The sequence below is a fragment of the Globicephala melas genome, chromosome 10, assembly GCF_963455315.2.
Source record: "Globicephala melas chromosome 10, mGloMel1.2, whole genome shotgun sequence".
NCBI lineage: Eukaryota > Metazoa > Chordata > Mammalia > Artiodactyla > Delphinidae > Globicephala > Globicephala melas.
Genome location: NC_083323.1, coordinates 19,817,504 through 19,939,399, shown reverse-complemented (window position 1 = coordinate 19,939,399; position 121,896 = coordinate 19,817,504). Strand labels below are relative to the sequence as shown.

The 121,896-nt window shown below is 39.2% G+C and overlaps 1 protein-coding gene across 1 annotated transcript; it reads left to right on the top strand.

Moving 5' to 3' along the window:
• Window positions 1-22,220: 22,220 nt before the first annotated feature.
• On the top strand, window positions 22,221-114,205 carry MYBPC1 (myosin binding protein C1). The gene is made up of 28 exons (XM_060305687.1): window positions 22,221-22,328; window positions 53,158-53,268; window positions 62,404-62,552; window positions 62,889-63,006; window positions 64,503-64,554; window positions 66,829-66,885; window positions 72,136-72,302; window positions 73,250-73,382; window positions 75,127-75,251; window positions 76,225-76,330; window positions 77,550-77,716; window positions 79,653-79,815; window positions 80,913-81,019; window positions 81,344-81,477; window positions 87,443-87,602; window positions 88,844-88,948; window positions 89,708-89,896; window positions 91,108-91,242; window positions 96,536-96,703; window positions 98,451-98,539; window positions 101,747-101,942; window positions 104,826-104,965; window positions 106,483-106,642; window positions 107,533-107,669; window positions 109,317-109,503; window positions 111,363-111,421; window positions 112,889-112,931; window positions 114,087-114,205. Exons 1-27 carry the CDS (start codon window positions 22,304-22,306, stop codon window positions 112,892-112,894), a joined length of 3,345 nt encoding a protein of 1,114 aa, XP_060161670.1. The 5' UTR covers window positions 22,221-22,303; the 3' UTR covers window positions 112,895-112,931; window positions 114,087-114,205.
• The last annotated feature ends 7,691 nt before the right edge of the window (window positions 114,206-121,896 follow it).

Below are 121,896 nucleotides of genomic sequence, written 5' to 3'. Positions count from 1 at the left end.
ATATCGACATTGAGGAAAAAAATAAGTGGGGAATTTTCAACTTAAAAAGTTATAAAATGTAAAATTATTGGCTCCCATATTTATGCAACATTCTTTTTTGGCTATAACATGGTGTTTTTAAATCTTCTTGTCCAGCTTAAGTCTGATACATCAAAATCCCATCTTAGCCTAACATGAGATTTTATTTTTTTAATTTTTAATTAATTAACTAATTAATTTATGGCTGCATTGGGTCTTCAGTGCTGCGCGTGGGCTTTCTCTAGTTGCGGCAAGCAGGAGCCAGTCTTCGTTGTGGTGCACGGGCTGCTCGCTGCGGTGGCTTCTCGTTGCAGAGCACGGGCTATAGGCACGGGGGCTTCAGTAGCTGTGGCACTTGGGCTTAGTTGCTCCGTGGCATGTGGGATCTTCCCGGACCAGAGCTCGAACCCGTGTCCCCTGCATTGGCAGGCAGATTCTTTTTTTTTTTTTTTTTTTTGCGGTACACGGGCCTCTCACTGTTGTGGCCTCTCCCGCTGTGGAGCACAGGCTCCGGACACGCAGGCTCAGTGGCCATGGCTCACGGGCCCAGCCGCTCCGCGGCATGTGGGATCTTCCCGCACCGGGGCACGAGCCCGTGTCCCCTGCATCAGCAGGCGGACTCTCAACCACTGCACCACCAGGGAAGCCCGGCAGGCAGATTCTTAACCACTGCACCACCAGGGAAGCCCCTAACTTGAGATTTTAAAGGAAAAGTAAGTGATAACTTTGGTAGGAAACGGGGAAGAAAACTTTTTTTTTAATGTGACTTATGAACAGAATATAACCTTTTATACTCAGCTCAGTATTAAGCTTTCTAAAAATAATCACAAAACTGTTCACTACAAGATTCCTTTTATATCCTCTTTCTTGGTGGATTTAGTGACAGTTACTAGGTCATTAGCTACATGACAAAGAAGCTGAAGTGTCAATGAACAACCACAAATGAAAAAATAGGCCTTTTGAAATTATAAAGTTAGTCAGTAAGGGGTGCTCTAATACAGTGACCTTTCGAAAATACTTCCATTGTATAAAGTCAGCTATGCCTGTAGGAATCCTTCCTCTGGACAAATCAGCTACACCATTTGGTCCTTAAAACTGTTGAGACCTGTGGTTACAAACCTGGCTGCACATTTTAATCACCTGGGTGGGGGGGGGGACATTCATAAAAAAAAATACTTATGCTGAGCCCTGTCCTACCCGCCCCAATTAAATCTGAATGTGGGTCTGGATAAGGCAGTGAAAGCCCTAGTATGGGTACTCTTTCAAAGTCCCCCAGGAGAATTTGACCTGTATAAGGGTTGCAAACTATCGATCTAAACCTAAAAGAAATTCTCCATTTCCAATTCCCTGAGCAACTTACAAGCATCTGGTTAGAATTTGAAGTTTCTTCTTCTCTTCCTTAGAAGGGGGCAACTAGACTGTGCTAATGATATAGCCAAGACAGTTGAGGAGAGAACAGAATGTGAATTATGGAAAGGTCCAAAGATACCCACAGAAATTGTTTAACGAAAGTAAGCTTTTCTTGCTCAGGGTGCCTCATGGCTACTATTTATGATATCGTGCTTGCCAAGATCTTTTTCTCCTTTCGGAGACAGTTTCCTAAGAAAGGATGAAGCTGGACAGTTTAGTTGGCTTCCTCCAGTATCTTGTCCTAGCTCCCATTTAGTAAGCCCTAAAGATGACTTGAGCCTGTGAAACTTTCAAGTGGAGAACGTTTCTGGTCAAATGGAGTCCTCCTAGTTTAGTTAATGGGAAAGCGTCTTATCATTTCTTCCTAGCTTTTTGTGTGCATGAGAAGCAGTGCACCATGGGAGTTAAGGTGGGCATTGGAGACAGACCACCCAGGTTCAAATTCTGACTTTTTTAAAAAATAAATTTATTTATTTTATTTATTTATTATTTTTGGCTGCGTTGGGTCTTCGTTGCTGTGTGCGGGCTTTCTCTAGTTGCGGCAAGCGGGGGCTACTCTTCGTTGCGGTGCGCAGGCTTCTCATTGCAGTGGCTTGTCTTGTTGCAGAGCACAGGCTCTAGGTGCTCAGGCTTCAGTAGTTGTGGCACGTGGGCTCAGCAGTTGTGGCTCGCGGGCTCTAGAGTGCAGGCTCAAGGGTGCACGGGCTTAGTTGCTCCGTGGCATGTGGGATCTTCCCAGACCAGGGCTCAAACCCGTGTCCCCTGCATTGGCAGACGGATTCTTAACCACTGCGCCACCAGGGAAGCCCTCAAATTCTGACTCTTGTACTTGCTAAATATTTGTATATTTGGACAAATTACTCAATTTCTCTGAAGTTTGTTTTCCTCATCTGTGAGATGGTAATACTAATTTTCAGGGGTATCATAAGAATTAAATGGAATAATGAATGCAGAATATAAGAATTAAATGAAATCATGGATGCAAAATATTCAACATAGCGTTTGACTCAGAGTTAGTAGTCAAGAAATAATAGATATTATTATCTCAATTGTCTTTATCCACCTCCACTTAGCTGACTGGCAGAATTAACCAGCTCTCTTTACTCCCTCTAAAAAAACACACTGACTGATGCCTCTAGCACCCCGGAATACTCTTAAGCACATAGGCTTACTTCTCCTACCAGCTGAATTATAGCCTTATCAAGAGTACTATTTGTTCCCAAACTTGTTAATGCCAGTTATTCTTGTTGTTGGAATTTAATTAAATATTAAGTAAACTGATGAAATACAAATGTGGAGAGTTGTTTCTATGAAAACTGGGTTGAATGCATAAATAAATGCAAATTGCCAAAAAAAAAGTAGGAGTGGTAAAATAACTAAATGTAACAGACTTAGAAAATGGTACAAATCTAGAAGAGTTTAAGGCATAGTTTGATTTTTAAACGACCTTAACTTTTGTCTCTGTTTTTGAAAAACAAATATTGGCAGTCATATGAATGTTTTATGTAATAATGATAAGAATCTCTAATCAGCGTATCTAATAAGGAAAACAACTTGGTCTTACATCAAAAGGTTGATGATTGAATGCACACTTACAGAATTTACATTAAAATATTGGTACCTATCATTTTTAAAATTATCAGATCTTTTTTGATTAACCCACCATCTTGTCATATCAGATAAAGGGGCTTTTACTGAATAATTTTCCAAAGATTTCACCATAGGAGAAAGGTGGGAAAGGTGATTTTGTTCCTTCAGGGCAGCCTCTTGCCAGTTAAAATTAGCATGAGATAGATGATAAGCTTTTTTTCTCCTGTTTTTGTGTTTTTACTACCCAAGTTTTTAAACATAAGAGTATTATAATGTACCCCCATTCTATAGGTATAATGATCCAATAGCAACTAGATTGTGTAGGCAGCATCTAGACTGAAAAGCAGAATATTACGACTTTTAACTGCATAGATTATTAGCTTTACCTATTTTGTTCTTCATAAGATGGAAGTGTATAGTGTGTTATCTTCTGTGTCCAGTAGCTTTTGTTTAGCATTAGTTTGTGAGATTCATCCATATCATTTATTCTCATTCCTATCTAATATTCCTTTGTGTGAATAGATCACAATTTATCCATTATAGTCTTGGTGAACAATTGGATTATTTCCAGTTTTTTGATATTATGAATATTGCTGTTATCTTGTGTGCATAAGAATATATTCCTATTGGGTGGCTAGCAGTGGAATTACCAGGTCATGTTCAGCTTTTGTAAATGGTGCCAAGCATTTTTTCCAAGTTGGTTGTCCTAGTTTCAGTTTTTAAATATTTGCTTCGTGGTGTTAGCCTGGGGGATTCAGACAGCACATGAGGAGCAGAAGAAATTTTGTGGTGACGTTCTTAATCTAAGAGGCTCTTGGATAGCATAATCGAACCTCCTCCTTCTTTAAGACCTTTCTGGAGAAAATTTTAAATTTCCTAATTGGGATTATAGAACAGATCCAAACTTCATGGGAGATGGCCAATGTACTGTGTGGAGGGCCCAGGATGACATGCAAACCGTAGGATTTTAAAAGTGCTACTGGATAGAATCTGTCATACAGAGTGAAGTAAGTCAGAAAGAGAAAAACAAATACCGTATGCTAACACATATATATGGAATCTAAGGAAAAAAAAAAAAAGGTCATGAAGAACCTAGGGGTAAGACGGGAATAAAGATGCAGACCTACTAGAGAATGGACTTGAGGATATGGGGAGGGGGAAGGGTAAGCTGTGACAGAGTGAGAGAGTGGCATGGACATATATACACTACCAAACGTAAAATAGATAGCTAGTGGGAAGCAGCCACCTAGCACAGGGAGATCAGCTCAGTGCTTTGTGACCACCTAGAGGGGTGGGAGGGAGGGAGACGCAAGAGGGAAGAGATATGGGAACATATGTATATGTATAACTGATTCACTTTGTTATACAGTAGAAACTACGGTAAAGCAATTATACTCCAATAAAGATGTTAAAAAAAAAAAAGTGCTACGGGAGGTTTAGGTCATTTTTGTAAAATAAGTTTGGGATGTGACTCTGTTGATCTTCTACTTGGGAGTATGTCCCAGGAGGCAAGTTATACAGAAGCAAAGACACTTGAATGTAACAGGTGACTTGATCTATGTGTGCAATTATGGTAATCTCTCTTTGTCCCTGAGAAGGGAAATGACCATGGTGTTACGGTGGAAATAGACTTAGTAGATCTTGGAGAATGGTGGGGTCAATGAGGAGTTAAATTTTCTGGCTCAGATGATTGGGTTAATGGTGGAGTTATTAACCCTGATAAAGAATATAGGAGAAGCAAGTCATGCTGTGTGTCTAATGCAACTCTGACTCCAAGCAGTCTTTATGTTGGGAACGTATTCTTTAACCAGTGAAAGAAGTCATATCTGGCTTCTTAAATAGTTTCTTGGTTTTACCAGCAAACCATACTTAACCAACAATGGCAAGATGGCATCAGCAACAGTGAGCTGTAGTCCACTGGGTGGTATTGAAAAGATGTTCAACCCATGCACTACTTTGAGTGTGATAATGTGGTGACCTGCAAGGTGTCTGTCTCCCCAGCAAACTATAGGCTCTTTGAGGGCAGACCCTAGGTCCTTTCATTGTTGAATACCCAGTGCTATCACTGTGCTAGGCCCAGAGGACATGCTCCATAAATGGGCGTTGAGCTAAATTGAATTCAGGTCTCTTTTAAGGATTGGGCATAGGAGTCTTGTTTATTTCGAGACTGTAATTGAATTAAATGACAGGTAAAGGATGCTTCCTGTGCATGGAAGGTTTAGGGTGGAGCTGGAAGCTTTTGTATGCAGAAAAGATCATTCAGAGTTGACTTTGGAATAAAAAATCAGCATGAAATTGATTATAATCACACATTCATAAACCTAGGGTTTTTTTTTTTAAGCTTTTAAATTGAGCTTACAAATCTAGTGATTATATTTTTACTTCTGGCAAAATTTAGCCATCACTTTTAAGGAGATAGCATAATCAGATTGTTCCACTTACACATCTGGTTCGCTAAATTATCTCTCTAAACAGCACATTACTCTAATAGGCTAGATTTTATACATTTACTATAATTGGTTTTATTTTTAAATATTTTACTTTTATGAATTTAATAAAACTTTAAATACTTAAGTAACCCTGGGTATGTGTAAAATAAAATTCTCTGAGATCTGCTAATGAACTCAGTGAGATTTCAACTTAAAACCACAAATCTAAATCATTTATTCAATTACATATTTAAATTGGAATTACAAGACTGTCTCCTAAATAGCACAGTACAAATGCCAAGAGCTAAATAAAGATATTGTGACCATGGTTTTTAAAACTTTTTTATTGGATAAATTTGATATGTAACATTGTATAAATTTAAGGTGTGCATCATGTTACTTTGGTACATTATATTTTTAATATGGTTGCCATTGTTATGATATTTATCATACTACATACTTACAGTGTAGTATTATTGTCTATGTTCAGTAAACTGTACATTAAATCCCTATCACTGTTTTAGTACTTGTTACAAGTTTGTACCCTTAAACACTATTAATCTTATCCCGCCACCCCCATCCCCTGGTAACCATCATTTTGCTCTCTGTTGTTGTTGTTTTTATATGTTTTATTTTTTTAGATTCCACATGTAAGTGATGTCATACAGTACTTGTCTTTGTCTGGCTTATCTCACTTGACATAAAGTGCTCAAGGTCCTTACATGTTGTTGAAAATGGCAGGATATCCTCCTTTCTCATGGCTGAATAGTATTTTATTGTGTATATAGTCTTTTCTACATCTTTTTTATTCGTTCATCCACTGATGGGCATTCTTGGCTATTGTGAATAGTGCTGCAGTAAGTGTATTTACAATAATGAGTATGTATGTTTCATCAAATTCCTGTTTATGGGCTTCCCTGGTGGCACAGTGGTTGAGAGTCCGCCTGCCGATGCAGGGGACACGGGTTCGTGCCCTGGTCCGGGAGGATCCCACATGCCGCGGAGCGGCTGGGCCCGTGAGCCATGGCCGCTGAGCCTGCACGTCCGGAGCCTGTGCTCTGCAACGGGAGAGGCCACAACAGTGAGAGGCCCGCGTACCGCAAAAAAAAAAAATCCTGTTTACTTGCCTTTGGGTATATTCCCAGAAGCAGAATTGCTGGATGGTATGGTAGGTCTATTTTTAATTTTTTGAGGAACCTCCATATTTTCCATAGTGCTTGGACTAATTTATGTCCCACCAATAGTGTATAAGGATTCCCTTTTCACCAGTAAGTGCCGGCACTTGTTGTTTCTTGATGGCCATCCTAACAGAATACCATGGTTTTGATTCTCTCAACCTTTGCTACACTTAGTTCTAAATCTTCCTGCAGTTTTAAAAAAAATTCATTATTCTCACTTGATGAAGATGATTACTGTGCTCGTTAACTGAGGTTGCCCTTTCACAGTAAAGATAGATACCTTCCAGTTAGTGGTGGTCTTTTAGGACTGGAGATTTGGTCCAGACTTGAGACTTGGAACCCCAGAGATAGTTAGCGATTCTTCTCCTGACTCCACTGTCAACCTGAGCTTCTTCTTACAGTCACTGTGTTTTGGGTCTTGAAACTTGAAAGGCGGTTGCCCTCTAACCTGCATTACCCAATTTTCTGTCTGTTGTCAAGTATCTGAAACTCTGGACCAACTCCACACCCAGCTGATCACTTCCTTTCATTTTGTGTTTCTTCCGCTTTTAAGATATGCTCCTGGGTTTCTCAGTTATACCTAAAGATTTTTGGGCTTAACAGGATTTGAAGATACATAAATGTTTTTTCCCTTTAACTTAAAAGACTTCGAACTTGACTAAATACTAAGATATGAAAATGTTTCTCTATTTTTCTTGATGGAAACTAAGGCCAATCTAATTTTCAGGAATATTTTATATGATGCTTATGACTTTGTCTGACTTGTGGTCCTAAGTCATGAAATCATTCTATTGATACATCCCTCAAAATGAAGACACTGAAACTCTTATTTCTGGAACTTTCCCCTTCATAATCAATAGATAGACATACTGAAGGTCCTTTGCAGACTTTGCTAGTTGATCACTGCATTTTCCTCATTTTCCCAGAGCCCTTAAAAAGTAGCATTGCAGGTGGCACTACGGAGATCTATGAACTGAGCCTAGACAGGACACATCTTTGCCACCTTCCTTGTCATGCTAAGGGATCAATGAACATCTTAGGATTGGGAGACATGTGTTTTCAAAGGGAAGACATTCACCTAAATTTTTTTTTTTTTTTTTTTGCCGTACGCGGGCCTCTCACTGCTGTGGTCTCTCCTGTTGCGGAGCACAGGCTCCGGACGCCCAGGCTCAGCGGCCATGGCTCACGGGCCCAGCCGCTCCGCGGCATGTGGGATCTTCCCAGACCAGGGCACGAACCCGTGTCCCCTGCATCGGCAGGTGGACTCTCAACCACTGCGCCACCAGGGAAGCCCAACCTAAATTTATTTGAGGAAATATAGGTTAATGGTTAAGACCTTGGATTGTGATAAACATACCTTCTTTCAAATACTGGCTCCACCGCTTCCTAACTGTGAGCTATGGAAAATTATCTAACCTCCTTCTACCTCAATTTCCTCATCTTAAAATGAAGATAGAAATGCAGCATTTTATCAATATGAAAGGAGATAATGCATGTAAAATGCTTAGCAGTATGCCTGGGACACTGGAAACGTTTACTAAATGATGATGATCACTTCCCTGAGTTTTCTGGGAGTGAGATGAGGGAAGAAGCACACCTTCAAGCAGGGAGGAAAATGAGGGCACTGTGTGACAGCAGCAATGGTCCGGGCAGCTGAGCAGGACCAGAGTCTTTTCAAACAAAGGCACCGGGCAGAAAATAAATCTGAGCTGCAGAATCCCACCTCAGAGGCCCCAGCGCTGCAAATAGCAGCTGCAGCTGCAGACCGAGGGCTGGTATTTACATGTCCACAGTGTGAAAAGACTCATGGTGACAAACTGATCTTTTCCATCACACCCACACAAAGCCAGCAACCGCACATAGGAGTAAACTGAATATTTAGCGGCCACTTTTTAGTAGAGTATAGCAGACTAACTGGTAATACAGATTACGTATATGGGAAATAGGGATCAGTGAATTTTGCATACCGATTAGATGTTCTTATACGTTCTATAGAGGATTCTGGACTGTTTAGCTGCCAGTAGTAACTCCTTCCATCTGTAGGACATTTACCAGGTTCAGACACTGTGCCAAGGACTTCACACGTGTCAGCTCATTTAACCCTCCTGCATCTCTACGGGGCAGATGTGACTGTTGTCCCCGTCTAAATCTTGAAATGGGACCAGCAGCAGATGAGGAAACTAACGCTCGGAAAGTTAAATACTTTACCATACATTGCAGGATTGTAAGTACAGAGCCGAGATCTAAACCCAACTCTGTCTGACTCCACTGTCTCATCTGTTAAAACTTTGCTGTGCTGCCTTGAAATGACAATGATATCTTGCTCACAAATTATTTCATGTGCTTATTTCTTGTTGCCTCAAACGGTACCCCCATGGGGCAGGGCAAGGTGCCACACTTGCTTGTTTTGTATCTCCAAGCTTTCAATGCCTAGTAGAAGGTGAACAAATACTTATTGATAGATAAGATGTTATGATGAAATAGGGGAATGGGAGAAATTGGTCGGATCCCATTGACATTACCTCAAAGTTACTAAAAAATAAAAATAAAAAAAGAAGAAAGACTTACCTGTCTATCCATAGGCATTTTATTTTTTTCAGCTACAAATTACTACATGCCTGTTGCAAGCTATAAAGACAATTAAGACAAGATGCTGCCTCAAGAATACCAAAGTTTTGACTAAGTATTGCAAATTCAAATGCCCACTTGGGCTCCATACTTAACACGAATGAGTGAAGTGGCCCAAGAAGCAAACTGGGGTGACCCCTCCTCAGCTCTAGCCTATTGTTTCTGCCTGGACCCAGTATTTCCAAGAGAAGCCAGAAATTCATGATTTAAATGATTTTTACATTTTTTACATGAAACAAGTGTGCCGGCCAGGCAAAATTCACTTGCAGGCTGGGTTTAGCTCACAGGCTACCAGGTCAAGCTCTCTGGTTTAAACAATAAGACACATAAGTAAGAACAATAGGAGTTAGACTGTAATTACCATACAAGGAATATATGTATTCAGTGAAGTCAGAGATAACTTCTAGCTGGGGCATTAGAGAAGACTGTGTGGAGGAAGGAAGTCACCTTAGAGTTTATCCTTCCAAAATGCATCAGCTTTGGAACCACTATGGTGGGAAGGAATGCTGTTTCAGCTGCAGGAGATAGTAGGAGGCAACACCTGCAGATGGGAAATCATAGGTCAGGGTCGGGGACCTCTGAGTTCCACTGTACTTTGGTTTTTTCAATTTGTTTCATTTTGGTTTGTTTTTTCGTTTCTTACGAACAATAACTTTATTGCACATGTAACCTATAGTCATCAGACTTAGGAAAATGTGTTTTTCCTATAAACACTGTAAGCATGGAGAAGACATGGAGGCTGAAAATTGTTAGGGTCCATAAATTAAATGAAATTTTAAGGCAATGGAACTCTCAGTGATTGTAAACTACTGCATGGTGTATGACAGGGACATGAAGCTTAAAAGAATATCCGAATCTTGGAAGGGATCCAGCAAAGGCACCAGGACTAATTTGGGAGATGAAGGGTATGTCTTATGAGGAGAGGCTTAAAGGGCTTAACATGCTTCAGCTTTAAAATAAGGCGGGTGAGCAGAGTTCTATTGATAGCCTGCAAAGCTTCCAGTATGAACTTGTACTTGGTGTGAGATAAAATTCAAAGTCACACTAAGGAATGTCAAGAAGGCGGGTTTCTTTCTTTTTCATTTTAAGAATGGTGAGTCCAGGAACATTTTGTGCAAGAAAGTTTTTAAAAATGGAATGGATTTCCATAAGTATTTGGGAGAACAGCTTCAATTTTATCACCACCCATTCACTGAAGGGCTAAATTTAAATGTCAGTTATTCATGATATCAATTTATAATGTTGTGAGTAGAAACGTCACTGTCCTGGTAGCTGCAAGTGCACATAGAATAAACTTGAGACACACACAGAGATAGAGGCAGAGATAGAGAAATGAGAGACAAAGAGAGAGGGAGAGGGAATTTACTTAGCAATCACTTAGTAAAGGTCTGCTAAAATTTTACAAATTCACAAAACCTGCACCACCCTCGCCGCTTGTTCCTTCTTGTTTCACATATAATGGGGCAGTTATGGCAGGGAGAACTGGTAGACCTAAGAATGTCAGTAACAATTCTGTGGGATCAGGCTTCAAATTTTAAATCACTTGGTAACCTGCTTCCTTTTGTATTTTGACTAATTTCATTGTGGATCCTGGACTTCTGCTCTTCACGACTTAGTTTAAGCTCAGAAATCTTCACAAAATATGCATAGGAAAAAACTGGGAGAAAATACTACAATTTTAACAATTCTTTATCTCTGTTTAAATTTTTAATATTTACTATACATTGTAGGTTCAGAAGTAGAGCTCAGAATCAAGGTCAGAGGTGGATTCTGAAAGTTGTTCACACAGTAATAGCTGAGAGTGTGAGAGGGGACTAGCTCACCCAGGGAGAGAATGTACACAGAGAGGGAGAGGTCCAGGAGCAGAATCTTGGGCAAAGTTCCCCCACCTCCACCTCTGGCCAAGGGCCCAGGCAAAGGAAAAGAGGGAAAGCAGGGGGAGAGGCAGGGTCTATCTACTGCCATTTAGATCCGTAAGCCCCTTCCTCCTGATCACTTATTGGTCATCTAGACAGAGCCTGTTAGCTATTCACATATCTTTTGCTATGGACTGAATTGTGACCCCTTCCCCCCAATACATGTGTTGAGCCCTACCCCACAATGTGATAGTATTTGGAGATGAGGCCTTTTGGATGTAATTAGGTTTGATGAGGTCATGAGGGTGGGACGCTCACAATGAGATTGGTGCCCTTATAAGAGTCACCAGAGAGTTTTCTCTCTGTCTCTCTCTGTCATGTGAGGACATAATGAGAAAGCAGCCATCTACAAACCAGGAAAGGAGCTCTCACTAGAACCTGACCATGCTGGCACTTTGATCTGAGACTTCCAGCCTCAGAACTGTGAGAAATAAATTACTGTTAAGACACCCAGTCTATGGCATTTTGTTACGGCAGGCTGAGCTGACTAATGCACCTTCAAAAAATTTTTTTGAATAATCTTTAAACATTTTCAACTTGAAATTTTAAATTTTCTATCATAAGTTTAAATCATTTCAAAGAATGTAATTTCCAGCCTTCTGTAAAAGATGACATTAAAAATAAAACTGTAACCTCATTATTTTAAATATCTCCCATAGAATAAAAATGTCATAGTAATAGGGTACCCACCATAATACATTAAAGACATATAAATAAGATTATATCAGACAGAATAGATTTTAATTCAAAAATTGTCACAAAAGACAAAGTCCATTATATATTGATAAAAGGGTCAATTCATTAAGAAGAGACAACAAGTATAAACATACGCACACCAAACAACAGAGGCCCAAAACATCTGAAGCAAACATTGACACATTGAAGGGAGAAATAGACAGTTCTACAACAATAGTTGGGGACTTCAATATCTCATTTTTAATAATGGATAGAACATCTGGACAGATGATCAGTAAAGAAATAGAGGACTTTAACAACACTATAAACCAACGAGACCTAATAAACATCTATAGAACACTCCACTAAACAATAGCAGAATGCACGTTCTTTTTTTTTTTTCGTTGCGGAGCGCAGGCTCCGGACGCGCAGGCTCAGCGGCCATGGCTCACGGGCCGAGCCGCTCCGCGGCATGTGGGATCCTCCTGGACCGGGGCACGAACCCGTGTCCCCTGCATCGGCAGGCGGACTCTCAACCACTGCGCCACCAGGGAAGCCCCTATGATCTAAATTTTAAAAAAATTATTGAGACTTATTTTCTGACCTAACGTTTGGTGTACCCTGGAGAGTGCTCCATGTATACTTAAAAAGAACGTGGGGCTTCCCTGGTGGCGCAGTGGTTGAGAGTCCGCCTGCCGATGCAGGGGACACGGGTTCGTGCCCCGGTCCGGGAGGATCCCACATGCCGCGGAGCGGCTCGGCCCGTGAGCCATGGCCGCTGAGCCTGCGCGTCCGGAGCCTGCGCTCCGCAACGGGAGAGGCCACAACAGTGAGAGGCCCACGTACCACAAAAACAAACAAACAAACAAATAATAAAAACTTCTCAACAAAGAAAAGCCTAGAACCAGAACCTGATGGCTTCTCTGGTAAATTCTACAAAATATCCAATGAAAAATGAACACTAATCCTTCTCAAACTCTTTCAAAAAATAGAATAGGAAACACTTCTTAACTAGTTTTTTGAGGCCAGTATTATCCTGAAACCAAAGCCAAAGATACCACAAGAAAACTACATAACAATATCCCTCATGAATATAGGTGCAAAATCCCCACAGAATAGTTGCAAACTGAATCCAACAGCATATTAAAAGGACTGTACACCATGACAAGTGGGACTTGTCCCAGCAATGCAAGGGTGGCTCAACATAAGAAAATTAATCAATGTTATACCACATTAATAGAATGAAGGGAAAAAATTCACAAGATCATCTTAATTGATGTAGATAATGCATTTGGCAAAATCCAACACCCTTTCATGATAAAAACTCTCAGAAAACTAAGAATAGAAGGGAACTTCCTCAGCATGATAAAGGGCATTTATGAAAAACCCACAGCTACATCATACTCAATGGAAAAGCTTTTCCCTTAAAATCAGGAATAAGACAAGAATACCCACTCAGTACTGCTATTCAACATTATACTGTGAGTTCTAGCCAGAGCAATTAGGCAAGAAAAGCTAATAAAAGGCATCCAAGTTGGAAAGTAGGAAGTAAAAACATCTCTTGGGAATTCCCTGGCAGTCCAGTGGTTAAGACTCTGTGCTTTCACTGCTGAGGGCCTGGATTCGACCCCTGGTCAGGGAACTAAGATCCCACAAGCAGTGTGGCAAAACAAAACAAAACAAACCCCCAAAATGAGGCTTTCCTTGTGGCGCAGTGGTTGGGAGTCCGCCTGCCAACACAGGGGACATGGGTTCAAGCCCTGGTCCGGGAAGATCCCACCTGCTGCAGAGCACATAAGCCCGTGTGCCACAACTACTGAGCCTGCTCTCTAGAGCCCGCAAGCCATATTTACTGAAGCCCGTGGGCCTAGAGCCTGTGCTCCGCAGCAAGAGAAGCCACCGCAATGGGAAGCCCATGCACTGCAACGAAGAGTAACCCCTGCTCACTGCAACTAGAGAAAGCCCGCATGCAGCAACGAAGACCCAGCACAGCAAAAAATCAATCAATAAATTAATTAATTTAAAAACAAAAATCCATCTCTATTTGCAGATGACATAATCATGTATATAGAAAATTCCAAAGAAAACACACACATACACACACACACACACACACACACACACACTATAGCTAATAAATGAATCTAGACAAGTAGTGGGGTACAAGATTAACACACAAAAATCAGTTGCAATTCTGTATACTAGCAAGGAGCAAATCAAAAAGGAAATTAAGAAAACAATTCTGCTTACAGTAGCATCCAAAAAAATAAAATACCTAGGAATGTATTTAACCAAGGAGATGAAAGACTTGGACACTGACACTATAAAACATTGTTGAAAGAAATTAATGAAGACCTAGATAAATGGAAAGACATCTCATGTTCATGAATTGTAAGACTTAATATTGTTAAGATGGCAGTATTACCCAAAGCCTTCTATAATTTCAATGCAATCCTTATCAAAATTCCAATGACCCTTCTGAAGAAATGGAAAAGCTGATTCTTTTTAAAAATTATTTATTTTTTAATTGAAGTATAGTTGATTTACAACATTGTGTTAATTTCTGCTGTACAGCAAAGTGACTCAGTTATACATATATATACACATTCTTTTCTATATTTTTTAAACCTCTAATTTTTTACATTCTTCTTTTTATACATTCTTTTCTATATATATATATATTTTTTTTTTTTTTTTTTAAATCTCTAATTTTTTTTTTTGTTGGCTGTGCTGTGCAGCTTGTGGGATCTTAGTTCCCTGACCAGGGATTGAACCCTGGCCCTCAGCAGTGAAAGTGCTGAGTCCTAACCACTGGACTGCTGAGGAATTCCCTTTTATATTCTTTTCCATTATGGTTTATCACAGGATATTGAATATAGTTCCTTGTGCTATACAGCAGGACCTTGTTGTTTATCCATTCTATATATAATAGTTTGCATCTGCTAAACCCAAACTCCCACTCCATCCATCCCCCAACCCCCTCCACCTTGGCAACCACAAATTTGTTCTCTATGTCTGTGAGTCTGTTTCTGTTTCAAAGATAGGTTCATTTGTGTCATATTTTAGATTCCACATATAAGTGATATCATATGGTATTTGTCTTTGTCTGACTTACTTCACTTAGTATGATAATCTCTAGTTCTATCCATGTTGCTGCAAATGGCATTATTTCATTCTTTTTTATGGCTGAGTAGTATTCCATTGCATATATGTACCACATCTTCTTTATCCATTTATCTGTTGATGGACATTTAAGTTGTTTCCATGTCTTGGCTATTGTGAATAGTGCTGCTATGAACATAGGGGTGCAGGTATCTTTTCTAATTACAGTTTTGTCTGGATATATGCCCAGGAGTGGGATTGCTGGATCATATGGTAATTCTATTTTTAATTTTTTGAGGAAACTCCATACCATTTTCCATAGCGGCTGCACCAACTTACATTCCCACCAACAGTGTAAGAGGATTCCCTTTTCTCCATACCCTCTCCAGCATTTGTTATTTGTAGACTTTTAAATGATGGCCATTATGACTGGTATGAGGTAGTACCTTATTGTAATTTTGATTTGCATTTCTCTAATAATTAGCGATGTTTTCTTTTCATGCACCTCTTGGCCATCTGTATGTCTTCTTTGGAGAAATGTCTATTTAGGTCTTCTGCCCATTTTTCGATTGGGTTGTTTGGTTTTTTTGTTGCTGAGTTGTATAAGCTGTTTGTATATTTTGGAAATTAAGTACTTGTCAGTCGCATCGTTTGCAAATATTTTCTCCCAGTCCATAGGTTGTCTTTGCTGTAGTTTCCTTTGCTGTGCAAAAGCTTGTAAGCTTGATTAGGTCCTGAAAAGCTGATTCAAATGAAATTTCAAGGGACCCTGAATAGCCAAAACAATACTGCAAGATAAGAACAAAGTTGAAGGACCCAACACTTCCCAATTCCAAAACTTACTATAAAGCTATAGTAATAAAAATAGGGTGGTACTAGCATAAGGATAGACATATAGACCAACAGAATAGAATTGAGAGCCTAGAAATAAACCCTCACATCTATGGCCAAATGATTTTCAACTAGAGTGCCTCCATTCAATGAGAAAAGAATAGTCTGTTCAACAAACAGTGCTGGGACAATAGGATATCCCCATGCAAAAGAATGAATTTAGATCCCTACCTCACACCTATAAAAAGTTAACTGAAAATACATTAAAAAAAGGAAGGAAAGGAAGGAGGGAGGGAGGGAGGGAGAAAAGCATTAACAGCCTAAATATAGAGTTAAAGCCATAAATTTTTTAGAAGAAAATAGCGTGAAATCTTCATGACCTTGGAGTCAGCAATAGATTCTAAGATATGACACCAACAGCATAAGCATGAAAAGAAAAATCAGACTTCATCAAAATTAAAAACTTCTGTGCATCAAAGGAAAGGACATAATAAAGAAAGTGAAAGCACATCCTACAGAATAGAAAATATTTGCAAATCAACTATTTGATTATTGTTCAGTATTCAAAATGCATAGGACTCTTATTACTCAACAACAAAAAGCCCAATTAAAAAACGGGCAAAGGACTTGAATAGACATTCCTCTAGAGAAAATATACAAATAGCCAACAAGCACGTAAAAAAATGCTGGACACCATTGGTCATCAGAGAAATGCAAATCAAAACAACAGTGAGATATAACTCCACACCTTCCAGGACAGCTATAATTTTTAAAAAGGAAAATAATAAGCGTTAACAAGGATATGGAGAAATTGTGACCTTCATACATTGCCAGTGGGAATGTACATAGTGCAGCTACTAAGGAAAAGTTTGGTGGTTCCTCAAAAAGTTAAATACGGAATCACGACATGATCCAACAATGAATCCTAAGTATATATCCAGAAGAATTGAAATCAAGTATTCAAAGAAGTACATGTACACACATGTTCTAGGCAGCATTATTCACAAAAGGTGGAAATAACCTAAATATCCATTAAAGATGAATGGATAAGTAAATTGTGGTATATCTATATGATAGTATATTATTCAGCCATAAAAGGAGTGAAGTACTCCTTTTTACATACCACAATGTGAATGAACCTTAAAAACATTATGTTATGTGAAAAAAGCCAGACCCGAAAGGTCATATATTGTATGATTCCATTTATATAAAATATCTAGAATAAATAAATCCATAGAGACAGAAAACATATCATTGGTTGCCAGAGAATAAGCAAAGAGGTGGATGGGAAGTAACTGCTTAATGGGTAACAGGTTTCCTTTTAGGATGGTGAATATGTTTTGGAACTAGATAGAGGTGGTGGTTACACAACATTCTGAATGTACTAAATGCAACTGAATTGTTCACTTTACAGTAAATGGTTAATTTATGTGATGTGAATTTCACCTCACTAAAACAATTAGTTTAAAAAAAACCCAAAAAAACTTAATTCCTTAGAAATTAAGCCCTTTTAGGGGCTTCCCTGGTGGCGCAGTGGTTGAGAGTCTGCCTGCCAATGCAGGGGACACAGGTTCGTGCCCTGGTCCGGGAAGATCCCACATGCCGCGGAGCGGCTGGGCCCGTGAGCTATGGCCGCTGAGCCTGCGCGTCCGGAGCCTGTGCTCCGCAACGGGAGAGGCCACAACAGTGAGAGGCCCGCCTACCGCAAAAAAAAAAAAAAATCTGCCTGCCAGTGCAGGCGACACGGGTTTGAGCCCTGATCTGGGAAGATCCCACATGCCACGGAGCAACTAAGCCTGTGCACCACAACTACTGAGCCTGTGCTCTAGAGCCCGCGAGCCACAACTACTGAGCCCGAGTGCCACAACTACTGAAGCCTGCGTGCCTAGAGCCCGTGCTCCACAACAAGAGAAGCCATTGCAATGAGAAGCCTGCGCACTGCAATGAAGAATAGCCCCCACTCATCGCAACTAGAGAAAGGCCGCATGCAGCAACGAAGACCCAACGCAGCCAAAAATAAAATAAATAAATTTAAAAAAGAAAGAAATGCCCTTTTAAATAACCCCTGGATCAATGAGAAAATAAAAACCTAAATCTAAGATTATTCATAAATTAATGAAAAAGTAAGAACTCTAAATCAAAATGTATGTGATACAACTAAAGACTTAGGCTGTAAATAAAGTCTAAATTAAATTCTCAACATAGAAAACAACAACAACAAACTTGACCAAAAGAAGTTAGGAGAAGAAAAGATAATAAAATCATAAACTGGTTCCTTCTTTCTTTCTTTTTTTTACATTTCACGGAAAACCTCTTGTTGGCCTTTTGGATAGAAACGGGTTTATATTTTCCAGGAAGGATGATCCCATCATACTTCTGCTGGAACCAGCTCATGGCCTCCTTTTTGCTGATTCTGTTTAGCAAAGGAATGCAGAATTGTATTAATAGAATAATATACCGTAATGAAATAGGATTTTTACCAGGAAGGCAAGGATTGTCCAACATTTGTCAAGTTTTCAAAATATGTAACTCATTATGTAAACAAATTAAAGAAGAAAAACGTGATTACAATGATGTATACAAAAATACATTTGATAAAATTCAGTAGTTGTTACTAATAGTTAAGTAGGAAAAAAAGGAAACTACCTAAAAATGATAGACTATTTACTACAAATAGCAAATATCATATTAAAGTTTAAATACTAGATCCATTTCTATTAAAATCAAGAACAAGAGAGGAAGACCCACCCTCTGCACTATTATAACATATTTGGGCTTCTAACTAATGTAATAAGAAAATAAAATAAACAAAATTGAAAATTAAAAAAACAAAATTATTATTTGTACATATTATATTACTATCATAAATTATAGTAAATAAATCCAAGTGACTTTCCTAAAAATCCTATTTGAACTAAAAAATTATTTGATTAGGTATCTGGATACAAAATAATTATACAAATAACTTCATAGCTTTTCTTTATACTCTCAGTAACCAGTTACAAATGGAAATGGAAAACCGAGATTCCATTTGAAATAGTAACAAAACTATGAAATGTCTAGGCACAAATTTAACATGAATGGTATAGGATTAAAAACAATTATTTTTTAATTAAGGTATAGTTGATATACAATATGATACAAGTTCCAGGTGTAAAAAAAAAAAAAGTGATTCACAATTTTTAAAGGTTATACTCCATTGATAGCTGTTATAAAATATTGGCTATATTTCCTCTGCTGTACAGTATACCCTTGTAACTTGTTTATACTTCTCTGCCCTCTTTGGTTGTTGCACGGAACATTACTGCTTTTATTTTGAAAGATGTGGCAGAGATTGATATTTACCTATTTAACATTCATTCTCATTCTCTTTAGTAAAAGAAGCCCATTGCCACTGACAATGAAAGACTATATTTCCCAGCTTCTTTTGTAGCCAGATATGACCATGTAATCAAGGTATGGCCCATGGGAGGTATCAGATGTTTTATGTGAGACTTCAAAGAAGTCCCAAAGATATTAAGAATGTGAGTCCTTTTTTCTGCTGCCTGGAATGTGGATGTAATGGCTAGAGCCCTAGCAGCCATTTTAGACCATAAAGTTACCTTGGATGATAGAGCAGGACGAAGGAGTCTAGATTCCTGATGACAGTGTGGAGTCACTACAATGACTCTAAACTAATTACTTTTGAACTTGCTTTATGTGAACGAGAAATACTACTATCTTGGTTTAAGTGTCATTATTTTGTGATTCTGTGTTATATTTAGCCTAATCTCATCCTAAATAACACAAAAGGAAAACCCCAGTAAAGGATTTAGTAAAAGAAAAAAAAAAAAAAAGCCCTATTGACCATTTTCCCCCTTCCTGAGAGTGAGGTTGAAGACAAGGAGTCTGCAACCTTCTAGATGAACGTATGACATCTGAAATAGAGGTCATGTGTTCTTAAAACGATACAGTCCTAGGAAAATTACACATGTCTACTTACTATTCTAACTTGAAATCTTACTTTAACCATCTAATACACTCTACAACTATTTATCTTGAAATTTGTCCATACTTCCAATTCCTCCAATAATGTTTTATCTTTTTTATAATCAAGTCCTTAATTACCAGAAAGTTCCCTGGGTCATAAAATATTTTCTCCATGGGTTGCAACATTTCCTGGCACATGTTCACTTCAGTAAAATGATCAGTGTGTTAAAAACCCAATGCAGTGTCTGCAGAAGCCAAAGATGGCAGGGCACCTCTTTTGTGGCATGTGTGAAATCTGCCTATCACTATAAACATTCTTTGCAACATGACACTTTGCCCTTATGTCCATTTCGTATGTGGTATTCAGTGTGCTGGGAATGCTGAAAAAAATGATTTTTTTTTTTTTTTTTTTAGGATATAGAATCACAATGTTAAACCTAGAAGAGGCTTCAGAGGTCATTTTTTCAAACCCCTCATCTTACACAAAAGGAAACTGAGGCCCAGAAAGGCCACTTGACTTTCTTAAACTCTGCTGGTTAATGGCAGGTCCAGAAATAGAAACCAAGAGTCTGACTTCAAATTCTAGGTCTTTAATTTGTTTCATCTATTAATTGATACTCTTATGATAGACTCGGTAAAAAAAAGTTAGTTTTTTTCTCTCAATATATCTGACTTTGTATTACAGAATATGCTGTATTCTGACTGACATTTAGCTGTTTGGCATCTAAGATAAAGGAAAATTTTAAAAAGCAAAGCAATGTGCTCCGTAGCACTATGTGGTTGAGAAAAGGCTTTTCTTTGTAGAAGATGTTCATCGAGCTTCTTGACTGGCTTTCCTCCCCCCCCCCCCGCCGCCCCCACAAGTAGCTAAAGAATGATGCTTTGAGTTCTAAGTTGAGTTTCCATCCTTATATGAAAAGTTAAGAGTTTGGTAGAGCTAAGTCTGACCAGCTGTGCTCTCAGCCACAAGGGAAATTAAATGAGACAATGTGGCTGGTTCAGCACAGATCAATCAAAGTCTCTTGAAAATGGTCTTGAAAACACATAGCAATAAAAGCACACAAGTAGTTGTCTTTTCATATAAACTAATTTTAGTCCTGGTCTCTAAGGTGCCATGCATGTGGACAAAGAAAGGAAAATGTCTTTTTTAGGTTGACCACTTGGTAGCTCAAATTTCTCCATCAGTTCCATGAGAGTTTGGGGAGAAAGTGGCCAAATCTGATAGTCTACCAATACCTTAAGTTAGATTTGTGTGTATATCTGCCATCTTGAAGCAAAACAGTAGCTACTGGTCTATCTGAATTTCTCTGCCCATGCCCCGTATATTTTTAAATATATAATTCAGTGGGGTTTTTTAATATATTCACAAAGTTGTACATCCATCATCACTACCTAATTCCAGAGCATTTGCATCCTTCCCTAAAGGAACTTCATGTCCAGTAGCAGTCACTCCCAGTCCCACCTCCCCTCAACCCCTGGCAACCACTAATTGAGTTTCTGATACAATGGATTTGCCTATCCTGGATATTTCATATAAATGGAATCATACAATATATGGTCTTTTGTGTCTGGCATCTTTCACTTATAATGTTCTCAAGCTTCATGCATGTTGTAGCATGTATCATTACTTCATTCTTTTATATACACTGTAATTTTTTTAAAGGATGTTTTTTGAAAAAAAGGTAAATGCGGGCTTCCCTGGTGGCACAGTGGTTGAGAGTCCGCCTGCCGATGCAGGGGACACGGGTTCGTGCCCCGGTCTGGGAAGATCCCACATGCCGTGGAGCGGCTGGGCCCGTGAGCCATGGCCGCTGAGCCTGCGCGTCCAGAGCCTGTGCTCCGCAACGGGAGAGGCCTGCGTACCGCCCCCCCCCCAAAAAAAAGGTAAATGCTAAGCATTCCTTAATAGAAAACCTTGCTATTCTTGGAGGAGAAAATGAGACAAGATATTAAACATAGAAATTTGGCATGACAAATTAGTGTTAATATGTTGATAAAAAGAAGAAAAAATTTAAACCCAATAATTAAGAATAGACAAAAACAAAAAGCTAATGGGAGCATAACATTATCATCAATATAGAGATTCTTCTTTATAATGTTAGTGAAAATTATATATTGAATTAGCATGTTATGATTTTTAATTTGATTTAATTTTTTACTATCAGGCAAACTTCTTGCATTTCTGAGTTGACACATGTCTCTGTCAGACAGAAAGTGAAAAGCAAGGAGGAGCACAAGGCTGCAGCTGAATTTAGAAAGTTAGAGGTGTTCTCATAGCCACATGAGATGGACAGAAGATTCCTTCCAGTAGGCGAGAGAGCAGAATACAGACAACAGATGTGAGAAAGGTCCTCATAGCTGTCAAGTTCCAGCATCCTTGTGCTGAAGAAGGGGCGGTGCCAACATGATTGATATTCACAGGGAATATAAAAGGGCCAGACTTCTACCCAGCTGCTTGTCACGCTGACCTGTACCATCTCTCTACTGCTCGTGGGGTTTCTGTCAACTAGTACTGGAAGGGAGCAAACTCATTGGAGAATAACATTTTATTGTGGCCATGCCAGAACCCACTAAGAAAGAGGGTAAGATTCAACCATAGATCTTTTTCTTGTACTTTTTAAGAAAGCATGTTTCTTTTTGGTATTTTCAAACAAATATCCAATTTCTTAAATAGACTGTAAAATAATAGAATCACTATGATTTAAGGAAAAGATCCTTTAGAGTAAACAGACCAGAGGGAAAATAAAGGGAGAGTATAACCAATTGAAAAATATCTGATAATTATTGTTTATGAAGAATATTAACTAAAATGACAAATTATAATTCTATCATATTTTTCAAAGAATCTTTAAAGTTTAATGTAAGGGTGTTAATTGGTTATGATGAGCAGATTTCATTTTCAAGTGTATTTTCTTAGGTTCAATCACAAATTTTTCACCATTTATTTGCAGTTTGTGGGGGACGGGAGGGGCTTGGAATGCTTTCTTAAATAGTTAATAAATTTGATCAAGGTTTCAAAAAAGAATTTGTAACAATATTTCCAGATTTGCTTTATTTTTCTCCTGGAAAGACATTAAAAATATGCAGATGCATGTATTTTTACTTTTATCATTTTGGAGCTTTATTAGTTATGACATTCTTACGTTCTTGCATGGAAAGAAAATCTAACACCAGTGATATCTTTGAATATCACTGATAGATTGTGTTCTTTATGACCTTTATTGAAGATAATTTCACAATATGTAGACTTTTAAAAATAATTAAGCTGAAAATAGTCTTCGTTAGAAGAAATGTTTCCTCCAATAAACAGTTTCTCCTATACATAAAAAAATCAGTGTCTAAAAACTACTAATTAATTACATAAATAAGCTGGAATTAGAAATTACTAAAATAACTAATGAAAAGCACAAATTAACAGCACAAGTATATTGAGTTTAATTTTAAATGGAGACATCTTTTAAAAATATTTTCTCATTCATATTAGTCTTCATTAGTGCTTAGTAAATCTTTATTTTTCACGTCTGTAAATAAAAGCAACAAACAAACAAACGTTAGCAGGGAGCCAGGGAGCATAAAAATGGTATTTAGTTTTTTTCATTTTTTAATTCTAAAAACTCCTTTTAACCATTATTTCAAAGAATCCTGAAAAGGATGCTAGACTTGAATCCAAAGTTGAAATACTAACCAAATTATCAAAAGTCTTTGAAATATATTTCTTTATGTAATTAAGTAACCAGTGTTGACAGGCTGTGGTGATCAGTTTACAGGTTGGCTTTACTTTGTGGCGGAGGGCATTGATGGATGAAGTCTTCCACCCGAAATAACCACACCAAATGCATGCATTAATATGGGAACTTAATCCTGACTCTCAGGCAGTGAGTCCAACTCCTGCTAAAGTGTCTTATTTGTCATGTAAATGATTTACATGTGTATTAAATGTCCTTTTCATTTGATCTGTCACTTGACTAGCCTCTTCAAGGCTTATTTGGGTGAAATGCATTCAGTGTTTCCTGACTGAGGACAGAATATTGTTTTAATTATCCTGCATTTAGTAAATCAATTTGCATGTGTTATTTTAAAGCCCATTGGAAAGTGATCAAAAAAGCTGAGAAACTAATAAATAAGATGATAAGCTGTAGAGCCTATAAAGCTAATTAAATTATTTGGATTGCAGATATGATAAAGTTTTACTTTTTGTCTGACAAAATCTGATCCATTCTACTTTTAAAGACAATGACATTTTAGAGTGACAAAGAGGAAAATATATCTTCAACTTCAGCTCCCTCCGAAAAACCACGTATATATTTTGGTTATAGATCAACATACATACCAAAGTGCCCATAATCTTTTGCTATAAAAGCACTGTTGATATTCTGTGTAGGAGTTCCCCTCACCCAGCACAGTAATTTTATACTGATTCTTTGGTTAGTTTAAATTTGGATGGTGGGGAGTGGGGACAAAAAGAGGTTTTTTTTTAAAATTTAAAATCCTTGGAGGAAGTACAGGGATTTTTTTGTTTCCTTACTGGCAGAACTGATTTTTAAAAGATCTACACCTTGAAGAGTTTTCTTAGTGAAATCATTGCATTTTTATTGTTTACATCAGAAGAGTAAGGAGTATGGCAGTTCAGGAACTATTCTGGTCCTTGTACCTTCTCCTAACTGATTTCACTTTTACTGGAGTTGGTTTTGTTACATATGAGCATCCCTCTGAAAGACAGCCTCAAGAATAAAACATGCCACCAAACCAATTCTTCAGAGTCATTTCAAACTATCTGCAGAAACATTCTCCCAACCAGGTTTCTCCAGCCCCTACAGGTCTTCTTACATCTCTTCCTTAGCTGGGAGAACCATGCTCAGGAAGGGATTGAGCACTTGCTATAAATCTTGATAAGACACATGAGCTGGTTTGGCCCTCCTAGGATCCAGCAGCACCTGACAACTCTTAAAAAGAGATTGAGTTTTCAGCATCTGAAGGTGCAAAAGATGTCTCTCTCAACTGCCTCTCAACCTGCAGGGGTCTAATTCTAGGAGATTCATGTTGGGTCCTGGGAGAGCTGGTCCTTCTAAGGAGAAGAGGGAAGGACAGGTGTACCTTTAGACCTCAAGGAGGAACTCTAATGGAAGTAATTGGTCAACGGTCCTTACTTAGACCCTTCAAAATATTCTGGATGGCTCTGTAAGCCCTTTCTGAGAAAGAAAGCACTATTTTTAAGGAGTAACCACTTCCCATTGTCCTCCTCTGCACCTTTATCATTTGTACATCTGTTCACTGGAGAACTATACTCTTGGTACTGTCAGTTCCAAAGCTAAGGTCTGTCTTACACTTTAGATTGATGCAGAACCTGAGACCCAGTAAGATTAAATTGTTCTAATCAAATAGCAAGAGAAGATGTGGTAGGAAGTTTCAGATTTGTGGGAATCTCCCAGGATGTCTCATTTACATACCATCTATTAATTGAGCATTTACTATGAACTAGTCACTGGAATTTCAGAGATGTATACAACATGGTCTATGTTCTAAAAACCCTTACAGTTAATTGCCCCTGGGTCCTACTGAGTAAACGAATCAACTTTCACTCGAATTTTCTCTTTTCCTGTCAAAGAGTTATTTTATCAAACTAGAAATTAGATGAGTAATTTTATGAAATTAGAAATTTGCAATAGCCTTCCTTCTTTGTTTGAATCTCTAATAGTTTAAAAATACTATTAATGTTATTTTTGCCTATAAATCATTTCTTCAGAATTTTACCTCTGTAGTATGTGATGATTAAAACCATAAAGCCTGGTTCTTTAATCTACTTAGACAATTGTTAACTATCAGATTCTATAGAACCTAGAAAAATTCTTTTCTAAAACACCAAGTTCGGGCGTTAACATGAATTTTACTTTTTGTTATGTGATATATCAGGCCTATTATATTTTATGTACTTAACTTGTAGGAAAAAGGCAAGAGTTCCTCCTTGGTGCTTGTGTGTCATTCAAAACACCTTGGGAGAGTCACTGTAACTTTCCTATCTTCCATGTAAGGTTTCTTCTTGAAAACTCAATCATATGGCAAAACATAGCTCCATTGACGAACAGCATTTTAAAGGGTCATTCTGATAACTCCAGGAATCAAAGTATGGCATTGTTGTTACAGATTCTTTTGCTATATCAGCATGAAATATCTATCTATCTATTCTACCTTGGCCTATTTCAGTAGGATTAGGTGGGAACATGGGCATGGAGGATAATGTTTTCAGTCCACAGGAGTTTTTCCTTTGCTATGTCTTTCTCTTGGTCCCTAGAGATTTCATTACATTTTAATGTTCTGCTAAGCCCCAGACCTATCTGAATGCAGAGCAGCGTTCATCAGCTCTTACCTATTTCCCCGCATCACTCAAGGCTTAGTCATCATCAGAAAAGGAGGCCTGATGATGGGAAACCTTCCTCTCATATTTACTCCTTGACCTTTAGTTTCCACCTGCATCTATTTCAAACACCAAAATAAATGTGTCTTTGGAGAAGTCATCTTACATATAGGCTATTACCTTTCCCTCAAATTGGGGAAAAGTACATTTGTTGGAAGTAAGCAAAAGAAAGGGAGAAGAGGGAGGAGGTATTTGATCGAGGGCAGCTATTTTCCTCCAAACTTCAAATGGTTCATTTAGGCCACATTGAAGATTTGGATGAAGAATAAAGAAGTTGCACGAATGAATGCCAGTGTTTTTCCCCCTGAAAAATCTTTGCCAGGCTGTACTGGAAAGGCACAGTGTAGGTTTGAGCTATCTGCTGTAAGGAGGAACACACTAGAGGGGCTTAATACTTGGCAAAATCATTCTTTTTCAGTAGCCTGCTTTTATGACTGTCCGGCTGCACCTGTTAGGAAGATAAATAAAGGACTGGCCAACTCTTTCCTCTCAAGCGCCCTAAATATATCGCTTAAAAAAAAACTTTGAAAAGACAGGTCGTATCCTTGCTTCTCATCCAGTAAGTCTGAAGCAGTCTCCCCCAGGCCTTGCAAAGAGCAGGGGTAAGGGAGTTCCTGAAATGAACAAAGGTCAAGGTTAGGCTCTCTGGCTGGTCTGAGAGACCCAAGAGAAAGGAAAAAGAGAAAAACGTATAATCCTTTGTTCTATCAATGCCTCACTTTATTTTGGCCCAAGATATGGCCTTGAAACATTTTATTTTAGGTTCCTCCTGGACACACAATTCAGTTTCCTTATTTATAGCAATTTCAAAGTAACCCTTAATTTGACATGAATGTTAGAGTAAACTGCCCAAGCTGAAGTTGCTTTGAAGAAGTGCTTGGACACAAAGATAAATAAATAAACCATCTTTTAAAAAGCTTGAGCGAATACGAAACAATGTTTTTGAATCTTTTTTGTAAACCCATATATGCTTTTTTTTTTTAGAGAGTTGTGAGAAGAGGCTGTCACAAAAGGAAATAGTGCTGTTGTTTTTACAGCCCTAGAAAGCAGTTTTGTTGTTTTTGCTTACATTTCTTATGATTGTTTGATTTAAAATTTATTTTTCAACTCTTTATGGTCAAACAGAAGAATTTTTATTGTTGTTAATAATTACTATTTTTATCTGCACTCCTCCTTAATTAGTTTATGAACCTATATTAAGAGACACAAAATACTCTTGGCAGTCCATGACTGTGGTAATTCTAGACCTCATCTCTAGACATACTTGTGTGTGTTAGATAATAAAGAACAGGATGAAAGCTCTAGCAATCAAAAATAAGCAGAAAACTATTAATTTCATGTGTGTACCTGCATAGATATGGCCATGTCTTTTCCTTTCCTTTGTCTTTTTTTTTCCCATTTCAGTTCTTGATGGGAACAGATGTCTTTTCTGGAGTCCTTAGTTTGTTCGGAATATTGCACCCTGGGGAAGCCCAATAAATACACAGAAAGGTAGTTACTGAAATACAGTGTTTTGAGTTAGGTTAATCATGAAGTAGCTATTGCTTATTCAAGAGCAGTTTTCTAAAATTTGAAAGCCTAGTGATTAAGGAAAATGAAACCGTGAAAAAGAAGAAGAGGCTTTATCACTTAATTTCCTACATGCATGCAAATTGTCTTGTAACTGGAGAGAACAGGGCATCTGTCCCCACAGCTTTTTACAAAAACAGCCCCCAAACATCAAAGTGATGATACTGTTGCACCCAGATCTCTTCTTCATGGATAGGCCCAGTTATAATTAACAAAGAGTATATTTGTTTTGGACAGCCACACAGATAGACAGCAAGCCAAATTTCAGGATGTTCCCATGCAAGGGGCAGATTATTTTTACACTTTTACATGCATTTCCAGAGTAAAGTTTTAGATTCCATCAGATCGGGTCATGAAGTGGTTGATTTGGCAAAGAAAAAGACAAGGATCATTTAATCCCATGCCTATTTTTCTCTCTAAAATGAGTTCCCAAGAAGTTAACCATAATCTGACTTTCATTATGACTTTCAAGTCTTGATAAGACTTTTGCCTTTTTATGCTCCCTAGGAATCTTTTTATGGGCCAGTTTGGCACATCAGTACAATACCTAAAATTATGTTTATTAATATGTCAGATGTTAGATTTTATAATTTTGTTTTCGTTTTTTGAATTGTACTTTAGATAGTTACAAGAACTTAGGGCTCAAATTTTTCTTTTTCTCCAAAATCATCCAGTTCTTCCTCTAAATTACATCAAATCTCTTTCTAAGTTCCTCAGGAATTCTTTGCTTGTAGCAGGTAATACCTTCTTCCTTCTATAGAATTTTATGTTTTGGAGCAGAGTGTTCTGCTTATAACTAAGAATCACCTAATTACACAATTCTACAATTTAATTTCTCATTTTTTTTAGTTACATGTCTTTAGACTTGTTCTGCATAGAGTATGTATTTTGGGGGTTTCCTCACGTATATTGAGTAATAGTCATCATTAAACATAGTGATATAAACAAAGTATACTATTCACAGAACGTTCTAGACTGTTCAAATTCCAGCTGCACATGTATTGAGTTAGTTATACTTCATATGCCTCAGATTCTTCAGCTGTTAGATGTGAATAGTAATAGTACCTAACTCTTTTTTTTTTTTTTTTTTTTAATTTTTTTATTTTGGGCTGCACTGTGTCTTCGTGGCTGTGCGTGGGCTTTCTCTAGTTGCGGCAAGCGGGGACTACTCTTGGTTGCAGTACGTGGGCTTCTCATCGCGGTGGCTTCTCTCGTTGCGGAGCACGGGCTCCAGGCGCCTGTCGATAGTTGTGGCACGTGGGCTCAGTAGCTGTGGCTCAGCGGGCTCAGTTGCTCCGCGGTATGTGGTATCTCCCCGGACCAGGGCTCGAACCCGTGTCTCCTGCATTGGCAGGCGGATTCTTAACCACTGCGCCACCAGGGAAGCCCCTAACTCTTTTTTTAATAAGAATTAAATGAGATAAATCTGGTAAAAAGCTCAGAATAAATCCTAACATGTAATTAGAACTCAAGTCTTTTCCTTTTAATGCAGCAAACTCAGAAATCTTGTCGGGCATAAGGCGTTAAATGTCTCACATTTAATATAAAGTTTGAGGGCATTTCCACCCTCTTATCAGTCACTGTAGGGTATGTAGCAACCACTGTTCACCTCCTTACCTGCTATTAATATTTATCATACAGTCCCAGACAGCTGTGGTTATTCTCATAACCATCATTGCCACCATGACGAGTATTTCATTTTTTTTAAACTTGCGGTGAAATATCTTCGCTTTCACCCATGGAGGCTCAGATCAAATTAGAGGCCTACACTTCAGAGCCTCTGTTGTGTTCCCACTGAAATGTGTTATGTCCAGCTGGGGGTCCCCAGTTGTTAGCCAGATGGTGGTAACCGTTGTGGGAGCATGGCCTTTCCCACTTAGATGAAGGAGTCACCCAGCACAGTTGAACATGTAACTGTATCCTCCACCAAAGGTTATAAGGCTTGGGTGTTGGGGACATTAAGATTTTTCTTCCCACCCGGGGTGCTGTTGGCAGGTGGGGGTCTTCCTCTGGCCTGAACATTTCTGAGTTAACCACATAAAGAACTCTGCATGACCACATATGGATACGGTGGGTGATTGAGTGGCTGTATTTACTGCTGTGGAATTTTATTTTTATGACCCCACCTGGCATCAGGCCTGTCCTTCCTCTATTTTTAAAAAGTCACCCAACGTGAGGCCTAGCAATGGCTTGGGGCAAGGCTCGTAAGGGATTTATTCTGATAAGCCTATAACCGCAGAAGAGTGGTATGATTGTAGGAATGGCCCACTCAGGAGCAGACCCCCAGGAAAGGCATACAAAGGGACTAAAGGGAGGAATCGTTAACGATTCGAATCCCTTTTGCAATAATTTCCTTTTGACCTGTGCTAAATTTTTAAGCTTCAATTTGAGTAAAGCTGCTTCTACACTATTGTTCACATCTGTGTCACTCGCAACCCTCATTTGATTCTTACTTTAAAACATAGCAAGAATAATGATAAACAGACTAGTCATCAGACCTTAGCAAAAGATCTCATTTTCATCCAGCTCCATGTTAAGAGTGAGAAGCTATTTGTTGCTGTGTAATAATAACCAGATTTTAATCCTTCTGTGTGGAATGACATCTTAAGTTAAAAACATGTATAATTAGAACGATGGGGCTTCCCTGGTGGCGGAGCGGTTGAGAGTCCGCCTGCCGACGCAGGGGACACGGGTTCGTGCCCCGGTCCGGGAAGATCCCACATGCCGCGGAGCAGCTGGGTCCGTGAGCCATGGCCGCTGAGCTTGCATGCCCGGAGCCTGTGCTCCGCAACAGGAGAGGCCACAACAGTGAGAGGCCCGTGTACCACAAAAAAAAAAAAAAAAAAAAGAACGATGGAAGAACAAATTGACTAGGGAAGGGAAAAAACCCTGTGGATTCAGGGAATTTCCATCAAGCTAAATAATGAGTCACTGAAACTTTACATACTTGATGCACAATCAGACTCCACTTATTCAGAACCTTAGAATATAGTCTTTGGTGATATTTGGGCACGGTAAATAAATATGGATTAAATTGATTGAATCAAATTCTGAATAGCTGGATTCGACGGATAGCTAACAGTTCATTTTGTTCTTGAACCTTATTATTTCAACCAATTTGGTTATCAACATGCCTAAAATGTAATATGTTACATCTTATTTTGAAAAACAAAGTACAGTGGATATAATTTAACTTTGTCATCGATTATAGATATCTGTTATCTTACCACATGATATCCCAAGGGCTCAGATTATCTGCCTTTTTGTTAATGGGCCCACATTGATTTGTATTTTGAATTTGTGTCCAACTTTTGACAGCTTTCCTGTTTCATCCCTTGCCAGGAGGCTGCTGTCTTCTTTAATTACTCTTACCAGTCATATGTGAAGCTTCCCCCTTCTCTTCCCTCTGTTGTTTGCTTTGGATCCCAGCCAGGTCAATAATCTGGCTGAGTAGGGCTGCCCTAAAGAGTACTGTATTTAAGGAGGCACTAATTCTCAGCATCGTGCAAATGCAAGGTCCGCACCTGGGTGTCAGTGCCTCCTTAAATGTTGCTCCCTGGGCACCTGGCTCACCTCACCATAGTTCCAGTTACGGGCTGGGGACCTGGGGTTGGGGGGGAGGGTCTTCTCTTGGGAGTAAAGCATGTGAGCTCTTAGTGTACCAAGTAGGAGGAGCTTGAGACAACTCTTTTTGCTCTTCAGAAGCCCTTGTAATTTGCTGGTCGGCAGCTGTTATGTGGATAAATGAGGTTGCTAGATAGCTGAATTCTAAATAGGGGACGTGGTACTAGACAATATTACCCTTTTGTTCCTATTATTATGCACATCGGAAAATAAGTTACTGCCCTCCAAATCAGTTTATGGCTTTTATTTTGATTGCTTCATTCGTTTTATTAAGCAAGGCTACAGATTTTTCCTAAATGACGCATATGACATGAGTTGTTGTTTTTTTTAAGTGTGCACACACAAAATAATTGTTTAAGAAGATTTACCATAAATTCTCAATGATTCTCAAATTTTTGGTCTCAGATCCATTGGCATTCAGTAATTACTGAGGAAACTAAAAAGCATTCGTTTCTGTGCATTCTATCCTTCAATATTTACTGCATTTGAAATTAAAATTGATAAACTTTTAAAACTTAAGGGTACAAAACACATGTTCTATTCGCTGTCAGAGTGTTGGTGTCATCACACATGATATATCCTCTGGAAAACTCCATGGCCTGTTTGTGAGAGAATGTGAGTGAAAAAGGCATATAATGTCTTACCGTTATTATGAAAATAGTTTTGACCTCATGGACTCCTCAACAGGGCCTCAGGGGTTCTTGGGGATCCCAGACCATACTTTGAGAATCTCTGTGTATAATTCCCCCTTAAATCCCAAGGTGTAAACTGTCCTCCAGACCTGTAGGCTATAATGAATAGAACAAAATAAGTATATAACTGTGAAAACATTAAATGACACATTAATTTATGTCCAAAAATCTTTACCTCTGATGCATAAACAATATGGCCAGTATAAATATGCTGCCATTTGTGTTTGCTAATTTTTTTGGTGAAACTTATGATTCATATAATCAAAACTTCTGTAAATGTTATGAATGTCCCCATGCAGACAATATTTTACATTAAAGCAGTTTCCATTGTGCTGTTATCTAGGCATATGAGAGATAGGCTGTGACATGTACACAGTGCCAGACCTCACTATCAACAGGGGATACACCTGACAGTGTTTATTGCATATTTAATCTAAAAGGGAAGATAACTTGCTATATTACCAAAAGTAGCAAAACAAGCGTTGGCCAGATAAAACCTTATTCACCATGATTTCATAATACATAAAGCATTCACATGTTTTATTTCAAACCAAGAACCTGAGAATAAGAAATAATAATTAGTAATAACATATAATTTTCTCCTGTACCCCAGATTACCAAAGGATAGTTATAGTATTTGTTTTATCCCAAAAAAAGTGACAAAAGAAAGCCACACACACACATATACACAAAGACGTATAATCCTACCACTCAATCATAACAACTGTTATTATGTTCTTTTCTATGCCTGTATAACATATTCATATGATGTAATTATGCTCTCCATGCTATTTAATGGCTAAACTGAATTGCACATGAGGGCCCATAAAATAATTTTAAGTCAAACAACGTATTATTTGAGCAAGTGAGCCCATGGGAAGGAGAGAACTGGGTTAATCGTATCATTTCAGTGTACAGACACAGAGGGAGAGGCAGGTTAATGCCTCCTAAAATTAAAAATTTTTTTCCCTTTGGGACTTCCCTGGTGGTGCAGTGGTTAAGAATCCACCTGCCAATGCAGGGAACACAGCTTCCAGCCCTGGTCCAGGAAGATCCCACATGCCGCGGAGCATCTAAGCCCGTGCGCCACAACTACTGAGCCTGTGCTCTAGAGCCCGTGAGCCACAACTACTGAGCCCACGTGCCACAACTATTGAAGCCCGCGTGCCTAGAGCCCGTGCTCCACAACAAGAGAAGCCACCGCAATGAGAAGCCCGCGCACTGCAAGGAAGAGTAGCTCCCACTCGCTACAACTAGAGAAAGCCCGCATGCAGCAACGAAGACCCAATGCAGCCAAAAATTAATTAATTAATTTAAAAAATTGTTAATTATAAAAAACAATAAAATAAAAAAATTAAAATTTTCCCCTTTAATTTACTGATCATGGAACACTTGATTATGGAATATAGAAGTGGACTGCATTGGAGGGAGCCAACCATTTATGGAGTGACCGGGTTCCTGGTCTTTCAGCAAAGCACGAAGTCCACTTATGGGCTGTCTATTTAATAGCGGCCACCAGTGCCCGTCAGTTAGAATGCCCTGGCACTCACTGTGCAGGCCTGCCATTGGTGGCATACCTGTGCTTTTTACAGTAGGTGGTCATAGGAAAAATCCACCATAAATAGATCAAGCCCTTTGAAAGCATGTCAGCATTGCAGAGGGAAAGAAAGTCTATATCTGCGAATTAGAAAGGATCAAAGCACAGCCGCCCTTGCTGAAGTAGGAAGGAGTTAGCTTTAGTTGCTGATTAAGACTCTGGTTAATTTTTATGTTGTCCATGAAAATATTTCCTTGGGCTTAATTTTTCAAAGTATCCTGGTTTCTTTTTTTTATTATTATCATCCATAAAAAGTTTAAAAACAACAACTTATATAACCCTGCTTCTTGAGTCCATCCTGTTTGTTTTCCAACAGTGACAACGGGTGAGGACGGATGAGGGGGACAAGAAGCTAACTTTATTCACCTGGCAGAAAAGTCCCATGGAATTTGCCCTTTGTTTTTGTTTTTTTTTTTTTTTGCGGTACGCGGGCCTCTCACTGCTGTGGCCTCTCCCGTTGCGGAGCACAGGCTCCGGACGCGCAGGCTCAGCGGCCATGGCTCACGGGCCCAGCCGCTCCGCGGCATGTGGGATCTTCCCGGACCGGGGCACGAACCCGTGTCCCCTGCATCGGCAGGCGGACTCTCAACCACTGCGCCACCAGGGAAGCCCAGCCCTTTGGTTTTTGAATAAGCAGGAGTATAGCAGGACCCCACCTCAAGAGATACCTGTTAGCTCAGAATCTCAAGCTTTAGAGAGCTTCCCAAGGCCTTGTGCTTTTTGACACTTACAACATGGCGAAACTAGGTAACAGTGGAGTTGGCATGGTTGGCTGAGGGTTTTTGCTAAGACATGAAGCCCAGATTTTGAAAAAGGAGAATGCTTAGAAAGGCAAGTGGTGTTTTGAGGGCCAAAACTCTAGTCCTAATTGCTCTCCCCAAATAGAAGGCGTGCTGACAATAAGAAGAAATCTAAATGATGGGGTTGGGTGAGTGCCTGGGAGCGGTCAGCCAGCAGGAGGGTCACGAATGGGAGACATAGTATTCCCTGTGGGGAAGGCAGACGAAAAAAGCTGCCCTCGGAGTGCCAGGGGACGGTTCTTGATTTCTTGGCAGCGGGCAGAAGGGGCTTTCGTGCGGGTAGGAATGGCCTGCCAGTCAACTATATTTACAGAGCACCTGCTGTGCAGAATTTGAAAAGGAGGAGGAGACAGGCCTTGTCCTCAAGAAGCTTGTGATCAAAGAGAGAAGAGGAGTTCCCAAGTACTGTGAACGGTGTCATATTTGGAATGGGAGAGGATTTGATGACATGGAAGGCTCAGTCTGAGCACTTATTCAAAGTGTGGGTCGTGGACCCCCAGCATCAGCATCACCAGGGAGCCTGTTAAAAATGCAGAATCTGGAAGCCCGCCGCAGACCCCCAGAGTCGGAACCTGCACTGGACCAAATCCCTAGATGATTCGTCTCCCCATAGCAGTTTCAGAAGCACAAGAGGGGCTGTGGAGGTGCTGAGTCTCGAATGCTTTGAGAGAGAAAACCACCTGGCTTGGTAACTAAACTGATAGAAAAAGGCAGTTAATTTGCCCGAGAGTCTTTTTTATTTTTTTTTAATATTTATTTATTTGGCCGCACCGGGTCTTAGTTGTGGCACGCAGGATCTTTGGTGTCGCGTGTGGACTCTTAGTTGCGGCATGTGAGATCCAGCTCCCTGACCAGGGATGGAACCCCAGCCCTCTTCCTTGGGAGCCCGGAACCTTAGCCACTGGACCTACCTGTGAGATTCTTAAACACAAGCATCTCATCTTAGCCAACTTTATAAACCCCACCCTTGTTAAATTCATAATGAGGCTCGATGAATTCTGGTCCCTATTCAGTGGGGTACACTGGAAATTGTTGTGAATGAATTATTGTTATAGAGGCAGCTCATGGATTTGGGGAACATGCAGATGATTCTTAGAGGCGTGAGCAAAGCTGGGCATGACAGAGCCTGTCAGAGACAAACATGAGTGAGAGAGATGCATAAACAGTTATTTTAAGGCAAAAGTGGGGAATAGCTCAAGGCCCTGAGACTTACCCACAGTGGTTCATTTTCAGTCTAAGTCGTGTGCTGCTTGGCCTTCACCACACCTGGTCCCCCGTCTCTCCAGATTTAGAACAGCTGGAATTCTTTGGCTCAACTGCCTTGAAGTCTATTGAGAGTTCATCTTCTTATCCTTTCTGTCCCACCAGGACTGATTGATTGATCAATGTATTTATATTGCCCAAACTCTATAATGCATGTAGAACTCATCAAAATAATAATTATTACCATTTTACAGTAGGAGAGTGAGGGGCCTCCCTCCTCTGTTCATTTCCCAGATGCTTCCTCAGCCCCGACCCCAATTCCAAACATGTTCTAACATGATGCAGCCCACAGACCTAGCAATAAGGCAAATCCCGGCAGGTAGCATGTGAGGAAAGACCTGAGTGTCATTCTCCCAGGTCATGTCACAGTAAAATCATGATCATAATGATAAGAACCATGAAAAGAGAGAGAAAGCACATATGATGTTTACCACATTCCCTGGCCCTGCAGGAACTCCTTCATTCCTGCCAGCAAACCTTGAGATAGGCTTTGCTATTATTTCTATTACATAGATGAGGAAATTGAGGCATATTCCACTCCCCATTCCATAGGGCAACATCCAAATGAGACTCTGTGGCCATGACAATCAGACCGATCGATTCAGCAGGGAAAAATGCAGGAAAATCTCTGAAAAGCCCATCAGCCCACTTCTGCCTCCACAAGGGTGAGCAGCTGAGAAGGGAAATGCAGCCCCAACCTGCAGAGGCCAGGTGCTGACTCTAACCGACCTGGTTCCACCCTTCATGGGCGGTGGGACCCCACAGGGCCTCAGTTCCCATCTGCAAAGTGGGGATAGTGATAGTACTGACTGCATAGCGTCATAAGGATTGTAAGAACTAATACACACTAGGTCGTGCGTGCAGTGGGTGCCCATACACGGTTGTTATTTATTTATTCCTTCACTGACTGTCAAATAATGGGGATTCTATGATTTTAAGCAGGAGAAGTTGTGGCTCTGCCTCTTCACCAGGCAGGCAGGCATTTGCCTACTTGTATTTGTCGCAGCTCTCCTGAAAATGTAGCAGCATTAATACCCTATCGTGTTTCTGTAGTTCTGACTGTCTGATACAGTTGGCTGTTAACGATGGATGTTCTGCGGATTTGCTGGAAGTGGAACTAAGCCCTTTAACTTCTCATTTTGGTCTGATTTGTTACATAGAACACTAGGGCTATAGACACCATGGAAATGAAGAATTCACATTCAGGGCACTTTTACAGTTTCAGTGTCCAGCAAGGTTCTCTTTTCTTCATTTGATTAGAATTCACCCTTGGCCTTTTTTTCCCCAAACAGGATTTTAAGCAACCTCAGCTTCCCTTACAAAATGAGCCTTTGTTTCCAAAGATGCTGGGGAAGAATAGCCAATTTGATAGCTCACACACAGACACCAAAGAAACCCTTCGTAATTCTTTTCTATCAATTCATTTTGCATTTAATATGGTTTCAGCAGTGAGAGGAAGTACCAGGGAGACAGGAAAGGAATGAAAGATCTGTGTTTTTGTTTAGTTGGGAGGGACGAGAAACACAAATATATGGAGACAACTGGAAAATACTTTTAAAATAATTAGGAAATAAATAGTGTATCATGAGGTGGCCCAGAATGCCTCCAGGATAAAGGACAGGAACAGAATGGAATAATCAGCTCTGAGAGTCTTAAGAGAAATGTCAAAAAGACAGACCAAGATTGCCAAAGACTCATAATGGTAATAGTTATTGCTGTAAATTATAGAGCTCTATCCTACCCGCCAGGAACTGTGCTATGCATTTTACATAGGATTAGCACCCTAAGAGGTCATTTATCTTGTTATCCTTATTTCACAGATGAGGACACCAAGATTGACAGAGATTAAGGGGTTGTTCCCAGTTACACAACTCGTAAGGCGTAGTGTCAGGATTTGAACCTAGATCTGTCTGACACAATCACATGTAGAGGAAAAACAGAAGGTCTGTTGGGGAGAAGATCACCACTCTTCTCAGTGGCAGGAAGGTCAGAAGGTGAACAGAGAAACCAACGCTAGAACAGGAGCCACTGGGGTCACTAAGAAGAGGGAGAGGCAGGAGGTGCCTGTCAACAATGGCTTTGACCCTTAACCTGGAGAGTGTGGACCTAACCTAGTAGGTAACAGGGACTCTCTTGGGTAGAATAACAGGATGAAACACAGTGGTGGCATAAGTAAGCCTGCAGCTGTGGGAGAAGAGACTGGAAGGCAGAGAAACTTGTCTTAAAGGGAACCAGGAAGATGTCCATGGACATTGGATGACAATGGCCAAGTCCAAAAGATAGAGTGTCAAAGAAATAGGCTCCTTGCTCTCGGTATTCTGATACCTGTGTGTAGCCCCAGCTCACCCAAAGCCAAGAGCTCAGTATGAGATTTCCATTGCTGCACTCAAATCTCTGAAAATAAAATGCTTTGACAGAGGGTTTCGTCTCCTGCTTGACACTGGCAGGAAAGATCCTTTCATGACGTGGCAAAGAAACGAAAGTGTTTCTGGTGTGCCATGTCCGGGACACTTGTGCTATCACCGTATCTTCAAACCACATCACATTGACCACATTATCTTCTGCCTATCTGTTAGGTGATACGTCTTTTCTCCTTTGGTTAGATCCCCCCCGCTCATTACTAAATCGTAAATACTTGTTTATGATCATCTGAGTGAAAATACGGTAATCATGTATTTTTAAACAATAAATTGGAATTTGTACCCAGCACAAAAATTTAGTGATGAAAGAAGACATTGCCGTTTCCTGGCAGCCCTGCATCACTCCTCCCCTGATTGCTGCTGCAGTGCAGGCTACTCCTGCTTCTGTCTCCTCCCAGCCTGCCTAGACTAAAGCGGGGCACTTGGCCTGCGCAGTGACCACTCTCAGGCCAAACTACTTGTTGTGAGGTATTGTCCTCGTTGTTTGGAAAGAGCCACTTGTGGAAGAAATGTGGAAAATCCTAGATCTGGACAAAGATAAAACTCCTGGGATCCCACAGTGTGTCTATACTACAAAAACTTTTCTTTGGTATTTACTTATCAAACAGAAAATATTTTTAAAAAGATCACCTTCAGGGCTTCCCTGGTGGCGCAGTGGTTGAGAGTCTGCCTGCCGATACAGGGGACACGGGTTCGTGCCCCGGTCCGGGAAGATCCCACATGCCGCGGAGCGGCTGGGCCCGTGAGCCATGGCCGCTGGGCCTGTGCGTCCGGAGCCTGTGCTCCGCGGCGGGAGAGGCCACAACAGTGAGAGGCCCGCGTACCACAAAAAAAAAAAAAAAAAGATCACCTTGAATAACTGCCTCTTCCTGCCCTGGAGTAGTAGCAGCTGGCTCACATACCCATCACTAAGTCCCTGTTCTGGGCATCCATGGGGATTCAGCAGCGGAACTTCTATGCCCGTTGGTCATAGGATATGCCTTTAGCTACTTGGACATAGTATATTCTTTAAAAAAAGTTTCTTTAACAGACTTTACCACCAGACTGCTCTATAATCCTGGATATCCAAAGCCTAGGATAAAAACCTCAAAACCAGAACTATGAAACCTTTGCATAAGTGTAGGCGAAAATCTGCTCCAGGCATACAAACTTCCAGAAATGACTGTGACTGTGAAGGGGGTTGATTCTGTTTCACAGCACAGCATAGTGGTTCTGAACAGTGATTTGCTTTGTAATAAAAGGAAACGCTGCAAAGCCAGAGGACTTTGGTCTCATCGTCATTCAGAAAGTATGTCTCATGAGGGCAGGATGGTGTCAGAGATGCTGCACTGTCCTTGCACTCTGGGGAAAGTGGGGTCTCATTTACAGAGCACCTTAGGCTCTAAGGGACGTGCTTGGTACTCGCTGTGTCTCATTTCGTCCTCACAGCAACCCTATGCATATGAGACAGGTGTTGTGTCCATTTTTCCAGAGAAGGGAAACAGGCTCAATGCATTAAATGCCCCGCCTGCTGCCGGAGGGGATGACTAAGTGGAAGGACGTCTGCACGCCCATTTTACCTGTGCTCTGTCTGTCACTAAACTCTGCCCCTCCTGGAAGTCCACATATCTTCAAACCACATTTAGATCCTCACCTGACACCATACACCAAAAGGCAGCGTGTCTTGAGTTGATGCTTTTCTTCTCGTCAGTCCAGAGAAGATGGCTGCCTGGAGATGAACAGAGCCTGGGGCTGTGGAAAATATCTTTTCTCAGGATAAATGAGACTAACACTTCCATTACTCTTTACATTTCCAGAAAATGAAGTGCTGGCGCCAGCACCAGCTCCACCCCGGGAAGGTGAGTAAAAACATGGCCTTATATGTTTGGGCCGCAAATACGGAACATCCATCCCAGCACAAGTTGGCCTCCATTGAGGCTGTGAACTTTAACCCAACTCCCATGGAGAAGTTGGATGACCACAGTTCTTATAGGTTTGTAATAATAACCATACCTTGTGTTTATATAACTTTCTTATGTTAATCTGACTTGGATGGCACGTCATATACTTATAAGACCTTTGAAGTTATGCCAAAGTTGTTGTTACGCCCATGCTTTAGCATTGTGGAGGCTGAGTCTCCAAGGGGCTGAAGGAGTCACAGTGATTCTTCATACATAACTAAAGGCAAACAAAGCCCACATCTTTCTTGTGAGAGTGGGGTGATCCTACCTCAGTCCTGGAAGATGAGCGGCCCTTTCCTTACTTGAACTATGTCACCATCAAGCACCTCCTAGGGGAGTTTCCAGGAAGGTTTGGTGGCCTCCAAGGCTGAACATCAGCGACAACTTCTCCAGTCCTTGTACCCTGTTGTCCAGCAGGGGGCAACAGAAAAGCAAGCAATAAAGAGTTCCAGTGAATTCCTTGGCAGGTAGAGGTAGTGCCCAGCAACATGACAGGTAAAGCCTGCTTTTATATCCACCAACACCTAAGGAGGAGAACAGGATTAGAAGAATGGCAAGCCCAGGACTTCCCTGGTGGTGCAGTGGTTAAGAATCTGCCTGCCAATGCAGGGGACACGGGTTTGAGCCCTGGTCCAGGAAGATCCCACATGCCACGGAGCAACTAAGCCCGTGCGCCACAACTACTGAGCCCGCATGCCACAACTACTGAGCCCGCGTGCCACAAATACTGAAGCCCACGTGCTCTAGGGTCCATGTGCCGCAACTACTGAGCCCGTGTGATGCACCTATTGAAGCCTGCATGCCTAGAGCCTGTGCTCCACAACAAGAGAAGCCACCGCAATGAGAAGCCCATGCACCGCAATGAAGAGCAGCCCCTGCTCGCCGCAACTAGAAAAAGCCTGCATGCTGCAATGAAGACCCAATGCAGCCAGAAATTTAAAAAAAGAATGGCAAGCCCAAGTGGAATCTCCAGAACCATTTGTCTGCTCAGCCCCCTGGGTGGGGGCAACCAAAATTACATGCATTTTCCACGAAGGCACCAAAGTGCTCTCTCTCGTCACTCTTCCTCCTAAACAAGATGAGAAACTGGCATCCATTCAAGTATTATTCACAGGCTATTTACCATGTGTACACCTCTACTCTAACCCTTCAGAAGGATACAGAGCTACCTATCAAATACTAATTGATAGCTAGATGCAAACGTACTCTACCAGATGTAGTCGAGGAATTCTAAGTAGGAAATATTTCCCTGTATTCAGTTTGCTTACAGCCAAGTAGGAAATGAAATACAGCACAGAGAACAATTAAGTAAGATACAAACACAATATTGAAACATCAGACACCACTGTAAGAACCTCACAAGGCGGTATGTGACTTAATGCAGGTTAGTTGAATTGACAATGTGGTGTGAAGCCAAGGGCTAGGAGGTCACCATAGACCAGTCCAGCCTGGGTGAAAACAGGAATTGAATAAGGCTTCAGTTGCTGGTATTTTTGCATGGAAATTTATAAGAGGATATGACGCTCTTCTGCTTTAGAGATTATTTTCGGGAGGGCGGTTTGAGAAATCTAACTGCTCAGAGGAATCCCCTCCGTCCAGCTAAGAATACTAGATTCACACACTCAAAATCCTTCCATAGTAAAGAAGAGTACTGCTGTGTGTTAAAATAAATGAAACAGGCTCAGTGCCATGTTCGTTCAAACAGGGACAAGTTCCAGTTTAGTTTTCTTTCAAACCCATGTAAGATGTGTGACATTCTTCTTAGGAACTTCTTTGGTGTGTTTTCTCCTTGCACATACAGATTTATTTTTTGCCAGCACTGAGGTCACTGAGACCCTGCAGGCCGTTACCGACATAACCTTTCCCTTCTGCTCTTCACATCAGCAGCTGTCATTGGGCCACTATAAAGTTTCCCTTGTTACGCCACGTTTCATATTCATTATACAATACTGACCTCCTGTTCCTAAAACAAGTCTTCTTCCAAAGTCTGCTAAAATTATCCATATTAATTCATTAAGATTCAGATGTCACAGTTTCCCTGGTGGCGCAGTGGTTAAGAATCTGCCTGCCAATGCAGGGCACACGGGTTCGAGCCCCGGTCCGGGAAGATCCCACATGCCGCAGAGCAACTAAGCCCGTGCACCACAACTGCTGAGCCTGCACTCTAGAGCTAGTGAGCCACAACTACTGAAGCCCGTGCACCTAGAGCCCACGCACCGCAACAAGAGAAGCCACCGCAATGAGAAGCCTGCGCACCCAAAGAAAAGTAGCCCCCGCTCTCCGCAACTAGAGAAAAGCCCATGTGCAGCAATGAAGACCCAACGCAGCCAAAAATAAAAAAATAAATACATGAAAAAACAAGAATGAGTTAAAACAAAAAAGAAGTTGTCCCTTGTTGGGATCTAAAATGAAGTGATCTATATTTTATACTATTTCCATACCAGCATGTTATAATATGTTCCCAGCATAGCTAAGCTATTTTAACAAAATCTGTTACGTGTTTCCATGTATACTTTTCCCCAAAATGATCAGATTTGTTAACTACTTTTATTAAGTTTAACGTGACTCTACATTATAATTCCCCAATTTGTAATTCACGTGTAGCATAATAAAGGAGCATATAGCATCATTTGTGCTCTGTTCTGTTACTAATTTCCTCTCTCCCCACCTCCACCCTGTTGCTCATCCCACAATAAAATGCTTTCTTTAAGATACTTTTAAAAATGTGTTTGTACTTTCCACACAGAACCAAATAAAGAGAAGCAGGCCGGAACTTCACCAGCAAAAGGTGAGTTGGAGGGAGGGAAAGTGAGGCTGAATTCACCAAAGTTAGAAGCAGAGAGAGCTCATTGCCATGGAGGCCCCATAGAATTCCTCTGCATTATCTTTCATCAGTGTGTATTAGGGTTCTTCCTTTGCATCTTATCTGCATAACCCAATCAGCATAAGGACGAATGGTGCTTTGATCAGTTTTCATTACATTTTTAAAAGAAAAACAACAATGATAAAAATATCACAAACAGTTGTTGAGATGCCAGCAAATTTATTTGTAGTTTCCAAGTTCCCATGTGCATGTGAAGGGAAAGAGGTGTCTGGTCTTCTTGGGATTACACCAATTTGGAAAATTATCTTAATTACCCAGATTTTTTTTTTTAATTTAATGTTTTCATGTTACTGTGTAAACGGTTCCAGGTTTCACTAGTAATTTTGAAAACTAGCATCTCATTTTGTAACATTTGTGTTCATGGAGATTTATATAATGATTTATATAGAGGGACAATATAATCTTAAGCAAACGTCACGTTATTCCTTATTGAATTGGAAACATTTGTTTCTGTCCTATTATTCTATTTTCACTTTATATGGAGGTAGTCCCGTTTTAGAAAATGAATAACCTTTATCATATACTTTTTCATGGATCCATGAAATACTAATTCCTTTGTCTCCCCATGGAGGAAGTCATTGTCACTACTGACCATTTGTCTTAAGTAAAGGAGCATTAGTCTTCTATAGAAGAAAGTTTTCACAGAGGTAGACCTGACAATTTTGCTTTGTATGTTTGTATCATCATTTAAAAAATTTATTTTTTATTTGTGCACTGAGTAACATAGTTTAGATTCTGGAATAACCCATTATTTCTTGACTACAATAAGACCTTTCTCTTTTTTTCTGGACACCACTCAAAAGCATGTTAAGTATCTCTTTGTTCTTACTATGTCATATTTCATTAACTAATTCCTATGATATTTTTGTCTTCTATATATTAGTAAAATACTTTTTTTTTCAGTACATTGGACCACTTTTCCTCAGCTAACTTGAATTTACAACTCTCATAAATGAACACATAGTGTTAGTATACTTACTTTGTCCTTGACCTTCAGTGGCTCCGTGAATAGTAACATGAATGCTAATCCTGGCCACGTGGGCCACAGTCTGAAGGTTATTTGCATATGGAATGCAAACAGTGCAAACTCCTAGAACTCCTTCCATGAGATGGGTTCAAGGAGGTTTGGACATCCTGGCTGAAGTTATTACAACATTCTCCTTTACAAGGCTGATGGCATACACCTCTGTTTCCAAATTTGGAAAGGTGCTTGGACCAGGCTGTAAGGCTCAACCAACAGAGCAGATGATGTAATCCCAGAAGGCAAACTGTCAAAAGTTTAAACAAAGCCTGCGCCTGACCCTTAATCTGAAAATCATATTATATTTGTATGCTTAAATGCGAAAGTGGCTTTCTGTAAGTTAAAATCAACCAACCAACCAGTCTACCAATCAACAAAAACCCTTTTCCTTACCAGAACACGATATGATGAAAGAGCAAGGTCAGATGACCAAGAAAGTCATCCTGAAATTAGTAGCATTTTTTTCCTGACATTTGCAGAAGTGAAACAAGGTCATGGCCACATGCAGTCATGTGCCCAGGTACATAAACTGTCACGTATGTATTTGCTCTACATGCCTAGAAAGCAAATCAATTTAGGATAGAAAGTGACATCCCTAAATAAAGAAGGTAGGTGGTGGAAGTTATTTCTAAATATACAATCCCCTTCAACCATTACTTACTTTCATCAAGGACAGGGAAGTTTCAAAGAAAATACCCGAGTGAAAAGTAGACACACTCGTCATTGCTATTATGAATAGCCCTGGTTGAGAAAGAATTCTTGCATCAGCATAAACAAGATTGACAGGTGCAACAGAGCTGCCCTCCAGCTTACACTAGAATCCCTGTCCTCCACCCTCCCCCAACCCTCAGTCTATCTAATTGTGTGTTTTTTTGAAAGAAAATTAATGTATTAAAAAAAAAGAAGAGGAAGAAGAAAGAAAGAAAAATGAAATTTACAGAACCGTTCAAGTCAAGTGTCACTCCTTTGTGCGTCTTTCCCCTGAGCATCCTAACGCCCTTTCACTTCCCTTTCTTCCTCCTGCTTTTTCTTGGACTGATTGCTTCTGTCATAAAATCACCCTTTCCTTCACTTAATCCCATATTAATGTTTCACTCCTTTTCCTAACATGTTGTAAGCTTTGTGAGGGTCAGGCACTGTGTCTTAACACTCTTTGGGCTCCTTATCTCATTTCTTCCAGCAGCTGGCAGAGAGCTGCATATGGTGATCTCCTAATAAATACCTGTAGAATGAATGATCAATTGAATTTCCATGCTGGCTTAGCTGCTCATCGTACAGACAATGGTAATCTAGATAGATTTTCATTTCCATTTGCTGGGCAGGAGGGGGAACATCCCATGCATACTCTTAGGCAATAAGGTTTGGAATGGGATGCCAGTGCTGTATATTGTAAGATCAGCTCACTTAATGCTATTGAAAATGGTCACGGCTGGATAGAACATTTTCAGCACTTTAGTTAGTGCCCTATCGAATTAGTTGACATATATTCAATTAATAGCTCCAAGACTCTCACTTTTAAGAACATCATTCATAGCCATGCAGCCTCAGTATCTTTCCCAGATTGACTGAATCATTCTGTGACAGGCTGGAAATGTTCTGAAAATTTGTTTGTAGCCGCAGAATGTTGTTTGGTTCTGATATCAATCTTACACGTAGTGTTTGTGGTTAGATTTGCCAACTTTTCACATTCACTGAGAGTTTCTGGTAAACAGCTGATTTCTCAGGAAGGGGTTTATTATTTGCTTGTTTGCCTCTGGACTTGTCCATCCAGGTATCCTGTTCTCTAATACTGCCCACTTTGTCTTGGAGTTGAAATGACAGAGATGACAATAAAGAAATGGGTTTAACCAAACAGCAACATGAGAATTTAGATATGCAAATCCCTTTCAGAGTGATCATACTGAGAGATAATGTCCTTGAAAAAATAATGCTGCTGTGGCTTAGAATTCTTCCAGAATAATCGCAGGTGGCAATTCAATGGAAAGCTAAGTATAGAGAATTTTCTATACCTTCAATGGAGCCAAAGATCTGCCTTCTATTCTAATGTTCATTTATTCATCTCAAGTATTCACTGAGTGTTGGCTAAATGCCAGGGGCAGGTCTGGGTGCTGGGTCCTGCCTTCCAAGAGCCAACTTTAGGGGACTTTAGAGTGGAGAACAACTATCAGCAGAGGACAGTGCATTTCAGCTTTGGAAGCAGACAATTGTCATGGAGGGCCATGGGTGGAGAATAATGTGGGTGCTCAAGTGGGATCATACCTTTTTTCTTGATCAACCAACACCATATGTGTGAACACAGGATAATGAGACTGAGTCTCTTCTATGCCTTAACAATTAGCCCTGTGGGATGTTTCAAAACTGGTCCTACTAGTGGTTCCATGTGAACTAGCGGCATTAGAATCAGAGAATACTTTGAAGGTCAGTGCTCATTTTAATGCCTAAATTCTAGTACATAAATTTTTATTTTTATTTTATTTTTTACTTATTTTTAAAGATGACTTTTTTTTAATTAATTAATTTTTAAATTTTTGGTCGCGTTGTGTCTTTGTTGCTGCGTATGGGCTTTCTCTAGTTGCGGCAAGCGGGGGCTTCTCTTGTTGGGGAGCACCGACTCTAGGCGCGCAGGCTCAGTAGTTGTGGCTTGGTGGGCTCTAGAGCGCAGGCTCTGTAGTTGTGGTGCGTGGGCTTAGTTGCTCCATGGCATGTGGATCTTCCGGGACCAGGGCTCGAACCCGTGTCCCCTGCACTGGCAGGTGGATTCTTCACCACTGTGCCACCAGGGAAGTCCCAATTTTTGATTTTTAATTTTGTAATTTATCAGTTTATAGTCGGTATATTTTTGGGTAAGCCCAATTGGGATAGTTACTGCCTCTTTTTATTTTCCTTCCAGAAAAATTACTGCCCTTGGTAATTGTTGCAATGGAAGTAAAAACTTACTTTCTTTTCCCAGGCATCATCACTAACATTGCCACAAACTATCATGAATGAACCCTGTGTGTATTAACGATCTCATAATTTGAGATGAAGATTCTTTTGGCATGAATGTGGTTGTCAGATGAGGAAGTGAATCAGCAGAAGTTCCAGCGAACTTCTCCTACATGCTATGATTTTTTTTAATTAAAAGAATGATTAAGGTTTTTCTTCATTTAGGTCCCTTTACATCTGCAGTATCTTTATCTTGGTGCTTCTTACTAGCATGCTAAAATATTTTTGTGCCATTTTACCTTTAGGTATCAGACAATCAACCATCTACTAAAATGTCTCTGCTTTACCTGTGTATTCCAACTACATGATTTCTTTGTAATGCACTTTGTTAAAAATTAATATCACTGTACTTCACGATTTTAAAACACAACGATTATAAAATACAACATTGATTTAATAGATTTGGGGGAGAAAAAAACTCATTAAATAAACGTATTTATGGTAAGATGAATCCTGATTTCAGAAGCACCAAAGCATGGAGACATGTGTCTTCTCATTCAGAAAATATGATAAATTAATCAAATGCCTCACAACATGTTGAATTAATGTTAGCTGTTTTTGTTATTGCCTTCTATATGTGGTTGTTTTTGTTGCTGTTATTATTTTGGTAACATATGCCAATATTTACTACAACTGATTACTCTGCTTGAGGAATTCATAAATTTGTCTACATCAAACAAGGTATTGTATCAGTATTTAACTGAGGTGTGTTTACAGTACATTTTAATTTTATATGCTTTTATTCTAAAATCTCAACAATTGTCCCAAGTATGTATACTTTAAAAATTGATTTAAAAAGGCGATTTAAGTCAGCCATAGGTAGAAGTCACTTTATGCCCAAGAGAACTTGGAGATTTATAGGAATGTATACGTTCCACTGTCTCTGGTGTTCTCTCCCTCACATTCCAGATTTCCTTCTGTGGACCCCCCAAAAATTCCAGGCTTGTAATATGAGACCAAGTTCTTTCCCTACTTTCCAGGTGTTCTTCATTGGGAACTTCTGTGTTGAAAGAATCATTTTTATGGTTTTATAAATGCTATTTTCCCATGACTTAAAGACACATTTTGGTAAATTTCCCTTCTACATAGCTAGGGAAGATAAGTCTGTCGCTTTCGGTCCGTGGTGTCATGTAGGCCGTATTCTAAAGAGCCAAAAATAGATGTTTAAGTTTTCATCATCACTGTAGTCACTTTTAAATAGAAAACAAGAAAATATGACATATATTTTATTTTTTGTTTGAAAATGTTCTTTGTATGATGCCATGCCTTTCATATATGTGATGTTGGATCAGGCATAACCCAGAAGGTTTGGATATTCAGTTTCCCTCCTAGCAGTAGAACCTGTTTTTCTATGGTAAATAAGAACAATTAAACCTCTCATTCTTAACCAACTCAACCAAATTCAACCAGACAGCTTTTCAGGTATTTGGGGTCAGAATCCCAACATCTTAGTTATATTTCCCAATCTAAGGGGATGCCAGGACCAAAACTACTTTTATTTATGTATTTATTTAAATATCAACATTTTGTTTTATTTCTATTTATTTTTAAAATTTGTATTTATTTATTTATTTGGGGCGTACTATGCGGCTTGCAGGATCTCAGTTCCCGGACCAGGGATTGAACCCAGGCCACTGCAGTGAAAGCCCAGAATCCTAACCACTAGGCCACCAGGAAACTTCCCAAAACTACATTTAAAAGAAGGGAAACAATAAATGTTGCCCCTCGTCAACTGTATTTTTCTAGCACTTCAGTAGATTTGAAAATGCATGTACAATGACTCAAATATTGCCCACTGAGAAGTAATTACTGTTTGGAAATAATGTTGGACCATCTAGAGTATCTTTTATGATACTTTGAAGCACTGCTTTCATATGTGTTGTCTTAATAGTCTAAAATAGTTGTGTGTGTCCCCCACATAGTCTTAACATTTAGTGGACTTTGAAACTACTCACCCATCAAATGTTTGCTTAAAAAATGGCTTCTCTTTTCACTTTAGTTTTATGAACGTGTGTGAACACTCTTTTCCCAATCATTTTGCATTCTAAACAATTAACTCAAGGGTTTATTAGGCACTGTGCACAAAGCAAACAACCACCAAACCTGTATAAAATGAAGTGCTCATCTGACTAAAAATGGTTCTAGTTTCTAGTTTCTATATAACAAAGGAAGCTCCTTTCTAGGATGTGGTTGAGTTTTAAAACTTCATTTTCAAGAATTTTTACAGGACTTTAGATCAAGATTCTTTACATAGTTTAGTAAATAAAGGCCTTCAAATAGGTGTCAAGAATAAAATACTACATACTGAGTTAAATGTACGGCAAATAAAATAGAAAAATTGCAAGGTATTTTATTTTTGGTTATGTAAAATTTTAATTGTTTAGCAGTCTTCTGAAATACAGAATTCCCCTAAGAGCTCAGAAATACCTATACTTCCCCAAATGCAAGATTTTGTGGAAAGTTAATGGACATTCCAGGAGAAAAGGATTCAAATGTGAACTAAGTTTGCGAAATGTTAATAGTGTATCATTTCTTATCTCCATCCCCAGTGCCAACACACATGAGCACACTGATGGCTTTGAGATATCCTTCGGTAAAAGCACACAAACAATACAATAAAACACAAGCATTTAACTTTATTTAGCCTAGCGTTTTGCAAGCTTCTTTGACCACAGAAAGCTTCCGCTGAAGAATCCCGAATCCCACAGTATCCAGTGAATCGCCTCTTGGGTTCTGAAGATATGACATTAAGGTTCTCTATATATTACATTAGTTATTTTGTTAAAAAGTAACAAAACATATCTCTGGTTGACAGTTTAAGAAATTTCAGACTAGTAAATAACATATGTTGTAAATATACTAATAGGTTATGCCTGTGCCCTTTCACCTCTTGTCAGAAATTTTTAAAGCACTTTTTAATTAACAGTCATGTGCATTTGTTTTCTGTATCCTATTTTATATAGTCATTTAAGTTCACATTTTGAAACCCGTAATTATTCTAATATTTTAAATACAAAGATTATTATTATTTACACTAACACTAGTCTTCATGCTTTGAGAGGGAAGAGGCAGAGGTTCAGATAACACCAAATACCTATTTAAGCATCTAAAATGTAAGACACTTTGAAATTTAGATATTTTAGAAAAGGGAATATTCAGTGTCTTTGCACAAACACTACAAGGCATCTTTTGAATTTTACAAATGGGTAAATATTTTACACATATATAAAATATTTGTAAATATTTTACAAATTGGTAAATGTTTTTCAAATTATATTGGCCAACACCAATATAATCTTGGGAAAAAACAGATAAAGTCCCTATAATAATTATTGGTGAACTTAGTAAGTATGACAAATTGATTTATACTAGCTAATGTTGACTTTTGTTACCTAAATATAGAAGGGGAATTAATTATAAGGTTTTCTGGGGGTATTGAGTTTTCAAATTATATAAAAACATATGCTTTCATGTCTGTGTCCAACTGAATGCGGTATATGAATTATGCTGTCAGTGACTTTGGCTACAAAATAAGAACTCGAAAACCACCTCCACTGCTGATGTCATCAGGGTTAGATTTTTAGCATTAATTTTTTTCCTAGCTTACAATTATATAAAATGTTTGCATAGAGTACCATTTTTAAAGCTACTTTCATTGGGATTACCCAACTCTCTCACCCTTTTATTTGTTTATTTTTCTCTTTTGCCTTAAATCCTGAAGTCTAGTCTTTCAGGTGGAAAGTCTTCTAAGGCTTAGTCATCAGTTAAGTGTTTTGTGTAGTTTCTCTTCTTCTTTTGCAGATTTCTCTTTTCTCAGGATACTCGGGATGAAGGTCTTTTCTCCTTAACTTTTTATTCCTCTTTCTTATTTCAGATGAAGAGGAAGCCTCCCCGCCTGGTGCCCTGCCTCCAGGTTAGGATGATTCCAACCTCTTTCCCCACTTTGTAATTTATTACTAATTGACAGTAAAGATAATGAACCGACAGGGCACCTTGATGAGACAACGCTCAGAGCAGGGGACTCAGGTCTTGCCGAAGAGGGAAAATGTTGGCTTTAATGGCAATTTCTTTTTTTTAACATGAGAAACTTTTTAAAAAGAGGCTTTCTTTGTGTCTTTATTCCTGTCCTGCCCCGAGGTTCTTTGTGAAATAAATAAAAGTAGTAACTCTTGGGTATAAATTTTAGGGGCAAAAATGTCTTTCATTTCTGGCTATATACTCTTTTCCCCTGTTCTTTAGATATTTGGATTTTTTAAAATTTTATTATTATTTTTTAAATAAAACACATACTTTTTATACACGTTTTCAAAATTAAAGCCCTACTGATTTTCCATCCAAGCCAACTTCTAGCTTTTTTTCTCCCCATCATGAAAAGAGACAGGATTTGGGGGATCCGAGAAGGTTGAAGTCAGCACTCCATTTTCTCCTCCTACCCCTTGTATCATCCAAATCACGCTTTCCTTTCAGGTTCGGGTAGTCGGGCCCTGGAAAGAAAAGATTCAGGTGAGCACACGCCAGAAGCAAGGCGTCCCGACCCCATCCTAATATAGTAATCACTAATGACCTCATTTCTTGAAGCTGTATTTGATTCTAATCTTGGTTTTATTCAGTTTGTAGCTTTTATAGCAATCTCTTATTACATTCCTCTGACTAGAAAACTAATGCATTGAGAAACAATTAGTTTTGCATGACACACACACACACACACACACACACACACACACACACACACAAATTCAGGAATCTAGTCACATATACCACAGGTTCATTTGTTTCATTATCACTATCATTTTTAACATTTGGCAAATACACAGAGACGAAGAGACTTTTAAAATCGCCATTCCTGGGATGTATCAACGTTAGATAATAATTCATATTTTTATGGAAATTTACATACAGTTGAAAGAACACCTCCAAATTCTGCATGGAGCCACAATTCTGGATGGTTATTTATTTATTTGTTCATTTATTCATTCAACAAATTTGTTTGAGGGCCTACTATTATCCTGCTATGGGAGTCTTACAGGCCAGGCATTTTTGCAGACGCAGATATAGAAATGAACAAAACAAAAAAAAATCCTTGTCCTCTTGTTCCAAACATTAATGGCCACTATTTGCTATTACTATGAATATTACAATTACACACAACATAAAATTTTCACATCAATTTGGGTATTTTTTTAAATTGTGTAATCATGTGACTACATTGCCTAACTTCGTTGTGAAAATGATGGCCTATGAATAGGAATACTAAGCATGCTTGATACATGGGAACTAGAATGACTAAATCTACATTTCCTCCTTTTCAAGGAACATTAACAGGTTGAGAGTTGGCAACCCACGTATTTTTCTTCCAGTTATTAAGTGGCTAAAACGGAACTTCTCTTCATTCAGTTCTCAGAGACAGGGGAACTTTCTACCGTTCTCTCTCCTACCCTCTTCATTGGAGTTGACTGCTGATTAATACCTTCTAAGCACCTGGAGTGAAAACTAGAAAATGCAAAATAAACTTCATTTCCAGCTTGTCTGTCTTCATGGGAAAGCCTCAAAGAGTTTATTTTTCTTTCTGTTTTTCTAGCTTTTTTCTTCCCTTTCAAGACGCTCCTAGAATTCTTGAAATCTGTGCCTGCAGGTCGTGATCTGTTACTTGTCAAACTATGGCCACATCTATACAACCCAAATAGAATTATCTAGTCATACCACAGCGAGGCATCTAGAAATTCAAGGCCAGGCTTGTTTGTCTGACCTTTCCCACTTGAGCTGCAAACTGATCCATCCCTTTAGTCTTTTCCAACTCAGATGTTGTATAGACATGACGTTATAGCCAGTCACCTGGAAAAACAATGAGAGTACTGCTTTCATAGCCTGCCCACGATTATTTATCAGGGGACAGGCAGGATTGGGAAACAAAGGAAACTTGTCTGCCAGGAAAGAGTAACAACCTTCCTGAAAAGTTTTGCTATTTCTAGGAATTAGAAAATGTTCCTTGATCCCATCATGGAAGAGATATCCCTGTAAGAATGGGAATCTGTCACTCTCTACTGATGGCTGTCGGGGAGGTGGATAGAAAGAAAGATGTTATATTTATCCAGGTTAATTAGACAAAGACAAGCTTCAGCATTGACAAGAACAACAAACCCAGGTAAGTCTGCCCAAGAAGAACCTGGCCCTGGAATGATCCTTTTCCTCCTTTCTGCTCATTAGAATGGTCTGTTGGCGAATCACCATCAGGGGAGGACCAGGATAAGCAGACTGCCAACAATCAGCTGTCCACCCTGTTCGTGGAAAAGCCTCAAGGTGGAACAGTGAAAGTTGGTGAGTGCCAAGCATTAAATCCTGTTTTTTTTTTCAAATAAACATGAAATTCACATAACATAAAATTAACCGTTTCAAAGTGAATAATCAGTAGCTATTAGTACACTCAATGTTGTGCAACCAAGTTCCCAAATATGTTCATCACCCCAAAAAGAAACCTTGTATCACATTGAGAGTTATCCCTCATTCTCCCTCTAACCCCTGGCAACCACTAATCTGCTCTGTCTCTAAGAATTTCCCTATTCTGGATATTTAATATAAATGGAATCACAATAATATATGACCTTTTATGTCTGGCTTCTTTCACTTAGCATAATGTTTTCATGGTCTATCCAAGTTGTGGCATGAATCAGTACTTCATTCCTTTTCATGGCTGAAAAATATTCTATTGTATTATGTACTAAACCCTGCTTTTTATAACCTGAAAAAGTGAGTGACAGCTTTCATTTCAGTAACCCGTACACGTAGTAGTTGAGTGGCGGGACCCTGGAGACAGGGTAGGTTCAAATCAGTTTTCTCATCTGTAAAATGGGAATAATACTACTTGTGAAGTACTTTGAACAGTACCTGGTATATCTTAAAGCTCAGAACCAGTGTTTGCTGCCATTTCAACACACCTCGTTCCATAAGATGATTATAAATCTGCAGACATGCTGGATCATTACATTTAGTATCTCAGAGAAAGCTGGTCAGACAGATGGCTCAACTTTGGATATATTCATTCGAAACATATCGATTACACACCTCCTGTTTTAGACACTGTGCTGAACACTGAGTAAAATATGTGATCACTCAGAGTTTACAGTATTAACGGGAGGAGCAAACAAGAAGAAATTTAAAAAAACAGAACATCACAAAAGCCATCACAAGTGCCATGAAGGAAATAAACAAGGTGGTAAGCCAGAGAATGACCAGGGGGTCCAGGAATTTTAACTAAATGAATTTTTGTAAGGAACATATTGTAATCACAACTAGTCTTTGACACCAAATATGCAAATGAACACACAGCTGACTACAGTCTGAAAATTACGTCTTTCAGGTCTAGAATGTAGAAGCACACTGCATGTGAATGAAACTTTTTGCTCCCCTCGTGTTTCTGCAAAACACCAAAATGCTAGGAGGGCCACTGGGCTAGAATTTTGGTGTCCTTTGAGTCTAATGAGTCAATACAAACAGGAGTGTTGAAAAAATAAACTCAAAAAGATGGCGGAGTAGAAGGACGTGCTCTCACTCCCTCTTGCAAGAACACCAGAATCACAACTAGCTACTGGACAATCATTGAAAGGAAGACACTGGAACTCACCAGAAAAGATACCCCACATCCAAAGACAAAGGAGAAGCCACAATGAGACGGTGGAAGGGGCACAATCACAGTAAAATCAAATCCCATAACTGCTGGATGGGTGACTCACAGACTGGAGAACACGTATACCACAGAAATCCACCCAATGGAGTGAAGGTTCTGAGCCCCACGTCAGGCTTCCCAACCTGGGGGTCCGGCAACAGGAGGAAGAATTCCTAGAGAATCAGACTTTGAAGCCTAGTGGGAATTGATTGCAGGACTTTGACAGGACTGGGGGAAACACAGACTCCGATCTTGGAGGGCACACACAAAGTAGTGTGCACATCGGGACCCAGGGCAAAGAGCAGTGACCCCAGGGGAGACAGAACCAGACCTACCAGCTAGTGTTGGAGGGTCTCCTGCAGAGGCAGGGAGGTGGCTGTGGCTCACCATGGGGACAAGGACACTGACAGCAGAAGTTCTCGGAAGTACTACCTGGCATATGCCCTCCCGGAATCTGTCATTAGCCCCATCAAAGAGCCCCAGTAGACTCCAGTGTTGGGTTGCCTCAGGCCAAGCAACCAACAGGGAGGGAACCAAGCCCCACCCATCAACAGTCAAGTGGATTAAAGTTTTACTGAGCTCTGCCCACCAGAGCAACAGTCAGCTCCACCCACCACCAGTCCCTCCCATCAAGCCTGTTAGATAGCCTCATCCACCAGAGGGCAGACAGCAGAAGCAAGAAGAACTATAATCCTGCAGCCTGAGGAACAAAACCCACATTCACAGTAAGATAGACAAGATGAAAAGGCAGAGGGCTATGTACCAGATGAAGGAACAAGATACAACCCCAGAAAAACAACTAAATGAAGAGGAGATAGGCAACCTTCCAGAAAGAGAATTCAGAATAATGATAGTGAAGATGATCCAGGACCTTGGAAAAACAATGGAGGCAAAGATCGAGAAGATGCAAGAAATGTTTAACAAAGACCTAGAAGAATTAAAGAACAAACAAACAGAGATGAACAATACAATAACTGAAATGAAAACTACCCTAGAAGGAATCAATAGCAGAATAACTGGGGCAGAAGAACGGAGAAGTGACCTGGAAGACAGAAAGGTGGAATTCACTGCTGCGGAACAGAATAAAGAAAAAAGAATGAAAAGGAATGAAGACAGCCTAAGAGACCTCTGGAACAACATTAAATGCAACAACATTCACATTATAGGAATCCCAGAAGGAGAAGAGAGAGAGAAAGGACCAGAGAAAATATTTGAAGAGATTATAGTTGAAAACTTCCCTAACATGGGAAAGGAAATAGCCACCCAAGTCCAGGAAGCACAGTGAGTCCCATACAGGATAAACCCAAGGAGAAATACGCCAAGACACATAGTAATCAAATTGACAATAATTGAAGACAAAGAAAAATTATTGAAAGCAGCAAGGGAAAAATGACAAATAACATACAAGGGAACTCCCGTAAGGTTAACAGCTGATTTCTCAGGAGAAACTCTACAAGCCAAAAGGGAGTGGAATGACATACTTAAAGTGATGAAAGGGAAGAATCTACAACCAAGATTACTCTACCCAGCAAGGATCTCATTCAGATTTGATGGAGAAGTCAAAAGCTTTACAGAAAAGCAAAGGCTAAGAGAATTCAGCACCACCAAACCAGCTCTACAACAAATGCTAAAGGAACTTCTCTAAGTGGGAAACACAAGAGATGAAAAAGATCTATAAGAACAACCCAAAACAATTAAGAAAATGGTCATAGGAACATACATATCAATAATTACCTTAAACATGAATGGATTAAATGCTCCAACCAAAAGACACATGCTTGCTGAATGGATACAAAAAGAAGACCCATATATATGCTGTCTACAAGAGACCCACTTCAGACCTAGGGACACATACAGACTGAAAGTGAGGGGATGGAACAAGATATTCCATGCAAATGGAAATCAAAAGAAAGCTCGAGTAGCAATACTCATAACAGATAAAATAGACTTTAAAATATAGAACGTTACAAGAGACAAGGAATGACACTACATAATGATCAAGGGATCAATCCAAGAAGAAGATATAACAAGTATAAATATGTATGCACACAACATAGGAGAGCCTCAATACATAAGGCAACTGCTAACAGCTATAAAAGAGGAAATCGACAGTAACACAATAATAGTGGGGGACTTTAACACCTCACTTACACCAATGAACAGATCATCCAAAATGAAAATAAATAAGGAAACAGAAGCTTTAAATGACACAACAGACCAGATAGATTTAATTGATATTTATTGTACGTTCCATCCAAAAACAGCAGATTGCACTTTCTTCTCAACTGCACACGGAACATTCTCCAGGATAGATCACATCTTGTGTCACACATCAAGCCTCAGTAAATTTAAGAAAATTGAAATCATATCAAGTATCTTTTCTGACCACACGCTGTGAGATTAGAAATGAATTACAGGGAAAAAAACGTAAAAAAAACAAATACATGGAGGCTAAACAATACGTTACTAAATAACCAAGAGATCACTGAAGAAATCAAAGAGGAAATCAAAAAATGCCTAGAGAGAAATGTCAATGAAAACACAGCAATCCAAAAACTATGGGATGCAGCAAAAGCAGTTCTAAGAGAGAAGTTTATAGCTATACAAGCCTACATCAAGAAACAAGAAAAATCTCAAGTAAACAATCTAACCTACACCTACAGGAACTAGAGAAAGAAGAACAAACAAAACTCAAAGTTAGCAGAAGGAAATAAATCATAAAGATCAGAGCAGAAATAAATGAAGTAGAAACAAAGAAAACAATAGCAAAGATCAATAAAACTAAAAGCTAGTTCTTTGAGAAGATACACAAAATTGATAAACCATTATCCAGACTCATCAAGAAAAAGAGGGAGAGGACTCAAATGAATAAAATTAGAAATGAAAAAGGAGAAGTTACAACAGACACCCCAGAAATACAAAGCATCCTAAGAGACTACTTACAAGCAACTGTATGCCAATAAATGGACAGCCTGGAAGAAATTCTGAGAAAGGTATAACCTTCCAAGACTGAACCTGGAAGAAAAAGAAAATATGAACAGACGAATCACAAGTAGTGAAGTTGAGACTGTGATTAAAAATCTTCCAACAAACAAAAGTCCAGGATCAGATGGCTTCACAGGTGAATTCTATCAAACATTTAGAGAAGAGCTAACACCCATCCTTCTCAAACTCTTCCAAAAAACTGGAGAGGAAGGAACACTCCCAAACTCATTCTATGAGGCCACCATCACTCTGATACCAAAACCAGACAAAGATACTACAAAAAAAGAAAATTACAGACCAATATCACTGATGAATATAGATGCAAAACTCCTCAACAAATACTAGCAAACAGAATCCAACAACACATTAAAAGGATCATACACCATAATCAAGTGGGATTTATCCCAGGGATGCAAGGATTCTTCAATATATACAAATCAATCAATGTAATACAACATATTGACAAATTGAAGAATAAAAACTATATGATCATCTCAATAGATGCAGAAAAAGCTTTTGACAAAAATCAACACCCATTTATGATAAAAACTCTCCAGAAAGTGGGCATAGAGGGAACCTACCTCAACATAATAAAGGCCATATACGACAAACCCACAGCAAACATCATCCTCAATGGTGAAAACCTGAAAGCATTTCCTCTAAGAGCAGGAACGAAACAAGGATGTCCACTGTCACCACTATTATTCAACATAGTTTTGGAAGTCCTAGCCACGGCAATCAGAGAAGAAAAACAAATAAAAGGAATACAAATTGGATAAGAAGAAGTAAAACTGTCACTGCTTGCAGATGACATGATACTATACATAGAGAATCCTAAAAATGCCACCAGAAAAGTAATAGAGCTAAAGAATGAATTTGGTATATTTGCAGGATACGAAATCAATGCACAGAAATCTCTTGCATTCCTATCCACTAATGATGAAAAATCTGAAAGAGAAATTATGGAAACACTCCCATTTACCATTGCAACAAAAATAATAAAATACCTAGGTATAAACCTACCTAGGGAAACAAAAGATCTGTATGCAGAAAACTATAAGACACTGCTGAAAGAAATTAAAGATGATACCAACAGATGGAGAGATATACCATGTTCTTGTATTGGAAGATTCAATATTGTGAAAATGAATATACTACCCAAAGCAATTTACAGATTCAATGCAATCCCTATCCAATTACCAATGACATTTTTTATGGAACTAGAGCAAATCATCTGAAAATTTGTATGGAGACACAAAGACCCCGAATAGCCAAAGCAGTCTGAGGGAAAAAAACAGAGCTGGAGGAATCAGACTCCCTGACTTCAGACTATACTACAAAGCTACAGTAATCTAGACAATATGGTACTGGCACAGAAACAGAAACATAGATCAATGGAACAAGATAGAAAGCCCAGAGATAAACCCACGCACCTATGGTCAACTAATCTATGACAAAGGAGGCAAAGATATACAATGGAGAAAAGAGAGTCTCTTCAGTAAGTGGTGGTGGGAAAACTGGACAGCTACATGTAAAAGAATGAAATTAGAACACTCCCTAACACCATACACAAAAATAAATTCAAAATGGATTCATGACCTAAATGTAAGACTGGACACTATAAAACTCTTAGAGAAAAACATAGGAAGAACACTCTTTGACATAAATCACAGCAAAATCTTTTTTGATCCACCTCTTAGAGTAATGGAAATAAAAGTAAAAATAAACAAATGGGACCTAATGAACCTTCAAAGCTTTTGCACAGCAAAGGAAACCATAGACAAGACGAATATACAACCCTCAGAATGGGAGAAAATATTTGCAAATGAATCAACAGACAAAGGATTAATCTCCAAAATATATAAACAGCTCATGCAGCTCAATATTAAAGAAGCAAACAACCCAATCCAAAAATGGGCAGAAGACCTAAATAGATATTTCTCCAAAGAAGGCATACAGATGGCAAAGAAGCACATGAAAAGCTGCTCAACATCACTAATTATTAGAGAAATGCAAATCAAAACTACAATGAGGTATCACCTGACACCAGTTAGAATGGGCATCATCAGAAAATCTACAAACAACAAATGCTGGAGAGGGTGTGGAGAAAAGGGAACCCTCTTGCAGTGTTGGTGGGAATGTAAATTGATACAGCCACTATGGAGAACAGTATGGAGGTTCCTTAAAAACCTAAAAATAGAATTACCATATGACCCAGCAATCCCACTCCTGGGCATATACCCAGAGAAAATCATAATTCAAAAAGACACATGCACCCCAGTGTTCATTGCAGAACTATTTATAATAGCCAGGACATGGAAGCAACCTAAATGTCCATCGAGGGACGAATGGATGAAGAAGATATGGTACGTATATACAATGGAGTATTACTCAGCCATAAAAAGGAACGAAATTGAGTCATTTGTTGAGACATGGATGGATCTAGAGACTGTCATACAGAGTGAAATAAGTCAGAAGGAGAAAAACAAATATCATATATTAACGCATGTATGTGGAACCTAGAAAAATGGTACAGATGAACCAGTTTGCAGGGCAGAATTTGAGACACAAATGTAGAGAAAAAACGTATGGACACCAAGTGGGGAAAACTGTGGTGGGGTGGGGATGGTGGTGTACTGAATTAGGCGATTGGGATTGACATGTGTACACTGATGTGTGTAAAACTGATGACTAATTAGAACCTGCGGTATAAACAAACAAACAAAAAACAACTAATACTGAACTCTCATTGGGTTATTTATATTGAAATATGTTAATATAAATGTTTCAGACATTACATGAAATTTCTATAAATCTTATATGTTCTGGTATAATGTTGTAAGTCATAATTATAGTTATTTTTTTTAAATATATATCTCAGAAATAACCAAAAAAAAAAAAAAAGACAGGAGTGTTTACATCAAAAAGATCAGTTTCATTTAGTCATATTCTTATGATTCCAGACTTGTCATTATCTTGCCTAATAAGAAGGATGGAAAAAATCTATGTGTGTATATATATATATTATATACATATATGTATACATATATATGTGTATTGTGTGTGTGTTTTCCAATTTTTTTATTTCATATTTTTCATATTTATGCATACCTTGAACATACTGTGGATTTGGTTCCAGACTACCACAGTAAAGCAAATATCATACTAAAACAAGTCCCAAGAATTTTTTGGTCTCCTAGTACATACAAAAGTTATGCTTACACTATACTATAGTCTATTAAGTATGCAATAGTGTTGTGTCTAAAAAATAATGTACGTACCTTAATTAAAGATACTTTCTTGGTAAGAAATTCTGTTATCTGAGACCTTCAGTGAGTTGTAATCTTTTTGTAATAGTAACATCAAAGATCACTGATCACAGATCACCATAACAAATACAATAATAATGATAAAGTTTGAAATATTGCAATAATCACCAGAATGTGACACAGAAACCTGAAGTGAACAAATACTGTTGGATAAAATGACACCAATAGACTTGCCTGATGCAGGGTTGCCACAGACCTTCAATTTGTAGACAAATGAAGTGATCGACAAGGGATTAATCTCCAAAATATATAAAGAGCTCATGCAGCTCAATATTTAAAAAACAAACAACCCAATCAAAAAAATGGGCAGAAGACCTAAATAGACATTTCTCCAAAGAAGACATACAGATGGCCAAGAAGCACATGAGAAGCTGCTCAACATCACTAATTATTAGAGAAATGCAAATCAAAAGTACAGTGAGGTATCACCTCACACCAGTAAGAATGGGCATCATCAGAAAACCTACAAACAACAAATGCTGGAGAGGGTGTGGAGAAAAGGGAACCCTCTTGCACTGTTGGTGGGAATGTAAATTGATACAGCCACTATGGAGAACAGTATGGAGGTTCCTTAGAAAACTAAAAATAGAATTAGCATATGAGCCAGCAATCCCACTCCTGGGCATATACCCAGAGAAAACCATAATTCAAAAATACACCTGCACCCCAATGTTCATTGTAGCACTATTTACAATAGCCAGGTCATGGAAGCAACCTAAATGCCCATCGAGAGACGAATGGATAAAGAAGATGTGGTACATGTATACAATGGAATATTACTCAGCCATAAAAAGGAATGAAATTGGGTCATTTTTAGAGACGTGGATGGGCATAGAGACTCATACAGAGTGAAGTAAATCAGAAAGAGAAAAACAAATATCGTATATTAATGCATATATGTGGAATCTAGAAAAATGGTACAGAAGAACTGGTTTGAAAGGCAGAAATAGAGACACAGATGTAGAGAGCAAACGTATGGACACCAAGGAGGGAAAGTGGAGGAGTGGTGGTGAGATGAATTGGGAGATGGGGATTGACATATATACACTAATATGTGTAAAATAGATAACTAATAAGAATCTGCTGTATAAAAAATAAAATAAAATTCAGAAATTAAATAAAAAAGAAAAACTATCTTTGAAGTACAATAAAGCAAAGTGCAATACAATGAGTTATGCCTGTATATGTTATTTTATACATATTACTTTTGCTTGAATTCCAAACAAAAATTATTTCCACTGATTTCCCCATTGCTCTTTTTCTGCTCCATAAACCTCAAAAGCAGAAGCAGTTAGAGTATCCTAATAACTAGGGTACTCAAAAAAAAAAAATCAGGGCCCTTTAATTGTTCAATTCCAGCAGTGCCATTAACATCATAGGTTATGCAGTGTATTCCTGTCTAACTCCTTCCATCCAAGAGCAAAACAAATGGCAATTTTAAAACCACAGTCTGAATTACTTGTGCTTTTTTCTTAGGTGGAAGTATCACCTTTATAGCCAAAGTCAAGGCCGAAGATCTTCTTAGAAAGCCCACTATCAAATGGTTCAAAGGGAAATGGATGGACCTGGCCAGCAAAGCTGGGAAGCACCTCCAGCTGAAGGAAACCTTCGAAAGGCACAGTCGGGTATGACCCTGACCTCCTGCCACAGGGGCTCAGCCAGCTCATTCCTCTGTGTGCGTAAAAGGTCATTTTCAGTTCATCTTTGAGAGACTTCAGTCCCAGAACATCTGCTGGAGTTCCCATTCCTAGTGTTTACACTCTAATGCGTTGCCCTGCTGTCCCCAGGGGCTTCAGAACATTGCCTTGACCCCTCCCATACTGAGAACATTGTACCGGAATCCCCAGATACAGACACGTCTTTAAGCCAATGCTGAGGAACTGGGAAAATCACTGCAATGTGATGGCCTCTTTCTGTCGGCAAGGTAGGGCTGAAATATGTCCGGATACATTTCATTGCAGGTGTACACATTTGAGATGCAGATCATCCAGGCTAAAGAGAACTATGCCGGAAACTACAGATGCGAGGTCACCTATAAGGATAAGTTTGACAGCTGTTCCTTCGATCTTGAAGTACATGGTAAGACAGACTTCTAGTCTGGATAAGTTTAATTTTTTTATGTTTATGAGGTATGAGAGGATAGAGGAGAATAAGGCCATTTATTAGTATGAGATTTTGGAAATAAAATTTCCTTTAAAACTGTGTGTGTTTCTGATTGTGGTAGTCTCAGCAAGCCTGCTGAATTAAATTGTTATGAGACAATTTACAAACAGAATTTGGAGGAATGTATTGTAAATGTCCCTTATCCATGCTATCCATGCTATTTAATCTCTCAGATAAGGGCCAATGATTTTTTTTGCTGCTACTGAATGTACCTGTTTCGTTTGGTCCTCTTATTCCCACTCAGGTTTGGGATAAGTTAATATGGGATGAAGATGCCAGGGTACCCAGGTAGAAGGGAGGATTCCTCTCATAAGGACTGATGTCAGATATGGAAGTTCTTCATCTATATGTTCTGTGTACTGCCAAGAGTGAATTTAATAGGAATAATTAAAGCTATATATGTACATAGGGGAAAAGACAATACTTCGATAAGTATACACAGGGAAAGTTGACTTGGCAGCAAACATCATAAACTTAAAATGAATCCAAAGTGTGATGTAGCTACAAAAGACAAAGCTGAGGTAATTTAAAACCAGAGCGTTACAAGTGTTATAGGATCTAGGTTTAGGAAGCGATACCACTCTCTGTAACACGCTACTTGTTCCACATTTGAAGTAATGCCTCTGGCCATGGGTACCATACCTCCACTGGGATCCCTCCTGGAGTAGGGTAACTGGGAGATTGAAGAATCCAGGAACTATGCCCCCATTCAGCTTGAATGTGTAGATGAAGGAGGCCAGGCATTTATGACCCATTGTAAATAGGGGAAGGGCTGTCACACAGAAGGAAAAGGCCATTATCCATGTCCTTGAGAAGTGTTTAGGCAGATTAGAATCAAAAGGTGGAAATTAAGAGAAGGTGAATTTTGTCTTCACATTAGCACAAGCTCTTTCCTTAAAGCTATAGAGAGGCACAACAGAAGGTTGTGAGGGTCCCAGTCTGAGAGTTGTCAAGCAGAGGCTGGGTGACCATGGGTGGTGGTGCTGTCGAGATTTCTGTAAGTGGGAATTTGGTCCTGACCACTGCTTCTTCAACCTGGCCAGGCATCTCTGAGAATCACCTGAGGGGCGTTTTCAGAATATTGATTTCTGGGAGCCCATCCCTGATCTGGTGAATCAAGATCTCCAGCAGGGAGATCAAGAAGCTGACATTTTTTAAGCTCCTTAGGTGACTCTAACGGGCATACAGGTGGAATGACAACTGGATACGGTAACTCCTAAAGTCCTTTCATTGATTCTGTGTGAGGGGGGATGAGGTGTGATGCCTCCACAACTCAGCCATTTGGAAGAGAAACATCCCCCCTTCATCTGGCATTCCTTCCATCTGAAGAATCCCCACAGCCTGGAAAGGAACTGAACACAAAACTGCCTTCTTAATGGGTATTTATTTTATTGTTTTCTTTCCTTTCAAAGAATCTACTGGGACTACTCCAAACATTGACATCAGATCTGCTTTCAAGAGAAGGTAACTTCAAAAGGGTAATCTAGGTAGCTTTTGTATAACATGAAAGTGGAAGACTTTCAAAACACACTTTCCCTTCCTCCACACTCAATATTCCAAGTGAGATCGACTCTTCACTGAAGTCAAACATGCTAAATAGTCAAAAGTTAGTGTTCAAGAGAAGCTGTGGGTTTAATGTGCCAACTCGTGTAATATGCTGATCATTTTTTACAATATTCTTGTTATAGGAAGCTCCCATTGTATGGGTCTATGAGGCTTCTTCCTTAATTGCATTATTTTCTACCAAATGGCCCACAAAAATATATAACAATACACATCTCATATAGCATCAGTTAAGTGATATCAGAAAACTTACATTGCCTTTTATCTAGAAATCACGTATGGAGCAATTAAACCATGTGCCCAGAAAACTGCAATTAAGTAGCTACTTACTGAAGTTAGCACTATTTAAATGTGGAATTATCCTAAATGAAAGACCACTGAGTCTGCTGGAATAAAGAACATTGTAGAAAGGCAAAATATAGATACTTACTTGATTTATTTTGCAGCTGCCAAGGCTGAAACATCAGGGGGTCAAAGAAGAAAAATGAAAAGAATTTTCTAGCCTATGAGAAATGTGACTAGCCTTTTCCTGCCATTATTTTACGCTCTGTACTTAATTCTTCCAAAATACAAATTCATTCATGAGAGCAAATGTTTTGTTCTTAAGACTGAATCCACATAACAGTGTTGTTGAATAAGGAAAGTCATCTGAAACTAGCATAAAACAATGATCTAGTCTGTTAATAAAAGTCATAGTTCCCTCCTAAATTTTGAACAAATGAAAATTGTAATTACTTTTAAAAGATACTTAATACTTCCTGATCAGTCAATTGTATTTTTTTTTTTTTTTTTTTTTTTTTTTTTTTTTTTTTTTGCGGTACGCGGGCCTCTCACTGTTGTGGCCTCTCCCATGGCGGAGCACAGGCTCCGGACGCGCAGGCCCAGCGGCCATGGCTCATGGGCCCAGCCGCTCCGCGGCATGTGGGACCTTCCCCGACCGGGGCATGAACCCGTGTCCCCTGCATCGGCAGGTGGACTCTCAACCACTGCGCCACCAGGGAATCCCCAATTGTATTTTTTTATGTCATAACTTTCAAAATCTCTTACCTTCCCTTCACCCCACGTTCAGCAAATGCATAGATCTAAAACTACATTCATCCTATGTGTAAGTCTATTTTAAGAGAGGAAGACGTAATCTACTAAGTTTTGGGCTTTGAGAGAATAGAGCTGTGTTTATGTCAAAAGGTCTTCTCCAAATACGTGCTATTAGAGAAATTTTGAAAACACATTATTTGAGCTCAATTCTTATAACTTACATGTTATACACACTGTTTTTAAACCCACAGACTCTTTTCTTAGAAACCATAACTAACATATGTAAAGAGCAGGAAACAAAATCTTCATTAAAAAATGAAACACGTAAGTAAATACGTAGTGCCGTTTAAATGTCAGCGCCATAGCTTCTATTATATTTAGAGTTTATATGAAATCATGAAGGTGGGTGCATGCCTAAATTAAGATGCATTTCTCTATAGGAAAGCACTTTTCAAAACTCCTAGTAAAGGGCTCAACAATTCCAAGACAATTTTTGGAAAATACGTTTTAAAAGGTATAAATATTAATAAGAAAATAAAAAGCTTATAATCCTTTCTCTTTAAAAGAGAAAGGAATGCATCTTTTAAAAAGCTCTGCACTATCTCCATTTTTGTTATTTTGGTATCACATTATCTGATTAATCTATTGATGGACACAAAGAGGTTACCTTTGAATATAAGTTTTGTACTTATATGTTTGACACTGGTACACTTCGTCCTCCAAGCCAATCTCTGTCTGACATGAATAACAGAGATCAGCAAAAGTCCTTTGCTTTTTACACAGGTATGTTTCCAGCACCCCCAACTTGCAAAAACAAAGTACTTTGTGTTGCTTGGCTTAAGTGCATTTGTGTTACTCTATTTTAACACAAATCCAAGCACTTTTATATATGCAATCTACAAAAATGTGCCTTCTGAAATCGTAGAGTAACACAAGCTCCTCATGTTCACTTTTCCACAAGTACATTCTCCAAAACTTAAAATGTCACTTGTGTGAAAAGAAAGTGTTTGTGTTGGTTTAGTCCTATGACTTGTGTGCTAGTACAAAATTGCATATACGTTATATGTAGAGTGTTTGGGGGAAACTTGTGTATGTGTCTCAGCATTAAACCCGGATTTGCTTTTCTTTTGTTAATGACAGTGGAGAAGGTCAAGAGGATGCAGGGGAACTTGACTTTAGTGGTCTCCTGAAACGTAGGTGAGAATCCAGTGATGGAGTGAGGCGCTTTGGCCTGGAAATCTTTTAGATACCCACTCAGAGGAGTCAAGTTTAAAGTAGATGTTTTTCAAAGAATTTCTCATTTCTTAAAATGTGTTTTGTTTATGGAATACTATAACAGCGTTGACTAAGAAAGAGACAGAGAAACAACCGCATACTAATCTGTTAAAGATTTTAGCTGATGCTTTTACTTTCTTTTTAAATGTTTCATGAGTCTTCACATACTTTCTAAGAAGGGGATGAGGAAATCTGAAAACTGAGACAGAGACTTAAATACCTGAATACTTTTTATTTCTCTCATGATTTCTATTATTTCAATCATGATTCCTTGTCACGATTGAATAAATAAAGCCTCCATTCTTCTGCTTTTGATATTTGACTGAAAAATCAATGTCAAAATTTTGGTAGAAGTCTTTTGGTGGAAATCTCAGCAAGTATATATATATATGTATATATGTATATATACTTTAACATAGTATTGGTGATTTACTATATTTCATCAAATCTAAGACACCATTCATGTTAATATATACCTGTATTTTATAAATCACTAAACAATGAAATAATTGCTCCAAATTGTTTATTATGACATACTATTGACTGTAAGGTACATCCTTATTTCAGAGATGTTTAAAATGTCCAAAAATGTGCATTTTTAGATGAGATAAAATATAGCAGTAAAACGGAGATGTGTTTAGTATTATCACTCACACTCCCTTAACTTTGTACTCTCTGGCAATAAAATTTATAGTTTTCATTATGGATATTTAGTATACAACCATTTTATAGAATTTCTGCCCATAAATATGCATATACATAATCATAAATATACTATATTATATATGTGTTATATATAAAGATATACATATCTAGATATTTACTATAACACAGAAGCAACAAAAAGAAAATGAGTTTTGCTGGGATTGTGTTTATCTACCAAACTTGTGAATAAACAGTAAAACTATAATTCTAAATTAATGATATATAATATTGATAACAGTTTTCATTTAGCATTTTAGATTCACTTTTTATTATTTTTACTGCTTTCTATGGTTACTAAAAAATCGTAAGTATAGATAGAAATGCTTCAAAACAAATTACAAATAGTAATAAATGGGCTTGTGTTCATTCTCAGTTTAGTTGGATGACTTTATTCAAGTCCCTGTGAATGAAAAATTCACCCCCAGCTCTAAACATTTAGGTTGAGAACAGAAATATTAACAGGTGTCATTTATTAATAACCAAATGGATATTAGCCAATCAGTAGACTTGGGCAGTATCAAAAACATTTTTCCTTCTCTGGATACTTCAAATAATTATTAGTCTCAATAATATTTATTAATTCCCCAGATGTATTTAAAGCAATAGTATATGAAGTGACCTTAAGTGAGCCTCACTCTTCCTGTTCTACAGGTGAGAAACCAAAGACCAGAGATGTTGAGTGACTTACCCCAAGTCACACAGCTAGTTAGAGGAAGGGCAGGGACCTAAATCCAAGTTTCCCTTTTCTGAGTCAGCACATTTCCTGTGACTCCACATAAGAAACGCCACTCTGAATCTGCCTCAGAAGTTGGCGCCTTGGACATTTATAGCACAAATTGAAACTTTAGGAAGACAAGAGAGGTTTTTTGTTTTTTGGGTTTTTTTTTTTCCTGCATTTACTCAACCAGGAAAATACTAAATGCTCTTTGTGTAGAATATAATACTAGGTGATGTGAGGAAAAGAAATCCAGTGCCTTCTAGCATTTGGCACATAGAAAGAGATAGATACATATTTGTGGAAAGGAAAAGGTAGTGGTTAAAACATGGATTTGAGTCTCAACTCTCCCATTTACTAATTACTGTGCATGACTTTGGTCAAATTATATGTCCTCCCTGAGACTTGTTTTCCACATCTGTAAATGTGGAGAATAAAACTCCTTAAGAGAATTATTGTGAGAATTAAGTCAAATGTAAAAGGCCTGGCTCGTACAGGTGTCAAATAAATATCCACTTCCCCCCAAAATGTGACATTTTCCCTTGAAGAATTTATATTCGTAAAGTGACAAAATACACATACACACACACACACACAATCAATCATTAAAAATGTAATACAGTAGATTATTAGGTGCCAAGTCTGATTAAAAGGAAAAAGAAAGAAAAAAGAACAGACTAGTTCTACCAGTAGTTTGCAGAGTAAAAGAAATCTCATTAATGATCAAAATGACTAGAGAAAAAAAAATTACTAGAAAAAAATGGGCAGTCAACATGTCTCCAGTTCTCATTTTCTTTACATCCCCTAATTATTATTTTGACTCATAATTAGATTGTTGTTATCATAAGACTATATTCATTTAATATACTATATACTAGTCCACTGGTATAACTTTAGAAATCATTGTGTTTGCCTACTAATTTGTGAATTGCATGTGTTTTCATTGTGGTAATGACATGTGGTTACCATTTCTACTCCTCCGAGAGTCTGTGGCAAAATCCCTATGAGTATAAATATCATTACAACCAACATCTTTATACAACAAAAGCTCTCCCTGCCCTGAACAAAGTCAGCCTATTTCAAATAGACATTAGATAAATCACAGTCAGTCTTTTGGGCAGTATCTTGTTATGGAACTTGACCTATATAAATACTTAAAAGTTTATTCTACATAAAATTTCTATAACTGCTCTATATTTCACTAGGAGTGTCAAGTTATAGAAATTTCGATGTAGATGGAAGTACTGTAAATGTTATATAGGTCTATCCCCATGCTTGGAAAGGAATCAGTAGTGCCTATAGAAATTTGGCTTTTTCTTCCTACTGAAACTTAATGTAGCCATGCAGATAGGGTGAAGTGCAGCCACCACAGTAAGTATAGATATGTTCTGAATGAGTAAAGGAGACGCTACAGATGGCAGCCTTGACCTCACGTTCCAGTACAAAATAATGAATCCATCTCCTTGCAATTTGGGATTCAGTGAAGTGATGGAGAGGAAAGGAAGAAGGAAGAGGCAAGAGGTCATTGGTGTTTGTATTAGGATTAAGGTCGTAGTAGAGTGGGGTGTATTTTGGTGTTTTAATGAGAAAAAAATGGTGAGGATGATTGGTTTTATGAATCTACCAACAAAACTGACTCAAGAAACACACTGAAAATGATGATCTTTATTACTGGCTTCCTCATATAAACATTCACCTCATTCATCTAGGTACATCTCAGTGTTTTATTTGTGCCTCTTGTTATCTATTTTAATCTAGTTTGATATCTTTAAATCTTTTCATCAATGTCAGGAGGACCCTTGCAATGTGTATGTAATTCTTCTTGGTTGAGATACAAATTGAACACAATGTAGTATGGCGTAGTTTAACAATGTGGGGACTCAGGCTAGTGTGACAAAAATAGAGCAATAATAAACTGGATTAAGGAAAGACCCACAGAGAATATATACATATATACACACATACACATTTAAATTGCAATCCTCCAAGACTTCCTACAAAATATTTAAATGTTATATTTGAAATTTAGACTGCTTTCAGGCAGTGGTTACAGTAGATCAGGCAAATTATTACCAATATTTCAACTTCAGGACAATTTTCTTAAGCTTTTCAATTTCCCCATGTTAATAGAGGGTGTAATTACCATTTCAGTGAAATGAAGATAATAGTTGTGTCTTGAGTCTTTAAGAGGCATATTTTCCTAATGGTGTTACTAGTCCTTCCCACAAAGGTTACTGATGGACCAATGACCTCTCACTTCCTTCCATTTCCCAGATTTGCCTCAGCATCCTCTACTGGGCAAAAGACTTACACAACAATGGAAATTAGATATGCAGAAGTCATCCTTGCCTAATGCCACCCTAAACTCTATGTTCATATTTATATTCTCCTCCCCTTCCCTATGATTACAACCCAGTCTTTCCTCAAGAAATTCTGAAGCAGGTTGTAATTAATTGGACAATGCAAACATATGCAACTCATTATTTGCTAACATGATAGCATGAATCTGTTTTCACACTGATGTTTAAGATGTGTTGACCGGTTTTCCTGGAAAAATCATATCCAAACCAGCATTATTCACAGTAAGCAGTCACTATAACATTTCCAAATTAACCTTAGTTGATAAAAAGAGTCAACTAAGCTTAAACAAAATTAGGACTACTTAGCTAGTGAAGGAAATCAATTTGAATTATATTTTGCATTTATACTAAGTCTCTTTCCCTAAAAGTGTTTATTCCTGAGTTTTGTTTCATTTTTTGGTTTTAAAATACAGACAAGTGTATGTACTTTAAATCATATATATGTGTGTATATATATTAGTTATATATGTTCTTTATATGTTCTTTTGACAGTGATCAAAATTTAGAGTCATAATTTTGATAATTACACTAAGAAATTACTTTCGCCTTGTTCATGGAACGCTTAATGACTTGCTTTACAGTTTCACATTTATATTTTCATGATTCATACCCAACCTGCTTCCAAAAAAGTTCAAGACAATACTTTAAGATGAAATACGAGAGATTTCTGGATCTCGTTCTCTTTTTCTACTCTAACAATTTAGAAAAAAAAAGTTTTCTCTTAAAAAGAATATGTATACACAAAAATCATATGAAAAACAACCAAACCAAAACCAAAACAAAAAACAAACGCTAAGTCACAGTTTCAAATGTTTTTTGTATTAAAAAACAGCAAAAATGGTTAATGTACACATTTACTAACATGGTAGGGAAAATGCTATTTGCAAAATCCAAAGATTTGAAATGCTGGGTTTGTACCATCTCCACATAGAGCTAGGGTATGCACGCCAATGAAGGTAGAAAGAGAGCATTGTTCTTTCACAGACCAACACCTAAAATCTTCTAGTTCTTAATCCTTATTTCAATATCGATATCCTAGATGAAAACATTTCTTTTAAGTTCCTTAAAATCTCACCTCCTAGTTAGACTTGCAAGTTGAAAATAAGTAAACATATCTTAAGGATATTTCCTGGTATCCTCCTCTCCCCCTAATATGGTGTTTTTAACTAGGAAAACGAGAGCGTTAATATAAGTGCACGTATCTGATCTTTGACAATCTGGAAGTTTCCCTGAGACTTCAGGCAAAGTACACTTTCCCCTCGGCTTTAAGGACTCAGGGTTTAAACAGAGCTTGTAGCACTGAACCGAAAAATCGGTACCATACTCCGACCTTCCTTGTCTTTAAGGGCCAGTGGGCAGCTATTAAACTAGGCAATGGTTCTCCCCGGTTAGGGAGGTGAAACAGCAGGAGGAAGAACCTGAGATAGACGTGTGGGAGCTGCTGAAGAATGCGAAACCCAGCGAGTACGAGAAGATCGCCTTCCAGTACGGCATCACTGACCTGCGCGGGATGCTCAAGCGGCTCAAGCGCATGCGCAGAGTGGAGAAGAAGAGCGCAGGTGAGCACCCCTGGGGGAGATTAATCCTTACTATTTCCTGCTGGGTTTGGGGACGGACTAGTTGGGGTGGAATTTGCAGGGGTTACTCTTCTCTTGGTTAACTTGACTTCAGGTGAAGTAGTTTACTGCCCCGCACATCATAGGCTAAGCGGGTAGCAGACAGCTGTTGAAGGTTTAAGGTAACAGAAGGTGCATTACAGTGACACATACAATGTATTATATAATGGAATAGTAAACATTCCCGCTGTTACTGGCAATTTCTCAGCGGCCCCTTTCTCCAGCCTCTGCATCTCTCCCTCACTCTCAAATTCCTGATTCTTATTTAGGCAGAGTAGATTCTATGTTTCTTTGTTTTACTGTTATATTATTCCACCCATTTGATGAGGCATGGGGAATTCACTTCTCACACCTGATATGGTTACCCAAGTGTTTAAACATGCCAATATTTGGGCAAGTTTCCACAGTACAAAAACTTTGACAAGCCTACTATTTCAGTCAGTCAAAGGCATTCCATTTAAGCTCACGAGTCATCGAAAGTATCTCATAAATTATATGATAAAAAACTGTGACATAGATGTACACAGATAATGCCAATGATCCTGATAATAATCATATTAGGAGAATGAGCATGTTCTTCAAGTCCAAATTTCATTTGGATACTTCGTATTATACATTCCCTGAAGAATGAAGATAATCATTTTTGAAGCCTCTTCAATAATTCTTCTGTTTCTTCCAAAAGCATGTGGATTCTCTTTACATTTTTAAACCATCTTATGGTTTATAAATTGATTCAGACTCCTAAAATATAAGGGATAATTTGGAAGGTTCCTAATTCTTTCTTCTTCAGTCTCAATTTTTTATTTAGCGTTAGGTTCTCATACATATATTGACTATTCAAATTCATAGCATATGCATGTGAACATAGTTTTGCTTCTTCTCTCTTACAGCTTTTGCAAAAATTCTCGATCCTGCATATCAGGTTGATAAAGGAGGCAGGGTAAGATTTGCTGTGGAACTGGCGGATCCAAAGTTGGAGGTGAAATGGTATAAAAATGGTCAAGAAATTCGACCCAGTACAAAGTAAGTGGAATTTGCGAATAATCAGTGATAACTATACAAATCAAAGAGTAATTTGACTTAATTTTCTATGCCTAAAAGCACTTTTTAGTTATACCTGTATGATACAAAATCATATAGAGGGACAGCAAAAACTTTTCATGTATTTTGGAACCATCAAAATTATAGTACTATATAAATTAAACCCTGTTTTATGTTTTAATTCTATACAAACTATTTCAAGTGATTCCTAACCATGGATTTGTGTCACTGTAGGTTATATGTGATTACTTCAGAGCATTGCCAAACTTCTCCCAGTTCTTTTATAATCAAATTTTGAAAAAAATTGAAATCTATATTTGATATACCAGCTGGGAATCACACCTTATAATTAGATAACTTGTTTTTCCAGAGTAGCATCTAAAGCCTGTGTTTTATTGTTTTTTGGCCCTTTCCCAAATGAAGGAAACAGACTAATCCCTGATACCTGATGGTATCGCTAGTCTATTACGAAGCTACTTTACAGAGATCCTTCTCAGTCTGAGAGATTTTCAACTCCAATATATATTTTTTCACTTAACAGGAGCCACGTGCATATTTATAAAAGACTTTAATCCTGAATATCTGTCACTTCTGTGGTACAATTAGGTGGATTCCAATTTCTTAATGTGGTCATGCTCTCAGAGTGACTTTGTGATAATAATGTTTATATCTGGTAAAAATCTCTTGAAGGCAGCCTGAATTTACCAAAAACATAATTTTTTTTTTTGCGGTACGCGGGCCTCTCCCCGCTATGGCCTCTCCCATTGCGGAGCACAGGCTCCGGACGCGCAGGCTCAGCGGCCATGGCTCACGGGCCCAGCCGCTCCGCAGCATGTGGGATCTTCCCGGACTGGGGCACGAACCCGCGTCCCCTGCATCGGCAGGCGGACTCTCAACCACTGCGCCACCAGGGAAACCCCAAAAACATAATTTTACTTGGTTATCTTTATCTAGAAAAATGTTGCTTAGTGTTTTGTTCTTGAAATCTTCAAGTTGAGAATTTCCCAAATGAGAACTTTTCTTTAGTTCTGTTATGATGCCCTGATATATCCATCCATAATCTAGGTCACAGATAATCAAATTTTGCAATCTCCTTAGATTTCAGGTTTTTGTTTCCAAACACTCAACTTCTTTCTTAGTAGATGATATCTGTGATATGATAACACTAGTTCTTAAGCTCATTTAAGAGAATCACATTCTATAGAATTTACCATCTATGTTAATGATTAAGTTCATATTATTGCTTAAATTGTATGATCATTTATTCACCCAATAAAATCTGTCTCACTGGGCTAGCAAGGAGTGAAATCAATGAATCAATGAAAAAGATCGTCTCTGTCCCTCAATAAAGTAGATGAATTGCTCATTTTTTAAAATGTACAGAGTTAAAAATCTTAGCCAACCCTGTTTTCCAACAATTGGTTCATTGGCAAATATGTGAGTACTGATTTATATTTGAAATGAAAAACATACATAAAAGAAAATGACAAATTAAATATTATGTGTAAATATGCATATGTGTTACATTACACGTTATAAAGATAGTCATTGGTTTCATGTTTGATGTTTATTAAACTACGTAAGACATGGCTACATAAATTGCAGATCAAAATTACTATTTCTGACTTTCAAATATTACTGAATTATAAGCCAAATTTGCTGGCAATAAAGAAAAGAGTAAAATCAAGTTCACGGACTCTGTTTATCTTCCTTCTGTTTAAAACAGATACATCTTTGAACATAAAGGATGTGAAAGAATCATGTTTATCAATAACTGTGTGCTAACAGATGATTCAGAGTATTATGTGACAGCTGGTGATGAGAAATGCTCCACTGAGCTCTTTGTGAGAGGTAAAGTGAAATTTCTTACTGTAGCCATTAAGAGCCAACAGCTCTCCTTCTCTCAGGGATAATCAAAATGGAAATGATGAAGTGAGCTTTTGAGCTCCAGAGCAGAGACGGCAGTACCTCTAGAGATGGTTTATCTTGGGTGTTAGATTGGCTCTGGATTAAAGCCTCTCTGTACTGCCAGTTATTGTGTATCCTAATTAATCTTCAGGTTCGTTGAAGACTAGAAAAGCCAAAGGGAGAAAAAAACTGAGTAAAAATGCCTTGTAGTTTTGGCTCAAGCAAGCAGTACTTTGCCATATAATTGTTCTCGTGATAACTTCTGAAACCCAATAAAGTCTACTGGATAACCATTTCACACACTCAGCTGATCACAAATAGATTTCTCTTGAAACAGCTTCATTAGTAAAGTGCATCAATCGTTGGCACTGAGATCGCTGAAGACCATCATTTACTAAGACATTGTGAAAGAGCTGGAGGGTGTCAGTGAAGCCATGAATCACTTATTTTCTTTATGAGGACCTATGATTAAGGCAGCTCTGTAATCTTGAACGTCAACTATACTTCAATTAAAAAATTTTTTAAAAAGACAATTCTGCAATCTCTATCATCCGTCTAGAACCAGAAGTAGAGAATTTTAGTGTTAAAGGTTCTCCTTCCCCAGAAATGCCTACCATCTGGTATCTTATTTGCCAAAAGAAGGATATCTGATACAATGTGTCTGCTCTCTAAAACAATAATTTATTTGATTTGAAGAGTTCTTAGAAAATTGGAAAAACTTACCCAGGGTTGCCAGCTATTTATTTTGCCATGAAAAAGTCATTAAAAACCTACCTACTACCTACCACCATCTAACCATGGCTCTATGACGGATGACACTTTCTTATTGTTGGTTTTTCATCTGTGAACAAACCCAGGGTCACAAGGCAGGTTTTTGGACATTTAATGATTCTGATTTTCGTTTTTTTCACACTAGAGCCTCCAGTTATAGTGACCAAACAGCTGGAAGATACAAAAGCGTACTGTGGGGACAGAGTGGAATTAGAATGTGAGGTGTCTGAAGATGATGCCCATGTAAAATGGTAAATAGCTTTCCTGAGGTCTGTCCTTTTTTTTTTTGGGGGGCTGTGTTGGGTCTTCATTGCTGCACACAGTCTTTCTCTAGTTGCGGCGAGCAGGGGCTACTCTTCATTGCGGTGCACGGGCTTCTCATGGTGGTGGCTTCTCTTGCTGAGGAGCACGGGCTCTAGGCACACCGGCTTCAGTAGTTGTGGCGCACGGACTTGGTTGCTCCACAGCATGTGGGATCTTCCTGGACCAGGGCTCGGACCCATGTCCCCTGCATTGGCAGGCGGATTCTTAACCACTGTGCCACCAGGGAAGTCCCTGTCCATTTTTAATAGACAAAAAAAGTACCTTCATAGTTTGGAGAACAGGAAATTGCATTTACAGATATGAAAAGAATCTCAACCTCATTCGTGTTAGAAGTTTTAACTAAAACTATACTAAGATACTGGGTTTTTTTTCACCTGTGAAACAGAAAACTGAAAAAAGATCCAGAAATCTATATTGGTAAGATATAAGGAAATAGGCACTTACTAATAAATGGATGGCTCAAGGTTCTCCAGGTCTGTTTGACTCCTAAGCCCAGGGGTGCTCTATACCATGCTTACTCTCACTATGCCATACTGGCAAGTTACATGGAAAATATACTTTTATTCAAAAAAAAAAAAAAGAAAAAATACTTTTTTCATGTTATTCCTAGTAACTTTGTTGTTAAGTATCTCAGAAAAATACTTTAGACTGAGAATTACCAATTACTTTAACAGTTCTTAAAAATAAAAAGCATAGTTTTGGGGTCAGATGGGAAGTGTTTTCTCAAGTTCTCTGTGAGTAACCTCAAAATTAAAGACTAGACGATTCGGAGTCTTAAAATCTTAATTGAGAAACAGAGTCAGTTATGCAGCAGGAATCTCTAGTAATTGGTACAGGATAGATTGTTCATTCTAATCTAGAATCACAACTGTCTTTAAAGTGTATTAAAATGATATTCTTACTAGTGTGTGTCAAGAGCCCAACGTAGGTAATATCCATTGTTAGCATCTTTATCTGATTGATCTTAAATGGAAGAGTGGGCTTATGTTTTTAATGTCATTTTTCAGACAATACTTGTTACAATATTAATCTGTTGATACATTGATCCATACATTCTTTAATTCAACAAAAAGTTCTTGAGTGTCTGGTATCTGTCTCCTGAAGGGTCTTTTATAAAACTTTTTTTTATAATCTATTTTAACTCAGGTTTAAGAATGGTGAGGAAATCATCCCTGGTCCAAGATCAAGACACTACATTAAAGTTGAAGGCAAAAAACACATTTTGGTCATAGAAGAAGCAACAAAGGCTGATACTGCAGAATATTCTGTAATGACAACAGGAGGACAGTCATCTGCTAAACTTACCGTTGACTGTAAGTAAGACTTCCTTGGATGTCTTCCAAGCTGTTTTACTAGTGTCTTGTGTTTGTTAATTCAGTTTTAGGAGAGTTTCAATCTATTTGGCTTGTACTTGTGGCAATTTTAAATATGTAAAATTAGATTCCATTCCAGCTGAGTGTCTATGTCATATCAGTCAGGGACTCTAAGAACTTACTACTCAGTTTAATAGTAGAATACCAATATTGGGAAGGAAGTATAAAAATCACCTGCCAGAGAAGTTACCCAAATGGTTAAGAAATATTCCGTATAAATACATGATAAATACTTAGATATGATATCAAATCCTGATATCCTGTTTGCTTAATCCTTTGGTAACCTTTGGTTTGGTGAACTTGCTATCTCTTCAATAAACATTCAACATTCTTCAGTTACATTTGGGCTGAGAAGTTGCTCAAACTAATGGGTCTCAATTGAGAAGACTAAGCTAATTTGCCGATATGCTTTTTTTTTTTTCCACTTTTTTTTTTTTTTTTTTTTTTTTGCCGGTACGCGGGCCTCTCACTGTTGTGGTCTCTCCCGTTGCGGAGCACAGGCTCCGGACACGCAGGCTCAGCGGCCATGGCTCACGGGCCCAGCCACACCACGGCATGTGGGATCTTCCCGGACCGGGGCACGAACCCGTGTCCCCTGCATCGGCAGGCGGACTCCCAACCACTGCGCCACCAGGGAAGCCCGCTTTATCTTTTTTAAACAATTTTTTAAAAGATTTTTTTTGATGTGGACCATTTTTTTTAAGTCGTTACTGAATTTGTTACAATATTGCTTCTGTTTTTTATGTTTTGGTTTTTTGGCTGTGAGACATGTAGGATCTTAGCTCCCCAACCAGGGATCGAACCTGCACCCCTTGCATTGGAAGGCAAAGTCTTAACCACTGGAGCACCAGGGAAGTCCCCCGATATGCTTTAGAGGCGTGAAAGAATTCATGTCCTTTTCCAAATGCCCCCTAATGGTAGTCAGCTCTTAATGGCAGAGTCTGTCCCTTCCAGTTAGCCATGAAAATTAGAATAGCGAACTTCACAAGAAGATCGGTAATACATGCAGAGCAGAAACTCTGCTTCCTTATTTCTTTCTAAGTCCAGGTGCAATTCATATGATTATTGAATTATTTGGAAGTAATCGCAATACACTGCTTATGTTTTGTGGAATGATGGCCATTGTAGTGTAATATCAAAAAGTTTTTTCAACCATAGGCAGATCCTTATCTGTTTAAAGCAATTACAGTCAGTCCTGCTATAATGTAACGTATGCATTTCTAAAAATTACTGTGCTGTACAAAGTCATGCAGTAAAAATCATAGGGCTGATGGGGAAAGTGGGGTTAAGAACACAACACTCAACAATTTTGTCAGGGACACATTTTTTAAAAAATAAAATGATAAGTTATAAGAAAAAAACAGTAGTACAGTTTTACAGATGTTAAATGGTTAATAAATACTGCAATAAATACGGCACTTTACCTTGAAAAAGACCTGAAATTTGCTTGTGGAAGTGGTGTCAGAAGTGTTGCAGTTTGTGAGCTATTGTGAAGTAGTGGAAGGAGGTTATTTGAAGTTGGATGGAGAGCTGTCACCTCAGATGTGCATGGATGTGGCTCATTTAACATGGGTGAACTAAAGCAGCTGGTAGATGTTTGAGGCGTACGTGTGTGCTCTGTGCGGTCCTGCCTGACTCAGTTCAGCTGGGTGCCATTTTCTGGATTCACCTAGTCTTTCTCATGAATAAAATCATGCTTAATCGAACGTGAAATGTGTGTTATGCTCTAATTGTCCCCGAATATTTCAACTGCATTGAACAAATTCTCATTTTCAAAACAAGCATTATAGTGAAACTGTACCATTGTGAAATGACACCGTCTTGGCCTGTCTGGAATTTAGATTTGGCACTTAATAACCATCTATTATTTCTGCAGTAAAACCTCTGAAGATATTGACGCCTCTGACTGATCAGACTGTAAATCTTGGAAAAGAAATCTGCTTGAAGTGTGAGATATCTGAAAACTTATCAGGAAAATGGACTAAAAATGGCCTCCCCATTCAGGAGACTGACCGTCTAAAGATTGTTCACAGGGGAAGGTAAGTAAGCTAGGGTGGTCCCCAAGTGAGGGCTGGTCCCCATCTTCACTTCTTCTGCTTCCTAAATTACATGATTGGTAAGGATGTTTGGGGAGTACTCATAGGGAGAGGCTCTATTTCCGGTTCTTTGCTTTCAAATAGCAAGAATATGTGATTCCTCTGTTGTACATCATGTCCTACCTGTGATCCTGTACCTGTACCTTACGGTGAGGTGCTGTGTTACTTCAAAACCCATTGACTGAGTCTTTCCATATAAACATGAGCTTAGAGGATACTGAATTCTAGTTCAGGAACTGGTTGAATTGGATTCACTGTCCCTAACCAATAAGTGTCATATGACCTTTCCACAATTTTTTTTTGCTGAGGCGGGGGGATGGTTTGCATAATATCCTAGAATCTAGCAAAGATGTAGGAGAAGAGTTCTTAAACTAGGATCCATGGATTTTTAGGAGACTGTGAATGAACTTCAGGGGCCCCCATAAATCCTTTGAAATTGTAAGCAAATTCTGTGTGTACAAAAATACTTGTTTTTCTCCAGATTGAGGAGCCGTAGTGTCTATCAGATATTCACTGGCTCATGCTGCCAATAAAGTTAAGAACTATTGCTCTTATGCCAATACTTTATAATAACTATAAATGGAGCATAACCTTTAAAAATTGTGAATCACTGTGTTGTATACATGAAATATATAATAATGTATGTCAACTAGACCTCAACTTTTTTTAAAAAAAGAACTGTTGCTCTTAGGTTTGCATAAAAAGCCAAAGTCAGGTTATCCTTGGTAATTTCTTGAATCTTAAAATATGGCATCAGTGAGGTGTTATCTTCTATCCTTTTTTAAGCTATGAGATTTTAAAAAGGAACAAGAGATTCTTGCATAGTAAGCAGGCTGTATTTGTAGAGATAGTTTCATACAGCCCAAAATAAATACTGAATGTGGATCAATAAATAGGATAATTAAGGCATCACATTATTCTCAGTCTCTCTCCAGGCTGCACTAAACAAGTTAAGATAAAACCAGGTGTCTCCTCAGTTTGGGTCCTACACAGTCTAAATCTTTGCAAAGTCTTAGAAATATGTTTTTTCATTTCCTTAGAATCCACAAATTAGTGATAGCCAATGCTCTCGTTGAGGACGAAGGTGATTATGTATTTGCACCAGATGCCTACTCTGTTACTTTGCCTGCCAAAGTTCATGTTATTGGTGAGTAGATAAAAGAGATCATTGCAGAGTTGTGTTCTTGTTTTTCTGGTTTTGCTTACCTTGGAATTATATTCAAAATGTGATATTTAAAGAAAAATACATGAATTGGTAGTAATCACTAATCTTAATAGTTGATTTTTAAGAGGTCTTAACAATGAAGTAGTTTTGCAAGGTACCAGGCACCAACTACTTTGACTCCGCTTATATCCTTTTTGACTGGATAAAATATTGGTTACTACCAATGTTTAACACTAGCCAAGTACTAACCCAGATAATCACATGGAAATAACCGTCTGATAACAAAGGCCACGGTTAATATTCCAGATCCTCCGAAGATCATACTGGATGGTCTTGATGCTGACAATACAGTGACAGTAATTGCAGGAAACAAGCTTCGTCTAGAGATTCCCATCAGTGGAGAACCACCTCCTAAAGCCATTTGGAGCCGAGCAGATAAGGTTTGTTCTATACACACACACACACACACACATACACACAAACACACACACAGCCTACCCTACTCCCTGTCTCCCGTGAGTCACATGAAAGAAGGCAGCAAATAAATGTACAGTAAAGATGTAACTCCTTTAATAAAGAAAGATTACTGATTTTCAGGCAAATATAATAACTATTCATTTGCTTTTCATATTTCTGACTACCTACTATGTGACCCTGTGCATGTGCATATGAATGTTATTATGTGCAGTGAATGAGGTTCTACCTTTCCTTCTAATGGGTGTCAGGGAATGGGGTGGAAGAGAAATAGACAATGAATTATTAAATAAATAAATAAACAAAGTCACTTTGGATAGTAATGAGTGCTACGAAAATTTAAAAAAAACAAAACAAAACAGGGTGGGACTTCTCTGGTGCTGCAGTGGTTTAAAATCCGCCTACCAATGCTGGGGACACGGGTTCGATCCCTGGTCCAAGAAGATCCCACATGCCACAAAGCAACTAAGCCCATGTGCCACAACTACTGAGCCTGTGCTCTAGAGCCCGCAAGCCACAACTACTGAGCCTGCGTGCCACAGCTACTGAAGCCTGTGCGCCTAGAGCCTGTGCTCAACAAGAGAAGCCACCACAATGAGAAGCCCGTGCACCGCAAGGAAGAGTAGCCCCCGCTCGTCGCAACTAGAGAAAGCCTGCGCACAGCAACGAAAACCCAATGCAGCCAAAAATAAAATAATTATTTAACAACAACAAAACAGGGTAATATGATTAGTAAGTGACTGCATGGGGCATGAGAACAGCCTCTATGAATGACAACAAGAAACCATTTTGAGAAGATCAAAGCAAAGAGATTTCCAGTTGATGTCAATGCAAGTGCAAAGAACAAGAGGAGAGAATGCACTTAATGTGTTGGAGGAATACAAAGAAGGCCAGTGTGGCCAAGGCAGCGTGAGTGAGGAGGAGAATAATAAATAAGATTGGAGTGGTAGAGTAGAGCCGGCTCAAGTGTGACTCTGCAACTTCCTATATAAAATGTTTTAGGCACAGTAAAACTGTTCCATATGATACTAAAATTATGGATACGTGTCATAGGTTTGTCAAAACCCATAAAATGTACAACACCAAGAGTGAACCCTGATGTAAACTATAGACTTTCAAAGATAATGTGTCAATGTAGGTTCATTAATTATAACAAGTGTACCCACTCTAGTGGGGGATGTCAGTAGTGGGGAAAGTTATGTGTGTGTGGAGACAGAGGGTATATGAGAACTCTTTGTACTTTTTCCATTCAATTTTGCAGGGAACTCAAAGCTGCTCTAAAAAATAATTTGTTTTTTTTTTTTTTAATGTTGGAGAGTGTTTCCTCCTTTTCCATTTTCTGGAGGAAAAAAAAAGCTTTATTGAGCTATGGGACAACTTCAAGCAGTCAAATCTATGTGTAATTGGAGTCCCCAAAGAGGGGGACATAAAAATATATAGAGAAAAAATGGCCCCAAATTTTCCAAATTTGATAAAAACTAGAAAATCTCAGATACAAGAAGCTCAATAAAATCCAAGCACAAGGAACATTAAGACATCTACACCCAAAAAAAAAAGACATCTACACCAAGACCCATCATAATCAAATTGCTCAAAACCTGTGGTTAAGAAAAAATCTTAAAAGTAGTCAGAGGGCTTCCCTGGTGGCGCAGTGGTTGAGAGTCCACCTGCCGATGCAGAGGATACCGGTTCGTGCCCCGGTCCGGGAAGCTCCCACATGCCGCGGAGCAGCTGGGCCCGTGAGCCATGGCCGCTGAGCCTGTGCGTCCGGAGCCTGTGCTCTGCAACGGGAGAGGCCACAACAGTGAGAGGCCCGCGTACCGCAAAAAAAAAAAAAAAAAGTAGTCAGAGAAAAAGTCACATTAAACCCGTGGGAACAAAGACAAAGATGACAGCTGATCTCTCTGGAAACAAAGCAAGTGAGAAGACAGTGGAGCAACGTTTAAAGGGGGAAAAACTGTCAACCTAGAATTCTATACTCAGTAGAAATAATTATCAGAAATGAAGGCAAAATAAAATTTTTTATATACAAAAGCTGAAAGCAGTCATCTCCAGCAGACTTGCACTACAAGAAATATTAAAAGAAGTCCTAAAGTCAAAAGGAAATGATACTAAGATGAAAACATTTTCACAAAGGAGCTATCAATAAGTGGGTCAGAAATAAGAACTACATGGATAAATGTATAAAATATTTTTTCTTATTACTTAAATCTCCTTAAAAAGATACTTGGTTGTTTAAACAAAAATAGTAACAATGCACCATGGCCTTCAAACATAAGTGTAAGTAAAATTTGTAACAATGAAAACATAAGGCCGAGAGGGGAGAAAGGAAGTAAGGATTGAAAGGAGTGAAATGGATGTATGCTATTGTAAGTTTCTTTTGCTAAATGTAAAGTATCATAATACCACGTGAAGGTAGACTATACTATAAACCCTAAAGGAACCACTAAAATAATAAAGAGTTACAGCTAATAGGCCAACACAGGATGTAAAATGGAGCCACAAAAACATATCTAATGAATCCAAAAGGAGGCAGCAAAAGAGACACAAAGGACAGATGGGACAAATAGAAAACAATTAGCAAGATGATAGAATTACAAAGAAAAATAGGTAAGTTAGAGATTTTACTACTTTTCTCAATAGCTGATAGAACAAAATGTACAAGTTTTGAGAAGTACTATCAACCATCTTGATGTAGTTGACATTTATAGAACACTCCATTGAACAAAGTAGACTGGGCATTATTTTAAGATGCACGTGGAAGATTTACCAAAATAGACCACAAATAAGTCTCAGTAAATGTGAAAGGATTCAGGTCATGCAAGATATATTCTCTGACCACAGTGGAATTAATTAGAAAACAATAACAGAAAGATTTGGAAAATTTCCAAATATTTAGAAACTAAGTAGCTTTTTTAAAAAGTAACTCATGGATCAAAGAAGAAATTACAAGGGAAATTAGAAAATATTTATGAACACAACACATATCAGAATTTGCAAAATACCACTAAATCAGTACTGAATAGCCCTATACCTATGAAAGAAATGAAATTTGTAGTTTAAAATCTTTTCACAAAACAAATTCCACATCTAGATGGCTTTATTGGTTAGTTCCACCAAACATTTAAGAAAGAAATAATACAAATTCAATGCAAACTCATCCAGAAAATTGAAGAAGAGAAGATAGGAATACTTCCCAACACATTCTTCTTTTTTTTTTTTTTTTTTTTTTTGCGGTACGTGGGCCTCTCAGTGCTGTGGCCTCTCCCATTGCGGAGCACAGGCTCCGGACGCGCAGGCTCAGCGACCATGGCTCACAGGCCTAGCTGCTCTGCGGCATGTGGGATCTTCCTGGACCGGGGCACGAACCCATGTCCCCTGCATTGGCAGGCGGACTCTCAACCACTGCGCCACCAGGGAAGGCCCCCCAACACATTCTTGAAGGCCAGTATTACCCTTATAGCAAAACCAGAAAAAGACATTACAAGAAGAGAAAACTACAAATCAATATCACTCCTGAACAGAGATGAAAAAATTCTAAACAGAATTTAGCAAATCAAATCTAAAAATACATAAAAGGAACAGTACATTATATCCAGGTGGGACTTATCCCAGGAATGCAATGTAGGTTTAACATTTTCAAATAAGTTAATATAATTCACCATATTAACAAACCAGAGAAAAAATGTGGTCATCTCGATAGACACAGAAAAGCATTTGACAGAATCCAACATCCATTCCTAGTAAAAATCTCTCAGCAAACTTGGAAGTGAAAGGAACTTCCTCAGCATAATAAAAGACATCCATAAAAATGCTACAACTATAATCCTACTTAATAGTGAAAGGTTGAATTCTTTCCCTTTAAGATCAGAAAGAAGAGAGAAAAGATGTTCACTCTCACCACTTCTGTTCAACATTGTGCTGGAGGTTCTAGCCAGGGCGATCAAGCAAGAAAGAGAAGTAAAAGACATCCATTTTGGAAAGGAAGAAGTAGAACTGTCTTTATTTGCAGATGACATAATCATCGATGTAGAAAATCCAATGTAATCTGCAAAAAAATCTACTAGAACAAATGGTCATAGTAGCCTTATTTGTAATATTGAAAAGCTGAAAACAATGCACATTCTATCAGTGGGTGAATGGATAAACAAATTGTAAGAAATTCATACAAGGGAGTACTGCAATAACTTGGATGACTCTCAAAATAATTATGCTGTGTGAAAGAAGCTGGAACAAAAAACAAAGAGTATTTTTTAAAAGCCATTAAAAAAAAACCTGACAGTACCAAATGCTGGCAAGGATATGGAACAATTAAACTCTCATACATTGCTGGTGGGAATGCAAAATGGTACATCCACTTTGGAAAACAGTTTGGTAATTTTTTATAAAGTTAAGCATGAGCTTACCATAAAACTCCCCAAGGCTATTCCTAGGTATTTACCCAAAAGAAATGAAACACATGCCCACACAAAAACTCGTATAGGAATGTTTATGGCAGAATTATTTATAATTGTCAAAACCTGGAAATGACTCAAAAGTCCAATTGTACAAACATATTCCAACTGCACGTGGAATATACAATGGAAAACTACTCAACAATGAAAAGGAACGTACTAGTAATACAAGCAGCAACATGGATCAGTCTAAAAATATGCACTTGGAAGACTACATACTGTTTGATTCCATTTATATGGCATTCTGGAAAAGGGGAAACCAAAGGGGCAAATAACAGACCAGTGGGTGCCAGGGACCAGGATGTGGGGTTAGTGGGTTGCATGCCAAGGAGCATGGAGACACTGTGAGATGTGATGGACACAGTCTGTAGCTTGATTATGGGGGTGGCTACACACTCACATAAATTTGTCAAAATTCATAGATTATATATCTAAAACTATGAATTTTACTTGATGTAAATTATAGCATAAGAAACAAAATAAAACATAGAAATATGAAGAGGATAATATAACACCACCCTAAGTAAGTTATTTTTCTTTTCAAGCAGAACATCTTTTACAATCTTAAGATTAGAATTTGGCTAAACTGAGGAAATTTTTTTCTATTATAAAATGAGAATTATGAAAGCCATTTCAAGTATTCTTACCGTTGCCACAATCTTATGTTATTGAAGACTTACAAGTCCTAATCCAGACACAAAAGAGTAGAGTTGATAACAGTGGCAAATTACCCTCTTTCTAAGTTGCTTTGACCTTTCTCTGTTTTTCCTCTTTGTATATTGGCTGTCTATTATTGCATGGAAGATATGGCCTGGGAATCAGAAAAATGTAATGCTGCTTTAAACTTCTGGTGTAAGGAAGAAGGAAGGCGAGAAATGAAGGAAAATAAGAAGGGGAAAAGGAGAAGGAGAAGAAGGAGAAAAGAAAGAAAATATAATAGAAGTCTCAACCTCACTCTGTCTTTACTTTGGGAATTAGATGTTCATTCTTTCATGTCTACTGGAAGGGAAAACTCAGTACTCAACTTGTATGGGAAATTGACCCTGTGGCCTTCTTCAACCCTTTTCCGTATTTTTAAATTTCCGAGACATCTAAAGAAATGAACAAATCATTATTTAGTTTCTGATATGAGTTTAAGTATTTCTAATTTCATGTACAAAGAAACTCTTCTCCTAGAATGACACTTCTGCGCTTGTATTTTTGCTCCTCCCAACTTTCTCTTTAAGGAGTTAATGGGTAGTGAACTCTGGAGTCAAATCCCTGTTCTACCACTTCTTAGCCGTGTAACCTCGGGCCACAGTTCTTCCCGTGTGTAAAATGGGATGACAATACTTTTGTCCTTAGAGCTGGTGGAGGATTAAACTAAGAACACATATTTCAGGCATTAGCACCATGTCCAGCTTAAGTGCCCAGGCACTCTGGAGGTGTCCTTGTTGTTTGCATAGGTCATGCCACACTGTATTTCTTTCCTCTGTAGGCTATTATGGAGGGCGGTAGCCGAATAAGAACTGAAAATTACCCTGACAGCACCACTCTGGTTATTGATGTAGCAGAAAAAGATGATTCTGGTCTTTACCACATAAATCTGAAAAATGAAGCTGGGGAAGCCCATGCAGCCATCACGATTAAAGTTGTGGGTAAGGCCTCTGAGTCAGTAGACTTCTAGAATCAGGCTGACACGTCTAGATCCAAAGTAGACTTTGCAAGTTCTTGGTTCTCTCAGCTTTTCTGGGTAGCCAACAAAGAAGCACACGGTATAGTTGTATTTTATAAATCACTGCCTTTCTTTTTTTATCTTTGCCACTTCTTTATATGTCTTTCTTTCTCTTTTCTTTCCTTTTTCTTCCTTTTCCTTTCCTTTCCTCTCTTGTCTCTTTACTTGCCTAGAGGACTAGTTGAGGTGAGGAGTAGCTAAGGTTAGCCTTTTGGGGTTGCTGTCATTAGCTGTCCACAGTCACACTCCCTTTCAGTGCCCTCTACAGTCACTGACACACAATTGCTAAATAATTTCCAACATCACACTCACTGTAGAGGAGTAAGATCTGCCTTGGTTCTTAGATGACCATTTAAGTCCATTTTTCCTGATCCTGAAATCAAGTGAAATGAGTATGGCAGATTACCGGTGGTCCAAGGTCTCATGATCTCTTCATCCCACTTTAGCTTTCCCTTAAGAAACATATTACTTTTTTTTCTTTTCTCTCTCTCTTTTTTTTGGCCATGCCATGGGGCACGTGGGATCTTAGTTCCCCTACCAGGGATCGAACCCGTACCTGCAGCAGAAGTGCAACGTCCTAACCACTGGACCACCAGGGAATTCCCAAGAAACATATTTCAAATTGATCCAAAACTAAGGTCACTTTGTTATGTACTGAACTCTATTTATAAGGCATGGTAACTTGCCATTTTTGACTTGGATTTCTACCAGTCAACATCTTATACAACAACTGATGTAAAATGTGCAGTAATTAGTCCTTGATTCGGTTCTGCTGCAAGGTCACTTCTGTGGTTAAAAAACAAAAAAACAAAATCACGTCCAACATTTAGGCAATCATTTCTTAGTCACCATTTTCAAGGTAAATAACAAAAGTCTTGGGTTTCATACGGTTCTGTAATGTGACACTTAAAGGATTTGGAGACATCATTATTTTATTTGTATCGGGCTCACCTTCCCTGATTCCATATGGAGCGTGACGTTGCACCCAAATTAGTTACCCAGTGCACTTCAGTAAACATGGAAAAATAATAAGAAATAACCTTGCTTCTATGATTATCATCCAAAGACATATTTTCCAATGAACATTCTTCTTTGTGCTCTCACTCCCTCAATTTTATTTTATTTTATTTTATTTTATTCTATTCCATTTTTTGTTTGCTACAGATGTCCCTGATCCTCCAGTGGCGCCGAATGTGACACACGTGGGAGATGAGTGGTGCATCATGAACTGGGACCCTCCTCTCTATGATGGAGGGTCCCCAATCTTAGGTAACTGCGTGTTGGTCCATCTGTGGACCTGCCAGCGGAGTTGGTGTCCTCTTTATGCACATTAGTACAAAGCACATTTTAAAATACTGCATTTAGAAGAAAACTTTTAAATATCCATTCACATTGAAATATATTGGGGGATGCTTTATAAGTACTTGAGATTTAAATAGCTCTGATGAATATCATCTGATTGCCTGTCCTCTTTTTTTGTTTGACGTTTCTGTTCAATATATAATTTTGAAACAACTATAAGTCTAACTTTATTCTGGTCAGTAAATGCCTAGATCCATAGAATTATGTCTATGAGGCAATTTCTTCTAGAGTTAAATACTTAGAAGAATTTGCTTCCCCTGTGGAACAGGAACTTTCTTCTACTTGCTAATAATGAAACTCACAAAACTGGTTATTTCCCCCTTCTTACATTGCTGGGACTCAAAGCCACATCTGTTGCTCAAATAGAGTGACTATGTAAGTTTCTATGGCCTACATATCTGTGGTTTATTTTTTCTCTTCTCTTCCTAGTACAATTTTAATTTTTTCTAGTCTTATTATTTTTATCTATATCCCATGATGTTAATATTTGTATTATTTATAATCTCTCAAAAAAACCAATGGAATAAGATGGGTTAAAAATACATATATGACTATTTCACTTAGAGTGCTGAGAATATGGGAAATTTTTGAACATTCTAATATCTGACAAAGTTTAATTTTGGAGACCAAGGAAAAACTTCAGTTTCCATTTTGCGTCCCCTTCAGGTTACTTCATTGAGAGGAAAAAGAAGCAAAGCTCCAGGTGGATGAGGCTGAATTTTGATCTCTGCAAAGAAACAATCTTTGAGCCCAAGAATATGATTGAAGGTGTGGCCTACGAGGTCCGCATCTTTGCCGTCAATGCCGTTGGCCTCTCCAAGCCCAGTATGCCCTCCAAACCTTTTGTTCCATTGGGTGAGTCAAGAGAGGTGTGTCTTTGTCATGAAAATCGTTGCCCCAGATTGTGACTGCTTCCTTCTGACCTCTAACTGGAGCAGACCTGGAAGCTTCTTAGAGTGATACAGGAGTAGGAGACTAGAGGTGGTTAGGGGCAATTTTCTAAGAAATTACAAGCAACACAATAGAGTTGAATGCCTTCATAATGTAGGCCCTGGAATTTATTACCAGAATCCCAAGGACAGCTGTGGGTGGCTCTGTTTGCCCCTTCCCACTGGAAACATGTAGCTGGGCCCATTGACACAAGACTACCCCCATTTGTCCTTCTGAAAGTATAACCCAGCACCCTGGTGTAAACACTATAACTAAAACAAATTGACATCAATTCAACCAAGCACACTTGAAAGCTCGTCTCTTTGCTTTATAGTCACACTTTAAATGTTATCTATTGAACCAAAAATGTCAGTTCAGTAAAGGCAAAGAAAGAGAAGACAAGGCGTCTCCACTATTTTCTGGTAGTGAGTAGATTTTTCAATAGAAATATTTAGTACAAGAGTTTGCACTTTAAAATTAGAAAGTTATGGAAAATTTACTCTAGATCATTAGATCTCAAATTTTGACTTTTTCAACTTCCTGGGCCTCCCAGACTCCCATGTCAACCTCCCAAATGGAGGGAAATGTGGCAGCGTTGATAAAAAAATTTTCACATCTGGCAGATCTTTGCCGTAAACACAGCATATGCTCGAGGAGTCTCATTGAATTTTATTAACACGTGGGGGCTTCTATGTATATTTTTTATTATTTATTTATTTACTTACTTATTTTTAGCTGTGTTGGGTCTTCGTCGCTGCGCCTGGGCTTTCTCTAGTTGTGGCGAGCAGGGGCTACTCTTCATTGCAGTGCACGAGCTTCTCATTGTGGTGGCTTCTCTTGTTGCAGAGCACGGGCTCTAGGCGTGTGGGCTTCAGTAGTTGTGGCTCGCGGGCTCTAGAGCGCAGGCTCAGTAGTTGTGGCTCATGGGCTTAGCTGCTCAGCGGCATGTGGGATCTTCCCAGACCAGGGCTTGAACCCATGTCCCCTGCATTAGCAGGCGTATTCTTAATCACTGTGCCACCAGGGAAGTCCCTGTGTATATTTTTATTTGTATCCTAGTTCATTTTATCACAGTTCCTGTGCCATAATTCTGTACTTAATAATTTCTTCTTTTTCTGTCTCTTTTATCTCTGAAGCTGTAACCAGCCCACCTACTCTTCTGACTGTTGACTCTGTAACTGACACCACTGTCACAATGAGGTGGCGGCCCCCCGACCAGATTGGTGCAGCAGGTTTAGATGGCTATGTGCTAGAGTATTGCTTTGAAGGAAGTAAGTAACTAGTAGTTCAAACGAATACCGTCATCAATAGGTGAGATATGCCCCCCCTTTGTTGCTCTTTCTTGGGAACTCATCTCCTTCCTACTGAAAATGACAACAAGCCAAAGGTCATCCTTCTATGAAGGATGAGAATTTAGCCCTTCTTTGTTACTTGACTAACTAATTGAGCTCTCAAAAATATCCCAGGTAGGCTCCCAGATCCGACAACACGAGTGATCTAGGACATAGGAGGAGAGATTCTGATCAAACGTCAGGGATTCCCACTTCTTGAATTGGTGGAATTAAAATGTACCAAAGCAAAATAAAGTTCTAGGTAGGATAAAGCAAGTTGGAAATTCTAAACTCTATACTGAGCAGAGGTCAGCTATCAACAGAGCTGCCTAATTCTGGGTAATAAAGAGAGATTATATACTTGACCATCTGGTGATCAATTCTGCCTTCTTAAAGGGAAAAAAAAGAATAATTAAGGACAACTTTCAGTGTTTAAAAGAATCAGCATTAAATCCCAGAGGGTGTAAGAAATAGATTCAACATTGTGGCAGTAACTTGTCTCAGGATATGGGTGCATAAAAATTTAATGGCTTAAATTTAGGAGGGGAAGAGAAATAGGCAAAAAACCCTTGTTGATAGAAATAATAGAAAAAGAGAAAATGACACAAGAAAATATAGGCCAGAGTGTACCTAAAACCAAAAAAAGATGTGAAATTCACTAAAAGCTTCTTGTGTTTTTGATTTCATACTTGTCACGATTTGGAGATGGGTGAATAAAATTGCCCCAGCTCTGGACTCGGGCTGCATTCTAGGTCATGGTAGGGAAACAATCCACCAGGGAAGTTTGTTCCTTCTCCACAAATGAGAGGCCCAGACTTGGTCTCTAACTCTAAGAAAACTCTTTGGACCCCAAACTTTAACATGGATCTTACGTGAAGGAAAGAGAGACTCCAGAGCGCATTTGGGAAACCAGGAGTGTGAACACTTCCCCAGAAGGAAAACCTCTATGGAGAAGAAATTTCTAACTTTGAAGAGAAAACTGCTGAAGAAGAAGCCCCAGGCTTCTGGACGGGGGCACGCGTGGAAATAACGCATGTTGGTCGGGAGAGGAGAGAGAAAGGGAGAATAAAGCATCTTGGTAACACTCAGTTCCGTTCACATGCACTCACTCACAGAACACTATTGTTGATTTTTCCAGGGCTTAGACAGCCACTAACCAAAACCAGTGGAGACATTATAATCTTGAGTGCTTTGGAGTATGGTTTATTCCCATTCCATTCCCCTCCCCCAATTTGAAAAACTCCCAAGCCCTCCTCTCTGTTATTTATACCGCCCAGCTAACAGAACTTTTCAATCTTCTGTGTGATGAATACAAAGCTTTTGTGTATGTATGAAACAGAGCAAATTGTTTACTCTTTTCTTTCTGATAGGTTTAAAAAGTAAGAAGATACAGCAAAATGATAGATGGCTGTCATTTTGATGTTACCCACCTTAGATAAAATGCAATGAAGTGTATTTTACATAATTCTGTGTGTTGTCTGTGTAGATATATATGTATACTTGCATATACATATATATATGTACACAGTCATTATTATGTATATATTTTGCCACGTAACGTTTTGGAATTAGCTTTCTATGGAAGTTTTTTTATAACGTGTATATCTTTCTTCTTGCAGTCTTTTCTTACTTCCTTTATGTGGCTGCCCTATTCTTCATTCTCTTTTAATGGCTGTTGTCCTCCAGACTAATTTTCTGAAGTGTTTAATGCTTTTAGATATGGCAGGTTTTACTCTGTGAGATAATTCTTTCTTTCATAAGATCGTGTGTTGGTTTGGACTCTGTCTTTCTCTTGGTGTTTATTTTATTGTTTAATGCCTGCACCATTTTACTCTTCTTCCTTAAAAATTCTCCTCATGTATTAAATAACTTTCACATTCCCTTCCCGTTTTCTTTCTCTTTCCCTCAAGTAGTTCAAATATGAAGAGATGTTTTCGTTTCCCTCTGATCTTTTTTTTTAACACCTTTATTGGAGTATAATTGCTTTACAATGGTGTGTTAGTTTCTGCTTTATAACAAAGTGAATCAGTTATACATATGTTCCCATATCTCTTCCCTCTGTGTCTCCCACCCTCCCACCCTCCCTACCCTACCCCTCTAGGTGGTCACAAAGCACCGAGCTGATCTCCCTGTGCTATGCGGTTGCTTCCCACTAGCTAGCTATTTTACGTTTGGTAGTGTATATATGTCCATGCCACTCTCTCACTTTGTCACAGCTTACCCTTCCCCCTCTCCATATCCTCAAGTCCATTCTCTAGTAGGTCTGTGTCTTTATTCCCATCTTACCCCTAGGTTCTTCATGACCTTTTTTTTTTTTCCTCAGATTCCATATATATGTGTTAGCATACGGTATTTGTTTTTCTCTTTCTGACTTACTTCACCCTGCATGACAGACTCTACGTCCATCCACCTCACTACAAATAACTCAATTTCATTTCTTTTTATGGCTGAGTAATATTCCATTGTATATATGTGCCACATCTTCTTTATCCATTCATCGGATGATGGACACTTAGGTTGCTTCCATCTCCTGGCTATTGTAAATAGAGCTGCAATGAACATTTTGGTACATGACTCTTTTTGAATTATGGTTTTCTCAGGGTATATGCCCAGTAGTGGGATTGCTGGGTCATATGGTAGTTCTATTCGTAGTTTTTTAAGGAACCTCCATACTGTTCTCCATAGCGGCTGTATCAATTTACATCCCCACCAACAGTGCAAGAGGGTTCCCTTTTCTCCACACCCTCTCCAGCATTTATTGTTTCTAGATTTTTTGATGATGGCCATTCTGACTGGTGTGAGATGATATCTCATTGTAGTTTTGATTTGCATTTCTCTAATGATTAGTGATGTTGAGCATTCTTTCATGAGTTTGTCGACAGTCTGTATATCTTCTTTGGAGAAATGTCTATTTAGGTCTTCTGCCCATTTTTGGATTGGGTTGTTTGTTTTTTTGTTATTGAGCTGCAGGAGCTGCTTGTAAATTTTGGAGATTAATCCTTTGTCAGTTGCTTCGTTTGCAAATATTTTCTCCCATTCTGAGGGTTGTCTTTTGGTCTTGTTTATGGTTTCCTTTGCTGTGCAAAAGCTTTTAAGTTTCATTAGGTCCCAACAGCACATTAAAAGGATCATACACCATGATCAAGTGGGGTTTATTCCAGGAATGCAAGGATTCTTCAATATACGCAAATCAACCAACATGATACACCATATCCCTCTGATCTTGTTTCGTCCTGTTTTCTCTTGAAATTTTCTTCTTCCCTAGTTCTTCACTCTTTCATGCATGTTTTCTCAGTCTCCTATTTCACGTTCTCATCCATCGTCTCTTGATTGTGAAAATATCAACCTAGTAGCTCCCAAACAGACCATTGGCTTCAAGATGTATCTCTTTTTCAAAGTCCTAAGTAATGTGTATCATCCACATGCTTCTCGCTTGCTGCCCCTTCTCCCTGATGCTCTTAGAAGGCTTGAAATAAGAGAGAGGAGAAGGTTCCAAGAGGGGCCAGTCTAGTCCCCACCCCCCTGCTCTGTTCCTGGTAACCTAGATGGTCATCATCCCAAACTAGTGGGGTGCACCTACAGGCACTCTGTGTCAGCAGCATTCCCTCCACCCGTGTAGAATGCGGGAACCAGGACAGCTCAGTTTGCCAGATGAAGAGCTTGTTGTCATGGCAACCAGGTGCTGCCTCCTGGGCTGCTGGGGCAGTTTCCACTTCCATGGAGGGCCTTTTCATTTCCTGGTAAGACGGGGCTGGCCGTATCTCAAGTGCCCTCACTCCCAGACTCTGATGTGTGAGCCCCATAGTGGGACAACTGCGTTCCCTGGGGCCCCACAGGACCCTCCCAGGCTGAAGTAGCAGGGACAGGAGCAAGGGTAGACTGTTCCACTGTGCACTGCTCCCCTGTAGAGTCCAGAACCTGCTCCACCTTTGTCTCCAGGGTCTTGCTTTGTTGTTCTCTACCTCTTGCTCCCACAGTTGGAGGTGCCCCAGCCTCCTTTCTCCTCCTCTTCTCTGTGGCAAGTGCCTCAGGACAAAAAAACCCCCACAGTCTGAATAGAGCAGGCTGTGCCCCTCCTGAGGAATTACCCCCTCCTCTAATGTGTTTGGTCTCTTCCGTCACTGTTCTGAAGACAAATATCTTTGCATACTTTTCACACTTTACTAACAGAGAATGCTGACTACTGATATAATATTCTTCTGTTGTGAAAGTGGGTGTCTTTAATTAACATTAATGATGGATTCTCAAAGGTACATCAGCAAAACAGTCTGGTGAAAATGGGGAGGCTGCATTTGATCTACCAGGTAAAGTATTCTCTGAGAGCTCTCAAACTTTCTTACTGTATGATAAAGTTTCTGGGAATGTTCCATGCCCCAGCCTGAAGTACACCCACACACAAAAAAGCCCTTAGAGATGGAGGGGGGAGGGCGGGCAGTGAGTTTACAATGTGGGATCCAAGCTTCTTTTTATCCCCCCGTGGGCATAATAATGCATACAAACTTTGAGAACCTGCAATATTTGTAAAACCTGGATTCTGGGTTTACATTTTCTTGCTGTTGTAGACAAAGCCACCAAAAGCATTTAAAAAATCAGAACTTTTGATTGTGGTGAAAGATCGTGCCAATTCCTCATGAGGTCTTGGCTCCTGAGTTGTGGTTCCTTTTGCCGTGGATATAAGCTTCTTTTCTTCATCATTGGGAGCGTGATCAGATTCCCCATGCCCATATTAATGTCTTATAATAATAAACCAGCCAGGATAAAATGGAGAGATCATATGACTGTAAAGGTTGGTGTCTCTTATTCATAAGAATAGCATTTTCCCCTTTTTCTGAACTTTAATATATATAGATGATTAAACATCATGGTTACATCAATTGTAAACATGTACCTTGTAAAACCAAATTGGGATAAACTACTACAGAATTCCTGGGACAGTTACCATTGTTCAGGGTACCCTAGTATCCCGCATAAGAGGTTTTTCAAAGATGGCAGAATCTGATTATCATTCTTCTGCTATTTCCATTAGCCATTCTAGGCCATTTTTCATTTAACTATGAAAAATACCCAACCATAGAGTCTGAGTCCAGACCAAAGTCACATTCTCTCCAAACGATTTAATTTTGAGTAAAATACTGATTTGGAGTTGACTGTTTAACAGGATGATTTCTTTCACTAACCACCATTCTTCCTTCTTGTCTTTTCTTTCTTTTTTTTTTTTCTTAATGGATTTTAGCTGACAACTGGATAGTTGCAAACACAGAGCTGATCGAGAAGACCAAGTTCACCATCACAGGTCTGCCAACGGATGCAAGGATCTTTGTGCGCGTGAAAGCCGTGAACGCCGCCGGTGCTAGCGAGCCCAAGTACTACTCTCAGCCCATCCTTGTGAAAGAAATCGTAGGTAGGTGGCAAGCCTTTCAAAATTTTGTCTCCATTTCACATTTTTTTTAACCTTTTTCTTTCTCAAACCCTCCTATTTTGTTGTCACTCCTTTGATATTAATATCTCCTGGGAGTTAGAAATGAACAAAACTGCCCTTTATAGGCAGCGTGGGAGGTCAGCTCCCGGTTTATAACTTGGTGTGAGGACCAGATAACTACACCAGGTTCCATGAGCCAATAGGCAGCTGGGCTGCCTAGTCACAAGGGGTGGGGGTCAGCGGCGGGTGGGGGAAGCATTTCAAACACACCATACAGCAGCAAAATGGCTCAAGGGAGTCTGCGAGGTCAAAACCATCTTCATAATAATATGAACACATTGTTTTCCCTTTTCAATGCTTGGCCTCTGCACTGACGGTACAAAAGTGATGGTGTGTAAAACTGCTGGTGCCTTAGCACAGATCCAGTCTGCGCCACCAGATTGTCTGGCTGGTCTTTTCTTCCTCACCGCCATGCATTCGCAATTCAAATTAAAGGGCCAGCTTTGCCTTGGAGTGTTCTTGATGATACACAGGAATCATTAATGTTCTTAAACCTTGGTTCTTGAGGACACTTTTTTCCTATACTCTGTATGACCATGAAATGCAAAGTATATGTGAAACTCTTATGCTAAATACGGTAGTACGATAGTTGTCTCTAGGAAAAGCATTTGTAAAGCATTTGTGCAACTGAATTAGAGCCTAAACTCGCGACCTTTTCCATGAAACTCCATTCTTCCTCGAAAGAATGACAGAGTGACAAACTCTGGCTAGTCAGACTTGGGTATTTGGCACACATTTTCTAGAAAATGGATGGAGTGAGCCTGTTACTTGAAGGAAAACAACTTATAGTATTTATTGTCAACTTGTCAATGAAAAGCTTTAATCTTTGAAGCAAAAATTAAAATTATGGAAAACTGGTGTCCAAGTGACTTAAACCCCTGTTGCTTTAGCTTCTTTATCATAAAGTAAAAACAGTACCTGTGTCATAAGGTGGCTGTGAGGTTTAAATTGGTCGCTTCGTGAAAAGCGTTTATCCCAGTATCTGTTCCATACAGAGCCCTCAAGTGATAGGACCCACCTCATCCCTGTGAGCCATGAGCCTTGATTCTCTGCTTCTGATGGGTTTACAACCACATGTTCTAGTATCTTCATGGTGTTTAGTTAATGAACATTAATATACAGCGGGCTAGGGCTGCCTATTATATACTTCACCTTAGTCATAAAGGGAGAAAGTTACCATCAAATTCTAACATAATTACATAAATAATAAGTGCTAGGTGCTAAAGCATTTTTTATTATTATTTTCTGGTGAGAAAAAATGGGCAGCCCTACCAGCTAATGTGGTGACTGTAGATCTTTTATGGAATGTTCATTGGAGAATATACTCACTGTTAGAAAACTAAGAAAACAATATATAAGGTCCTAAGAGAAAATTTAGTGCTTTTCTATAAAGTTGCTTTAGGCTTATAATAAAAATAGGAAGTTGTAGTAAAATTAAGGAGGTCAGGGAGTAATCTTGTTGAGTCAAACTGTTAAAACATCTCTCCCTGAAGGAAACATTTGGAACCAAAGTTACCACCTATAACCTGTTAGTAGCCCAACTAAGATTTCACTTCAGAGACATGAGCGTAGGGAAGTCCTGGTGAGTATCATGACAAGTATGCTTATGTAATGCTGCTTCCAGTGTGTGATACTGACTGCAAAATTATGCTCTTCTACTCTCGTTCAGAGGCTCCAAAGATTCGCATCCCAAGGCACCTAAAGCAAACCTATATCCGCAGAGTTGGAGAAGCCATCAATCTGGTTATACCTTTCCAGGTAATAATTCAGTGTTGCTCATTTTCTCCTTCCCATGCTGGGGTGTTTAAGGAGTAGAGGGAGGGACTTCAGCATTTAAGTTATTCGTGATTCAGAATTACCTCAGAGGAAAGGCAGGAAAGGACGGAGGAGATTTGGAGAGTGATTAAACAACCTCCTGCTTTACAAGTACAGAAATCTATAAAAGTGTCCTGGATTTTCCTTCTGCATGAGATAAATGAGGCCTAGTCTTGTCTGAGGCTCAGGGACCATAGGGGGCCAGAGAGGAAACACCAAGGAGACACCGAAACAAGAAATGCTTAAAGATCTTTCTGGTTCTATCCATCTGTAAAAGTGATCTTCCTTTTAAGTGAAGTTCTTGGTGTAACATTCAGGAAAACAACATGTCCTTACTTCCCATGATTTCCCCAAGCCACACTCAAATCACCCAAATTCCAATGAGGGATAACTGGAATTTGAAATTTTGATGCCCCTAACTGAAATAAATGAGCATTGTTAAATCTTTGCTCCCTCCAAAGAATCTGTTGTTTATAAGATTAACCAGGCTTTGCATATGATAATCACTTTTGGTCTCTCTCTCTCTCTCTCTCTCTCTCTCTCTCTCTCTCTCTCTCTCTCTCTCTCACACACACACACACACACACAACACCCACTGCACCATTCCCTCCTTACTCATTTGATTCCTTTTATGCCTCTAAACAGTGCTGTTCAGTAGAACTTTCTGTGATGATAGGAATGTTCTGTGTATGCAACGTCCAGTATGGTAGCCAGCAGCCAAATGTGTCTATTGAGGACTTGAAAGGTGCAGCTAGGAACTAGGGCAACTGGGGAAATGAATTTTTAATTTTCCTTAATTTTAATTAGTTTTAGTTTAAATGGCCACATTGAGCTTGCGGCTGTTACGTCAGACAGCATGGCCTTAGAACTAGAATTTAGGTCTCTGCAAACATTTGGATACACACACACACGCAGAGCTGGTTCAAACACAGGCTCCCATGAAAACTAACCTAAAGGGACAGCCAGTTCAGGCCATTCTCATTGCACCTGGGGCCCAGCCTTAGAAGAGGCAGTTAGCTTCTACATACACAGCACCTGAAATCAGAACGGAAGTCAAGGAGGACGTGAGTGTGAACACAGCAGAGGAGGAAGACGATGGCTTGGCAAGGTTCCTCCCACTTCTGTCCTCCCACAGCCTAAAAAAAAAACCAGGAGTTGGCACAAGGCGGGCACCCAGGACCCAGCTCCAGCCCTGGATTGGGGCTGAATCAGCCCTCTAGTTTCCACATCATGGCAACAGCTAGGGCTAATCCCAGTTCCCAGATCTTGTTGGGAATGGGAGAGTGTATTCAGCTCTGTCCCTGGGTCTGGGAGAGGAGAGAGCATGAGAACAGGGACCTCATAGGTATGGCATCCCAGGGGCTGGTCAGCTACTAGGAAGGGGATGATGAGACTAGTATGTCATGTTTGTATATTTATGTAACCTCTAAAGTTCTCGAACCTTTTCTCATTTGAGCCCCAGATACACCTTGTGAGGCAGGAATGGCAGATTTCCTTACCCCCCTTGAGAAGGGAAGAAACTGACATTCAGAGAAGCTAAGTGACTTGCCCAAAGTCACACAGCAAATAAATGGTAGTGCCGTGAACAGAGTCTATATCTCCAGGCACTGAATCCAGTGCTTTTTTCACTCCAAACGTTATCAGAGAACTCAATTTTTTCCCCCAGTAGTTAATAGTAAATTGTACACTTAAGGAAATGAGACCTGGAACTATTTTTCCCATCTTTAACAGTATTGTTCTCTACTTCCCATATGCACATCTGAGCACCTGCAACCATTCTTCAAGCCCTGTGGGGAGGGGTTTGATGTGTGTCTCTCACATTCCTTAGCAGAACCTATCAACAAGTCACATTAGGAGCCCATGGGAAGGCTGTGCGTTTCCCAACGGAATTAATGCTTGGTTCCTGTCTGGGGTGAGCCTGGGTGCTCAGGAATCCTAGGAAGTTTCTTTGTAACGTAAACTAAAACTCATGTCCTTGGGCTTCCCTGGTGGCGCAGTGGTTGAGAGTCCGCCTGCTGAGGCAGAGGACACGGGTTCGTGCCCCGGTCCGGGAAGATCCCACATGCCGCGGAGCGGCTGGGCCCGTGAGCCATGGCCGCTGAGCCTGCGTGTCCGGAGCCTGTGCTCCGCAACGGGAGAGGCTGCAACAGTGAGAGGCCCGTGTACCGCAAAAAAAAAAAAAAAAAACTCATGTCCTTGAATGAGATTATAATTACTCAAAGTCTGCTCTTAAAGAATAGTTTCAGCTGCTAGAGAGAACAGAGAGAGAATTACAGATGAGTCTGAAATGAGCGACACAGTACAGTGGAACAATAATAATCATTAGCATGTAGATGATATTAATGAAACACCTCTGCAGTGTACAGAAGCTTTCTAAGAACTTCAGTTGTGATAACCACCCTGAAGAAAGGTATTCTCATTCCACTTTACAGATTGGGAAACTGAGGCAGAGAGTTTAAGTAACTTGCCCGAAGTCACACAGCTATTAAGTAGTGGAGTCAGGATCCAAATACAGATTCTAGGGTCCCAGGGCCCATGTTCTGAACCATTAGGCTGTGATGTGCAGGCTTTGGAGCTGAAGAGACCAGGCTAGAAGACCAGCTTCCAGCACTTAGCTGCAAGGCCTTGTGCAAGTCATTTAATACCTTTATCAAAAAAAGGGGGGGGGGCTTCCCTGGTGGCACAGTGGTTGAGAGTCCGCCTGCCGATGCAGGGTACACGGGTTCATGCCCCGGTCCGGGAGGATCCCACATGCCGCGGAGCGGCTGGGCCCGTGAGCCATGGCTGCTGAGCCTGTGCGTCCGGAGGCTGTGCTCCGCGGCGGGAGAGGCCACAGCAGTGAGAGGCCCGCGTACCAGTAAAAACAAACAAACAAAAAAAAAAATGAGGATAATGATACTTATCCTGATGTGAAGAGTAAGGGAAGTTATAAATATCATGTACCTAACATAGTACCTTGCTTGCAGAATGCAATCAATGGGCAGTAGTGAATATTACATTACTGCTATAACTGCCCACCACCAGGCCATTTTCCAAACTTGCCTAGGATGGGGTAAGCCACTGCCCATTTATTTAATGCTGAAAAGAAATGAGACAATCTGATCCCCTCCCGCCTCTACTTTTTCTGTCTTTTTTTTTTTTTCTTTTAAGGGAAAACCAAGACCAGAAGTAACTTGGAAGAAAGATGGGGCACCTATTGATAAGAATCAGATCAACATTCGCAACTCTGAGACCGATACAATCATATTTATCAGAAAAGCGGAGAGGAGCCATTCTGGGAAATATGATCTGCAGGTCAAAGTGGAAAAATACGTGGAAACTGCATCCATTGATATCCAGGTTGTTGGTAGGTTTGGAGGAGGGAACTAGAACATTCTATATGGAGACAAATTGTCCTTGTCAATAAGGCAAGAGTCAGAATTTCTTCTGTTAGGCTGGCTCTACAGAAAATTCCTCTTTTTAGAATTTAAAAAATTAAGAAGATTGGTTAGCATTTTAGAATAATTTTTCACTGACTAAAAGGACTAACCATGGGAGACTTAGGGCATATATAGAAAATTAATGTATATTACTTTCTAGTGAAAACTATCAGTACTGTTTTACAATCCAGTTCTCTCTTACTCTGTTTCTCAACTCTTCAATGATAAAACTATTTCCCATGTTGAATTCTTGCATTAAGAAAACATTATAGATTCTAGATATAGTTTAACACGTTTCTTACTACATTTAAAATTTGCTAATAGTAACGTTAATGGAGAATGAAGAATTTTTATTAAATGTAAGCAAGGTACACCTAAGCAGAGTTAAACAGTTAAAGACTGAATTGTGGTTGGTCGCACAGGGCTTAGATACTTACCTCTCCAAACAAGGTTAGTTCTTACTTGTTTGCACCGTTAGGGCAATAAAGGGAGGATCTCTTACAGTAGACCCTTCTCGCTTGAACTGTTCTATAATGTTTGCAATGTCAAGAAGTAAATTTAAGAGCAGAGTTAGGAGAAGCCTTGTCTCCAGTCAATTTTATGATTACAGTTTATCACATGTGCTAGAATTAGAGGCTCCCTAACCAAAGGAGCAGCTTCCTGTGGCAAGCCTTCCCTTAGGTGAAAGCTCATGTCCTTTAAACTAAGCAATCTTTTCGTGCTGACTAAACTGTCTTGATTTTTGTTAAGTTGAAAGGAGTGTTGAGGATGTTCTGTGTGCCCTTGGGTCTGGCCTGGCTCCATTTTATTTTATTTAATTAATTAATTTATTTTAAACATCTTTATTGGAGTATAATTGCTTTACAACGCTGTATTAGTTTCTGCTATATAACAAAGTGAATCAGCTATACATATACATATATCCCCATATCCCCTCCCTCTTGCATCTCCCTCCCACCCTCCCTATCCCACCCTTCTAGGTGGACACAAAGCACAGAGCTGATCACCCTGTGCTATGCGCTGGCTCTATTTTAATGGAAGCCCTTGTGGTTGGGTCTGGAAGAGCCTTGCCCTCTGAAACACAACAAAGGACTTTTTTCTTTTTCCTACTTTGCCATGTAGTTACTTTACCAGGTAGTTACGAGCGCCTGGCACGTCACTCACATGCTCAAAGTGTTCAATAAATAGTAACAATTAGTATCCTACTTATTTTATTAGTCCCAAGTTCATGTTTCTGCCATGACTGTAAAAATCTAGCCATTTACTGTTGGGGAGCAAGTGTTTGAAAAGCCAACGTGAACTTTGAAGACAAAGCAGACCTGGGGTGCAGGTGGGAAGTTGAACTGGGAGAAGACATCTGTCTGTAGGACAAGTTGGTGAAAACAGGAGATAGAAAACTGTGGTTGTAGAGACTCATTGTTGGTAATTGTAGAAAGGAAGTGAGGATTATCACTGTGGTTTCCCTCCACCCCCGGAGCCCATGAAGACTGCATGTTAAATGTTGCTTAAAAGAGAGAAAAACATGAGAAAGCACTCTGATATTTATTCTTTTCAATCTGACATTTCGAATAGAAATAATTATAGTTGCATTTTAATACCTGAAAAATATTTCAGGACAGAAAGGGTACTGCTTGCACTGCAAAGGATAACAGATGTGAAATTTCTCTGAAAAAATTAACTACTATGTAGATACGTAATATTATTGTCCTTCCTTGAACCTCTATGCGTGATTTTTTTTTTTAATCTTATATTTTTTAACATCTTTATTGGAGTATAATTGCTTTACAATGGTGTGTTAGGTTCTGCTGTATAACAAAGTGAATCAGCTATACGTATACATATATCCCCATATCCCCTCCCTCTTGCGTCTCCCTCCCCGTGATTTTTTTTTGAGGGGGCCTCCCAATGCAGATTTAGTTTTCTTTTTTATTAATTAATTTTTCTTGAAGTATAGTTGATTTACAATGTTGTGTTAGTTTCTGCTGTATAGCAGAGTGAATACATATACATATATCCACTCCTTTTTAGATTCTATTCCCATATAGGTCATTACAGAGTATTGGGTAGAGTTCCCTGTGCTACCCAGTAGGTTCTTATTAGTTATCTATTTTATATATACTAGTGTTATATTTCAGTCCCAACTTTCCAATTTATTCCTCCCCCCAAGTTTTCGTTTACTTGACTTTGGGCCTTTCTGAATGTTACTGCAATTTACTGGAAGGTCAGAGGTCACAGAAATTCATAGTGCAGAAAATAAAGTGAAGAAAGACTTTATTTCTTCACGAATGCATTCTACTTCCATAACATGGAAACACTGATAAATACAAATGAATCTTGGAGGGAGCGATGGCAGAGGAAATAAGTTTTCCTCACTCCCATTAAAGGTGCCTTTTGAGTGCAGCAGAGGACCTCTCTCACAGACTGTGGGCTTCGGGCCTCTCACCGAAAGCTGGAGCGACACAGCCCAGGTAGGCTCTGTGATTTCAAGTCTAGCATCAGCTTACCTTTCCCATTAGGCAGGGTAGCCTGTGACTCACTGCCAGTAGTCGGCCCCTGGAGGGATGGTTAATGATGTTTGAAGTTTCATTTACATTTGCCTTTCAAAATCCTTTTCTTTCCATGAAGATGAAAGTCAAGGGTTTCCAGATAAGATTAGTAGGAGTGCATCGTACTTCTCCGGAGAAGAAGAATGCAAAAGAAACATGGGTAGAAATACAGGAAGGAAAGAACATTTTAAAATATCCTCCTGTAACGAGGTCTAGGTTGGGGGGAAAGTGACCTCACAGTGATGCCATGAATTCATCCTACAGACCGTCCGGGTCCACCCCAAGTTGTGAAGATCGACGATGTCTGGGGAGAGAATGTTGCTCTATCATGGACACCACCAAAGGATGATGGGAATACTGCCATTACAGGGTACACGATCCAGAAGGCCGACAAGAAGAGCATGGTAAGGTCTGGCTTTCTCTGGTTCCGCAGCAGCAAAATAACATTTCATCAGAAGTAAAGGGGGAAGCATGAGGTCCTCTCTGGTGAGGAACTCATGAGGGACATGGAGAAGTGATGTGGCACAGTGGAAAGGGCAAAGCCTTGGGAGCCACGAAGAGTTGGACTTGCATTTCCACTTAAAACCACATACACATGGACAGTCACTTAACCTCTTTGATCTCCATTTCCCTCATCTGTAAAATAAGGACACTGATGTTTACCTCGCTTGTTTATCAAGAGGCTAAAACAGGGGCTGCCCTGGAGGTCCACTGGCTAAGACTCCATGCTTCCACTGCGGGGGGTGTGGGTTCGATCCCTGGGCAGGGAACTAAGATCCTGCATGTCGCGCAGTGAGGCCAAAACAATATAAAGCAACTGGCAGAATGCTCAGTAGAATTCAATAAAGTTATTCGTTCAACAGATATTTACTCACTGTGGATTCTGACTCAGATCTGCACCCATGCAACTTCTTCCTCCTTGTAAAATGAATGTTGGTAGCATGGACTGATGTCTTTAAAAAAAAAAAAATCCAGTTAGAAAAGAAAGATTCTAAAGGTAACAGCATATGCAAAGGTCCTGAGGAGGAGAAGCATTTAGAGGATTCAAGAAGCAACTCAGTTGGAGTATGAATTATTATTACCTATGTTAGATCACCAGATTTTAAATGTTAAAGTCTAGGTCTTTCTGAATCAGAATCCATCCACTACAACTACCAGAGCACAGGCTCCGGACGCGCAGGCTCAGCGGCCACGGCTCACGGGCCCAGCCGCTCCGCGGCATGTGGGATCCTCCCAGACCGGGGCACGAACCCGTGTCCCCTGCATCGGCAGGCGGACTCTCAACCACTGCGCCACCAGGGAAGCCCCAGCACAGTTTTTAACCTTGTTTGAACAAAGAACCTCAGATATGACAGAGATACATTCCTTCAAGGTTTCCAAAAGAGACAGTTCAGCACATACACAGCAAGTCATTATGACTTTGGTGCCCAAGGAAGGGAGCTTTATCACGGAAGGAGTACAAGCATTGATGTCCCAGGAAAGGAGGCATTTATCTGATCTTCAAAAGAGACCTTCTTCACTTCTGGACAGTGCATGCTTTTCTTTAAATGGTTAAAGCAGATGTACAATGTATGTTTATTAGGCCCCAAAACGGGCTGTTCTAGTTAGCATAAAGTTTAAGTTAAACCACATATAAGCCAGAATGACTTCTTCATACCTCAATATATGAAAATTTCTTCCATCCACATCTAGGGTAAATGAATCTAATGTGTAAATGAAGATTAAATGACGTAGTCAAGTGTAAATCAATTGTAAAGCGTTAAACAAATTAAATATACATTTCTGTTACCCTCAGTATAAAAAATTAGTGCTCTTTTTTCCTCTTAGTTAATGCAACATCCCTGTTATTTATTTGAATCAACAGGTGAAATAGCTGTGTATTTTTAAGTGATTTTCCTCAAATTCTTATTTTTGTTTTCAGGAGTGGTTCACTGTCATTGAGCATTATCACCGAACCAGTGCCACCATTACTGAACTGGTTATCGGAAATGAGTATTACTTCCGGGTGTTTGCTGAAAACATGTGCGGCCTCAGTGAGGATGCAACAATGACAAAAGAGAGTGCCCTGATTGCCAAGGATGGTGAGTTGGAAGCGGGCTGGACATCTGGGAACCTTGATTTTCAGTGATGAGACAGAGAAGACAGAAAGAAAAAGAGATATGGTGAAAGGGGATAAGAATATCATAAACACACATTTAAAATTATGGTAAGGAGATGCAGCCACAGGCCAGGGAATGCTGGCAGCCACCAGAAGCTGGAAGAGGCAAGGAACAGATTCCCTGCTCCAATCTCCAGGGTCAGCGTGGCCCTGCCAACACCTTGATTTTGTATCTCTGGCCTCAAGAACTGTGAAGGAATAAATTTCTGTTGTCGTAAGAAATAAAAAATAATAAATAATAAAATTATGGTAAGAACGTCCAACCAAAATGTTAATCTTACAAGTAAAATATTTTAAGGAAAATTATATTATGATTGCATTTTTTAACGTACAAGCTTTCATTCATGGCAACATCCTGGTAGTGGGTCTCTCAATGGCTAAGATCACAGGGGTAGGAAAAAGTCACCATTTACTTTTAGAGCTTGGGTTACTTTTATTCTTGGACACCTTCAAGGATGCTACACATGAGAGCCACTTTTCAATGAAAGGAGAAGTTGGATTCCACCCCTGTCATTTCATTTCCTCATAAACCGTGTCCTTCCTGCCCTTCCTCGTTACTTTCACATTAAAGCACATTGTTGAGCAAAACACCCAGACACTGAATTCTTCCCAATACTTATTTCAGTTCCAGATGACCCCTCTGGGTTTCTTTCCTGTGTGTGATGGGCTGTACATTGGTATCCTTCTGAATGAATGCCCTGTGGCCTTCACACATGTTTTTCTAAGCTCAGGGAAGTTTTCAACGTGAGTCAAGTATGCTAAGAATAATATATTCTCAGGCCAATTTGTATATCTCTAATGCGTGTTTTTAAGGTAAAATCTACAAAAATCCAGTGTATGAAGACTTCAATTTCACAGAGGCACCCATGTTTACTCAGCCATTGGTCAACACCTACGCCATAGCTGGTTACAATGCCACCCTGAACTGCAGTGTGAGAGGAAATCCTAAGGTACCATGTTTTGGGGTTTTTTTAATCACATTAATTAAATTTAAAAATTAATCCCAAACCCCCTCTTTTATATTCACTCTGTCATAATTATAAGTAGTAATATAAACTGAGCTTCCAACTGCTATTTGTGTCTTTTTCTGGGATACGGAGGGGGGTACGGGGTGGTGGTATTGGTGGATAATAAAGGACACTATTTAAATGTAGAAAAAATATTTATATTTCTTTACTAACTAAGGGATACTTTCTAAGGAAAAACCAAACCACTTATTTTTAAAAGAACGGAGAGATAAAGAGATGGAAGTAATATTGTGTCACCTGAAAAATTAGATGGTGATATTGATTTATCAAGCTTCCTGTAATAGTGTAAAGCAAATAATTGTACTATAGTGCAAGGCAGAATTCGAATGTACAGTGATAAGGGTACAGAGTACCAGGAAGGGAGAGATCGCATCTGACTGAAGAGATTTAGAAAGGATTTCAGGTTTCATGTTGCTGGCATTTGAAAAGAACAGCAAATGAATGAATGAATGTTGCCCATAGAGCTATCTATCCCTGGGTGGCACTGAGAGAAAGTGCCCTAGAATTTGGAAAAATTGCAAACAGTGATATTTTTCCTGCATATACCATGAGCAGAAATAGAGAAGTCATAGGGAGAAGACAGCCTGAGGGTGGGAGGAAGATGCTGAATTCATGTTTAATTGGAGGTGATGTTGGTACATTCAAGCGGGAACGACCAGGAGGCGAGGAGAGCATCGCCAGAGCTTGGGAGAAAGGCGAGGGCTGTGACTCTTGGTTTGGGTGACCCAAGCATGGGGACGCTGCATCCCACCCCTTGGAGCCAAGGCTCTAGAAAGGAATATCAAACGAAAGAGAGTAGTGAAGCAAAATGTCAAGGAGCAAGGTGTGAGCCTCAGGAAGTACTCCCATTTGAAAGGCGGAAGGAGGAAGAGGACGGTGTGAAGGACACTGAGAAGTGCTGTCTCTTGGGTCTGAGCAAGACAAAATCAATAAGAGGGAGAGTGTGGAGGGTGTGCATTTACAGAAGGGAGAAGAAGACAATATGAAAAAGAAATGGCAAGTCAGTGGTATCAACTGTAGTTCAGAAGTCAAGCAGAATGGAGTAGCCTTCCTGGGCGATTGATCTGGGATTATCCGTTTGGAGTAGATCCATCCATTGCCACCAGGTGATGAAAACAGATGTCAGAAGAGAGATTAAATGGTGAGGAGGCATAAGCAGCCCATAAAGAATTAGAAAAGCATATCAGGGAAAGGAAGTAGAGAAAACTGGCTAGTGATGGCGCCTTACAGGGATTCTTTGAAAAACACTGAGCAATATACACTCTCCAGGATGAGTTAACCTCATGGACCTGTAGATCAAATTTAAATGTAACTGAATCTTGGGGAAGATTGCCCCAGGGCTGTCCTCTGAACAAATCTGGCTGGCTTCTTCAGAACTGCCCCTTCGCTTTCTTGCCAAGCATTAAGTAGAATTTAATCTGAGAGAAACGGTTCTCAAGTTGACGTGGATTCTTCTTAGATGTAGTAGTTTCTTTCTAAGCCATGCTTTAAAATTCTGTCACTCGCTTTGATGGTCTATTATTAGGCTAAGTACAGATATGTTTTGCCCTAATTTGCTTCCATCTTCAGCCCAAAATTACCTGGATGAAAAACAAAGTTGCTATCGTGGATGACCCAAGATACAGGATGTTCAGCAACCAGGGGGTCTGTACTCTGGAGATTCGAAAGCCCAGCCCCTATGACGGAGGCACCTACAGCTGCAAAGCCGTCAATGACCTTGGGGCAATGGAGATCGAATGCAAACTGGAGGTGAAAGGTATGACATCCCAGATCTTGTGTAGACTGAACTGAAAGAAAATCATTTAATTATTGTGCTTACTGCCAAATCCCAATTACTTGCCAACATTTTCTGGGGGAGGGGAGGAAGGAGGGAGAAGGTTTGGGGAGAGAAGACATTTTTACATTCTGAACTCACTCTTATTTGTGATGGCTACTTGATTTTGTAAGTTGACTTACTTTCATCTCTTGCAATTCTTGTTAACTAAAGCACTATTAATTTCAATGAATTGTGGTATGTGCACAGCATGGTAACAATGAATCAAGTCAAAGGGGTATTACTTTGGTGATGTAGTCCATCTTAGATAAATAGAAGCCTCATGTAAAAACGCATCTAATGAAACTGCAGTTGAGGAATTTAACTATTTTTGTGAAACTTTCTATGTATATGTAAATTTACTAATTTAGTATTTAATATTACACATGTAGAATTCAGCATACACATATTATAACCCATTCCTTTAAAAATCTCACTAGAGAATTTCCATTTGTAGGTATGCATTTCATTTATACTAGTTTTCAGAAGTGTTGCAGGTAATGTAAACCAAGAAAACACATGAAGATTTATGTGGTAGAAAAGTCTCAGTGTAATTGTCCTCTTAATCAATTTTCATATTAATTGAGTATAATTTGTATCCTGAAGTTTTTTTCTTGACAATCAATACCTTTTGGGATACGATGAAAACTCTTACAGCTGTCAGAGTCACCGTTAGGAGATAAGGAGTGACATGATCCTAATGTCTTTTCTCTCATTCTTATTGCATTATTTTGCCATTTTGTGATAACCAAAGTCTTTACTTTTCCTACCTCTCTATAATGAAGAAATTATAATCTAAAAGTCAGATATAACTTTATAAATATCTATTTTAGAAAAAACGTAGTAAATGCCTAGGGTATTTATGTAAACAATAACAACAACAACAAAAGAGTTTTTTAGTCCTAAATCTAGTGTAAATATAGTAGAGAAACTTCTCGAAAAAATTTTTTCCTTCTGTAACTTTAAAAAACCAGTATTCTCTCTGTTATGATTTTTGTCCATCCTCAGATAATACAGGATAGTAGATTCACAATTGAAAGAAAGAAAATTTTTAAGTTTTTTCCCTCTTAAATGTAAAGCATATAATATTCTTAGAAAATTTCAAACTTTACTATTGAGATAGTGGATACAAATTTAAATGTTGTTCTTTTAGCTATTTATTAGCTTTTTTTTTTTTTTCGGCTGTGCCACGTGGCACGTGGGGTCCTAGTTCCCCGACCAGGGAGCGAACCCGGGCCCCCTGCACTGGAAGCATCAAGGCTTAACCATTGCACTGCCAGGGAAGTCCTATTTATTAGCTTTAAAGGCAGATTAAGGTCATAGTTGCAAACACATCTGGTTTCTAAACTCCTTATTAGTTCCACGGTATTGTTGGTACTTATGTTCCAACACCCAAAAAACAAGAACGCAAAAATCAAAAACCCAATACCACTTCTGCATGCTTTGAAAATACCTGAATGTTGCTAATGATATAAAATGATGGTTTCAAAATGGTTCAAAATCTGGGGTCCTCCATAAGTGAATAATGTTATGCATATAAATGCTATATGCTTTCTAGTAATTGTATAGTAATTGAATTTAATAACATAAATAATGTATTCTAGTATATAAATTCATAATAAGATATCAACTGTGATATATTAGTAAAAGCTTTTGGTCCTAAAAGTAAAGCCACCATTATTTATCATCAGATTGTTATCTGATAATAGGTGACTTGAATCAAGTTAAGCTGTGGAAAAAAAAAAAGTAAGACTGTCAACCGAGAATAAGTAAATACTGGTGCAAATATTCTAATTCTGCAGTGATATATCAAGGAGTAAATTCCCCTGGACAACCAGTCTTCCTGGCGGGCCAGCAACAGGTTTCATAAGTTCATATCCCACTGGATATTTCTTCTTTCCATTCCATTCCTCTTACATGAAATCGCACTTTGCATGTAAAGCTTGTCTTTCTCATTTGCTTTTAAATGTATTTCTTAGCAGCTCATGGCATACAGTGGTTATGCCATGAACAAGGAAGGCAAAATTATTCAAGGATATTAGGTAATATAGGAATAAGTGTTGTCAGAAAACTAAGGACCATACCACAGGTTCCCATAAATAAAGCCAGAAAGCCACATTTGAAGATGACCTCATTTTAGATATAAGGTTACCAAAATTTGGGAATCATTTGGCATTTCTTTAATATTTTCAAGTGTAGAGAGAGATGTTCTTCCTTTAAGATAGCTTCCAGCGTGGGTTCGTTAGATTCACGTTGAAGTTCAGAAAATTGAACATTTTTCCATTGCTAAGTTGTAGAAAAATTGTTCTGGGCATTTTTGATGGGGAGAGGACACAGATAAAAAGCTATTTGGACTGGTTGAATCCAATATCTGGAAACTTTCATATTTAAGATTTTCCAATGAAAAATTCTCTAGTAGAATGTCTGTAACCCATCTATCCGTTGAACATTTTGGATAATTTCGTGGGACCAAGATTATTTCATATATTCATGAATTTAAAAGGAAAGAATATTCTAGGCTCCATTACTAAATGTATTAAGCGATAAATGAGTCCTACAGTATATGTATGATTGATACCCTATTTGGAAGAGCAAATTAAGAGGTTCTCTGGGGCTAGGTGAACAACCTGATGTAAACTCTGATGACATAGACCCATGCCTGAGTTTACAATGTTTGCTCTCTGAATTTCTAGAGATAACATCAACTTTCGAAAGAGGAAAGAATTAGGACTCTTTCTTTAAAAGTTTTGTAGATTGCACGTATAGTCACTTTCTAGCCTGTTTTTTTAAGCCTTGCATTTAGTTAGATCAGTCATATATAGTCAGTTCAGAATACAATATTCTAGAATAGTCTAATTTCTATATCCACTTGATAATTTTGCCTTTTAGAATTTCAACATATATATATGTATACTAATGCTTTGTTGATTGTCCATGTTTTTCTGTTGTTGAAAAACACAATATATATATGTTGTAGGGGGGTTTCTTTAGCAAATGGTTTGGAAACTGTTACCATAATTATTCACTTTACAGTCGAATTGGCTTTGCCACCTGTTCAGGCAAAGTGGTTGTGCATATTAATAAATGTTTTACCTATTAATGATCCTTTTGAAGTGACTGGATCCCAGCCCTTCATTCCGTGCGCTTCTATTTTCCTGTACTTTTCACCTGACTAAGGATTAATGAAATCACCTCATCATAATCGTGACCATAATTTCATCCAAGTACTCAACTTTGGTTTTAGCATTTTATTAATGCTTACAACATGTCTCTCTCTCTCTCTCTCTCTCTCTCTCTCTCTCTCTCTCTCTCTCTCTCTTTTCCTTAGTTGTAGCACAGTAAGGATTTTTGAATGTATATTATCATCTAAGGTAAGCTTTCATATGGTTTTGGCATATGAAGCTTATGACTGTCATAAGCCATACCAAGCCTGTGGAGTATGGCATGATTTTCATTATGCAACCCAATGAAAATAGACTATTTAAACTCCCTAACGTTGTAGTTTTAATGTGTATTTCAGTATCTTGCCATTAACAGCTAGTACTTATTCATCACAACAATCTTCTGTTGACATGAAGCAAGTTGTTGAATGCAGTAGAGCATGAATTAAAGCATTTAATGTAGATGAAAATGAGTGATACCCAAGCATTCTGAGCTCTTTGCATCAAGGAATGGACATGTACATAAGTGGCATCATTTCTACCAATATGTGACTTTTTTTAAAAAAAAAGGAGAATGACTCTCCCAAATTGCATTAAAGAAGTTTTAAGAATGTTCAAATGGCATGCTGTTTTTGTCTGGATGTGAATTTATTAGCAAATAGTAAAACACTTCTCTAAAGGACCATTTTTATGGTTTTGTGGGTTCTCTCGTGAAGGGTACTTTTATTTTTTAAATATAATTCAGAACCATGGAGGGTAAGTATGAAATATTAGTAGGTGTTTCTCTTACCTTCAGAAGGCATTGGACAGGTTTTACTATTTTTAACAAAATATTTCCAGTTTTTGCACTTTTGACAGTGTATGAATAGCCAAAGTTAAAGGAGTAGTTCCTTTTTTCTTCTCCCATGTGCTTGAATGGGAACTCTTCGTGCTTAATTGAAAGGAACATTAACAAACTGGAAACAGTTCTTCCCACTGATTTGTAACATGATTTGCATTTATTCTGCCATTCATTCAGAACACTTAAATCATCTATAGAGGAACCTCGAAAAGAGCAATCAAAACCTCGAAAAGAGCAATAAACACTCTCCAACTAGTGAGGAATTTGAGAACGAATAATAGTAGGGAACAAAAAACTGCTGTGGGTCTGCAGGGAACTTGCTTTTCCTTCTAGATGCCAAATGTTTTAGATTCTAAAGGTGCTAAACCCAGGAGAAGCTTTCCAAGTAGGGACTGAGTGAATCTTTGTAACTAACTGGAACATAATTAGTCACGTTTCCAGGCAGCTAGTCAAGAAGTCTTGTTTCAGGGATTTTTCACGTGTAGACGGTTTTGACTTTGCCTTTTCCTTCTCGTCCTTTCTAGGTGGTCTTTCCTTCTGCAGGCTCCTCTTGCAAGGTGTGCCTCCTAGCATAATTGATTCATACTTGCGAGAATTGCACTCAAGCAATCCTGAGGAATACTAAGGGCCTGGGCACTGCCGCTCTGCTCACCACTGCTTTGAAATCGGGTTGCAATGAGAAAGCATTTTCTGTTTTGCTCCCAGGCTCCCGAGTGTGGTTGTTTTCTTTCCTCCTGATGTTGAAAAAAAAAAAAAAGATGTTTGCACAGATTGCTTAATTAAAAATTGCAAACAAAATCTCATTTGAAGTTAGCATTTTGGTCATTGTTGTCTGTGCTTGGTCACTGTACGTTCCAAAAAAAGCAAGCTATAGAATAAGCAAAAGCATTTATTTTAATTTAAAATAGTAGGCTCTAAATGCTTTGTTTTCCCCTAGAGTAAAAAAATGGTACAATACACCGTAATAGAATCTTAAAAACACATCTTTCTTTTGATCTAAGAGATTTTTCTAAGCAAAGAAGAGTTGTTTATTTCATACAACCCTACTTAACACCAGGGGATCTGTGCCCTTTTCCCCATTTAAAGTCATTACAAGACTTTTTAAAGTCTTTCAGACAAGTTTTCTCAACAGAAGGGAAAATGTACTCAATCAATGGTACAATAAATCTGAAGTGTTTATGATGAAATGACACAGTATTCGTTTATGTGTTTCGGGTTTGCATGATCAGCCAGAAAGGATCTTGGGAGCCAAGATGCTACCAAACTCAGGCCTGACCCAAATCACGTCTCTGGCATAGCATCCTGGCCAAATCCACCAGAGTTCCTGCCAAGACAGCTAGTCACAGTGATGGAGAGCTGTTGCAGACTACAGAGCAGTCACAGATTTAGACTTTGCTGATGGCCTCCATTCAAACTGATGAAAACCTTTCCCCAAATCTAGAAACTGAGAAACGTTCGTGCAAGCCTGTCATCTTTTTAGCAACATCCTTCACTCTTCCTGATGTTACAGAGAAAGTCTCCGTTAGGGAAGTGTAGTAGAAGGGGGAGTCAAGTACCGTACCATTATTGTTTTCTCCCTCACCTCCCTCCCTTTTGTTCTTTTGGCCTTTTGTTCTAGGAGCTAAATACATCCTGACCTACAGGGAGACCCACAGCGTCCTGGGACGGCATCTTAAAGTTTCTGCTCTGCTTCCTTTCCAGATCAGAGCTGGGAAGATGTGATGATAGCCAGGAACCTGGGTAGTAGTTGTGGGGCTCATAAAGGGAAGGAGTGAATGATCCAGGTAGTTGCAGTACTTTGGAGAAAAGCAAGGGAAAACTTGAGTTCTTGTCCAAACTCTAGTAGTTACAGTACTTTGGGGAAAAGCAAGGGAAAACTTGAGTTCTCGTCCAAACTCTGGTGGCTGCCTCTTTTTCTGTTTTGTTTGGTTGGTGATCTTGCCTTATGGCTGTTAAGAATATTGGCTATCACCCCATGTTCTCAGTTACCTTCAAAATAATAATGTGTGCCATTCCTATGTAATACCCATGTTAATCAGGAAACCTGTTTACACATTACTGGCTGAGATATTTTACATAAGAGAAATCTGGCTAATCTATAAAGACGTGAAGACCGTATGTCCACGTGCAAACCAAACAAACAAGAGTGTGGCCAAACTTGTCGGCGTGGTCCCTGCAGCTCGCTGCTGGGTCAGGGCCTCATTGCAGCTGTGGGCTGGTTGCTTAACTCAAATACTCATTGACCAGTTTTGCCAAGTCATGGGCAATTTGTTATGCTTTTTATAAACATTGCGTAAATGCAACTATAGAGCATGTTTACAAAATATTGTTTCCCCAGTCGTGAGTTATCCTCTCTAACTGTATTGTATGCTAGGTAATGTTATTTTTCTACATATGATGTCTCCTCATATTAAGGGTACTTACTGTAAAGTTCCCATGAAGAAGAAAAAGTCTATTTTGAAACTGCAAAGAACAAAAAATATCAGAAGCTGTCATTGCTATTAGCTTTCCTATAATTTTGTTCTAATTTTGTTTAAATTTCATTCTATTAAAGAAAAACATTATATCACAGGATTTACCAAAAATTCTTTTGGGGAACTAAACATACAACATTAAAAATTTTTTAAGCATTACACTATTTACTCACTTTAAAAGAAGGCTTAATGAAGGTTTTCATCTAGATTAATATAGAAATAGGAAAAAACCCTACTAGTTCCAAGAAACATTGGAATAAGGCAATACATCCTTAACCCACTCACTTTTATTTTTATTTTTTAAAAATGTTATTGGAGTATAGTTGATTTACAATGTTGTGTTAGTTTCAGGTGTACAGCAAAGTGACTCAGTTATACATATACATATATTCATTCTTTTTCAGATTCTTTTCTCATATAGGTTATCACAGAATATTGAGTAGAATTCCCTGTGCTATACAGTAGGTCCTTGCTGGTTATCTATCTTATATATAGTAGCGTGTGTATGTTAATCCTGATCTCCTGATGTTTCCCCTTTGGTAACCATAGGTTTGGTTTTGATATCTGTTAAGTCTGTTTCTGTTTTGTAAATAAGTTCATTTGTATCACTTTTTAAAAATTACATTCCACATGTGAGTGATACCATATGTTACTTGTCTTTCTCTGTCTGACTTACTTCACTTAGTATGATCATCTCTAGGTCCATCCGTGTTGCTGCAAATGGCATTATTTCATTCTTTTTTATGGCTGAGTAATATTCCATTGTATATGTGTACCACATCTTCTGTATCCATTCACTTGTCAATGGACATTTAGGTTGCTTCCATGTCTTGGCTATGGCAGATAGTGCTGCAATGAACATTGGGGTGCACGTATCCTTTCAAACCACGGTTTTCTCCAGATATGCGCTCAGGAGTGGGATTGCTGGATCATACGGTAGTTCTATTTTTAGTTTTTAAAGGAACCTCCATACTGTTCTCCATAGTGGTTGGACCAATTTACATTCCTACCAACAGTGTAGGAGGGTTCCCAGGGTTCCCTTTTCTCCACACCTTCTCTAGCATTTGTTGTTTATAGACTTTTTGATGATGGCCATTCAGGTATCTGGTGATACCTCCTTGTAGTTTGGATTTGCATTTCTCTGATAATTAGCGATGTTGAGCATCGTTTCATGTGCTTTTTGGACATCTGTCTTCTTTGGAGAAATGTCTATTTAGATCTTCTGCCCATTTTTTTATTGGGTTGTTTATTGATATTGAGATGCATAAGCTGTTTGTATATTTTGGAGATTAATCCCTTGTTTGTCACTTCATTTGCAAATATTTTCTCCCATTCTGTACGTTGTCTTTCATTTTGTTTATGGTTTCCTTTACTGTGCAGAAGCTTTTAAGTTTAATTAGGTCCCATTTGTTTATTTTTGTTTTTAATTTTATTACTCCAGGAGGTGGGTCAAAAATGATATTACTGCCATGTATGTCAAAGAGTATTCTGCCTATGTTTTCCTCTAAGAATTTTATGGTGTCTGCCCTTACATTTAGGTCTTTGATCCATTTTGAGTTTTATTTTTGTGTATGGTGTTAGAGAATGTTCTAATTCCATTCTTGTACATGAAGCTGTCCGGTTTTCCCAGCACCACTTATTGAAGAGGCTGTCTTTTCTCCATTGTATTTTCTTGCCTCCTTTGTCATAGATTAGTTGACCATAGGTGCATGGGTTTATTTCTGGGCTTTCTATGCTGTTCCATTGATCTATATTTCCGTTTTTGTGCCAATACCATACTGCTTAACCACTCATTTTTAACTTGATTTCTGAAACATTCTATTCATCTCAACAAATGAGTTCGTGAATGTCTGACATGTGCATGGCACTGTGATGGATTCAGCTAGGAACTCAGTGAGAAATAAGCCACTTCCTGCCTTCAAGAAATTGATAATATACCACACTACTCCCCACAGGGAAGCACATACACAGAGCAGGCTGCAGGCGTAAGAGAACACCGTAAGGATTCAGAAATCGGCTAATGTGGTTTATGTATTTGTTATTATCAATGCATGTATCACACTAGGCTGGAGTACAGGACATGCCACATGATTTTATTTTTCTAAATCAAATTAACTATGACTCTGAGCTCCCCACTAGCCAGAGAGATTGAGAAATTCTCTCTGCCCTCCTTCTGGGTCCCATCTCAGGCCCTGGGTCAACTGGAATCTTTCTTGGTGCCTAGAAAATGGAGAGAAGGAAAGGCCTCTGGTCTTCAGGCTATACTGGTGACTGCAGGATGCCTATGGTCCAACCCAGTAGACTGGGTCCAACCCAGTCAATGCCTATGGTCCAACCCAACAAGTGACTCTGAAACTTCCTTGACAAGTGTGGACCTGCGCTCTTTCAACCTCCAAGGCCACAGCTTGGCTATTTACCTACTACCTTTTTTTTGGTCACGCCACACAGCTTGTGGGACCTCAGTTCCCCAACCAGGGAACTGAGAACCCGGGCCCCATGGAGTGAAAGCGCCAAGTCCTAACCACTGGACCACCAGAGAATTCCCTTTATCTGCTACATTTAAACATGTTCTTTGTGGGGAGACTGGACAGTTCTACCACTTAGTATTAGCCTTGGACCTGGGCAAGAGGGACCTCTATATTTTCAAGAGCCTCACTCTGGCCCTCCTCTAGCCATATCTCCCTCCACAAAGTAGGGAGGCCATGGAAACAGGGGGACGTGCATACTTAGAACTCTTATGAACCGCCCCCCCTTCTTGCATACTGCACCCAAGTCCACTTTTAAAGACTTTGTGGGCCTTTTCCTGGAGTTCAAACCCCCAAGGAAGAACCAAGTGGCCAGAATATATACCCCGAGGCCCAATGGGTGGCCTAGAGGCACCTGTTTGTCAGGGAGTTGGGGTGTGGAGGATGTGACTGAGCTTGTGCATGAGGCAGGGCATCTGCCTGTGTGCACCTGCCACCCCTCATGGTGCAGGAGGGAGCAGGGTGGAAAGCACAGGGAGACCTGAGCCTCGGTGGGCCACAATATCTTGGCAAGTATCTCTGAAGACTTTGATAATTCTACATTCAAATCTAGCCTTCCAGGTCATTATGAGGGTATCCCCCCAAAAAACTGGAGGATACAACTATTTTATGAACCATTGGTTAGCTTAATTTATAACTTGTAAACATTTATGTACGTGAGCTATAAAAATGAGGGGGTCAGCCAGCCCCCAACTACCTCTGTTCCCTTTCCTGGTCCCCTCCTCACTCCCCTTTACCAAGATCTCTCTCACCTCTCCACTATCACCACTTCTCCCCTGACTCCGGGCCTAACCCTCCATCTCCTTCCTCATTTCAGTTCCTTTGACTGGAATTCTAGAAATGCAAATTTGGCCTTCTTTTCCTAGGAGTAGGAGTAGCATAAGGAATAAGACAACCAGACAGTCTCCTCACCAACTCTCCCTGTAATATTACTTGATTCTAAATTGAACTCTATCTTTATTTGCTTATTTTAGCTGGGTCATTAATTACCATCCTTGTACCAAAGATTTAGCTGATTGCTACGTGTAGGTATTTATGTAATCCTTTGTAATTAAATTTTGATAGAATGGACGAGAGAAACAAACACACTAATGGAATGACCAATTCTCCTGATTCTAAGGGCTGTCATCACCCTCTTAAACTCACCTGATGATCTCTCTCTGTCCCCAGATGCACTGGCTGGAGTAGCCTCTGGCCTAGATAAATATTTTTCTTCTATCTGGAGTTGATTACTAGGGACAAAACACCAGGGAGGTGACAGGGCAGTTAAACACTCCCAGTGGGGGTCACTCGGAGTGTGGCTTGGGGGTACTGGCAGACTCACATCTTTAAAGGCAAAAACCTTGCACTCAAGTGCATAATTGACCATAACTTCTTCTTCTCCCAAGGGATAGCTTTAGAGAGAATGTCTCTCTTTTTCACAGATAAGAACTTACACAGCTATCCACAGGCAAGGGATTTCATCCTTCCAGCCTTCTCCTCTCACCTTCATCCTAGTCTTGAAGACCAAGAAAATACATTAAAGATATTATACACTAATTTAAAAACATTGGCTTGGGCTTCCCTGGTTGTGCAGTGGTTGAGAGTCCGCCTGCCGATGCAGGGGACGCGGGTTCGTGCTCTGGTCCGGGAAGATCCCACATGCCACGGAGAGGCTGGGCCCGTGAGCCATGGCCGCTGAGCCTGCGCGTCCGGAGCCTGTGCTCCGCAACGGGAGGGGCCCGCGTACTGCCAAAAAAAAAAAAAAAAAAAAAAGTAAAACATTGGCTTAAAATTTTTTTAAGTTAATTAAAAAAAAGAAGAAAGAAAGAAAAAATAACTAGGCGTTACCAGCAACACTGGCAAAGAAAGGAGCCACTATTCAGACTTTGTAATGCATCCGTCTTGAGCAATTGGAATGAGGAATAATTGGAAGGGAGCCACGTTTCAAAATAAACCAAAGCTGATTTGAAGTCATGTGGTCATTTGGAAGATTCCAAGCACTAGAGAGCCAAATGATGTATCCCCTGCAAGCTATGGGATAAAGTGCCATTGGACTGGTCACCCCAGCCTCATTCCTGAGTGTCCAAGGGGGCTCACTGTAAACTCAGTTCTCATTCCTGCCCTGGGCAGTACCACTGAGCTAGAGGCAGGTAGGGTAATAGTGGAGGTTGCCAAGAAGGGACAGAGCCTCTATATGTGGGGTTATTTTTATGTGCTTCTTCATAGCTCCTAGCTAAGGCTCAAGAAACATTATCTAGCAGTAGAAGCGGGAGTTCATCGGTGAGACAAATTGTTTCCTGGGTCTTTCCATGACTGTCGGGTCTTCATAGTGCCCAGCATGGACTTTGACCCAAAGTCTGCCTTTAGTAACTCCACTCCCTGAAGAAGTTAAGCAACAGTGATGGACAGAGAGGGAGGGCGTGGCAAGAAAGGGCTCAGTGAAGGCTAAGACCAAGGTCAACATCAAGTAGGAGGGAGGAAAGGAGGACAGACCAACACATTATTATTTGTACAGAGGGAAGGGCAGTCAAGAGCAGCGAGACAGAAATGAAGCCAGAAACAACCTCACCAGACAAGGAACTAAAGAAAGGAAACGGCAATGAGAAGATCAACACTAGAAAGAAAAGAGCTCTTGCTTCTGTGCTTCGCGGGCATTACCTCCGTCACAGGCTCTTCACCCTGTCTGCCTCGACAGCCCTCCTCTCTGCAGAAGAAAGAACAACTTTGGACAGGATGTGAGAGCCCAGCGTGAAGTCACTGCCACCACCCCTCACATGCTACTCATTAAAGTTTATCCACATGCTACCTTCTTCTCCATGACACATGAGTTTATTTAATAGAAAAGTAATTTTTTCCTTCCCAGATCTTCAAAGGGATGTTGTTCCAAGCATACTGTCAGGGAGCTAAAGGTATCCCAGTCTGGGAAGCACAGCAGAATGTTAGAAAAGACTCATCAACTATGAACACCAAACACCCTCACTGAGGACCAACAAGTAGATCTCAATTCCTATATATATATATATATATATATATATATATATATATATATAAATAAAACAGAAAATTTAATATCTATCTATATATCCCTTCTTTGCCCTGGAAAGGACAGGTTGAACCAAAATTAAGTGAGCCAGCCTGGTCTTTCTTATCCTTTAATTGTCCTCAGCCCTGTGGCTCCTCGTTCTGCCCCATCCCCCTTCCGCCTGGGGCCTGCTCAGAGCTGTGCCTCCACCCAAGCCTCCTAAGACTGAATATGCTTCAGTCCCTCATCAGTCAAAATGTGGTCGCTTCCCAGCGGCATCAGCATCACCTGGGAGCTTGTTCGGAATGAAAACGCTTCCCTCCGCTCTCTC

Bases quoted from the DNA above. Each gene is read 5' to 3' on its own strand.
- MYBPC1 (XM_060305687.1), top strand. From the start codon at position 22,304: ATGCCAGAACCCACTAAGAAAGAGG. The intron at 72,303-73,249 runs GTGAGCACCCCT...TCTCTCTTACAG, and splicing joins AGTGGAGAAGAAGAGCGCAG to CTTTTGCAAAAATTCTCGAT. The intron at 89,897-91,107 runs GTGAGTCAAGAG...TTATCTCTGAAG, and splicing joins CAAACCTTTTGTTCCATTGG to CTGTAACCAGCCCACCTACT.